Raw genomic sequence first — 124,376 nt, forward strand, 5'->3', positions numbered from 1 at the left:
TCTCACCTTGCAGGGGGGAAGGGCCAGGCCATCAGGTGCCAGGAGACAGAGTGTCGGCCATTTATGTACCCTGGCCCTGTGCTCTGCAACAATTACCCCCCCTTATCCCACCACCTAGAGACTTGGTCAAGGCAGGTGCAAGTGCAGAGGGTCTGGTTACCTTTCCTTGGCTGATGGAGGGCAGGAAGATGGGCAAACATAACAACGGCCATACTGGGTCAGACCAAAGGTCCATCTAGCCCAGTATCCTGTCTTCCAACAGTGGCCAATGCCAGGTGCCCCAGAGGGAATGAACAGAACAGAGAATCAGCAAGTGATCCATCCCCTGTCACCGATTCCCAGCTCCTGGCAAACAGAGGCTAGTGACACCATCCCTGTCCATTCTGGCTAATAGCCATTGATGGCCCTATCCTCCATGAATTTAGCTAGTTCTTTTTTGAACCCCATTAGTTTTGGTCTTCACAACATCCTCTGGCAAGGAGTTCCACAGGTTGACTGTGTTGTGTGAAGAAATACTTCCTTGTTTGATTTAAACCTGCTGCCTATTAACTTCATTTGGTGACCCCTGGTTCTTGTGTTTGAAGAGTAAATAACACCCCCTTATTTACTTTCACCACACCAGTCATGATTTTATAGACCTCAATCATATCTCCGCTCAGTCGTCTCTTTACCAAGCTGAAAAGTCCCAGTCTTATTAATCCCTCCTCATACGGAAGCTGTTCCATGCCCCTAATCATTTTTGTTGCCCTTTTCTGAACCTTTTCCAATTCCAATATATCTTTTTAGAGATGGGGAGACCACATCTGCATGCAGGATTCAAGCTGTGGGCGAACCATGGATTTGTAGAGAGGCAACGTGCTATTTTCTGTCTTATCTATCCCTTTCTTGATGATTCTGTTGGCTTTTTTTTTTTTTTGACTGCCCTTTTTTAAAAATTGGCCTCACATTAGCTGTCCTCCAGTCATCTGGTGCAGAAGCTGATTTACATGATCGGTTACAGGCGACAGTTAGTAGTTCTGCAGTGTCACATTTGAGTTCCTTCAGAACTCTTGGGTGATACTATCTGGTCCTGGTAACTTTACTGTTTAGTTTACCAGTTTGTTCCAAAACCTCCTCTATTGACACCTCAGTCTGGGACAGTTCCTCACATCTGTCACCTAAAAAGAATGGCTCAGGTTTGGGAATCTCCCTCACATCCTCAGCCCTGAAGACCAATGCAGAGAATTCATTTAGTTTCTCTGCAATGGCCTCATCAGCCTTGAGTGCTCCTTTAGCATCTTGATGGGCCAGTGACCCCCCCCCCCCCCCAAGTTGGTTTGTAGGCTTCCTGCTTCTGATAGATTTAAAATTTTTTGCTATTACTTTTGGAGTCTTTGGCTAGCTGTTCTTCAAATTCTTTTTTGGCCTTCCTAATTCTATTTTTACCCTTCACTTGCCAGAGTTTATGCTCCTATTTTCCTTACTAGGATTTAACTTCCACTTTTTAAAGGACGCCTTTTGCCTCTCACTGCTTCTTTTACTTTGTTGTTTAGCCATGGTGGCTCTTCTGTGGTTCTCTCACTGTTTTTCAATTTGGGGAAAACATTTAAATTGAGCCTCTATTACAGTGCCTTTCAAATTTCCATGCAGCTTGCAGGGATTTCACTTTCGGCGCTGGACCTTTTAATTTCTGTTTAACCTCATTTTTGCGTCGTTCCCCTTTCTGAAATTAAATGCTACGAAGCCTGAGCCTAGCAAAGTCAGTGGCAAATGAGCACCAGCTGGCGCTGCCAAACACCCTGGGTGGATGACAGTTGATGTTCAGTGCACATGGGCCCTGTGCTGGCCAGCTGAGGGAACTACTCACCAGCACCTCCGAGCACAGACCCTACGATTCCAAAAGATGAAAGCCCTAAGCCAGGCACGTTCACTGCCTTTTAGCCCTGGGCAGGGCAGGGCAGGGCAGTTCCAGCCATATGGCCCTGCAGGCAAGTGTCAAGGAGAAGAGCTATAGATTTGCTGCTTGGGTAGTATTTAATTGTGGCTCATTCAGCCACGATGGCCTAGCATATAAACCTTTACCAGGCTGCTGTATTGTTAACTAGATCTCTGGCTGCAGGAGAGAACCTTGCTCACCAATACGCAGCATGGGAAGCTCACCTGGTGCTTATGAGTCTCACACCGCGGCTCGCTTTGACTAGCCGGATGGTACAGCGTGGGGGCCTTGAAGGTACGCTGCTTTTACACACCGGACACCAGAAGGCAATGAAATGGCGGTCACGCTCAATCATCCTGCTCAGAAGCTTGCTGCAGTGCAATAAAAAAAAAAAGGCACCTTGACTCTGATCCTCTTTGGTCGTTTACTTATTAAGTCATAAAATCCAGCAATTCCCACCAGACCTGGCCTGCATTAGTGCGAAGTAGGGAGGCTGTAGGGTAATTTCAAAAGGTACGACCTAGGATTACAGTGAGAGCACAGCAATACAGCCAGGTTAGTGAATGCTACTGTGCCAATCAGCGTGCAAGGGAGAAGCGAATTCTCTTCCTCAAGTAGCAGGAGCCAAGGTGGTTGGAGAAGAGGGTTAAACTGCGATTGAGTCTTGTGACTAAAGCACTGAAAATTAAATATCACGGCACTTGGCACAGTCCCTTCCAACCGGTTACTACAATCCGCCTTCGCTGGTACTACCCTTTAAGGGTAACGGGGTCTTGCTGCCCGTTGAAGCACGTGGACAGATCCTACGGTTACCGGGATTTCGGAACCAGGGCAGCAGCCGGGGGCAGTCCTGCTCCTCGTCGGAGGCGTCCAGACTGGTTCAACAGCCAGAGACATAAGGCACAAAACCGACATTTTAATTTTTTAATTTATTTTTTTGTTTTTTTCGTTTGTCTTGTTCTCGAGATGGCTACAACACCAGACGGAACAGCATGCGCTCAATTCTAACGCCTGCACAGGGTCTCAGGTCTTGTCAATGTAAGATTCCCCAGGGAGTCGTTTCCAAATCTGTTGAGTAAAATAGTCAGCCCCGTCACTGCGACCTCAAGAGCCCTTCTCCTCTCTCCCCCTCACAGTAAAAAAACCCAAAGAAAACCAAATTTAAAAAAAAAAAAAAGAACCAAACTAAAAAAAGAAAAATATATATAATATATAACAGTCTATCGCAGGCGGTTTCTCCTCCCGGAGGCCGACAGATCGATGGCATCAGATTTAGCGAGGGGGGTGCGTAAAGAGGGCAGGGTGGGGTAAGTTTAAACTTCCAGAGCTCTGGAAGTGCGCTCCACAGGGGCGACCAGCGGGATCCCCACGGTGCTGCGTGGGGGAACCCACTCCTCCGGATTGCTCTTTTAGAAGGGGTAGGGGGGAGTGGAGGGAGCTCGGGGAGTTCCGGAAGTGGGCTAAAAACCTGGGTGCCTTCCCCCCTCCCAGTGCAGACAAGGGGTTTTGCTAGGTGTGTATTTTTAATCCCCACGGTTTCCTTAAGTAAATTTTATTTTATTTTTCATTTCACAGAAAGTTTTCTACTTTGTTTGGTGTTTTTTTTTTTTTTTTTTTTTTTTTTTTTGCTACCAGGCAATTTTTTTTTCCATTCTTGTTTCATTTCTCTCTCTCTCTCTTTTTTTTTTTTTTTATTTTTTTGTTTTTTTTAAAGCGAGTCCATCAGGAAAGCAGCGTCCCCCCCACGATGCCGTAGGTCCGGCTGCAGCCATCTTTAGTCAGGTTGAGTTGCCCTCCCACTCACACCCAGTAACGTCACTGGCTTGTTCTGGCGGGGGTGCGTCTCTTCAGGTTTGACGATGCGCACTAGAGTGAGTGAAAGCCCTCGGCCACAATGAAGTCTGCTGATTGTGGGACATTCTTGGTTTTGTTATTTCCTGTCTTCTAAATAAAAAGACATTCCTGGCGGGGGACAGAAAGCAGAGTCAGGATTTCCAGAGCAAGGCGATTTATGGCTACGAAGAGAGGCTCCCACCTCCCCCAAAGAGCTCACCGCCTAGAGAGACGCTCTGGACTCCCGAGTGCCACAGGGCCCAGTTTACTGCTGGAAATACACAGTAACTCCACGGCTGCGACAGAGCCCAGAGGCTGAAAGTTGCACCGAAGGCACTAAGCAAAGCTTTTATGGTCTTTAATTGAGTGTTGGTGAACAACAGTCCTGGGATGAGCTTCTCTAGCCACGTGGACAGCAGCAATGCCCGAACCTGCCCCCTAGCCAACATGACTCTCTCCTGACCTGAAAGGCCCCCTCGAGGAGGATGGATTTAGAGCTTGGTCTATTTGCCGAGACCAAGGAGTGCTGCTGATTTGTCACCCATCCATTGGGAACTCCCACTGAGTTTCATACTGACAATCAAGCTGCCCTCAGATGCTCAAGACGACTCATCCATCTGGGCTGAATTGGAACGTGCAGCCTTGATGTGAAAGACCCCATTATCCCAAGCTGTCACCGGCCCTTTACAGATGAAACAGCTGCTGAAGCTAACAACTGGGGGGTGCCAGCAGGTGAGGGCAGCTCTAAGTCAGCAGGGCCACATTGCACACATCACCTCTGGCTAGAAACCCTGGCTTCCCACCAGCCAGCACTCTGAGGCCCAGCAGGGCTTTCACAGATTGCCGTCCCCCTGCCTTCTGGGACAGCAAATGGCCTCAGGAGTCCATCACCCACAGGGTGCTGGATTATTTTGTCCATCAACCCCTGGCCGTGCATTGGCTCCATGGCACATGCCAGAGAAACGCTCCAGAGGTAGCTACTCCCTTTGGTTACATGTGCAACACCTGGTAGCCGGTGTCCGGGGATGGGCTCAGCGTGTGGGCTCAGCGGGCTGGGACCTGGGTGAGAACGCAGATTGCGTCTGAAGTCGAGGGTTTTCACACATCGGCCACTGACCAGCCTTTCACCCCAGATATGGCCTAGGATGGATTCACTTCGATACATGGGCCTCAGGCTGTCTTCTCTACCACGGTGACCCAGGATTCTCACAACCAACCACCTCTTGGCATTTCTCAGAGTTACCGCTCTTACCACCCGCTGGCAACCAAGGGGTTAATTTGTACTACAGGCCCCAACCCTGCCCTCCCTGAAGTCGGGGACAGCTCAACCAGCAGGGTGCCCTTGCTGGGAGGTGTCCACCGGACCTGACGTGCGACCAGACAGCATCTACTAACCTGGAGACAGGCACAGAGTGGGCGCGCGACCTATCGAAACAACCGGGTGAAGTCCCTCAGGGCCCAGCACACTTGTTTACATTCCTCAGCACTGAAAGACAAGGGTGGCTGTTAGGGGAAGGGAAGATCCAGGCCCTTGCCAGGGAAGGCTGAGTTGAAGCAGAAGCTGGGAGATGCTACAGGAAGTCAGGCCTGTGCAGGCCCCTCGTTCCCCCCGACACAGACAGCAGCGGGCTGCGTCACAGCTGCTGATTTCCCACCTTAGCGACCTGGGGCCGAGGGTGAACTTTACCGACCCTCCAGGGAAGTGTCTGAACACTCAGGCAGCCTGACCGGGCTTCAGCGAGGACACACTGGGTGTGATCGTGTGGTCCCAGCACAGGACTAGGGGTCAGGGGCTCCCGGGCGCTGGCGTGAGTGTTTCAGTTTTCCTACAGACAAAGAAGGAACGCTGCCTGCTGCCTCTCAAGAAGGGCTGGGAGGACCAGGCTGCAGAGATGAGAAAGCTAAGCAGGAAAACATCCAACCGAGAAGGGGCCTTGATAGAATCCCAGAATGACAAGGGCCCTGGCCCAGCTCCGGGCCTCTGACTTTCTGACTGACGGCGACACAAGGCTGGCGTTTCACAAGGGCATGAAAGAGCTGGAGGAACAGGCCGGGCCATGCTGAGGTGATCTGCCCCTTTACCGCTGGGGAGGAACAACGCCCATGTGCAGGCCCGGGCAGAGCCAGCAGCCCAGGCAACCTGGAGCTGCTGAGTCACAGGGCAGAGAAGACCAAGGTGAGTGTTTGAGGGCAACGTACAGGCCTGTGAAAGCCCAGTGGGGGGAAGGAATCCCAGAGCTCGTCCTGCTTCGGAGCAGGGCAGCCAGTCACCTAACTCCCTGCGGTTTCCCTCCTCCATGTGACACTGCATGGACTCACGGAAGAGGAGGGGACTCTAGACCCCAGCTGGGGCTTTCTGGCATTCCTGATCACTCGGGACACAGACTGCGGCCTCGGTTTGCACAGAGCTCTCATGGGCTTGGAAAGTCAAGAGCGGATTCTTCCCCCAGGAAACCCAGCCCAGATATGCTGCACAGGCCCTGGCGGAAAGACCCCCACTTGTGTGCAGCCCGCCCACAGGATGAAGGGGAAATCACCAGAAATCAAAGGGTTAATGGGGGTGGCGGGGCTGGGAAGGGTCATGAAGCCTCCAGGGAACAAGCTCCTTCCAACCACCAGTTATGTACCAACACTGCACAATTCGAGCATTAGCCTGCTAAACCCAGGACTGTGAGTTCAATCCTTGAGGGGGCCACTTGGGATCTGGGGCAAAAATTGGGGGTTGGTCCTGCTTTGAGCAGGGGGTTGGACTAGATGACCTCCTGAGGTCCCTCCCAACCCTGATATTCTAGGATTCTATGATTCTACTTAAGCAGGGCTGAAGGGCGCTAAGGAACCAGAGTGCTTGCAGCACATACCCCAACAGAACAGCCAGACACCACGGTGAGGGGCACGTAACAATCAGTTCTGGAGTGTAGTTGGTTTAGAACAGGAGGCAAAGAACAATATCCAACTGAACTCCTCTTCCTCGCCTAGTCTGGGCAGCAGAATGGAACTGCCCAGTTTAAGAACATAAGAACGGCCTTACTGGGTCAGCCCAATGGCCCATTTAGCCCAGTGTCCTCCTTCCGACAGTGGCCAGTACAAGAGCTTCAGGGGGAGTGAACAGAATAGAGCAATTTTACAGAGATCCATCCATCTTCCCCTCCCAGCTTCTAGCAGTCGGATGCTTAGAGTCATCCAGAACATGGGGTTACATCCCTGACCACCATAGCTAATAGCCACTGATGGACCTATCCTCCATGAACTTATCTAGTTCATTTTTGAACCCAGTTATACTGCTGGTCATCACACATCCCATGGCAATGAGTTCCACAGGTTGTGTGTTGTGTGAAAAAGTACTACTTGTTTGCATTAAACCTGCTGCCTATTCATTTCATCGGTGACCCCTAGTTTTTTTTGTTTTGTTTTTATTGTGGGTGAGGGTAAATAACTCCTCTATTCACCTTTCCTGCACCAATCATGATTTTACAGACCCTCTATCATAACCCCCCTAAATCATCTCTTTTCTAAGGTGAACAGTCCCTATTTTTTTTCGTCTCTCCTTGTACAGAAGCCATTCCACACCCTCAGTCATCTGTGCTGCCCTTCTCTGAACCTTCTCCAGTTCCACTCAGACAGCGTGACCAGAACTGGACACAGTATTCAAGGTGTGGGCGCACCATGGATTTATAGAATAGCATTCGGATATTTTGTCTTATTTTTCATTCCTTTCCTAATAGTTCTTAACACTTCATTCGCTTTTTTTGACTGCTGCTGTGCGTTGAGCTGAAGTTTTCAGAGAACTAGCCATGATCCCTCCAAGATCTCTTCCTTGAGTGGTAACAGCTAATTTAGAACCCGCCATTAGATACGTGTAGGTGGGATTATGTTTTCCCATGTGCATTACTTTGCACTTATCAGTGTTGAATTTCATCTGCCAGTTTGTTGCCCATCACTCAGTTTTGTGAGAACCCTTTGTAACTCATTGCAATCTGCTTTGGACTTAACTATCTCGAGTAATTTTGTATCGCCTGCAAACTTTGCCACTTCACTGTTTGCTCCCTTTTCCAGATCATCAATGAATATGTTGAACAGCACAGGTCCCCGTACAGACCTCTGGGGGACCCCACTATTTCCCTCTCTCCAGACCATTTATTCCTACCCTTTGTTTCCTATCTCTTAGCCCGTTACTGATCTAGGAGAGGACCTTCTCTTATCCCAGGACAACTTAATTTCCTTAAGTGCCTTTGGTGAGGGGCACTGTCAAAAGGTTTTCTAAATAACCATGTACACTATATCCCCTGGATCCCCCATACCCACATGATCATTGATTCCCTCAACAAATTTGAATAGTTTAGTGCTTGGGCAGGAAGCTGGAGCTACCCAAATGTCTGAGAGCTGCAGGGGTCACAGAGGCAATGAGTAAGCTCTCAAAGATGAGCAAGTCAAAGGGATACCAGGCCATGGAATTGATCGCTGACCCAAAGCATTCTCTTAAAACCAAGAGAAACTGACATCTATTCCAAATGATGGACCTCGCTACCCAAATGGCAGAGCAGCATCTTCACTCAATGCCTTGTAATCAGACACCTCCATTGCTTGAGATAACGGGAGCACCCAAGCAATCCACTTGCAGAGAGTTCTATCAGACATCAAGGCCAACATTTTCAAACATGGAGGCTCTCAAATTCCCATCTCAACATGGGACGTTATTTTCAGAGGGGCTGAGTCATCACAGCTCCCACTGAGTCAGCCTCTCGAAGAAGCCAAGTCACAGACATCAATCCTTTCACAGTCACAGAATCCGGGGCCACCTGTGCCAAGGCAGAGACTCCAGGTTAAACAATCAGTGCTTCGGTTTTCAGGACAATCACAGGGACAATCTGCGTTGTAAGTGACAGGGATTGGGTCAGTAGCTAGCTGACTGGCCAAGTGACTGGAATCGTGTGGCCTAGCTGTCGGAGCTCTGGAACAACTCAGGTCTAACCCTGGCAGCTGCAGGCTCCCTCTGTGACTTGTAAATGGAAGATCAGACTTTCCTCACAGGAGCGGGATGCGTGCATACGGGGCTATATCATTTATAAGTATTATTCCTGTTAGCTGATGCTTTGTGGTCTTGCTCATCTGTAAGAGCTTTTCCCCTCGTTGCCTCAGTGACCCAAAGTGCAGGGGCTGACAGCAGGGGGCAGGTTGATTCTAAGTTTACCTTTAACGCTTTACATAACAAAGGAGGATTTTAGATTGGCCCCTGGGTTTTACCAGCGGAGAGCATGCAAGTACCACAGAGCACTCTCAGCACAAGAAGCACCATGGCAGACTCCTGGGCCGCTGGCTTTAGTGGAGGTACTAATTCTTTGTAAGGGACACCTCTGGCAGCCCTTGTAGAACAATGCAGATGATCGCTGCATTTGGGGTCAGGAAGGAATTTCCCCCCAGGTCAAATTGGCAGAGCCCCTGGGGGGTTTCACCTTCCTCTGCAGCCCGGGGCGCTTGTTGATTTCAATTAAAGTATATAGTGGATTCAAGGTAACTTGAAGCCTTTAAACCATGATGTGAGGACTTCAGTAACTCAGCCAGAGGTTATGGGTCTATTACAGGAGGGGGTGGCTGAGGTTCTGTGGCCTTGGGTCTATTACAGGAGGGGGTGGCTGAGGTTCTGTGGCCTGCGATGTGCAGGAGGTCAGACTAGATGACCACGATGGTCCCTTCTGGCTTAAAAAGTCTCTGACGATTGAGCGGACAGTCACACGGAACAGCCCAGTGGCTGGCCCTAGATAGGTGCGTGGGGGTGACTCATGGTAACACCTGTGTGAACAAGGGCATCCTGCCAACACGGAGTTCACTCACCTAGTCACCTCCTTGTGAAAGTCCGTAAGTTGTTTGTGCGTCACTTGGATGGCTCCCCCGGTTGTTTCCTTTGGTAAACCCTTCAGTGAATTCTCTAGCCAGCGACAAAATGTCTGGAGAGGGAGGGAGGAAGAAAAAAGTTAAACATTTTATTGCTGTAAAAAGAAATCTAGACCAAGTTTGGGTTCAGGTGCTGGCAGGCCCTGCATCCCCAGGCAGCGTTGCTAGTCAGCCTGTTAGGAAAGAGGGCCTATTTTTAAGTTTCATTTTTACGCGTTGTCTTTGTACAGCCGGAATGAATCATTCCAAGCAACTACTAAACCCTGCTTGTGCCCAGATACTGCTCGGAATGATTCACAACCCAGCAGGGACAGATTCAGCTCGGGTTGAGCAAGGACTGCGTTTTGTTGCAGCGGTTATCAGCCCATAGGCACCTCAAGAGCGCAATCTTCCTGTGCTGGCTGAGAACTGAGAACCCACTTTGGAGGGAGGGTGGGGAGACAGGATCGGCGGTAAGTCTTGAAGCAGGAAGGAGTGGGAACGAAGTAGAGAGAGGGACAAGCCAGCTAGCAAGAATCACAGAGCTAAAAGCGCTGGGATTGGAGCACTTGAGGGAGGTGGAGTAGGGGGTGGGTGCTAATCTTCACCACTGTAATTGAAGAGGAGATGCGATTTTTTTTTATTCAGGCTGGTGAAATTGACCCTGGATGTTCTGACAGCTACTAATCGCTTGCCCCACCTTTCGTTCGATCCCATCCCCTGAATCCCCCGGACAGGCCAGTTTCTCCCCGTGCCAACACCGGGCTCAAGGCAGTCCTGCGTTAGACTTCTACTACATTTTCTTTCCAGGGGCTGCCCGGCCAACCGTACCGGCCTGTCGATCTGCATGATCTCCCAGAGCACCTCGGCTACGTCGGGCAGGGTGTAGGGCGGCAGGCAGAAGCAGCAGGTGTGCAGCAGCTGGCTCACGAGCTGCTGGCCCAGCTGGTTCATCACTTGCCCGATCAGCTCCTTCCGCAGTTCGAAGTCCTCCTCGTGCTGCAGAAGGAAGAGGGGCCGCGTGAGCAGTGCCCAGCATGGTGGCCTGGGGCACATTTCCACCTCTGCATCCCTTCCCACCTCCCAGCGCCATTTGCTCATCGAGGCCAAACTCGCTGCAGTGACCGACGCGCCGGAAAGGTAGCACCCTGGGTTCCGGTGCTGCCCGCTGGCACCGAGCAACCTGGCATAGGCAGGGCACGAACACCGGCACCAACTGCCCTATGGCCCCAGCAAGCAACAACCGGCCTTTTGTTGCACGTGGCCTGAGTGAGAGCCAGGAACCAGCCTCCCGCGGCAAGGGGCCAAGAGGAGAGACCAGGGCAGCGGCGGTTCACCCTTAGGAAGGCATTTCTTCCAGCAGAGCACTACGTGAGCGACGCTGCTGGTCTGGTTAACCTGGGAACAGCACTGCAGGCTAAGGCTCCCCATGGGCAGGTGGGAGTCCAAATCTCACCTGGCTTTGAATGGTTCATCTGTCAGCTGCAATTCCAAGAGCAACACAGATAAATGCAACAAGCAAAGCAACACCCAAACCAGCCAGCCTCTCTCTCAGGTGGGGGTAAAGCTCAGCTTCCCCGAGCCGACTGGGCAGGGCCGTATGTGACCCCACCGCTAGGAGAAGAAACGCTGGAATCACTCACGTCATTGGCCACCCCGGTGTGGACAAGGTCACGCAGGAATTTCATGACGCTGCAGTTTGCGTCCCGATGGTCCAGGGTGGTGGAGGCGATGGCCCACTGCAGGATGGGAATGATCACCTGGCTGCGGAGCAAGGTGATTGGGCTGCGCTGGATGAACCTGGGCAGGGCAGAGAGAGATCAGGGCGCGATCAGTGAGGTGTGAGCTAGAAGGCAGTTTTGCTTGGCAGACTGGTTTGGACGGACGCCCCAAGGACACAGCCGCAGTGGGGTTCAGAGGAACGTTCCCTTCCCTCCAGCGCTAGTCAGAGCAAGACCCCGGAGCCTCCAGCTCCCACCGCCCTCCTGATTCACAGGCCAGCCCCAGAAGGCAACTTCCTGACTGCAAGCTGTACTGCACTGCCCCCTGCTGGAGACTAAGTTATCCTCCATGCTGACGGCTGGAACTCGAGGAACCGGGGAAAGTCCCGACCACTTCCAAATCCAAGTTCACGCTGTGCTGCAGCCAAAGCACCTACGGCAGCTACCGAGGCGCCTGGGCTGGCAGGGGACTCTGGGGGACATGCATGTGCCGCGAGGGTGGCTTTCTTGTGACAGTTATTGACGAGCCTCGATTCGTGGGTGCAGTGGGCAGGCCGTTCTGATAGGATTGTGAACATTAACCTAAGGGTACCAGGGGTGGGGGGGTTGCCATTTGTACAGCTTATAAATCCAAAGGAAGAGAGGGAATTAAAGATGGAAGCTCCCTCTGCCTGGGAAGCACTCAGCACTCAACCGCCCACTGCATAAGGAGCAGAACCAGCCAGACGTAAGGGAGCAATCCCGTGTTTAGGCGGAGTGGTTACCTGGTGGCTAGCCGGAAGAGGTCGTCCACGGTGTCTGGGTGGTTCTGAAGGCCATTCTGCTGCTCTAGGAGCTGGAAGGTAGGCAAGCACAGTGCCTAGGAGAAGGGGTAAGGGGACTGGTTAATTAAATTAACGTACTCCATGATCTCTAGAGATGGCATGCGACACTGAGTTTGTCATAGATTCATAGATATTAAGGTCAGAAGGGACCATTATGATCATCTAGTCTGACCTCCTGCACAACGCAGGCCACAGAATCACACCCACCCACTCCTGTGAAAAACCTCTCACCTATGTCTGTGCTACTGAAGTCCTCAAATTGTGGTTTAAAGACTTCAAGGAGCAGAGAATCCTCCAGCAAGTGACCCGTGACCCATGCTACAGAGGAAGGCGAACAACCTCCAGGGCCTCTTCCAATCTGCCCTGGAAGAAAATTCCTTCACGACCCCAAATATGGTGATCAGCTACACCCTGAGCATGCGGGCAAGATTCATCAAATCTCCAATAGCCAATGAAGATAGCTTCTGGAATCCAGTTAACATGATATGAAAGGAGTCACAAATGAATACATATCAGTGTACTGAGGCAGTTGAATAAGCTACACTCTGGCTTTTTGCATGGTGGGAAAAAGTACATGAGGAAACCCTAGTTAAGCTAGCCAATAAATTCCATTACCCTTTCTCCCACTTAAGTATACAGGCCATCAGTTATGACATGGAAATGAGGAATTCACATTTCAATTTGTCCTCAGGGTGTAGGCAGAGAAAGGAGGGAAGACGAGACAAGGGGGCAGAGGGAAGAAGAGAGAGGGGGCATGCTCACTTTGCAGCATGCAGGCTTTTCGGATTACAATGGGGCACTGTTGCGGGGGTGTCTGGTGGTTTACAGAAGTCTGAGCTCCTAGATCCAGGTGGAAGCAAAACCGCGGAGGCAGAGCACCTGGTCGCTTAACTCTCTCCCCATTTTCCTGGTCTCCCTGAATCATTCAGACTCACCCACGCAGCCAGGAGTAATACCGCCCACACGCTTACAAATCGCCTTGCATTTATGGGGCTCAAATCACTTTACAAACATTAACTTAGCCTCAGGGCCCCGGGGAGGCAGGAATCAGTCTCCCCGTTTTAGAGACAGGAAACCTGTCCAAGGTCAAACAGTTCTGGGACAAACCCAGGTGTCCTGACTCCAGCTGTGGGGCCTAAGCCATAGGACGGTCCCTTCCATGCCCGTACACAAGCAGTGCATTAGCTGGGAGGAGCAGTGAGGGTCCAGTGATGGGGCTCCATGAGCGGCCGGGGTCCCCACAAACCAGTGAGGTGTAGCTGGCGGAGGCCTGACTTCTTGGCCGCTCGCTAGCCAGCAGGTGCCAGAGATGCAGAATGGAGACAGCCAGGCTTAACCTTCACCCAGTGCTGGGAACGCATAATGCCCCAAGCACGCAGATGCTGTGTCTGAGCCAGTCACAGCTTGGGCAGTGCCTAGATCAGGGAGCGAGCTGCGCTTTTAGAAGGAACGTTATGGGTTCAGAAGCACCATCAGTTCCTTATCCCCTTCCTCCCACCGCCCCCCCACTGGGTGTTTTGATTTCCTGTGCTGGATCCATGTTTATTTACCAGCACAGGGGGCCCACGCTGGGAACCAGCGCCACATCAAGGAATTTCAGGTGGGGCAGGGGCTGGTTTGGGTTTCACTGACCGGGCATTTGGCACAGTGCAGCAATCCCTGCCACTGGCACTAACCACAGCAATCGACACGAGAGAAGAGGGCATTTAAACAAAGCGTTCCTCTTTTTGGCTGTTTACACAGCTGCCGTCTGGGCAGGAGACGTGCCCCATATCAGGTAGGGACCACTGGGAACATCAGACAAAGGTCATACGGGAGTGCCCTGGGGAAAGCCACAGCAAGCTCGGTCCAGCGTCCCCATCTGCACCGAGGGATGCGGCTGCACCCGCTGCTGAACAGGGGCGAGTCCCAAGGGCAGCCCAGCGGAAATATTATCCAGAACATCTGAGCCACTTAGGAGCTGAAGACCCATTTTCAAAAGTGACACTTGGAAGATGAAGTCCCATTGGCTTTCAGTGAGAAACGCACGGAGGGGAAAAAAGGCATCAAAAAGCTGAAGCCTAGTGGGACGGCAGGGAGCGGGTACCGTTTATACACATAACTGGATGTGCCTTCATGACACCTACCTGCAGCATGTCCAGCAGCCCCTGCCGGCAGCCTTCCTCCATCCCGTACTCGTCCACCAGGATGCTGCCAAGGTACAGGAAGCAGGAGTGCTGGTGTGCCTGGTACACGTTCACCATCTGCCAAGGACACAGCAAACTTACTCCAGCTCACGTTCCGCTCCAAGACACGCTGCCGACGTCAGCTGGCCCCAGCCAAGAGCTCGACAGAGCAGATGCGTTTCCTACCACCAGGAAGCCCATGGCCTGGCCATGTTTCCAGTCCCCAGTGGCGATTCGCGTGCAGTACGGGAGAAATTCTCCCCTGTAAAGGGCCAGCTTGGCCCGATTCCCCAGTCTCCGCCCTGACAGAGGCCTATCCCTGAGGCTTCAATGGAGGGTGGCTGCCCGGGCCCATTCCCGTACTTAGCTGTCCCTGGAGAGCGGGGGGCTTCCAGTCCAACCGCTGTTGACAACCAACAGTTGCCCAGAAGTAGGGCTGGTTTCCCATGTCATTAGAGCAGCCGCATGTGTACTCATGAAGCCAGCACGGCTTCCTCTTACGTCGCACCTGGCTTCGGTATTTATAAAGCAGTAACCACGAGAGTCTCCCCCAGCTCAGAGTTACCTGTGCACCGTGACCTGTTTACAGGTATTCCAAGTGTCACACAGACTTTTAACCGTCCCAGACCTCCCAGCCTCCTGGGGGCTGTAAATCTCACCCAGGGGCTCAGCCACCTGACCAGTTGTGAGATTTCGCTTTCTGCGCACACCGATTCAAGACACCCCGACCGGGCGAGACGCTCCCCCGCCACGTGTCTCCCCCGGGCGCGCTCACCTGCGTGACCAGCGGCTGCAGCAGGGCCGCAGACCCTTTGCCGACACAGCGGACAGCAAAGCGCAAGCACCGGCAGCAGCGTTCCACAATGCGGTTGTCGGCACGATGTTTGTTCAGGGTCTCCGACAGGACCGGCCAGATCTGAGTGAGCACAACAGGGAGGGCTCAAGGTACTCGGGAGGGACCCCACAACCACCCCAGTGACTACGATACTCTGTGTCCCGACAGTCCCCAGCTGCTGGCAAGACGCCCCCTCAGGTACACCACCCAACTGCCAGGCAACCGAAGCTGCGGGTACCTCCTGGATGGAAGGAGTCCTTCCCGCGCATCCAGTGACCCCGGCTCTCACACAGCCATGGATCTCAAAGCACTCGACAAAGAAGGGGCTACAACGTTTTGCTCAAGGTTTGCCTTAATTCCTCTATTTACCAAGGAAAGGAGTGAAAGCAACTAGGATACAAGCCCATTGATTCTTCATGCCCAATTTCCCCCTCCCAGCAGTTCTACAGCAGCCTCTCCTCTGATTACAGGGACAAGCCAGCAGTGACTGTACGTGGGGCTCATTCCTGTTCACCAGCCCAAAGCCAAAGCTACACCTGTGGAGACCAGATCTGCCCCGAGCATTCAGTGACGGGGACACCCCAATTCCTGGCTAGACGCGTACGGAGAAGGATGGCCCCAGGCCTGGCACCGATGTTCACTTACTTCCTGTATGACTTTTTGGCACGGATGGGTCTGGCCATTTTCTACAATGGGGTTGGTATGCCTGGGAAAAGCAACAAAAGGGTCAAGTGCCTTTTTAAACACGAGCTATTCTGTGTTAACTCAGTACTGGTGAAACACACCTGGGTGACAGCCCTGACCACCGAGGGCCTCCATTCCCCCCCAGCACACGTACTGCATAAACACAAACAGAATACGCTTCCCACATCTGGAGACACGACCTGGGAGTGGGGGAGGGGAATTTAATCTCTTTAGCCCCTCTGACGAGAGGACAGACAAGAGGGTCACCTTGGGGGCTGGTTCTGGGGCTGCAGACCCATTGCGTACTGGACTCCAGCACATTTCCCAGCCAGAAGGAGTCACTACTGATAAGGCTGTACTTTATTGCCTGGTTTCCGGTTCGAGGCAGGGCATTACACACAGTAACTATGGCATGGGGTACACAGGAGCCCACCTGGCCCTCTCCACAGCAGAGAAAGTTATTTATCCTATAGTAACCAGAGGGCCTTCGAGATGCGTGGTCCCTATCCGTAGTCCACTGTGCGTACGCATGCGCTCCACGCACTCAGACGGAGAATTCTTGAAAGCAGCTTCCATTGGTCCACGCAGGTGCCATTGTCTCCTCGTTCCTCCAGCTGAGGAGATATAGGGCGGGGCGCCCTGACCCCCTTTCCAGTTCCTTCTCTGCAGCTAATTCAAGACTGCTCGGAAGCAGAGGGGAAGGATGTGGAGGTAGACTACAGACAGGGACCACACATCTCAAAGAACCTCCAGTTACCCAAATGCAGCGGTTCTCAAACTTTTGTACGGGTGACCCCTTTCACACAGCACGCCTCTGAGTGCGACCCCCCTTATAAATTAAAAACACTTTTTTATATATTTAACACCATTATAAATGCTGGAGGCGAAGTGGGGTTTGGGGTGGAGGTTGGCAGCTCGCGACCCCCCCATGTAATAACCTCGCGACTCCCTGTGGAGTCCCGACCCCCAGTTTGAGAACCTCTGCTCTAAGGTAAGTAACTTTCTCTTCTTTAAGTGCTGGTCCTGATCTGTATTCCACTGGCAGCGACTGACCAGCAGGACTCAAGGCAGATGGGGGGCTGTTTCAGGGAATGCTGTCCCAAGCAGGCGTCAGTGGAGGAGTCCTGCACTGAAGCATGTCTTGGGAGCGTGCGGAAGGAACTCCATGCAGCTGCTTTGCAAACGTCAAACAGAGTCACTTCTTGAAGCGATGCCATTGACGTGGCTTGCGTTCTTGTCGAGTACGCCTCACCCCAGGTGGGGGAGGAAGATTACATAGCCGAGAGAGTAAGATACAGCCAGAGATCCATTTGGAGATCCTCAGAAGATACAGCTTGACCTGGGACTCTTCCCGCTACAGCGATAAACAGCTTGGGAGATTTTTTGACTGGCTTTGTCCTTGTGCAGGTAGAAAGACAAGGCTTGTTGATGGGATGGAGTCTTCTTCAGATGTGTGGTGTTTTGGAAGAGACACAGTTAAGTGGCCTGACTGGTTCAGGTGAAACAAACTGCTTTGGGGGGTGAGTTTAGAATGTAAAACACAATGAAATGGTCTCTACGGAACACGGTGTAAGGAGGATTCACCATCAGTGCTCCGAGCTCACCCACCTTCCTGGCTGAGGTGACGGCTACCAGGAATGCAACTTTCATGGGAAGGACAGACATGGAACAAGTAGCGAGGGGCTCAAAGGGAGGCCTAGTGAGGACCCAAAGAACAAAGTTTAAGTCCCATTGAGGAACAAGTTTCCTTACTGGCAGAAAGGTTTGGATTAGACCCTTCCAGAATCTGGTACTCAGTGGGTGAGTGAAAATTGAGCAACCAGCGGAAGGTGGGTGAAACGCCCTGATTGCTGCCAGGTGGACACAAAGAATTGATGGGAAAAGACCCACTGTGTTGAGAGAAAGAAGATAGTCCAGAATACGGGGAATACCCGGAGCTTCTGGGCATTAAGTTTTTATTGCACCCAGATAAAGAAATGCTTCCCCTTGCTACGCACCGTTTTCTAGAGGAATCTTTTCACCTGTTGGTAAGGATGGTTTGCCCGGCTTCTGAGCATGAACGTTCTAGAGTTTGAGCCCAACCAAAAACCACGCCCTGAGATGGGAGTGCTTATGGGTTGGGGTGCTTGGGGCAGATCAGAAAGGACCAGATGATGACATGTGTAGGAAACTCGGGAACCACAACTGTCTGAGCCAGTTGGGACTGATGAGAGTGTCTTGTCCAGACGAATGTTGTGTAAGACTCGATGTGGGAGAGGTAAGGGAAGGAAGGCAGAATTCAGATGGTCTGACCACAGAAGGAGAGCGCTGCCCTGAGAGCAATGTCCTAGGCCTCGTCTGGAGCAGTGTACGTTGCACTTTGTTTGTCAGAGGCAAAGAGACCGCGTGGAGGTTCCCCATCAAGCAAAACTACTGTTTACCACGGAGGCATGGTTGATAGCAAAGTGTCTGCTAAAGGAGTCCACCAGCAGATTTTGATTTCCTGGACGGTGAACTGCTGACAGGGTGATATCATTGCTGATGTACCAATCTCACAGAGTGACCACTTCAGCACACAGGGGAATGGATCCCACTCCTCCCTGCTTGTTGATGTAAAAGACGGTCGTTGTCATATTGCCTGACACTACGAGGACTTGGGGACCTGAATGAATTGTGAGAAAGGGTTGGGCTGCTCTCAAGTTCCAGAATATCGCTGTGCATCCTGGTGTCTCAGGATGTCCAAATGCCTTGCGCTGTCTGGCTGTCCACGTGAGCTCCCCAGCTTAAAAGGGAGGCATCTATAGTGACTGTCTGGTGAGAGGGGAAGGAAGGGAACGCCCATGCATGCCTGGTGGGGATACTTCCACCACAGTGGAGATGACGTTACTTTAGTGGGAAGAGTTCCTATGGTGTTCATGGACTGTTGGTTTGGGGAGTACGCTGTTCTGAGCCATGGCTGAAGGCAATGAAGATGAGTCTGGCAAATGGTGCGATAAGCACAGATGAAGCCATGTGCTCCAGGATGGAAAGACATTCTGATTGCTGTTTGAGGGTGGTTCACGACCTGTTCTATGAGGTCCTTCATCGCTTGGAATCTGTGCACTGGCAGATAAGCCCTTGCCATGACTGACTTTAGGGAAGCTCCGATGAAGTCTACAGTTTGCACTGCAGTGACGACAGACTTTTCTGAGTTCATGCCGACCCCTAGGGAAGACAGGAGTTAGAGCACTGGTGAAGTCGACTCATAAGCATCTTGATATGTCTTGGCAATGAGACAGAGATAGGGGAAGATGGTGAAGCTCTGACACCTCATATGGGCTGCTACTACCAAAAAGAACTTGTCAGAGACCCTAAGGGCAGTAGCAAGACCAAATGGGAGCGCTTGGTGTTGAAAATGGTCAGGGGCCACCATGAACTTAAGACAATATCTGAGTGGGATGAATGTCCACGTGAAAATACGTGCCCTTCATATCAAGAGTTGTAAACCACATGCCCTTTTCCAGGAATGGGATCACAGATGCCAGTGTGACCATGCAAAATTTCAGTCTGTGAATAGAAGAGGCTGAGATGACAGACTGAGGATAGGTCTCCAGCCCCCCTTTTTTTGGGTATCCCGAAAGCATGAAGCCATGATTCACAGTGCTGCACCTACTGCTGATTGAGCAGTGGGCCTGGCAACCAACTTGCCTTCCTCAACGAGAGCTCGTAACAGAGCTCCATCTTGTTGTGGAAGCTTGTCCAAGTCCATGAATTTGGAATAGTTCAGGTAATCATACTTTGGCAACAGTACTTGGTAACTGGTTATTCTGAACTGAAGGCTAATAGAAAGGAAGACCTTCCTTCCCAATAAAATCAATGCATTTACCCTCTGTATTGACTGGAGTAGGTCTAGGATGCTGCTGTCTAGATATCTCCATGGCAGTCTGGACAACCAAAGAGTTAGGCACAGGATGAGAAAATAAATTCCACCCCTTTGGCTGGGACAATATGGTGTTTTTCTGCCCTCTTCGGAAGGGGTAAAAGTGACTGAGGTATGCCAGACTGTTCTAGCTCATTCGTTAACAGGAAGTGCTATTCAGCTGGATCCAGACGTTTGGAGAACTTCCAGAAGTTTACATTAAGGATCCTAAACTTCCTCCAGGGAGATCTGTAGCTCCTCTGTAACCTTACACAACAATTCCTGGAACTGCTTGCTGGAGGGATGGGTATCAGAGTGACTGCTTCATCCAGAGATAAGGACGGTCTCCATTGGTACCACCGGATCCTGCTCATAAACTTGCTCTTCCATGGGGCCAGAGGAAGCTCTGGCTGTCCTCTCGCAGAGGAGGGATGGACTGACTCCCTCATGGATCATGTCGACTCTGGAAGATGGTCCAGGTCCCTGGGACTCCAGAACAGACAGTAGGAGGGGTCAAATGGGGGGTTGTGGAGGTCCCCAGGGCATGGGGTACCAATGGTTCTGAGGTAGGTAATGAGATAGGCGCTGGTTCCAGGCTGGCCTGGGTCCTTTGTCTGGGAAGGCATGCCCTGGAGGAAGTGATGTCGGTTCCTTGGGTAATTCAGTCTCCCAAGGGGAAAAAAAAAGCCAATTCTGAATCCATTGGCCAAACCGACGGTTCCGCAGAAGGGAAATGACGCCTGGACAATGGAATGGGAGACAGACTCCTCCGACAAACTGCATCTCCTGGTAGAGTCAACGCCTCCCTCATGAGGGAAGGACCTTATGGTGATGGAGACTGGAGATCAGGGAGACCAAAAATGTCAGATGTAGCGCAAGATTCTGTTTGCCCCAGAATAGGAGGTGGTCCGTCTGCCTGAACCAACGGAGCCGGAGGAGTTAGTTTGTGCCACAGTCGGGCGAGGCAGTACTGTTGGTGGTTGAGACTCTCTATGGTTGCCTTTTGCCAGTGCCAGAGGCATTGTTGCCAGCAGAGTGGTCTGGTGCCAATGGAGCCCTGGGTTTGTGGCCCTTTTTGTCATGCCCCCGAGCCGACTCATGGCACAGGCTGAGCAGAAAGACTTGCTTGACTTAGCAGGGTTGTATCTGGCTGCTTTGAAGTGGATTTAGAGGAGAATTTGCTCTTGTGCTTATGAGAGCACTCCCGGCCCACCCAACAAGACCCCAGCAGGGGGTCTGTAGGAGTTCATTCCCTCGCTCCTAAGTCTGACTTCACGGCATGAAATGCACTCCTTGCTGAGTCAGGCCAATGTATGGGGTGTCCCCCAGCTGGGGCCTGACTGCAGCCTCATGACCTTCTCCATTAAGTGCTTCTTCAGAGGAAGTTTCCACTCCTCACAGGTATGACTGAGGAAAGAGTGGCAGATAGTAAACCTTGCTGCAACGTGAGCTTCCCCCAAGGATACTAAGATATGTATGCCTGTGACAATGGACGCAGCTCAGTGAATGGTGGGACTTTCCATTCCCCACTCGGCTGGACAAAGACACTCCCTCTGAGCTACATCTTTATACCCTGATACAAACAAGTTAGTTACGGTCCCTCTGACATAGTTAGTTACTGCCCCCTGACGTGGCTAGTTATCACCCATCACCTTGTACATGTTGGTTTAAAACAAACATTTTTATTATGTACAGTTATCCTGACCTTATCTTTTAGGAGGGGTCAGTGTGTTCCTTTTATCCTTGGGGAATGTTTTTGAACCATCCTTGATATCGGGCTGTGTTTGCGTGAGCACTCTGTGTGTAGTACTTCTTAGGAATGTGAATTTCTGCAATATCAGCCCTGTTCTTGCCAGATTCTGTGAGCAGGTCCTGCCTCATACCAGGCCTATGATAAAAGGGCTTATGTCTCAGGCTCTCTTCCTACTACAAGAAGGAACTTGAGAGGCAGTTGGTTTGTTTTGCGCTTTATCTCCTGGGTTAGAGGCACAGGACAGCGAGGGCACATGTGTAGATCAATGGACACTGCTTTCAGGAACTCTGACAGCAGGCGCCTGGATACATGCATACCCACAGTGGAATAACATAGGGCGAGCGCACTTGAAGAAGAACGTATCGTTTTTACAGACCTTTGTAAATGAGAACCTCTGGCTGGTTCAGGGATTTTAAGTTGATCTAGAGAGATCAGCAGGCCCCACCCAGCCCCCAGCAAGACAGTCTTACTCAGGAGCTCCCAACAAAGCCTGCATTAGTCCCCACCTCTCTTACCTAAATATGACAGCCAGTCGATCTAGGGGCACAGTGGGGTCTGAAGACAGGCCATTGCTCGGCTCCTGAGACAGCAGCTGGAGAAACAAGCAAAATTAGCTGAGATTTCAGTGACCATACGGAGCTCCATTCTGAATGGCTGTTGTCCCGAGAACACAAAGTAAACTGACAGGTTTCAGAGTAACAGCCGTGTTAGTCTGTATTCGCAAAAAGAAAAGGAGTACTTGTGGCACCTTAGAGACTAATCAATTTATTTGAGCATAAGCTTTCGTGAGCTACAGCTCACTTCATCGGATGCATACTGTGGAAAGTACACAAGATCTTTTTATACACACAAAGCATGAAAAAATGGGTGTTTACCACTACAAAAGGTTTTCTCTCCCCCCACCCCACTCTCCTGCTGGTAATAGCTTATCTAAAGTGATCACTCTCCTTACAATGTGTATGATAATCAAGTTGAGCCATTTCCAGCACAAATCCAGGGTTTAACAAGAACGTCGGGGGGGGGGGGGGGGGGGGGGGGTGGTAGGAAAAAACAAGGGGAAATAGGTTACCTTGCATAATGACTTATGGGGGAGAGAAAACTTTTTGTAGTGGTAAACACCCATTTTTTCATGCTTTGTGTGTATAAAAAGATCTTGTGTATTTTCCACAGTATGCATCCGATGAAGTGAGCTGTAGCTCACGAAAGCTTATGCTCAAATAAATTGGTTAGTCTCTAAGGTGCCACAAGTACTCCTTTTCTTTTTACAAAGTAAACTGTGCCTCTTTCACACCTCACAAGCAATGTTCATGTCTCAGACTCCCCATGTTCTGGCCAATGCAGAGCAGAAGACTCTTCTGTTCGTAGACAGAAGTGGGGAGTATCACACTATGAGCCTGAAGGGAAAGATGTGGGACTAGGGCTTGTGAAAAGATTTGAGTGGTGACTAGTCTCAGCTGCACAAGATGGGAAGTTCCTACTACCTACGGCTTTTCCATGGGGCATTCAGAGCTTTCTTGACAGGGATTTCAGACAGAATGGCAAAGGAGAGCCCTACCAGGAGGGGACAAACTGATCAGCTGGTGAGCACGCCTCACAAGTTACTCACATCAAACTGTACACCACACTTAACTCAGCTTCCACAACAGAGAGGGAGCCATTCAGCCCACCTGGATCCAAAATGGCAGGTCATTTTAGGAATGACATATGGGAGTATCCCATGCAATCTTACTTAGCTGCCCGTCCCCTCACTTCCCAGCCCTTTCCACTTTTTACCTTCCTTTAGCCAAGACTCCAAATGAAAAGGCATCATGGGCTACTTATACTTCAGGGATGGGTAAGTGGCCCGTGACCACCATCAACTACACTGTAGGGGTACAGTCCATAGAGACTATAGATTTCAGCATGCAAAGATCCATCTTGATCACAGCAGAGATGAAGCACTGCATGCTGGGAGATACAACATGAGGAGACTAGCTCCATACTGAAGCTGCAATCGGCTACATTTCATGCAAATTGGCTCATGTATTTACAACACTTTCAAGCGTTCTGCAAATCTGGTTCTTACACCTATTTAAGTTACTATGCTCCTCTCTGAATCAGATCCTCAGCTGGTGTCAATCTGTGTAGCTGCACTGACTTCAGCGAGCTACAGCAGCGTATGCCAGCGGAAGTTATGACGCTGTATTTTCAGATCTTGCTTCACGCTGTTGTCGTTCCCACGTTATTTCCCCATGCTCAGAATAGTAAGTTGCTCAGTGCTATGGCACTTGTAGAACACTGCAGCCACAGTGGAAGTTTTCTACTGAGCAACACACAGAAAATTCCTACTACAGACTGGCATAACCAATCCAGCTGCAGAACAAGGCAAAAGTTCTGCAACTGCAGTGCCCCGAAGTACCTTTTTCAGTGCCATCACCTGAACGGCACACAGTTCGCTGAGGCACTCTGCTATCTTTTCCAAGGGTAGCCGGGCAAGAACTAATGCTGTCCCTGGAATGCAAGAGGAAAAGAATTCAGGGAGAAGGTCAAGTGGAAGTTTAGTCAGTTTCAGACACTAAATGAACAAGTTTCCCCACATGGATCCAACTGCAGCAAAATCAATTGAAAATCTCCCTACACACAGCAGGAAAAAACATCTAATAATATCCACATGTCCTGACTGGACATGAAGTTATTACCCCTCAAATAAAACACATTCCTCTGAATATACCACAACTTGGCATTGCTGCTTCATTTGGATCAGACGCTGAAATGGATGTGTGGGATGGAAGACGAAAGATGCTGGCATGCTGGAGTAAGAGAAGAACCTAGATGAATGAAAAATCTAGCAACCCCACTCAAATCACACTTGTGACCTGAAAAGAAAAGCACGATGCACCATTGAGCTTAGAATAGGCACAAAACATTTCTGTCATAGCACGTCATTATGTAGTAAAAGCTCTTTATATTTCAGCCTAATTGCAATAATCCTGGAAAATTACACACTTTTGGGGGACGGAAAAAAAAAGTAAAAGCTTATACTACAGCATTTTAGGGGTCTTACAGTCGGTACAAAATCAAACACCACTTGCATTGCCCCGTCACTGCCCATTGCTGTAAGGGCCCGTGGTAACAACAGCATCTTACCTAAAATGTACTCAGAGCACAAACATAAAATGATATGCAAAATGTGTTAATGCAACATAAAGGGTGCAGTCAGGCACTGGTCAGGAAATGCACAAGTTAAGGTTGCAACAGCAGCAGTTGTTTTAGCCAAGTGTCACTCAGTGCAAGTTTCCTGGCATGTGTTTTACAACGTAAATTGGAAATTGCATATTAAACCAGAAAACATGGACAGCGTTACCTCTCCTTGACATGGCCAATACAATACTGCTGAGGAACCTTCACTTTGCCCTTTCCTAACCATGCAATTCAATGCTCTGGTATCAGAACACGAGTATTTAAACTCCCTCAGTGCAATGTGTTGTTTTGTTTAAAGAAAACAAACTCTCCAGGGAGCGCAAGTGCTAGGATTGCCTGAAACCCCTTAAAAAGAATGTTAGATGCAAGGTCCTGCAAATCTTTTAACGCAAGCCACATTACAGACGCACAAGCAATTAAACAGCTAACGACATACATTGATAAGCAAGTACAGTAAAAGCTAGGTTATCCGACACTTTACCAACTGGAAAGCGCTATAAACCGGCATTTCTGATCTTACTGAAAGTCCGGTTTATAGTACAGTTGGTGCAGGGCCGGCAGGCGGCTCGGCTTGCTCGCCCTGCCCCGCCCCAAGCGCTGGCCCCACAGCTCCCATTGGCCAGGAATCGCAGCCAATGAAAGCTGCGGGGGCGGTGCCTGTGGGCGGAGGCAGCGCACAGAGCTGTCAAGCCACACCTCCACCTGCAGGCCAAGAGCTCCCATTGGCGTGGTTCCCGGCAAATGGGAGCTCCGGAGCCCGCGCTCGGGGAGTGGTGAGTACACAGAGCCGCCTAGCCACGCCTCTGCCTAGGAGCAGCAGGGACATGTCGCTGCTTCCAGGGAGCCGCCTGAGATGAGCGCCGCCTGGATCCGGCACCCCGAATCCCCTCCCATGCCCCAACCCTCTGCCCCAAGCCTTCCTGCACCCAAACTCCCTCCCAGAGCCCACGCCCCTCACCCCTCTCACGCCCCAACCCCGAGCCCCTTCCCAACACCCAAACTCCCTCCCTCTTAGTTAACCGGAAATTTTTTACCTACTGGCACCCTCTATTCCCCCAACATGCTGGATAACAAAGCTTTTACTGTACTTCTGAAAGACAGCTTGCTGCTTGAAGACCTTAATGCAAGTTGATGGCTATTGACATACATTGAAGAATGAACATTAAAAACTGCACGAGTGCAAATCAGTCTGTTTCCAGAAGTACAAAAACTTTTGTTTTCCACTGTGCATGAGCCGAAGCCAGTTTCCATGAACTCAGAACTATTATCAGACTAGCTTCAAATTCGGTCCCATTGGTACTTAAGAATATTTTCATGCTACATTTCAACGTTCTACCAGAGTCACTGAATGAAGTGTGGCAGTAGGTTTTAAAGCAGAAAACCTGTATTTTTCTACTTCTTCTTCAGAGCTGAGCATAACTGAAAAAATTCGGATCCAACTTTCTTTAAAACAAAAACAAACAAACAAACAAAAAAATCACCTTTGGGCCAAGAAAAGGCATGGAAAATTCTGGCCTGAAAGTGATTTGGTCAGAATTCACTGTGATTTGAGAATGTCAACTGAAGTGTGACACTGGGGGCTGTAATACACCCCCTCGGTGACCCTCACAATATCGAGTGTACGTCTGCACTAAGCAGTAAGTCCTAACAGCGGTGTCTGGGCATGTGAGGAAATACCTTTAAGGAGTCCCACAGCAGCCTCTGGAGACAGCATGAAGGAGTCGAGGGAGCGGGCAATCTCCAGCAGGCCGTTAAAGTGCTGAGCCATATGGTCCCGGCATACTGAGCAGATATTGTGAATAGCTTTGGCAGCAGCAGAGGCCAGTGACTTTTCACAGAGACCTTTCATCAAGTAACCCAGCACAGGATCTGAGAAGAGAAGAAACCCACAAGGAGACACTGGATTATACAGAGGACTCCCACAGCTTCATTTTCTGCCTCATTCTAAGAGGCACACTGGTTTATCTGTCCCGCATTGACCTTGAAGAGGTCACATTTCCCAGAGGGAAGCCAGCTGAAGTGCAGAGACTGAGCTAGTGTCAACGGCTAGACTCACCCAGGAACTGAGGGTTTCTGTCCACGACTTCACTCATTTCTCCCACCAGCTCGATGCTGGTGTAGCGGACAGCAGTGTGTACGGATTCGGGGAGGCGCACCACCCCCTCCAGCACCTCCACCAGCGTCGGGTTGTTCTCCCTGGGGACAGAGGACAGTGGTTACTCAGTATCTGGCACAGTCAGTCCTATTCCCAAGCAAGAAACCGACAGTTTCAGCCTTCAAATAGCAGAATCGATGGAAGTACCAGCTAGATCAAGGAACCATGAGGCGCTACCCTGAGGAGCCTGGATAGAAAGTCTGACACACCGCCCAGCGGGGGCCAGTATCTTTAACAATAACTGTAACAATACTCAGCACTTAAACGCTATTCAGTCCAAGCTTTACACCGGGGAGCCAGAGCCAGGGGAGAGGACCACCAAGCTCCAGAATACTAGTGGCAAGAAAGAGCAGCAAGCTGAAGAAGAGTGAATGAGAAGAGTCATCTGGTAAGAGCCAGGGTTATGGGGCAAGACAGAGAGGAAAACACTCAGCAAGGAATTCAACGGGCATTCCTGATTAACCCTGAGCGGCACTTGTACTCAGATCATTGTGGGGCTCCTACTTGGACGCACACAGGACCCTTCCATCGCCACCCACTCCACTGGACACAAAAAGCATCTCTAAGATACAAGGAATCCAACTCATCAGCCCTAGACATCATCTGTTTTATCCTGCCCTGTTCCATCAGCTATGCCCTGAACTAGGGGAAGTGCGCCTCCTAGTGGTACCAGAAGGGAATTCAGCCCTATTGGTGGAGGTGTCTCACTCCACCAGTGTGCCTGTGTTTTCAGCTGTTAACCAAGTAATCAGCGACCAGGAGGAGCCACAGTGGGAAAGGCTGTGTTCAGAGGAACAAGGGTCAGTAACCCGGGAGACACAAAGCAACAAGATGGTCAAGCTCTCAGAAACCTCCATCACTCTTGCTACAGGGGAATGACGTTAGAAAGGAGAAGAAGAGCAACACGATGAGTTTTGATGCTTGGCAGTCTGAGCCGGTGAATCTACAGGCAACAGACTAGCAACCACCTCCTCCCTGGAGCACCTGCCCTGTAGAGACCGGATAGATTTGTTCTGGCAAAACTCGAACACCTTGCCAACACTTAATTTATCCTCCCCCTCCCCCGTTTTGCTAGTCCTCTGTGACTCAGTCGTCTGGTGTCAGGGCATCCCAGACAACAGAGAGCGCCAGCCTCCAGGGACCGGCGCAGTTACGGAACTCCTGCCCTTCCCCTCTACCAGCCGGGAGGCAATGGCCTTCCGGATCCTAGGGCCGCTCCCAGCAGGGGATGCGCCAATAATCGTTTTACAGACTCGTGACGCGAGCTGCAATTGAAACAGTACTTTACAGAGTTGTTCCCTGCCCTGAAGGGCTCCCTGCCTTCCACAAGCCAGATGAGAGATACCAGGCAGTAACATTGGGAGGGATTTGAGGAGCAGAGGGCATTGGCGGATGGCACTGGCTGAGGGTGCATTAAGGAGAGGGGCTGGGAAAGAACAGAGAATGGGGAGAATGAAGGCAGAGGCCGGGTGATGCACGGTCCTGACGGTACACAAGGAGGGAGTCCAGCACCGAGGTATCTGGGGCTCCTCACTTACGTTTCACATCAGCAGTAATCTCTCTCTCGACTGAGGAGCCCTGTGGCACACGAAGGTCTCTGCATGAGCTTGCAGGACCTGCATTTTTAGCGGGTAAACCTGACTTGCTGGTTGGGGGGACAGCGGCTCAAGCGCTACAGACAAGAGCAACTCGGGGCTGCTCAGGGTATTTTCAGCCGTCCCTGAATCTTGGCAACTGGTTCTCCTGGGGGGTCCTGCTCCCCAGTGGAGGCACAGCATTCGTACCTGCCGCAGATCTCTTGGCTCCCCCACAGAACAATGAGGGAGCAAAGAAATCTGTGGGGAAACACACGCCCCTTCCGCGGCAGCCTGGGAGCATCTGCTGGGAGCAGCTGACAGCAGATCATGGGGGGCGGGGAAGCTGGGCGTGCATGCGCCCCTGGAGAGACATTAAGGGGGTAGGGCTGGGCGGGTGCCTGTATGAACCAGTGAGAGAGACTCACTCTGTCCCTCTTGCTCGCCGTTGCTGTGTCCTGGAGGCGTAGGGCTGGGTGAAGCAGGCTCTGTCCCTGAGGCAGAGCAGAAATGTAACAACTAAGCAGGCAGGCTGCTAATGTTCCCAATGTTAGTTAATTGTTCCTATTCTTAGCCAATTCAGGCTCCTATACCTTGCCAGAGCGTGCAAAGGAGCCTTATTGTAAAGGATACTGAGGGAACCCTGAGCTAGGAAGGGCTCTGGGCTTTCTCGTGTTTTTTCCCCTATGCCAGAGAGGGGGCACAAGGGGCTAGATTACAGCTGAGGATCTATTTCACTTATCCATTGGAAAAAAATGCAGGACAATTATTAGCGAAACTGTCCGACTTCCATGTGTGAAAGTCTGAGCAATTCAAAGTGACAGTCTGCTTCACAGAACACCAAACAGCAAACTAAAACTCCTGTAATTTAAATGAAAATCCAGGATTAGAACTGGAATGCAGGGTCTTGGTTACTGTGTGTTTGTAACTTAACTTTCAGGTGTTTAGGAAATGCTGAACAGCTACTGTGACTGTTTTTCTGTGTGATAGTTCAAATAAATTACCAAAATAAGTGAAACTGGTGTGATTATATTGCATTATTTTGACAAATAAAATATGCAGAATTGTGGATGTTTTGGTGCAGAATTCCCCCAGGAGTAAACTGGTCAGCTGCAGCCAGAGCCCCGAAAACAAATGGGACGAGCCCCTACACCCAATCTTCACAGAGGCAGGCAGTGCCTGATACTCACTGGTCAACGCTCTTGGCTATAGAGGCCATGATGAAGAGAACAGCTTCCGTCACCTCCCAGGGAGGGTTCCCATCCTTCAAGGTAGCATAAAGCTGTGGGGCAGAGAGAGTCGGTCACACAGGAGGATTAAGAAAGTCGGGCAGCAGCAGGGTAGCACCTCTCCTTGGGAAGTGGCAGAAGAACCTGTTTGCTCCTCTCCTCCTAAACTGCTTTCCCAGCACTCTCTGGAGCCTGGTTCTGCACCGAGGCTGATCTAATGCTCACTGCTAGCACCGCGGTCTCAGAGGCGGCCTGAAGTGCGCTGAGGCCTGTGACGAGACCCACTCGGCGGCAGCTCCTGGAGGCGATCTCACCCCGCCACCAAGAACCAGCTTTTATCACACAGCGGAGTGACTGCAGCGTCCTCACTGCTGAACGCCCCGAGGGGCAGCGTAGCGTGGCGTCAGCTGGCAGAGAGGAAAGGAACCTGGGAGACAGCCCCTGGGGCCCAGCCAGACCACACAGTGGTGAACATGACAGGATATGCAGAGATCCTTCATTTTGTCAAGGAGGGGAGAGTACACGCTCCACTGTAGCTGGAGTGGGCTCTGAACTAACAGCGAGTGGTAGGGGACACGGCAATCCAGGATCAAGCCACAGGAGCCGACTCTGGCCAGCCTGGTGGAGGTGAGCAGCCAACACCGCCACAAGGAGAAGACACGGCCTCTCAGGGTAACAATCCATTCACAGAATATGGACATTACATCATCCTGTGCGTGCAAAGCCACGCTAAACACGCCCAAGGCAACAGAATCCCCTCCGAGGCAACTTACCCAGCGCCACGGCAGCATTACTAGGGGCTCACCTGGGCAAAACATTCCACCGATCCAACCAGGAAGATCAAGTCCTTCACCAGGTCCGAGACCCTCATCCGGAACTCCCCGAAGTCATCTGTCTCCTCCGGGACACCCTCCTAGCAGAGATTTAGAGTTGGAGGAAGTGGGGTTACAGCAGCTAAGGGGACTTCCAGATCCTAATTCACCCACAGAGCAAGGGAAGGGCAAGACAAGCTATTACATTAAGCCACCCTAAACCATGTGATCCTCTCTGCCACCTCAGCCGAAGGGGATTTCAATGGATGGAAAGCAGGAGCACCAACATCATGTCAAGCGAGGTGTCTGGGGCTCATGATTGGCCCACTCCACACATCCTGCATTAACAGGCCAGATCCTCTCCCCGCACTGAGCTCCGGAAATAAAGGCAAGCTCTCAGACCCATGCAAAGTCTCCGGGAGGTGGGGGAATACAGCCGGGGATGGCACTAAGTATTCCAAGCGGCTCAGGCTCCTTCAAGAAGGGAGACAGTGACCAGCGGGGAGGACAGTCAGGTGAATGTGCTCAGCCTGCAATTCCACACTGGCATTTCAGCTGGGGGAGAAGGGGACCCAAGAATGGCAAAAGCAAAAATGAGACCTGCCAGCACCCAGCTCCCCCATCATACACTTGCCCACCCAAGAGTCATTCTAGGGCAGCACAGCCACTAGACCTCTCTGCCGGAACACAGGCTGGCTTGCTGAAGGGAGGGGATGTCAGATTAGGCCCTCTAAGTATATGGCAGTTTTCGTTACTGCCCAATCCCGTCATTTCCATCCCTAACTGCAGATGGAAATGAGGGGGGTGGGCGGTAACGAAAACTGTTACGTGCCTGGTTCCTTAGCTAGCCATTACATGCAGAGCCGTTACATGCCTGGTTCCTTAGCTAGCAGTGACAATCAGCGCGTGGGGAAGGTGAGCTGCATTTCACCAACCCCCCCATGTCCACTGCAGCCTACTGGAGCAGGGGAGGAAAAAGGAAGAGAGCTGAACGCAGCCTTACGTGGTCCGGGTCAAGCTGACAGTGTCTGGCCAGAGCATGCAGAAGCCTCTGGATGTAGGCTTTGAAGATGCTGTGTATGACTGCATCATCTGTTTTGTACAGATGCTCCCCCAGTCTGTACCAGAAATTAAAGGAAATTTCTACCACCTGTTGGGAGAGGAAAAACAGCCACTCGTCATTTTCACAGACAGGATTTTGCCCCCATCCTCCTAGTGTGGAAAGTCGTCAGAAGGCTGCTGCCGAAAAGCACCGTCACAGGCTCCACACTTACACCTGCAGCCTCAACAAAGCCACGAGCAGCTCCTTCGGCTTCACAAACCTGCATTTTTCGCTTGTTGTTTAAGCAGTTGATTTAAAAATCAAACAAGTTAGTGCTGGGACAGCGTTTGGATGAGTGACCCTGCAGAGTAACAGTGAAGATGTCCCCACGCTGGGCGTACTCTGGCCTAGGGAGCCATCCCCGAGCAAAGGGGTAATTCAGCCTCCTGGCTTCAAACCTCTTCAGATACTAGTGTATCTTGCAGCAGTGGATAGAGCTCACTAGGAGCTCAGCTGAAGTCATCAGCTCACTTCATGTAGGTCAAACATCTGTCAGACAGAAACCTCCACCCCCTCCTCGCTCAGGCATGAGTCACCCCAATAACCATGGAAAGATAATGTGACTCTCATCCCAAGGCCTGGGCCACACATAAAAACTGCATCTAAGAAAGCGCTGCACCCTGAGTGTGGACCCAGTTACATGCACAGACGCATGCTTTATATCGGTATAACTGTGTCCATATGAGGGGTGGGGTCAGTATAATTATCAGCCAAAAGCTGACAGTTATCCTGGTACCCAAACTGTGTGCAGATAAGGCCTAAGGGACTTCTGTGTATTTGAAAACCCGCACCTCTAGAAGTTAACAGCATGCTAGCCCACTTAAAACCCAGTCAGTCCAGTTTCTACTTTTCTCATGAAGAGAGACTAATTTTAAAGGCTTGACTCCTCCATCAGTAAAGTTCTATGTCCCAAATAAAGTGATGGGTGCATAGGTAGTTATGAAACCAGGTCTGGCTGGTGACATGTATTAGTGCTATATGTAACGAGCACCAATCCATAAATCAGTACCTCTGTGATGGGGGCACATTTACTGAACACAGATCTGAACAGAAGGGGCACAGCAAACACAACTAAAGGTCAGTCAGCAAGATTTTAGTTAATCAAACTGTCCCAGGGGATATCCCAAGAGGGGGAGATCTGGGGAAATCCCACATCTTACATGTGATATTTTGCTATTCTGAGCTTCAGGCGGTGTGCAAAAGTGTGCCGGGGGGAGAAAGCGAGGGGAGATGAGATCACTCATCTGATTTGGGTGGATATGCAAGAAATTACCGCTACATTACAAGGGCTAGCCTTATGGGTGAGCTGTGGTCAAGAGGCAAGGAGTGAGGAGGGCCAGTAGTGTGAGGCCGCAGAAGCAAGCTAGGGGCAATGGGTCGGGGGGAGGCAGCAGAGCTGGGAGCAATGAGGGTGGGGAGCAGCAGGGGCCAGGGGAGGCACCAAAATACATGTTCACCCAGGAATCTATTCTCCCTAAGGCGGACCCTGACTGACTACTGCACAGAGAAGATGTAGGAAGCAAGATACAGCTCCTAGCAGGTGAGAGGTTTAAAATGCTTTCAAGCAAATTGATGAGGGACTTTTCCTTACCTCTTCCATCAGGAGAGGCTGCCTCGGGTTTCTATCCCAGGCACAGATGAGTTAAACAATACCTTCTGCATCACAAATTCAGAGCAAGGCTTTCAAGGCCACTATGGAACGGGACCTGAAACCTGCCCAAACTCGCTAGGCTATAAAGAAAAGCTTTCTGAAGATCTGATTGAGGAAGAAGAGTGAGTAACGCACTGAGTCCTACCTCATACTGTGGATGGCCTGCACAGATCAGCAACAACTCCAGCGTGCGCAGGTCCCCCAGCCCGTGGCCTGGTGAACAAACAATTTTATCCAGAAACGTCTCACAGAGTTCAGTGAAGACACGGCAGTAATTGAGAACCCTGTTGAAGGAAGTGAAGCAAATCATGTTTCACATGCAAATACCCAGTGATATCGTAAATACAGGGAGAAACTGTCTCCTACTTATGTACAGCATTAGCTTCCTGAAGCTAACATGCACTAAGCAGTCATCTCAGAGGCAGGGGTACACTGAATCCTTCCATTTCAGCAGCCTTTTTATCCAGAGACGTTTCTAATTCACCCCCCAAATTCAGGGAAATGGGGTTACAATGTACTGAAGAGCATCATAGTTGTGGGAGTTATGTGCTTAACAAAATCTGAACTAAGAACGGCCATCCTGGGTCAAAGACCAATGGTCCATCGAGCCCAGTATCCTGTCTTCCAACAGTGGCCAGAGCCAGATCCTTCAGAGGGAACGAACAGAACAGGGCAATCTCGAGTGATCCATCCCCTGTTGTCCAGTTCCAGCTTCTGGCAGTCAGACATTTTGGGACACCCAGATTATGGGGTTGTATCGTTGACCATTTTGGCTAATAATCACTGATGGACTTATCCTCCAGGAACTTAACTAATTCTTTTTTGAATCCAGTTATGCTTCCAGACTTCGCAACATCCCACAGCAAGGAGTTCCACAGGTTGACGGTGCGTTGTGTGAAGAAATACTTCCTTATGTTTGTTTTAAACCTACTGCTTATTAATTTCATTTGGTGACCCCAAGTTCTTGTGTTATGAGAAGTAGTAAACAACACTTCCATATCTACTTTCTCTACACCAGTCATGATTTTACAGACTTCTATCACATTCGCGCCTTAGTCATCTCTTTTTTAAACTGAGCACTCTCTTTTTAATCTCTCCTCATATAGAAGCTGTTCCAGACCGCTAATTATTTGTGTTGACCTTCTCTGTACCTTTTCCAATTCGAATATATCTTTTTTGAGATGGAGCAACCAGAGCTACATGCAGTATTCAAGATGTGGGCGTACCATGGATTTATAGAGAGGCAATATGATATTTTCTGTGTTATTATTTATCCCTTTCCTAACATTGCTAGCTTTCTTCCCCCCCCCCCCTTTTTTTTTTTTGGACTGCTGCTGCACATTGAGCAGATGTTTTCAGAGAACTATCCACAATTATTCCAATACCCCTTTCTTGAGTGGTAACAGCTAATTTAGACCCCATCATTTTCTATGTGTAGTTGAGATTGTTTTCCAATGTGAATTACTTTATACTTAACACTGAATTTTATCTGCTATTTCGTTACCCAGTCACACAGTTTAGTGAGATCCCCTTGGAACTCTTTGCACTATCTGGAATAATTTTGTATTCTCTGCAAACTTTGCCACTTCACTGTTCACTCCCTTTTCCAGATCATTTATGAATTTGTGAAACAGCAGGTCCCAGTACAGACCCTTGTATTGACCTCTCTCCATTGTGAAAACTGACAGTTTATTCCTACCCTTTGTTTCCTATCTTTTAGCCAGTTACTGATCCAGGAGAGAACCTTCTCTTATCCCATAACAGTTTACTTTGCTTAAGAGTCTTTGGCATGTGAAACATCTAAGGCTTTCTGAGAGTCCAAGTACACTATATCCACTGGATCCCCTTGTCCACATGTTTGTTGACCCCCTCAAAGAACACTAGACTGGTGAGGCATGACTTCCCTTTACAAAAGCCGCGTTGACTCTTCCCCGACATATTGTATTCATCTATTTGTCTCATAATTCAGTTCTTTACTCTAGTTTAAATCGATTTTCCCTGTACTGAAGTCAGGCTTACCAGCCTGTAATTGCCGGGATCACCTCTGGAGCTTTTTTTAATAAAAAATAAAAATTGGGGTTACATTAGCTATCCTCCAATCATTTGGTAGAGTCTGTTTTAAGTGATAAGTTACATATCACAGTAGTTCTGCAGTTTTACATTTGAGCTCCTTCAGAACTCTTGGGTGATACCATCTGGTCTTGGTGACTTATTACTGTTTATCAATTTATTCCAAAACCTCCTCTATTGACACCTCAGTCTAGGACAGTTCCTCAGATTTGTCACCTAAAAAGGACAGCTTAGGTGTGGGAATCTCCCTCACATCCACTGCAGGAAAGACCAATGCAAAGAATTCATTTAGCTTCGCTGTAACGGCCTTGTCTTCCAGGAGCGCTCCCCTTTAGCGCCTGGATCATCCAGTGGCCCCAGTGCGTTTGGCAGGCTTCCCACTTCTGAGGTACTTAAAAAGAAACATGCTGCTGTTAGTTTCTGTGTCTTTAGCCAGTTGGTCTCCAAATTCATATTTTGGCCTCCTTGTTACACTTCTACACTTGCCGTGTCAGAGTTTATGCTCCTTTCTATTTCCCTCAGTAGGATTTGGCTTCCAACTTTTAAAGCTGCCTTTTTGCCTCTAACTGCCACTTTTACTCTGCTGTTAAGCTATGGTGGCATTTTTTGGTCCTCTTACTGGTGGGGGGAATACATTTAGTTTGAGCCTCTATAATGGTGTTTTTAAAGAGCTTCCCTGCAGCTTGCAGGCATTTCACTCGTGACCACTCCTTTTAACGTCCGTTTAACTAGCCTACTCATGTTTGTGTAGTTAGCCCTTTCTGCAGGCGTACCATGGATTTATGTCGAGTGTGATATTTTCTGTACTATTATTTATCCCTCTCCTCATGGTTCCTAACATTGTTAGCTTTTTTTTGACCGCCGCTGCACACTGAGTGGATGTTTTCAGAGAACTATCCACAATGATTTTAATACTCCTTTCTTGAGTGGTAACAGCTAATTGAGTGTAGTTTTTAGTAGTCATTTTTGTGTAGTTAACCCTTTCTGCGGTCAAATGGTACTGTGGCGGGCTTCTTTGGTATTTTCCCCTCTACAAGGGTGTTAAATTTAATTACACTATGGTTGCTATTACCAAGTGGTTCAGCAATATTCACCTCTTGGACCAGATCCTGTGCTCCACTTAGGACTAAATCAAGAATTGCCTCTCCCTTTATGGATTCCAGGATGTGCTGATGAAAGTGAAGACCACTGCCTGGTCTAAATTGGGTTCCTCAGAGTGAAACTTTAATACGTACCCAGGACAACTATGAGACTGTGGTTCAGGAGAAAGTTTAGGACATCCATCTCCATCGCTGCAAACAGACCCCAAGAAGTCTACCAAAATCAACCTCAAATGCATTCGGCACAAGAACAGGACATACAGTACCAGAATGGAGGGACTGTGCAACAGCATATGATACACAAGTACGTGAACCAGCTTTATCAGCCTTGAATTTTACAGCAGCATGTCACAGACAGGGAGGCAATTTGTGTTAGAAGACAGGATTGCTGTCCTGGAAATATCTTTAGAAAACAATTTGAGGGGCTGAGTTGAACAGCAAAAACCTGTCCTCAAACTAACCAGCTTTGCTATTCTGTTTGAAGGAGGAAGATCAAAACCAAGACCACAGAGACAGTGAGGGCTGATTGCCGAATGTGAAGTCTCTCCGTTTGCCATCTCTCAGTTCCCGAGGACCGACAGCACAGCATTGTGTAACAGACAGCATGGCCGAGTGGGCTGAGCACAGGACTGGGAGTTCTAATGGCAGTTCTAGGAGTGATCTGGGGCATGATCCATGGAAAGCCACCACCCTCTTCACCTTCATTTTCCCCTCTGATAGTGCTGACTTCAGAGGGAGGTAGCAAGGAACACTGGCTGCAGGGCGGGGGAGAGGAGACACTGCCACAAGAGATCTGCCAACTCACTTCCCATCTCTTGCCTTTGTTTCTCCTTTTACCCTTTATTCTGTCTTGTCTCTCTGCACTGTAAACCCTCTTATTGTGCTAGGCACTGTACAAGCAGAGTGAGGCCTTGATCTTGGTTGGAGCAGCTAGATGCTAACATCATAAAACCAACAAGAAGGGCTCTTTAACATCGGCACAGAACTCTGTAGATGGAAGGCAGGACAAGTCCCATGCCGTAGCACTCACAAGGCTGGTTTTTCCCTCTCCGGAAGGCTCAGCCATTCCACTCTCTGTCTCTCATCACTCCATGAGAGGCGCACAGCGGCACGTCTTCTGCTGCCCTTTGATAAGAGCAAAGCACCAGCGTGCCTGCAACGCTCCCTCCTGCCTGCCCAAGCTCAGGTTGCTCGCCCCCGGCAATTCTAGCCTGGCGTACTGACGGCAAAGGGAAGCGCCATTAACTCAGCCGTCTCTGTTCTGTGAGCAATCATTTGCATACGACACTCCAGAGCGCTGCACAAACACAGCCGATCCCAAGAATAGCTCTGAACAGACAAGTTGACAGTTAATTATTGCAGCTCTCCCCCCTCTCCAGGAACACCAGAGGCTCATTTGCTTACTTGTCTAAATCCTCCCGGGCCACAGCCATGTGATAGGCGGCCTCCAGCGTCAGGACTCCCTGGAAGAGCTGCAGTGCGAGGGGCAGGTTGGTCTCCACATTTTCAATAGCATAGAGAGCCGAGCACACACAATCAGAGGCTGCCTCGTGCAGGTTTGAGGACGTCTTGTCTTGTCGCTGCAGGACAGAAGGGGAGGAAAGGAGCCAGGTGACTGTGGAGCGATAAACAAGGCTGCACCTAACGAAGCTTTTGTTTCATCTCAAATACCAAGGCACGTTTCTTAATACACAGCTCTCCCCACACCACCTCCTTTGCCTGCCCTGCATAGCCTGCTGCTGTACCCAGGGGGCAACTGACCTTCGCCCCACGAAACCCTTCTGGCTTCTCTACATGGCACGTAAAGAGGTGGAACAGAATGACTCAAATCTCAGGTCTGAGATATTTCAGCACCATGGAAAAATTGTACTACCCCTTTCTCCTTGGGTGGTGAAGCGGGGGGGGGGGAAACACCCCTCTGAAGTGCAGATAAAATACTGGTTTTATTATCCTGGTGGCTTAGGGTGGGCCCTGCCTGGTAAACATTCATGGCCATTGTGCAAGGCTCATTTCACAGAAGCTTTAATAGCTACCATAGGGCTGGGGGCAATTAGGAAAGGAGACAGGGCTGGCGTACAAAGAAGGAGAGAGCAGACAGCGAAGAGGAGCGGAAACAAAGGAATAGCAATAATCCGGTGCACACCTATAGATGCCCTTTCATAAGGGGATCCTCAAGCATTTTGCAAACATTGAATAATTAAGCAGCACAATCCCTTGCGAACAAGGAAGGGCAGGTAGAAATTAACTGCAAAAACTATCATTAATGTAACATGCAGGCTGAAAAGCTGAGCACTCAGAAGTCAGAAAACCCCAGAGGATAACAGTTTCTATTGCAACATTAACTCAGACTTGTTTCATGCATTAAGTGCTGTCTAGTCCTCTTTCCATTGTTAAATGGGAACCTTAATTTGCATTTTTGTTTGCTTAGATTGTATCATGCAACAAATGCAAAGCAAGTTACCCGTTTCATAACGGCATAATAATAAAACATTAGACAATACCTCATCCATGCAACAGGTCTGAGCGAACAATGCAGGACGAACTGGTACCATTTGGGAATTTCTGACTTGTGTGTGCTTAGCTCAGCTCTTCAACTTTCATGTTGCATTAATGCAAGTTTTTTACATTTAATTTTCCTGTTTTACTGGAGCTCTTTGGGGTTTCCATACATATGGAGAAAGAACAGCTAACTCAGGAAAGTCTGAGTTAAAGGTGTCAGAAAAAGGAGGGATAAAAGCGCAGTACTGTACATGAACAAAATATTGACTTAAATGTTCAGAACTTGGAAAATCTACAGCCAGTTTTGTTTCTTTGATGAGGATTACAAACCAAGCCAAGTTTTATGCTTCTAGCCTTGAAAGTTAACGACGTTTGAATATTTTAAATCCTGTGCAGATGGAGAGAACTTTATTCCAACACTCGCCTAATGCGAACAAGTGTTAAAGGCACCTTGCTCAAAGCCTTACAAAACAATTCACCTTTAAGCATAGTGAATTTCAGCCAGGAAGAACTGTATATGAAGGATGCAATGTTGTAGCCCTGTCAATACCAGGATATTAAAGATGCCAGGTGGTGGAGGTAATTTCTTTTATTGGACCAACTTCTGCTGGTGAGAGAGAAAAGCTTTCAAGCCACAGATTCTTCAGGTCTGGGAAAGGTACTCCGAACGTCACAGCTAAATGCAAGGTGGAACAGATTGTTTAGTGTAAGTAGTTATGCTGGTCCCTTAGAATATGAGCTAACTACTTATGCTAAACAATCTGTTCCACCTTGCGTTGAGCTGTGATGCTCAGAGTACCTTTCCCAGACCTGAAGAAGAGCTCTGCGTGGCTCGAAAGCTTGTCTCTCTCACCAACTGAAGTTGATCCAATAAAAGATATTATCTCACCCACCTTGTATATGGAGAAAGTTATGAGCTCCTAAAAAGGGAGATTAGTATAAAACCTTGCACTCATTCTTAATTTAAGTGGTCAGTAACAGCAACTGATAGCAATGTTCAATTCGCAGATGGGAAGCAGACAGAAGTTGAAGTCAAACTTACTTCAAGTCATAAAGAACATCGGTGACAGAAGCTGGAATGGAATCCAGGAGCCCTGGCTCCCAGCCTCGTGCTCTAAGAACTCGACCACTGGTCCCCAAACTGGGGGGTGCACCCTCCTAGAGGGGCATAGAGGAATGTTTGGGGGGAAGGGGGTGCGGTGGCGAGGTCCAGGCCAGCCCCCACAGGGGGCAGGGAGTGCCACCCACCCCAGCTCCGCTCCACCCCCAGCCCAACTCCGCCTCTAGCCCCAGCTCCTCCGCGGAGCCAACTGGACAGTAATGGAGAGGGAAGCACAGACCGATTCCATTACTGGTAAGAGGGGGGTGGGGCACGACAGGAAAAGTTGAAGCACCAGTGAACTAAACAAAGTGGCCTCTTAATAGAAGTTGAGAAAACTGATGATGAATGGGCGAGACCGTGAGAACAGGAGACCAGATCGACTAGAATTTTGTGAACTTCTTTGCGGAGGTACTGTCTGCCAGAAAGTATAACTGAGTTTGCAAAGATTACAGGATCATGTGGTTTCTGCAATCCAGTGCCACCCCACTCCCACTCCAGTCCTGCCCTGGACCAATGTGCTATAACTGGAAACAGTACGGTGAGCCATTTCATGACCCATCTGGGGATACAACTGCTGAATCCCAAGCTACACAGAGGAAGGATTTGTTGCAGTAGGGCTTTCGACAGGAATGCAGGCAAAGGGAATAACGGAGTCCAGGGGGCGAGAAGGTGTCCTACCATCTGCTTTAATTAAAAACGTTCATACCACTCAGATCGAGGACTTTCAAATGCAGCATGAGAAGAAATACATGGTTCTTTTCACTATCTGAATAGCTGGAGGTTGGGAGTGTAGACAGATGATGACCCTGATGATCACCTTGAAGAAGGTGCAGGTTTCTCCCTCCTCTATGGTACACAGCCAAACTGGAGAACAGGTCTTACATTCACATTTTAAGTCTGCTGTGTTTCTGGCCCAGGGCCTTCACCTATCCATCCCCCAATAATCCCTTTGCAGTTCAGAAAACCAAGATTTTGTTTGAGTTGCTCTTTTCCCCGCCTATTTCACTCTAGAGAAATGGAGCGAGGTTTCCTCCCTGACTCCATGAGCCACAGTCCTTTGCTGTTCATTTCTCTTACTCGGTAAAGGCTAAAAATGACATCTTCAACCCTCCCTTTCACCATGCTGTGCTTGGGGCTAACTTCACCCCAGTCTGCTCACAAAGAAACTTCGCCATTCACCTTCATGGTCTCTGACCCAGAATGGAATAAGATCAGATTGGAAATTCACAGAGAACGTAAGCATCACCCCCTTCTCCACTTCCCTGTCCAGTCCCAAGTTCAGCATTCAGTGCAAGAACGCTGGCCCATGTTCTAGGCGTATCTCAGGTCAGCGACAGCAGCAGCTGGTTCCAGAAAACTGGAATCCTAAACTTGGGACTTGACATGCGGGCAGAAGCAGCACTTAAACTGGACTCTTGCTCTTAAGAGAGTCCTGTGCTCCTGTTGACACCCACTTCTCCAAATTGCCAGTTCTTGACAGCCTTCAGGCTGGAAATAGAGGGGGCACTAAGCAGAGCTATTTGGGGCACTGGGGAAGAGCTAGCGTACCACCAGCAGCACAGTGGGATAAGAGATGGGTTGGGTCTCATACTCAAGACAGAGAAAAGGGCCCGGGAAGGGGAGTAAACTTCTCTTTATGACCCGCCATGCAGACCACCAATGAGCTGTCATCCTAGTGTGCCAAAGTTTACAACGGATTTGTAACAAATCTGCACAGGGATTTCAAACTGATTTAAAAGTTTTGCTGCTCCTCTCCTGGTAAAAAGTTAACATCGTTCTTCCCGGGCAGAGAGGAGCTCGGCCAATGGCCTGAGCGAATACTCACCAGCACCTCGAAGAGGAGGGACAGTAACTTGCTGTTGGCCATGAAGTTACTATCCAGAACTCCCAGGTTGAACCAGCTCCCCAGGCAGCGGAAAATTTTCATGAGCATCTTCTCATCGTTGCCTGCTTTCTCTACACAGGTCATCTGGGGAGAAAGAGCAGGGACGGAGAATTGGTTAGAGACCCGAAGTTACCAGTTCGTTTCCACAAGCACAAAACTGACGCCCTCCTGCGTTCAACAGGTTTCTGGAAGCTGTGAACAGAGAGGATCAGCGTTTCAAGGTACGCAGCATCCATGGCGTGATCGTTGAGGGATGAACTGTATTTAAAAACCACAATTCCCCCGCACCCATCAGTGTCAACGTGAAGAGACTCGTCTATATCACTAAATGACACCCCACGCCTAAAATCAGCCTCTCGAGAAAAGCGCATGGCAAGAAACATGAGCCACCTACTATACCCGGAATGTCAGTCTGGCAGGACAAGTGAAGGAAGCACGATCGAGATAGGAGATGACTTGAGCCCCCCCGCCCTGCCTAAATAGACAAGCCCCCCACGTGATCTAGGGACTAAGCCAAGCACATCAATTGACTTCAACTGCAGTGACAGCACATGGTGAGAAAAGCAGCTTGGAATATGTTCACTCGTCCACAGCACATCAATTTCCTACAGGGTCCTGTCTCAAAGATAGATGAAGCCCAGCCCTAATGAGCTTCCTATTTGCCAAGTCTCAAGTTAAGATTTCCTTATGCTCACTGCTGCAAAATACACTCGCATCACTAGCGTCTCGGTGATGGCTTTGAAAGGTAAAAGGCATCGTTCAGGCCCGCTTGAGGACAATCATTACACCATCGTGCCGCAAGAAACTGGGGAGTTATTTCTGACTGTGGCTGGGGGCCCTCAGCCTGGGGGAGGGAGAGCCTTCTGTTGTTCATCAGCAACCCCACTGACAAGGTCTGCCAGGACCCATCCAAAGGGGGCCCTTCCTGAGCGAAGCTAGAAGAATAGCCTCATGTTTTGCCCAGTCAGGGCTTGAGTGGACCCTGGACCACCCCAGCTCCAGGGAGAATGAAGCCTACAAGTTTGACAGTGTACCTTAACTTTCCATACCAAATGGAACCTTGACAGTGTACCTTAACTTTCCATACCAAATGTTTCAAGAGGGTCATGCTTACTGGTCATTTGATAATCTAGTCCAGAAGGCTAGTAGCTCTGTACATTATTACAGCCTCTAGAGGACTCCAATAAAACCTCTGTCTTATTAGACAGAGGTTTTATTAGGACAGCAGGGGGTCTACTTAGCTCATGGAGAAATCACACAATTTTCATGGGTTGGTCACGGCATAAATAGAAAATTTCGCAGATGGGTTACATATCCCTGAAATTCACTATTTAGACTGCGATGAACCCAAGAAAATGGTGCAACTTCTCCCACAGCATTTCTCAGACTAGGGGTCCAGATCCAAAAAGGGGGTCAGAAGCCTATTAGGGGGCCGCAGTATTGCTACCCATACTTCTGTGCTGATGCTGGGGGTTGCGCTGCCTGGGCGCCAAGCTCTGCCGGCAGAGTGGAGAGTGGCGGCTGCTGGCCGGGCGCCCAGCTCTGAAGGCAGCGCCACCGGCCAGCAGCTGCAGAGAAGGGAGGGCACGGTATCGTCATCCTTACGTCGGCGCTGCCTGAAGAGCTGGGCACCAGGGCAGCAGCTGCTGCTCTCCACTCTGCCTTCAGAGCTGGGTGGCTGGAGACCAGATTTCTTGGTCCGTAATGCAATTTTCACAGCAGCGAAGAATTTGGTAGACCCCTAAATATAAGTAACTTAAAAAAAATATGAGCTAAATCCTATATGAGTTATATATATAAGTTAAATCCTAGACAGAGACACCCGATTTCTTTTTGCTCTTCAGGCAGCTCATTAAAATGCTCACTCTGGACTTTGGAAAGGAAATTTGGGTGGTCTGAATACAGAATCTTTAATATATGCAGAGCGCGCCGGGGCAAAGCAAACACCTGGGTGGAGTCTGCCTGGCAAAGCAAACAAATGACAGGCTGTCCCACGATTTCCTCTCAGAAGGCATATCTGCAGACGGACCACCAGCAGATATCACCAGAGAATTGCCACCGTGCTGCCAAAAGCCACTTTTCCTTTCAGACTTCAGGAGGGTCATCGTGGTGGAACATGCTCAGAGATTCTACCACTGGGTCCAGCTGGCCTGCTCATGATCCTTTATGATCCACCATCAGCTTTTAACTAACCCGGGCTTCCCACGTCATCTCTACTAAGGCAATAAGCAATCAGAGAGACATGAGCTTGCTCAACTAACCAATTAACTAATCAGACAGCCGGCTTCTCTCTCTTCACAGAGAAAGTGCCAGAGGTGGCTAGAGCGAAAAAGCAGCACAAAGTTTTAAGGGTAACACTTCTGCAGATCCATAAAGATAGAACTTAGGCTTTAAACTAGGTTGGAATTTAAACCAGCTAATTCTAGTACAGGCTCCAGGGTGAGGTTCTGTGGCCTGCAAGGTGCAGAAGGTCAGACTAGCTGATCACGATGGTCCCTTCTGAAAGTCTCAGACTTTTACAGTTAGAATCTGGATTAAACCAACTGGCAAAATTAGGAATGTGTTCTTCACGGCCATCCTTATATACACAGGTGCATTGTATGGTGTGAGTTGTTTTTTTTTCTGGGGCGGGGTGGGGGGGAGAAGAGAGGGGAGAAAGAAAGAGCAGACACATAATCAATCTGCCTCTGAAGCATTAGATATTGGCCACCGCTGGACATGGGATACCTAACTGATTGGACCGGTCTGGTCTGACCCCATGTTCCTAACCTCCCCTGCTCCTGTTCTTGGCTATACATTTGTATGGAGGCAGCCTTTTTGAACTTTTAAACTAAGCGTTAAGCTACCAGTTAAATTTGAAAAGAAAAGAATTAAACTTCAAAAGCAGTTTGAACACAGGAAAATGAGGAATTCTGGACAGCAAGGTAATAAACTGGGGATGAGTGCAGTGCCGGGTCACATCACAGAACAGGGTTAACCCCCATATTATTTATACTCCTGGTGAATATTTTATTTGTCAAAATAATGCAATATAATCACACTGGTTTCAATTATTTTGGTAATTTATTTAAACTACAATATAATAGATGGAGAAGGGGAGTGGGGAGCACTGGCAAAAATCCCCAACCCCCGCCCAGTAATGTAACTAGGTTTGACCTTTTATTTCTAGTTATTAGACAACAAATATATGCAGCCATAAGCTCAGTGTCACATCATAGGCACCTGAAGAGCAAGTGAGGGCTGGGGAATCAAACTCACAATTTATAGTGACTACTGACCATCTCCAAATAGATCAGTAGCAAACAGTTCATGGAGCACATTTTGATAGGAAATTTTTTCAGTCCAAAAATTTAGTTCAGTTCTAATCACTAAAGCACCATAAGCATTTCTAAGGCCATACTGTCCTTTACACCACTCTGGCAATGTAAAGGAGCCTTAAAACTTTTACACCTGTTTTATACTCCTGCGGGAATTCACAAAGACAGTGGGAACAATTCACTAAGCAGGCAGGCTGCTACATTCTGCTCTGCCTGAGGGGACAGAGCCTGCCCCATGCCTATCACCTCAGAAACACCCCAATGCCCTCTACCCTTCCATGCCGAGCATGCTGCAATAGGAAGCGAGAGGAACAGTGTCTCTCTCTCTCTCACATGCATGACTGCCAAGCGCTCCCTGCAGTGATTTATATCTCTACCAGCTGATCCAGGAGCCCAAAATCGACCTGCCTGTGCTGCCAGGGATGGGCGCATGACCGCTCTTGCAGCTTCCCTATCAGAATTCATTTTTCTGCGGGGGACATGAATTCTGCGGGGGACATGAATTCTGCGCACGCACAGTGATGCAGAATTCCCCCAGAAGTAATTATTTAGCATCTTCACTGATGAGCTGGAAAGAGGAAGTAACCAGCATGTTAACCAAACAAATGAAACTGAACGGTAGGGACTGAAGAGTCTGGGGAAAAAGTTACAAGCAACAACAAGGACACAAATACAAGGACCTAGACTGAATAAAAAGGAGCTGAAAATAAAGTGAGATTTAACACAGGAGAGATATGGAAAGCCGGGGAGTCAAGACAAACACAAGACTATATTGGACAATGAACTGGTGCTTGTTACAGGATAGCAAAGAAAAGGGCAACATGCTCCATATGATTTGGAGATCCTTTGGGGCAGAAGTACCCCATCACATTGCAGGAAGCCTCTTTATGGCTTCAGAGCACAACCAGAATACTATGCCCAATTCTGAGCAATCAGGTATCAGAAAGATACAAACAAGCTGGAGAGGATCCAGAGAACAAAAGGAATTAGAAATGGGCAAGAGAGTTGATTCACAAAGTAAGGTTAAATAGTCTACATATGGCACAGCTAATCAATGGCTAGAAGGGAACATAATAACTGTCTGCAAATAACAAAGGGTGTAGTATCAAACTGAGAAGGGAATTTGACCAGGGATGCTGGAACGGGGGTGGGGGGAGGGGCCACAGCCTCATCACTTTTAAAAGAGGGAAGGCGGGGCCTTGGGGGGGAGTGGGTGGCACGAGGGGCAGGGCCATGGTTCCGACACCAGTGTCCCCCTTACTTTTAGGGCACTTCTGCCACTCCTGAATTTGACATCTTATGAAGTTCTGTAACTAGGAGTAGTGGCATTAAAGAGTGCACAGGAAAATTTAGGGTGAGTTTGGTCGGGTGATGGAATAATTCCCTCAAAGGAAGTGGTGACCCACATCACTGGTGGCATTCAAAACTGGATTAGACAAAGTGCTGAAGACACCCTGGGGAATGAACCTGCACTAAGCGAGAGGTGGTTTTAAAGGTGAAGAAGAAGAGAGGTATGCAGATCTGTTCCAACTCCAACAGCTACGAAAATGAGAAAAATTATGGCCAGAGTTGAAGCAAAAGGAAAGCAGCTGGAGGAAAAGACTGGGGAACAGACAGCAAAGCAGACACAGATGCAAAGGGCAGCGAAAGGAGAGAAACAGAGAAAGCATGGGCTGCAAAGCAAAAAAATAATTTCTGTTACCATCTATTATAATTATAATACATCAAAATGCAATTCCATCTGGGGTTCTAGGATATTAACAGTCTTATTATGCACAGCTGGGGGGCATGTTGTATTTCCCATTTAAATAAGCAATGTGAAATGGTAAAAACTAATGAGGAGCTCTGCATTAATGTGTGTGGGGGCTGTATTTCAGTACAGCCTGGAGCTGGGTGGGGAGGGGTCCAGATTGGTCTCTCTTGAGTACTTAGTTCAAACAATTTAGTAGGAAACGAGTAAAGCATCCTTGGGAAAACACTGACTGAGTAAAGTGGGGCTGGATATATTCTAGTCAGCTCCTTTCAATCTCTGTGAACTGCTTTGGAGACGGGTTGATTCATTTCACTCCTCAAACCCAAGTCACAAGCCTTGTTGAGCACCAATGTCCTCAAGCGGTTAGCTCCCTGGAGAGCCTGGGCTCCCCTCAGTGGCACACCAGTGGGAAAACATCTAGAAATTCACCTGTGGATGTTGATTTTTCCATCCAGGTACATTTTTGCAGTTGCCACCATATAGCATCCTTTGGGTGAACAGTACGGGAGCATTGGGAACATAAGTACACCCCTGTACCCCGATATAATGCAGTCCGATATAACGTGGTAAAGCAGCGCTCCGGGGAGCAGGGCTGCTTTACCTCATTATATCCGAATTTGCGTTACCGCAAGCGGTTCCTCTGCGCCCCACCCACCACCTTATTTGCTGCGGCCCCCCCTGCCCCAGCTCACCTCCACCTACGAGCGCGCCGCAGCTCCGCTTCTCCTCCCTCCCAGGCTTGCCGCGCCAATCAGGTGGAGCGGAGGTGAGCTGGGGTGGGCTGCAGCACGTAAGGGGCAGAGGAACCACTCCCCACCCCAGCTCACCTCCGCCTCCTCCCCTGAGCGCATTGCCGCCGCCACCCCGCTTCTCCCCCCCCCCCACAGACTTCCCGCACTGAACAGCTGATTGGCGTGGCAAGGCGGGGGTGGGGGAGGGGAGAAAGGTGTACATCTCTTCAAGGCATTGCACGAAGGGCATGGGTAAGTCAAGAAAGAACTCACGGTAAAAATAAGATACATAAGATGTCCTTTAGGTAGCTGTAAATCCTAAAGTGCTTATTCTGACAAATCAATACCGCTTATTCTAGAATTACTTTAAAGGTTCTCTCTGCCAGTCTCCTTTTATATTAAAATAAGGTAAGTGAATGGTCTGAGATCCCTCATCTTTTTATAATCTATAAATAAGGCCCTACTTAATTCACAGTATTGCAGACCCCACAGGTGGCCGACAGCGGAAAAAACAATGGACATTATTACTTTTCCATGATTTTCCATGGCTTGTCCACAACTCAGCCACGACTCAAGTAGGGCCTTATGTCTAAACGCATTTAGTACCAGTGAGAGCTGCTAGACTGACAGCCCAGGAGGCTGAAGGCCTTTAAGCACAGAACAAAGAGTGGCAGGGCAAGTTTCCTCCCCACACTGCCCCTCGCTAACGTGTCTCAATCCTGACCTGGAGAAACTAGCTGGAGGGGTAGTTAAGTCTCCATGACGAAACTCATTCCTTGGCCTACTGCTTACAGCTGGGGGCCAGCTGTGCTTTTTTGCTTGACTCTCATCCGCTAGGGACTGGAGAAAGCGACTAGTTTCATACTGGCGCTGTTAGGAGCCCTGATAGCTTCCTGATCACTTCCAACCCGGGCTAGATCTGAAATAGTCTCACCCGAGCAGGCTGATTTGTCACATGCCTGCATTCCAGGTGATCTACTTACTAGAAGGGAGATCACTGTACTGGAGTAATAAGCCAGGTCTTCAATGATTTCAGTACGGCGGTTGGCTCCAATGCGCAAAGATCGGCTATTAACCTCCTCTGGCAGCACCGTGAGGATCTCCAGCAGAAAGGGCAGTGATGTCACGTCGTTACTGTACCTGAAGCAGACAGAGTGGAAAAGAGGTGAAATGGCATGGAGAAGAAAGGGGCTTGCCAACATGCACAATATCGAACTCCACAAGCGTCTAAGCACCTTTAACACCACAGTGGGAGAGGAGAGGAATCTCACTGGAAGAGATTCTGGACAGAGTTGTCCGAAAACACATGGTCTGGATTCATGTCAAAAGCAAACGTTAGGCTATGAAATAAATGAGCATTACCGACCCCGGTTTGGGGCTTAGTTCTCCCACCATAGTCGGAAGTGCCTGTCAAGGAGCATGACAAAAAACTCTTGTTCTACAAATACAAGCAGTTAAGTCCTATCACATGCACACGCCGCCAACAATGACGTCATGCAATCTCCATTTCACATTGCAGTGGCTTTGTCGAGTGGAAACTTCGCACAACACCTGCACCATTTCACGACAGCGGCCTGGGTACGTGCTGGCCTCATGCAGTGACAAGCATTGCTGGACGTGGATCCTGCTTTGAGCTCCAGTTGCTCAGTGACAGTACTCAGCCCTAGCAAGAAGCGAAAGGAATGTCTCACGACACTAACTAGCTACAGTTGCAACCCGTGAAGATGCAGCATTGACTGGCTTGAGACTCCTGATCAACCCTAAACCAGAAGGATACGCCAGCTATGCGCGCGAGAAAGGGATTGTAAAGTAATACAGAAATGGAGCTGAGGAAGACTTAGACCGGAGCCCCAAAAAAGCATGCACGGCTTCCATCACAGATATGTCTATAAACTGACTTGCCACTCGCCTCACCTAGAACACTTCACGACTATAATTCAATTGGAATCAGGAGCTACTTCAATTATCAGTCACAGAAAGGTTATTTTCTAGCACTTTTTCAACTCTTTTGTATCCGTGCACACAAGTGCAGTTGTGCTCTCAGATCATTACCTTTCTTTTCGCATTCCTGTAGGCTAAGTCTTGTAGGAGTGGAGTGATTTGTAGGTTTAATATTTCTATAAAGCTTAATGATATAAAACAAATACTTACTTTTCCACCAGTGTCTGTACACAGCCCTTCCAAGAAGCCATTTGTAGGGCGAGATCTGCTATGGCTAATGCCAGCTAAAATGTGGGGGAGGGGGGAAAAAAAGAACAAGTCTAAGACCAGTGCTAAAAACATGGAGTGTCCAATTTGTGCGGCTAGACAGGGGGAAAAAGATCCAGTTTCTGTTCAGCAACACTGGGAGAAGATGGGAGAAGTCAAACCCTCTGTGAAGGAAAGCCAGACCCCTCCAATCTCATGGGAATCTCACAGGACTTAGTAGCCACGAGCCACAGTACTATTTCTCTGGTGTATAAGCAGCAACAGAATACTCATAACCAATGCACCACTCCACCAGGACAGAAGGGGCTGCGTGACTTTTGCTGGGCACATCATTTAGTCACAGGTAACAGTCTCATTTCCTTCAGGCTGAGGGGTCATAGGGCCTTCAACTCACCTGTCAGACTGAGGCCAGCACTCTCCCACCCACTTGCAAACTGCAGTATCTGATCCAGATGGCCAACCATCTTCTCCATGGCTGCAAACCTTCTCTCAGGTTGGCTAGTGGAGGCTGCATCATACACACTATTCTCTAGAAACTTAGCCAGTCTCCTTGGTAGCACTGTGAGGTTATTTGCATTTAATTTGGAACTGAAGCCAGGTACAGTTCCTCTGCTATAAACAATTTTCATCCAGGCCCAACCTTGCCTGCACAGAAGTCAAATGCAAAATTCCCATTGACTTCAACCAGTGCATGATCGGACCCTGCAGGCTGATCGAGGACCAACAGGTAGCAAGGTTGATTTGGACTTCATAGGGATGTAGTGACAAGTGCTCTGCAGTGTCACGCAGGAGAGCTAAGTTGACGGCATGAAGGAATAATTAGTTCAATATCTAAGATGAACACAGGCCTGGGGAAATGGTAGCACCTCACGTCAGAGACCTTCCAGTCTCTGAGGGTGTTTTGATGGGTAATTCAATGTTGTTTTCATAGCTGAGCAGGGAAAAGATCCTTGCATAGCAGCTCCGCCCATCACTCTCCCAAAGCAGCACAGAAAGGGGTAAAATAATGTATTAACATATTGAATCACTGCTGAATTCATCATCGGACAAGAAATAAACTAAGCTGAGCCTATAAATGGAGATACTGCTCTGACTGGGTCTAAAGGGCATTGATTTTCCTTTTCTCCGTTTTTCCTGCTCCACGCTAAATGAAGAAGAGCCAGGGCGCATGAATGCTGGATTTCTGAAAGCCAGCAGTGAAAAACTTTAGTTATGATTAAACATGACTTGCAGCATCTATTTCTTGCCCTTTCTCCTAAACAAGGCAGCAATTATTGCACAGAATGGATTTGACGGGGCAGTGGTGTAAATGTTACAACGTGTCCACAATGCATATCTAATTAAGGCACTGAATTATTCATCCTTTATTACGGAAAGGTGGTATGCAACTGCCTTGAGAAATGCTCCTTTTCCTCCCCCACACCAGGAGTAACACACAGCTTACCTGAGTTACAATGACCGGTGACAGATCTTTCAAGTTCTGGATGTGGGACAGTAAAGAGTCCCGCAATGAAGCATGCGAGTCTGTGGGGAGTTCATAGAACGACGTCTGAATCTTCATCTTCATGGTCTGCGCTGCGAAGTAGCATGATTCTACATCCTGCCGGATCTGTAGCAACTGGTCTGAGATCTCCCACGCATGAACCTAAAGGCAAATTGGAACATTGCCGTCAAGCAGAGAAAGACATGGAATAGAACTCAGATTAGCTAAACATTAATTGGCAGGGTTTTTCGAACAAAATAGACTTTCCACAAGTTTAAGCATCAAGTCTGTAAAAGGAAGAACCCAGAATTCCTGCAGTTACAACTCCCTTGTTCTTAGCAAGACTATCACCAGAAGTGTTGAACTGGGGACTCCCTTCTGAAGGCGTTGCTGTCAAAAGTGTCAGTCACTTAGCAGAGGCTGGTTACACAGAGATGCCAGGCTCAAACACAACGTGAACCAACTTCACCTCACGGTAAAAGAGCAAATCATACACCTGACATGGGAACTGCTTAGCATTTCCAGTAAGGCGGCTACTTTGGTGATTAAACGGAGAGTCAGCTTTGCCAGTGGACCTTGGTTTACTGCAGTGAAGCTGCAGTCACCTGGGACTTTCCAGACCCGCTTCAGGATCCCAGCTGGGCCTTACAACACATTTCCTGGACCTTCACAAGTGACTAAGAACCGCACCTGAGCTGTTGATAGCTAAATGAAGTCATTTCATGGGGTCAGGGGAGAGAGAGAGGGAACAGAAATTACAGGAAAATATTTTAGTAATAATCATTCTGCAATTAGCTCTTAGATCTGCGAACGAGACTGGAATGCAGCTCACACTCCAATGACAAAAACGGCCAGATTAGCAAATAATGAGGTGGCCAGGGCAGTCTTACAGAGCGATCCTGACATCCCAGTAAGCTGGGCCCTCTGAGACAAACTGTGTTCTAATACAGCTGAGCCAAGTGCAAAGCGACGCATCTAGGAACCAGGAACATAAGCCACAGCTACAGAATGGTTCCCGGGGAGGAACCAACATGAAAAGGGTCTAGGAATCACAGTAGACAAGCAACTCAACCTGGGCTCCAGGTGCAATGCTGTGGTGCAAAGGGCCGTGCGATACTTCGACGTATAAGCAGAAAAGCGGTGAGTAGGACTTGTGACGTACAAGAGGTCAGACTAGATGATCTAATGGTCCTGTCAAGCCTTAAAACGCACAAAACCTAGGTTAGGTTATCATCATTCCCGAGTGAGTCATGAAAATCAGACCTACAATTCCTCTGTTTAGTTAGCGTGGTATCTGAGCTCCAAATGCACTCTCTCCTCTAACACAGAGAGATCACTCTCTGCCAGCATGCAGTAACAGTAGAACTGCCCCTTCTCCTTACGTCCCTGTAACAAATCCAGCGTGCCGGGAGGGCTGTAAAACGGGCACAAGGTGGAAGTGCAACCCTTTCCCCATTTCCCCCCAAGCCCCAAACTCCACTCTGATGTTGCACACTGCATGAGACACTGCTGCTCACTATGCCCTGGGCAGACTGCTCTCTCCGCCGCCCCATCCGAGGAGCCACACACGTCCCCAAAAGCCTTCCAGCCCTGTGCCCGGAGCACTGTGCAGCTCTACCTCAGCAGCAGCGGGATGCCTGCTGCTTGGCACGGTTCTGTTTTACCGCACTCTTTACGTTCGCATACAGGACTACGCTACAGTAACCCCTGCACCCGGGAGCAGAACTCGTTTCCCCTCCAAGCACCCCACGCTCAACTCGCGTTCTCCACATCTCTCTCACACAGCATCTGAAGTCAGAATTGTCTTTAGTCTACAAGCCCATCATCGTTCAAACCTGGGAGCCTAACCCCCAGCGAGATGTCTATGGGAGCTTCAACAAGGGCAAAGTATGGTTTCCCATTGTAACATCTTATAAAAGCGTGAGCATTCTGGTCAGCAGGCACAAGTTTTCTGTGCAGCTCTCCTACAGAACAACGCTTGAGAACCCAGTGGGGAATTAGGACATTGTCATCACAAATACATTTTGACTTCACGAAGTGCGGTTACACTCAGGACCCACCCCCATGGGTGCCTGAAGGAACACAGGCCATATCTATGCCACAGCTGTGCTGCCATAATGTAGACACTCCCTACACTGACAGAAGGGGCTTTCCCATGGATGTAGGTCATCTGTCTCTCCAAGAGGCGGTAGCTAGGTTGACAGAAGAATTCTTCAATGGACCTAGCCATGGCTACACGGGGGGTTAGGTCGACCTATCTACGGTGCTCAGGGAGCAAAATCTTTCACAGCCCTGAGTGACGTATAGCTAGGTCGACCTAATTTTTAAGTGTAGACCAGGCCTGAGCCTTCATTTCAGGATGCACCTGACACAACGTAACTGCAGACCTCATTCCAAGATGTTTGTTTCAGCTATACGCATTCTCTTCGCAGTAAGGCATGGCAGCTGAAATCTCAGCCAGAAGCACTTTAAAAAAAAAAATCTGAAAACGATTTGCACATATTGTGTTTAATACGAACCGCACAGCTTTTTGCATTCCCAATACAGAACAAAAATGCATCCAACACTTGTGCCTTTTTCTTCATTGACAATTCTATCATTTCTGTCTACTAATGGACCATTGTATTTATTCCTTTTGTTCCTAACATACTTTTTAAGAAAACTGATTTTCCTTAACTCTGCTGGCTATACATTTCTCCTTGTGCCCTTCTGTTTCCCTTATCAATTTTCTACAATCACTAGCTTCTGATTTATATTCATAATCACTATCAACTTCCCCTTTCTTCCATTTTTATATGTTTTGTTGTTTGTAGTTGCTTTCGCTTCCCCACTAAACTGGATTGGTTGTTTAGCCAGAGAAACCTTCTCTCTCAGTTGTGGCTTTTTAGGCATCCATTAAAATGTTCTTCTACAGTTGCCAGTTATCATTCACATTTTTCTGTTTAAATTCTTTCCAACAACTGATCTGGCTCAACTGTTTTCTGTTTTGTGAAACTGGCCCTTTTAATGCACTAAGTATATATATTGCCAGTTTGGATTTTATTCTAGTCACATATTACAAATGTAATCAAGACACAATCACAGAAATGTAGGACTGGAAGGGACCTCCAGAGGCCATCCAATCCAGTCGCTGGCAGGACCCAGTACACCTAGCTTAGACCATTCCTGTATTTCCAAACAAATATTTTTCTAACCTGTTCTTAAAAACCTCAAGTGATGTGGAATCCACAACCTCCCTCGGAAGCCTACTCCAGAGCTTAATATCCTTCTAGCGAGAAAGTTTTTCCTAAAATCTCCCTTGTTGCAGATTAACCCCATTACTTCTTGTCCTGCTGTCAAGGTTCCTCCCCCACTCTGAACTCTAGGGTACAGATGTGGGGACCTGCATGAAAAACCTCCTAAGCTTATCTTTACCAGCTTAGGTCAAAACTTCCCCAAGGTACAAAATATTACACCCGTTATCCTTGGAATGGCCGCTACCACCACCAAACTAATACTGGTTACTGGGGAAGAGCTGTTTGGATGCGTCTTTCCCCCCAAAATACTTCCCAAAACCTTGCACCCCACTTCCTGGACAAGGTTTGGTAAAAAGCCTCACCAATTTGCCTAGGTGACTACAGACCCAGACCCTTGGATCTTAAGAACAATGAACAATCCTCCCAACACTTGCACCCCCCCTTTCCTGGGAAATGTTGGATAAAAAGCCTCACCAATTTGCATAGGTGACCACAGACCCAAACCCTTGGATCTGAGAACAATGAAAAAGCATTCAGTTTTTACAAGAAGACTTTTAATAAAAAATAGAAGTAAATAGAAATAAAGAAATCCCCCCTGTGAAATCAGGATGTAGATATCTTACAGGGTAATTAGATTCAAAAACATAGAGAACCCCTCTAGGCAAAACCTTAAGTTACAAAAAAGATACACAGACAGAAATAGTTATTCTATTCAGCACAATTCTTTTCTCAGCCATTCAAAGAAATCATAATCTAACACATACCTAGCTAGATTACTTACTAAAAGTTCTAAGACTCCATTCCTGTTCTGTCCCTGGCAAGAGCAGCATACAGACAGACACAGACCCTTTGTTCCTCTCCCTCCTCCCAGCTTTTGAAAGTATCTTGTCTCCTCATTGGTCATTTTGGTCAGGTGCCAGCGAGGTTACCTTTAGCTTCTTAACCCTTTACAGGTGAGAGGAGCTTTCCCCTGGCCAGGAGGGATTTCAAAGGGGTTTACCCTTCCCTTTATATTTATGACACCTGCCATCAGCAGATATGAAGAAAACTGATCCCCGGCCCTTTTGTAGCAGCCTTTGACATATTCAAAAACTTACTTGGTCCCCTCTGAGCCTTCTTTTCTCAAAACTAAACATGCCCCGTTTTTTTTAACCTTCCCTCATAGGTCAGGTTTTCTAAACTTTTTGTTGCTCTGCTCTGGACTCTCTCCAATTGGTCCTCACTTTTCTTAAAGTGTGGCACCCAGAACTGGACACAGCACTCTGGTTGCAGGCTCACCAGTACCAAGTAGAGCAGGACAATTGCCTCCCGAGTCCCGCATAGAACACTTCTGTTAATGCATCCCAGAATATTAGCTTTTTGCATAACTGCACCATATGGCTGACTCAAATTTGATTTGTGATCCGCTATAACCCCTCCCCCAATCCTTTTCTGCTGTCCTGTCACCTAGTCCAGTGGCTCTCAACCTTTCCAGACTACTGCACCCCTTTCAGGAGTCTGATATGTCTTGTGAACCACAAGTTTCACTTTGCTTAAAAACTACATGCTTACAAAATCAGCCATAAAAATACAAAAAAGTGTCTCAGGACACTTACTGAAAAATTGCTTACCTTCTCATTTTACCATAGAATTATAAAATAAATCAATGCAATATAAATACTGTACTTACACTTCAATGTATCCTAGATACAGCAGTATAAACAAGTCATTGTCTGTGTGAAATTTTAGTTGCTACTGACTTCACTAGTGCTTTTTATGTAGCCTGTTGTAAAACTAGGCAAACATCTAGATGAGTTGATGTACTCCCTGGAAGATCTCTGCATATCCCTAGTTGAGAACCACTGGCCCAGTTATTCCTGATTTTGTAGTTGTGCAGTTGATTTTTCCTTCCTACGTGTAGCACTTTGGACTTGTCTTGATTGAATTTCCTCTTGTTGACTTCAGACCAATTCTCTAATTTTTCAAGTTCATTTTTCAATTCTAATCCTGTCCTCCAAGGAGCTAGAAACCCTTCCCTGCTTGGTGTCATCTGCAAATTTTATAAGCATACTCTGCACTCCATTATCCAAGTCTTTAATGAAAAATGATCATTTGTGCCTAAACCACCAACTTTTGGGTCTGTGATCATTTTTTCTTTACTGTCAAGCTGAAGTCTAATACAGAATTCCCTTGTGTTGGATGCAAAACTTTTTGAATTAGAAAACCGTTATGTAGAAGGTTTAGAAATCCCTAGAATGTTTTAGTACTGGCACCCAGATTGAAGTCCCCTGGGGAAACACAGCTTTTCCTCCAATACATTACAGATAGGAGCTTCAGTTACCGGTCATCCTGTTCCCTCGTGTGATTCAGTGATCTGCTGCAGATACCAAATGAGGGCAGGCCACTATATTTCATAGGGGAGAAAACAAATGGAATGACTTTCCCAAGGCCACAAATCTATGTTCGGGCCGAGATTAGAACTCAACTGGTTGGCACGGACTTCTGTAGTCTTGAGCAAAGCAAGATCTAATTTGGATACAGCAAGGATAATTCTGGGCACTTTACAGTAAGGAAGGAAGACAAGGCACCAGCTCCCGAGACTATAACCTAAATATTAAACATGTTGATATATTTCAAAGGCATTTTGGCCCAGAAAGCAATACACATGCAGCAGCTGCATGCTTTCTGAATGTGCACAACAATACACAGACATGAGACTAATGGCAAATCAAAAAAAAATTCAGCTTGTTAAAGGAGCCCCAAGATATTACTTTGGGCACAGTTACGATCAAATAGGGTTCTGTTCAGCTCCTATATCCCCTTTGCTTTAAATACCAGAACAAAGGAAATATGCATCAAAAATAAAATAAAGATTTAAACCCAGAAGCACCTGGAAATTAGGAGTTAATACTGAAACTTCTTCAAATTCACCCCTTGGTGCCTAAAGGAGACAGCGGGGGGAAACTTACATGCCCTGATTAGCTGCAATATCTAGACACAAGGTGAGTTAAGGACAGTTTCATCCTTTGCTTTGACTTCTCTGGATTTTGTAGATTTAAGAAAAGTTCTTCATAGAGCAGTTACTCTGCAGGACTGGATTTCATTCTAAATGCAGGTCCCCCCTCCCTTTCCATGCATAGTGCACTTGCCCAAATGATCTTTGTCTCAAACACCAAACTGGCATTTGCTCTGGAGGCTTTCATGTCCAGTGCCACTGCAGCCATCGCAGGCAGGGCACTGCTCCTGAGACCAAAGTCCAACACACCTTCAGAAGGCAGACTGCGTCCAAGGTGAACATGCTCATGCATCCCACAGGGGCTCATTTTCAAAGGGAACTGAACAGGCCTGAATCAATTACTAGTGATTTTGGAGGAGATTTATGGACCTCTCAGGTGCTGCCTCCCTTAAACCAGATGTCTTTGCTGTCTGAAAGTTCTTCATCTTTCAGTCCCTCTTTTCCAGCTGCTATGTACATCTGTGACAAAAATCTACTAAAGGCATTCTCTCTCATAAACCCAGCTATCACCAAAGCCTCATTACACGAAAGGCCTTGCCCACTGTTTGAAGCAGCAAAACATGTTCCAAAATGGTTCTAACAAAATCATGCTTGACCAGTGTTTACAGACATAGCTGTAAGCTAGCTGGACCTCCCAGCCCAATTTGGACAAGGAGAGTTGAAATAATGTTAGACTAATCACACCAGACTCCAAGGTAATCAATCTATAGTAAGAGACATACCAACTGCAGTCTACAGATCACCAATGGTCAGCAGAGCCCTTCTCGGTCATCTGCAGAATTAAATATATTGAGAACTGCGTAGTGGGAGGGATTGAGATGCTGGGAGTGGGTCATGAGAAGGTCTTAGCTTGTGGCCCATAGCACAAAGGCTGCAGAACTTACTGCATGATTGACAGTTTAACTGTACAGACAAGTTCACAGTCTAACACAATTGTTACAATTTTAGTGTTTGGAAAGGTTTCCAACTCAGTCCCAACAGCCCAGACATGGGCTAAAATGAGGCATTTTCGTGGCCTGAATTAACTCCAGTATATCTAGAAATTATATAAACCCTTCACAGCAGGCTCCATCCAGATCGATCGATCTCAGCAGGTTTGCTGGGATTCCAGGCAATACAAGTTAAAATATTTTTCATACTAGAAAATTAACAGAGACTTTTAGAAACACTGTAGCAAGATCAGAAACAAAACTGAAATGTAACTATGCAACAGCAGAAGGGGTGAGGGAAGACCTTAAACGGACACCATCAACTTGGGGGGGGAGGGGGGGGGAGATAACAATTTTCTATCTGCAATAGCCGCAACAAACATTTCAGAACGCTGCAACCAGCAAAAGCGTCCACCTCCTTTGTTTACTTTGTGAATTGCACTAAACCAACTGTACAGTCAGCGCTAGAGAGAAAGTGATTTAACTAAAGAGACCCTCTGTCACAGAGCCTGTTCTCCCACCCTTTGCAAGCAGTTCTCACACACTCGTATGGCTACTCCCACTCTGTCACAGGCCCGTATAAAGAAAAGAGCAGGAAATCCTTGTATAAAAACTGTTATGGATTTTTTTTTTTAAAGTAACTCGGGACACAGAAGATGCTGTATCAGGAACTGGACTTTTTAAAATTTAGTCAGTCTGAAAAAATGTGAGTTGATGATGTCCCCGGCACATGACGGCCGAAGTAGTTCCAGGGGAGATAGTGGAAATCACCAAAATGCAGTGGCTGTTTGGGTTCCAACTTTAACCATTCAATCTCTGAGGCCACAGGAACTGGGAGCTTTCTATAGGTTACAGTCAGTTTGGGGACAGAGAGTGGCATATCACTGCAATGGAGTCATTATTAAGTGGAAGCAGGACTGTCCTAAGTGGTCCTAGCTCCTGTCTTCAGATGGTGGATGCTCTCTGGAGTGGGTTTCAGGAAGGATGAAGACGCATCCCGAGGAGGGACCATGTAGCAAGTTACAGATGCACTCTTCTTTGAAGCTGTGATGATAAAGACTCAGCATTCCCCCTCACCTACATGTACGCTCTGCTCCTGACTAGACTCCCAAGGACGCGTCCAGCTGTAGGAACGAACGGGCCTGTCCACAGGGTTAGATGAGAAGCCCCGGGTTCTCCCACTTTCGTGATCATGGTAACCCAGGTATCCTAACCAAATAATGTGGGAAGTTACATTCTGACTCCATAAGTTCCCACTGAGTTTCAAAAAGGTAACAACATTCTCTGGCCCAAACTATTCTACAGCATTGTTGTTTAACATCTGCAGTATCCCACTCAGAGGCAGTCTTCATCACCAGAGAGAGAGAGATCTTTCTTGTTCTATTCAGTTCGGAAAAACCAAGCCCAGCACGGTGTCTGAACTGTTTAGAACACCCTTTGGAATTACTTTAAATGAAAGGAAGTTTATTAAAAAAATAAGATGGCTTCGTAATGTAAGACTCTAAAATAGCCTTGTCAAAACAGAGAGGTTAAGGGTTAAGATAAAGTTCTTTAGTCTTACATGCAAAGCTCAAATAATTGGTTAAATGTGCACCTATCAAGGTTAAGACTGGCTACAGGTCTGGTTTCTTCAATAAATCTTTTAAGAGTTATACATAATCTTGCTTGTGTAGAAGATTTTTGTTTGGTCCCTGCAAGTACCTTTGTCATACTGGGGTGAGTATTTTACAACAGACATAGTAAGGGTTGAGAACTAAGGGAGGACATACAGTGCAGAAAGGGAGCCTTAAAGCTTCAGACTCCTCATCCGTAGGTTCTAAAGATCCACACCCAATAGGCTTTGTCTCAAAGAACCAGCTTCCACAGACAGATAAAACAATAAACCATTTGAAGCGTGACATCTAGCAACAACGTGAAATATGAGATTTACGTGGCTGTAACAAGAGACACGGGTAAATAAGGGGACTGGAGAACTGAGAGACCATACTCACACAAAGATGTAATACTGCTTGCAAAGAGGCAATACCCTCTCTCAGTTTTAATGAGCTGCCAGATTAAAATTCATAAATTTAAAAAAAGACTACCTTAGCAAACTTAACACCTTTGAACAACAGAAGTGAAATCTAATTTACTATTCAACTGGTTACTAGTAGTCTGCCGAGTAAATCAGCTCTGACAATGAAAATAGACTTATTTCAAATCAGTTTCACTTTCTAGTTTGTAAATACATTAGGGGAACACCATGTTAGTCTGTATCAGCAAAAAAACCTGAGGAGTCCTTGTGGCACCTTCAAGACTAACCAATTTATTTGGGCATAAGCTTTCGTGGGCTAAAACCCACTTCATCGGATGAATGCAGTGGAAAATACTGTAGGAAGATATATATACATAGAGAACATGAAAAAAATGGCTGTTGCCATACCAACTGTAATGAGACTAATCAATGAAGGTGAGCTATTATCAGCAGGAGAAAAAAAAACTTTTGCAGTGATAATCAGGATGGCCCATTTCAAACAGTTGACAGGAAGGCGTGAGTAACAGCAAGGGAAAAAATTAGCAGGGGGAAATAGTTTTACTTTGTGTAATGACCCATCCACTCCCAGTTTCTATTCAAGCCTAATTTAATGGTGTCCAGTTTGCAAAATTCATTCCAATTCTGCAGTTTCTCATCGGAGTCTGTTTTTGAAGTTTTTTTGTTGGAGAATTGCGACTTTTAGGTCTGAAATTGGGGGAACAATATCAGATTGCAAACAGGACAGAAGATTAGTAACCCCTTCTGCCACATACCACATTGAGGCCTAACTAAGCAGGTGGCAAAACAAGTGCCATCCTCTCTCTCTAACTGGTCTGAAAAATAGCACCGTCTAATCACGCACAGACCTGGCTATGGCGATCCACATTCATGATCTCCAGGCAGTATTATTCCAACCAAAATCTAGGAACGAAGCCACATCCACCCACAGAAGTGCCAACTTGTTGGCAATAATTTGTCTGCTTAGACACACAGGTTGCCATAACACCACCGCCCTGGCGCGTCACGCTCTGCACTGGCTCCCTGCTGCATACACGTCCACTTCAAGGCCTGATAGTCAAAGCCATCTAGGAGATCGGTCCAAACTGCCAGAGATGGCCTCTGCCTCCATATTCATGGCCTCCCACGAGAGCTTCATTCCACCTGAACAAAGGAGTCTATTAGAAGGGCGGCACACGAGTTGACTCTCCACAGGAATCGGCCCTCAACTACCACAGTCACTTCCATGAAAGAGAAAGCAGATCTCTCTGCTTTCAAAACTCGCTTCAACTCAGCTTTCCCTCCGTGTGTTATAAAAACACAATATACCCACTCTTGCCCCCACATAGCCTATAAACTGATCAGATTATTTCTCCAACAGGCTGGGGAGGGAGAGGTAACGCTATGTATTTCAAACACTTGGGAAGCACTTACACATTGTATGATATGATGTAAGTGCCAAAACAGATTCAATCTTCCAACAAGGCCTCGCTCCTTGGACTGGTACAATCCACAGTTCTAGGGGGAAGAGCTGGCGGTATATATAAGAGCTGTGTGATTTAGAATTAATTCTGAGAGGAGTCACATCTAAAAAGGCTGCCTTAGATAAGAGGTTGAGAACAATGATAAGAGGAAAAATTCTTGTGGCTCCTCAAAGCCACCTACACACAGGACGCAATGTCTGAAGATATCAGTGAACCGTATTTTCCACTTCTGCACAAAAAACAACAAAACACACAAACAAACAGAGACAGGACCCTTTAAGAACCCTAACACACCTGTAACTGCATTAGCACAAAGACAAGCATGAAACGGATATCAGCACTGTGCAACGAACATGTGTGAATTTCATTTCTAAAATGCCACAAATAACCCCCACACATCTATTTCTACATTCACGTCTTTTAGGAACTCACTGATTGGTTGGGTAAGGAAAGGAAGTGCAGCCTTATTTTCTACTGGACAAAGCCTCCCACGCACAGGAAGAGAGACTGGCACATTGCTTCCAATCTGCACCGAGTTCAGATTGAATGATTGAAAACACAAAAGCCTCCCTCTCAAATTAAAAATTCAATGGGGTACTCACCAGGTTAAAAGCTCTGTATTTACTTCCACTAGCAGCATATTAAAATAGAAGCATTTTCAATATTTACTTCCCACACTTTATAAGGTTTACATTCTCCATTTCTCTCTGTTTAGACATTGAAAAGAAACTTGCCAGTTTCACTTTTGTGGACAGTCTGTTTCTAGTATATTTCATAGGTGTCTTAGTGTTTGGGTTGCAAAAACCTACAGGGGAATGTTTTTCCCCCTTCCAAAAAGCTTTCTACTGGAATTTTGAAAAACAGTCATGGAATCATTTCCAATGGCATCAGTTTTGTAAAATGCTTGTTTTTAGAAAGCCTAAATCCACGCTAAATTTCATACATCACTATCTTTTTAGCTGATTGGGAGGAAAACGTGGAGGAGGGAGAGGGGAAGTCTACACTGGAGTTAGCCTTGAAAGAATAAAGTAAATAAAATTATACTGCTATAATCCAGGTTTAATTTCACCTTTTTTTTAAAAAAAAAGTGTTAGTTAACTGGCATTAATACCAATCCACACGGTCTTCTGAACATCAGATGCCTGGGAACGCAGGTCTCTGTTGCAAGTATATATTGCACACTATTTTTATGAACTTGTTCACACAGATTGGAAGCTAGCCAAGTAGCAGTAAAACAGAGACTCCTCCACGGTGGAGGTCCTATTCTGAAATACACATTTATCAAATGAGCAACGATCGCGTACACATAACATCTGCATTATATAGATAAAAATAAACTCAAAACCTCCAGGAGATAGCATCTTTTATTTAACTCAAAACACAGGGTGCAGATTTTTTTGGCCCAGTGGCTTCTGCATTTTGTGCTTTAAAGACCTTGGAATACTCCCTACAGGTGAGTAAACCCCAAGGCCATGCACAGAAAGTCTTGAGGTTGTGGAAAGCAAACTTATAAGACACTCCCTTAGCTAATTTCCTACCCACATGCATTACATTTCTGGAATAAGTGATAGTTTAAAAGAAAAAGAAAAACAGAGTGACTTCTGAAGGAAGGAGCAGATGGACAAATCTGAACAGCTCAAATAAATAACCAGAGAAGCACAATGCTGACTTAGATACCTTCAAGGGGAGGAACAACTAGACACAGAACCAGACAAATCAGGGATGGCATAGTATTTACCAGAGGTGGTTACCACCCTGGGGAAAACTAGTTAGTCCCAGTTTAAAGCATTTTCTATTTTAAAAACTGTTTCATTAATGCACACAACATTACACTTAATTTTAATTACATACTAAAATCATAGATTCATCTAAAAAGTTTAATCAGTTTTACAGCTATATCAGAAAATGAATGATTGGTTATTTCATTTACCAAAGGTAACTGAAGCAGGTATTTATGAAGTCACTGGGAGGTGCACTATCTCCAATTCAACAGGTTAATCATTAATATTTGGAGGATTTTCTTACCATGCTGTATTAGGAAGAGAATATCACCAGACAGACATTTAAATTGTTTTATTTAACTAAAAACAACAACATTAAGTATTCTGGATTTTTTTCTTCAACAGCAAACATATAATATTTTAACAAAACAAGAATATGTCCCTCGCTTCTCACCTTTATCTCCAGACTTCATCCCCTCGTCCAGATCTATTCCACCCCCAACAATCTTCTATTCATTGAACTTTTTAAAACTTTGCACTTTGAGAGAGAGGTAAGGGATTGACTCTGTGTACACAAATTTGCAGAGGGACAATAGAGTTATTTCTCACCTCTCTGAAGACACAAATCCAGTTTGAGAACTGCAAAACTAAGCGTCTCTGATGGTACCTTCTAGACTGAGCACTGAGTCCCATTGGGTAGATAGAAAGATTAACCTAAATAATCTATAGAGAAGCCTCTGGATCTCATTTACAAAACTTTTCTTAAATATTACATGAATATATTGTTTCATACAATAGAATTAGAATTTATAATCCCTAGTCCATGATGAGATATCTTTGAGCTATAATGTATCTTAATTAAAAGTACGTTTAGATACTCAAAAAGCATTTTATCAAAAAAATCCGATTTAAATAAAATAATCCAATTTTTATTTTTTAAAAATAACTGATTTTTATCCACCCTGTTATAGGAAAATGACAAATAGTGCAGCGTTGTAAGCTTGACAGCATTAAGCAATTAGAAACACCCAGAGCTGCAGATAGCAGTCCAGATCCATTTGGCCAGATAGCATTCTGAAGCAGAAGACCAACTCTCTCATGTAACGGATAGTTTGAGCCTATTCTTCAGTTTTGAATGGAAGTATCCAAAGCTTGAAAAGATTTGTTCTATGCTTGCTGGACACTGATGCAATTTTTCCCAGCTTCCTGATTTAAACCGGGTTTAAGCCAGTATTTACCAGCACCCTGTCCTAAAAGGGTTTTTCCTTGGGAAACTGCCAAAATAAACAGATTAAAATATTAAATAAATTTGCTTCCCATGATGATTCTAGTAAAAATGTCTGATCACATCCACTCATACTGGCTTCTCAGTTGCACTCAATCAGTAGGGCCATATCACATGACTTATGTGCCCATTGGAACCAACCAACACAAGTCAAATATCCAATACTCATAAGTCGCTGATGCATAGTCTAACCATGGACTATAAAAGTTATTCAGGATAGTTGAGAATAATGAATACCAAGAAACCCTTAATTTGCTCAAAGACAATTTGTGAATGGAAAAAAAGATCTTAAAAACTCAAATTATTCACTGCAAATTATTTCCCCAGTTCAGGTTACAAACCGGCATTATTTAAAAAAAAAATAAAAATCCCCCCCGCCCCCAGATTGGCAAGCACTTGGTCACTGTAAGTGCTGCTTTGAGTATATACAGGATGTTGCTGAAACTCTTAAGTTGCTGGCAGGGTTTGTTAGGCCGATGGTCAACAAAGAGTTGAAGTGGCTCATGGCTCAGAGCCAATTACTTTTATTATTGAACCAACAGGACAAATCAATTACACCCAAGGGGGTTGGATTTGTTCATGGGACATGAAACAAGCCTCTTATTCCAGGTTCATAAACTATGTTGCAGCTTCAACACAAGTTGATGCACTACAGGTATGTCTACACAGCAAAGAAACAAACCAACCAAACCCCACATCAGTGAGTCAACTGGGTCAACTGACTCAAGCTCACACTATGGGGCTAAAAATGGAACGTTTATACTGCCATTTGTAGCCCTGCAGCACAACCCCGACCGAGTCAGTTGACCTGAGCTCTGTGACTCACTAACATGGTTGTTTTGTTCCCCCACACCATGCCAACGTACACTAAGTGACTGCCATAGAGAGTTAAGTTCTCAGATGGTCACAAGAAAGGGGGTGAGGAAGGCAGGGGAGACTGTAAAGGATTTTCTGTTTTTTCTATCCTTCAATTAGTTCCTCCCACAAAGTCATAATTACCCAGTGTATAACACTGTACACATAGGAGTCGGGATTCTATTCCTCCCTCTGCCGTTCACTCATTGTACAACCTTAGGCAAGATAACGTCTCTCTGTCCCAGTTTCAAGTACTTTAAGCTCTACGGACGGAGTCCCACAGAACTGCTTGATGGTATTAATAAAAAAGGGCCAGTAAAGAGACGCTGCTCCTTACTACCAAGTCGAGGTAAAGTGCTTGCATTTCAGTGGTGTTTGCTGCCCTGGCTAACAGTTTATATAATGAAATTCAACTCAGAGGGAAGACTGAGAACATAGTAACGGCCAGACTGCGTCAGACCAACAGTCCATCCAGCCCAATATCCCACTTTCTGAGAGGTGGCCAGGACCAGGTGCTTCAGAGGGAATGAACAGAACAGGGCAATTTCTCAAGTGATCCCTGTCATCCAGTTGCAGCTGTTGGCAGTCTGAGGTTTAGGGACACTCAGAGCATGGGCTTGCATCCCTGACCATCTTGGCTTACAGGTCCATCAATTGCTATCCTCCATGAATTTATCTAATCCTTTTTTGAGCTGGTTATACTTTTGGCCTTCACAACATCCCAAAGCAATGAGTTCCACAAGCTGACTGTGTGTTATGTGAAGAAGTACTTCCTTTTGTTTGTTTTAAGCCTGCTGACTATTAATTTCATTGGGTGATCCCTAGTTCTTGTGTTATGTGAAGGAGTAAATAAGACTTCCCTACTCACTCTCTCCACACCATTAATGATTTTATAGACCTCTATCATACCACCCCCCCCCTTAGTCATCTGTTTCACAGAATCACAGAACTGGCCGGAAGCTCAAAAGGTCATCTAGTCCAGTCCCCTGCACTCAAGTATTAGACCATCCCTGAAAGGTGTTTGTCCAACCTGCTCTTAAAAATCCCCATAAGCTGAACAGTCCCAGTCTTTTAAGTCTCTCCTCACATGGAAGTTGTTCCAGACCCCTAATCATTTGTGTTGCCCTTTCTGTACTCTCTCCAATTCTAATTAGGGTTGTCAATGAATCGCAGTTAACTCACGCGATTAACTCAAAAAAAAATTAATCGTGATTAAAAAAATTAATTGTGATTAATTGCAATTTTAACTGCACTGTTAAACAATAGAATACCAATTGAAATTTATTAAATATTTTGGATGTATTTCTACATTTTCATATATATTGTATTGTTTTGTAGCTGAAACCAAAGTGTATATTATTTTTTTACAAATATTTGCACTGTAAAAATGATAAATGAAACAGTATTTTTCAATTCACCTCATACAAGTACTGTATTGCAATCTGTTGTGAAAGTGCAGCTTACAAATGTAGATTTTTTTGTTACATATCTGCAGTCAAAAACAAAACAATGTAAAAATTCAGACCCTACAAGTCCACTCAGTCCTACTTCCTATTCAGCCAATCGCTAAGACAAAAGTTTATTTACATTTACAGGAGATAATGCTGCCCTCTTATTTACAATGTCATCAGAAAGTGAAAACAGGCATTTGCAATTCAATTTTGTAGCTGGCATTGCAAGGTATTTACTTGCCAGATATGCTAAACAATCATATGGCCCTTCAAGCTTTGGCCACCATTCCAGAGGACATGCTTCCATGCTGATGACCCTCTTAAAAAAAGAATGTGTTAATTAAATTGATCACTGAACTCCCTGGGGGACAATTGTATGTCCCCTGCTCTGTTTTACCCACATTCTGCCTTATATTTCATACTATAGCACTCTTGGATGATGATCCAGCACATGTTCATTTTAAGAACACTTTCACTGTAGATTTCACAAACAGTGAATGTGAGATTCGTAACTGACCCAAGGCCTTCCAAAATCTGATCTGAACAGGGTGTAGAGCATGCTTTCAGAAGTCTTAAAAGAACAACACTCCAATGCGGAAACTACAGAACTCGAATCACCAAAAAAGGAAAATCAACCTTCTGCTGGTGTGATCTGACTCAGATGATGAAAATCTGGCACATAAATATCTTGCAACGCCGTCTACAACAGTGCCATGCGAACATCTGTTCTCACTTTCAGGTGACACTGTAAACAAGAAACGGGCAGTATTATCTCCTGCAAGTGTAAACAAACTTGTTTGTCTTAGAGATTGGCTGAATAAGAAGTAGGACTGAGTGGACTTGCAGGCTCTAAATTTTACATTGTTTTATTTTTGAATGCAGTTTTTTTGTACCTAATTCTACATTTGTAAGTTCAACTTTCATGATAGAGACTGCACTACAGTACCTGTATTTCATTAATTGAAAAATAGTATTTCTTGTTGTTTTTTTTACAGTGCAAATACTTGTAATAAAAAATAAATATAAAGTGAGCACTGTACACTTTTTATTCTGTGTTGTGATTGAAATTAATATATTTGAAAATGTAGAAAACATTCAAAAATATTTAAATAGTATTCTCTTATCAACAGTGTGATTAATTGTGTGATTAATCACGATTACTTTTTTTAATTGCTTGACAGCCCTAATTCTCATATATCTTTTTGAAATGGAACAACCAGAACTGCACACATATTCAAGGTGCAGGCATATCATGGATGTATACAGTGGCATTATGATATTTTCTGTATTCTCTAACCTTTTCCCAATGGCTCCTAACATTTTTATCTTTTTTGACTGATGTTGTACATTGAGCAGATGTTTTCAGAGAACTATCCACAATGGCTGCAAGATCTCTTTGTTGAGTGGTTACAGCTAAGGCCTTGTCTACACTGCCACTTTACAGCACTGCAACTTTCTCGCTCAGGGGAGTGAAAAAACACCCCCCCAAGCGCTGCAAGTTTCAGTGCCGTAAAGTGGCAGTGTAGACAGCGCTCCCAGAGCTGGTAGCTATTCCCCTCGTGGAGGTGGGTTTTGTTTGGTTTTTTTTTTTTAATACCACTAGGAGAGCTCTTTCATGTTCAAGTGCTGCATTGCTAGTGAAGACATGCCCTAATTCAGGCCTCATCATTTTGTATATATAGTCGGGATCATGTTTTCCTATGCGCATTACTTTGCATTTATCAGCATTGCATTTCATCTGCCATTTTGTTGCCCAGTCACCAGGTTTCGTTAGAGCTCTTTGTAAGTCACTGCAATCTGCCGGAGTCATTTTACACAGTATGTGTACACTGCATTTAGACACCCACAGCTGGCCCATGTCAGCTGGCTCAGGCTGCGGGGCTGTTTGGGATCGGGCTTGTCTGGGACCCTCCCACCTCGCAGGGTCCTAGAGCCTGGGCTTCAGCCCAATCCTGAATGTCTACACCACAATTAAACAAACAGTCACCCTGAGCCCCTTAGCCCGAGACACCTAGCACAGTCCAGCCATAGACTCTTAATTGCAGTGTAGACATATCCTTATTGTCTGCAAACTTTGCCAGCTCACTGTTTACCCCTTTTTCCAGATTATTTATAAGTACGTTGAACAGTGCTGGTCCCAATACAGACCCCTGGGGGACCCCGCTATTTAAAGCTCTTCATTTTGAAAACTCACCGTTTATTCCTACTCTGTCTCCCATCTTAAACCAGTTACTAATCCGCGAGAGGATCTTTCTTCTTATCCCTTGACTGCTTAGTTTGTTCAACAGCCTTTGGAGAGAGACCTTGCCAATGGCTTTCTGAAAGTTCAAATACACTATGTCCACTGGATCATCCTTGTCCACGCTCGTTGACATGCTCAATGAATTCTAGTAGATTGGTGAGACATGATTTCCCTTTACAAATGCCATGCTGACTCTTCAACAACATACCATGTTCAGATGGGTCTGATAATTCTGTTCTTTACCATAGTTTCAACCAGTTTGCTTGGTACTGAAACTAGGCTTGCTGGCCCATAATTGCCAGGATCGCCTCAGAGCTTTAAAAAAAAAATTGGCATCACATTATCTATCAGTCAGCCATCTGGTCCAGAGGCTTTATTAAGTGATAGGTTACACACCACAGTTAGTAGTTCTGCAATTTCATATTTGAGTTCCTTCAGAACTCTTGGGTGAAGACCAGCTGGTCCTGGCGACTTCTTACTGTTAAATTTATCAACGTGTTCCAAAACTTCTATCGACACCTCAATCTGGAGCAGTTCCTCGGATCTGTCACCTGAAAAGAATGGCTCATGCTTGGGAAAACAAGGTTTTGGTTTCAGGAAGATCACTGCAACCTGATGGAAGGCAGGTGAGCTCCTAATGGGACTTCTGGAAGAGCTGCAACAGGTTGCAGTTAGTCTGGAGATAGCAGAGGAACATTTTCCATCTAACCACCTAATTTAGGCGCATTGTACAGAAGAGGCCAAAGAGAGACTTTTATAGTGGTATTTTCAAAAGGACGCTCATGGTGAACGTTTTGCAGCTACACCTCAGCAAGCTTTTCACTAGCATGGTCTAAATCCTCCTATTACTCTCCGCAACCCAGGAGAGATGAACCATCCATTTTAAAGTGTTTTGCTGCTGCATGACTCACTGCTACACACAGCTCTGAAACTGCCAACACCACTGAAATCGACTAAACCCTCTTTTACAACACAGCCTGGTAAGAGCTGAGTGTGTGTAACCCACCAATAATTATGCAAGGGATTAGTACTGCTTATTAAACACAAACAAACCTCACCCCAGACAGTCCCAAGCTACGTCCACTCTCTCGGTGAAGAAGGCTCATTAAATCAAATGTGAGATCTAGTCCAGCTCCACCACTCACCTCCAATGACTTCGGGCGAGTCATTTCGCCTGTGTCTCATTGTCTCCGTTACGTGGCAATAGCACTTGACTTCACAGGGCTATTAGAGGATTTAATTAATTCACATCTATCAAGCACTTGGAAAGTCTGGATGGAGATGCTGAAGAGTGTGACGTATTATTCCTCAAACCACAAACTGGCAGCTGGAGGTCATACTACTATTGTTAATAGAGGATTAATTAACTTTCAACACCATTCCACCCCTTTGAGGGGGACATTATTATTTGCCTTTTAACAACAGAGGAAATGAAGATTAAAGCAGTGAGATTCCCTCTGTGGCCTGGACAAGTCAGATGTCAGAACAAAGAAGATCTATCTAACTATAAAGTTCACCTCTCTCTAACTGGTAGTTGAGAGGAATCCTGTAAAGAATGGTTTAGACCAGTGGTTCTCAACCAGAGGTCTGGGGTCCCCTAGCTGGCCACGAGCAGGTTTCAGGGGGTCTGCCAAGCAGAGCCAGAATTAGACTCGCTGGGGTCCAGAGCAGAAAACAGAAGCCCCACTGCCTGGGGCCGAAGCCCGGGGCCCTGCGCCCTGCCACCCGGGGCTGAAGCCGAAGCCTGAGCAATGTAGCTTTGTTGGGGCCCCTGTGGCATGGAGCCAAAGGCAACTGCCCTGCTTGCTACCCACTCATGCCAGCCCTGGCTTTTGTACGCAGAAAGGCAGTTGTTGTGGCACAGGTGGGCCGTGGAATTTTTATTGCATGGGGAGGGGGAGGGATGCATAAATAAAACGTTGAAAACCCCTGGTTTAGACTAATGACTTGCTATGTTCGGAACGGAAACTAATTCCACCCCAATCCACTCACTGGACCAAGACCTTTAGCGTTTTGAGGAACAGCTCAGGAGCCTCCTACAAAATCGTGTGTGTGAGTGAGAGAGAGATCTAAGAAAGCAACAGAGCCAGCCGTGCTGTTAACCTGGAGACGAGCTAGGTTCTCAAGGAAAACATTTGCAATACAACACGCGAAACAGAGAGCATAGTCCACAGCTAGAAAAGAAGATTTCTGAAATCGATGGAACAACGAGCTCTCATGAGATGAGATGCGAGAGTTATGTCTCTCTAAGGGGATCCTTTGAAATAGGTCTATCGTCTTGCTAGAAATCCTATCTGCCCCACTGTCTAAGCAGTAGTTTCACAGAGAAATGCTTGTTCAGTCACTATGGATTGTTTTTTAGTGACAGTAACTTAGGTGGGGGAGTCATGCAGAGGGAATAGCTACAGAGCGATCAATTAAGCAAGAGAAGGAAGATAACAAAGGCTAAAAAGGAAAACTGTGGCCCACTAATTTATTACACCAGGCAACCCCAGATAAATACACATATGAATCATAACCAATAGGAACAAGGCTGGAGCCCAAATCACAAATTTACAACAGGGATGGGACCAGATGATAAACCCCATTGAAGGGAGAAGTTTTGAGCAGGAGATTTGACAGCCCTGCCTGCACTTCTTGATGAGAGATTCTGTAAATTAGAGGGCAAATATAGTACAGTCTACAGAGTCCTACAGAGCAGTCAGCCGGCTGATGCCATTCTCTTTAGTGTAGTGGTGCAGCCCTCAGGGACTTCCAGTCCCAAAATTCAATAAGTCATCTTGATAGAAAGCAGCTCTCCATAGGCTTCCCTCAACTGTTTTTAGTCACGTATGCCCACTCTGGTTTTGTACGGTTTCCCATTTTGCCCGAACGCCTGAATGAGCCTTATTCAACACAGGTCAAAAACCCACCTATAATGATCACCACACGCACCGTGCTTGTTCTCTTTGTACTGTACCATAACATGCAAGTCTGTCCCCTCAGATTGTTAGCTGCCCTCTAGGGTAGAGATGTAGTAGTTTAATATAGCTCACCTGACAAAAGCATCTGACTTTGTACTTACAAGTTTAGCAAAACTAAACACTTCTCTTGCTCAAGTTTTACCTCTGTGTGAACATCCCCAAAATCATTTCTAGAGCAGATCTTTTAGGAGAACACCCAATCTTGATTTTAAAATGATCACTTACAAAGAATCCACCACAGCCCTTGGTAAATGGTTACAATGGTTAATTACTCTAACTGTTAATCTCATTGTTTGCTGCCATCCTCTCGTTAGTGAGGAGGTGCAGCCTGCAAAAATGACAGGTATACAACACTACATTTCAATCCGAGTAGAGGCAGTATGCATACTGGGACCTGTCGTCTCCATAGGCTGAAACTCTTATAATACCAGTGAGAGGCGGCATTCAATTTTATGGAAATTAAGTGCAAGTCCTCAGACTCTTGGAAAGTAACCAGTTTGCTCTTCAGCTGGAGTATTACTAGTTACCCAAAACTACACAAATTTGATTCATCCTTTTACTCGATTTTTCCATTTATCAGAACCTGTGGAAACAGTCACAGCTTGGAATGTCTCTGAGATATCTAGGCACTCAGCTTCGTCCCACTACTTCCCAGGAAGTTAACAAGGAAAATATTTGTTCTCTGTCACAAAGGCTTAAGAACGTACTAGCCCATAGAAAATTTGGAGCAGCAAGATTGTTAGACTGGTCAATTCTACAACTGCTGCCTAGGTCCTAAGAAGTAGTAAAAACTGACCGGAATACTGGAAAACTTACCAGAAACTCAAGTTGCACTGCGATTCCTTGGAAACTCTGAGCAGCAGCCAAGGACTTTGGGGGAGGATGGACCACACAGGAGAGAAGAGCCAACCACAAGCCAAAGTCAATACAGGAGCACCACTATAGGTAAGTTTGTGTCACGACTTCTGTGTAAAGGTCCACCTTTCCAAGTCTTCTGTAATCAACATGCTTAGTTGGAGTCCTTTGAAATCAGATGTGTATCAGAAAGGTGCAGGGTAGGCTTAATGACCCAATGTTGAGGTTATTTGAGCTAGGGGTTGCAGAGATTACATCCTCCCCCCGCAAAATTAGCCATTTTTCAAAAAGTTTCTAGGTAGGTCCCCTTCTCCCCCTGAGCCAGAGATTGGTCTCAGTCAACTGAGTTTTACCCATGGCACCCACTAAATCAAAGGGAGAACGGTATTTGAGAAAATGTAAACTTGTGCGTGCACAAGCACCAATACAGAAAAATGTTACAGGGTTTTCATTCCCGTCATTTTATGTTTTAAAGCTTAACTCTTGTAAGTTCTCTAAAATCCAATCGGTTATTCAGATTGCTCTAAAATTTGGCTTGCCTTATAGGGGGCATGGGTAGCATTAGTGATCCAAATGTGGGGTCATTTGACAGAGGGAGGGGTTCCCAAGTTCCCTACCCAAAACAGTTTCCTGCTGCTGCTGGGTCCTGTTAAACTAGTGACTGGATGAATCAGACCTCTGAGACTGATGGGCATGAACTCACCCTTCAATGAACAAAACTAAAGGTAAATTAATCACAAGCCCCCACCCAAGACAAAAGGAGTTTTAGACTGACAGGCTGGATGTTGCTATGATCTGAGTCATGGGTGGCAATTTTATTGTGGGTGGAAAGAAATCTGAGTATTTATGGAGGAAAACTGGACACGACTGCTTGCTGGGAGGGGAGTGATATTAGGAGGCAGAGTGGGGGAATAGGGAGAAAGGGGAAGGGTGTCAAGGGAGAGGAGAGGGGTTGGGGGCTCAGGTGAAGGAGGTGCTGGCGCTAGAGAGAGTGGAGGGGTGGGACACTGGGAAGAGAGACATGGAAGTCAGTGGCGGGGAGAACAGGGGCAGCGGCACCTGTCAGCCCCAGTCTCCCATCCCACGTGTGCACTCAGATCTGAGGGGTTCTTGCCTCTCTGGGAGTCTGAGTCCCTTCGCTGCCCCCATATATGTGCCAGGATCTATCGGGGTTGGACCCACCTCACGTGAGCCAGACAGGTTCTGGGGAAAGGCTTACCCTTTTGGGAGGGACTGAGGCCCCCTCCCTGCCCCGATCTGAGTCAGGATCTGGGGTAGTCCTGCCTCTTTGGATGAGGAGCCGTGAAGAGGTATACTTCATGCGGATCACAGGCACTCAAGCACCCAGGAGGGGGATGAGAACACCCACTGAGATTAATGGAGCAGGTCACAGTCTCAGAGCTATTGTATTCACCTCCATGGGGTGTTCTCATTGAGGTGAATGGGCCATTTCACACCTTTCAGAGCCTGCAATGCTGCAGATGGAGGTGTAAAGGAGGCCTTGCTCTCCATCATCTCTACCTTCCTGTGGCCTGGGCTATACTATAAAGCTAGATGGATACAAGGCAGCTTACAGCGACCTACCTGTGCATGTGTCAACACTCAACTGGTCTCCCACTGATGTAACTGCAAATTGCCCCATTAAGCTGACTGACCCCTGGTCTATACTGCAGAATTACTCTGGTATAACTACATCGCTCAAGAGCGTGAATAAGTCACGCCCCTGAACACAGTTACCGGTGTAGACAGTCTCTCATGGAGTGGGTTCACTAAGCCATCAGGAGAAGCTCTCACCCGTCATTTAAAGAGTGTCTCCATTAAAGCGCAGCAGCTGCACGGATGCAGAACTGTCTGCGTAGCTGTGCCCTGAGCAGCCCCATCTCCCCGAGCAGCATAGAGCCACTGCCAACACGCACAGGTTGACGCAGTGCGTGTGCACACGATCTGAACCGCCCTCCAGCACCTGTCCCACAGTGACCACTCTGGTCACCATGGTGCACTCCGCTGCCCCGGGGCCGCGTAGCCTGGAAGCCCCCCTCCCCTTTAAAGCCCTGCAAATTTCTGAAATTCCTTTCCCTGACTCAGCAAGCGCACCTCCGAACTCTCCTTTGTTGAGTGCAACTGCCAAGCTGCCCATGCTCCAGACACTGGATCTCCTGGGCCTGTGGGGACAAAAGGCTCTGCAGTCACAGCTCCGGACCAGCCATAGAAATGTCGACACCTACGAACAGATTCCTCAGGGGACCCAAGAGAAGGGATCAGGAGCAGTGCTGCATGGAAGCTGAGGAACGCAGCAAGCATATCAGAACACCAAAAGAGATGCATGCCATACTCAGCTAAGGCCCCGCAAGTCTTCCCTGCACACCCCCGTGGATACCTCCAAGGGGCCCAAGTCACAGAGCCCTGCCGGGAACAGTGAGAAGGTGGTGGTGGTGGAGAATGAGGAGTTTGGGGGACAGACGACCGGGGGATCCAGCTGTGCAACGAGCCAGGACCTATTTTTGACTCCACCGCAGTCCAGCCAGTCGGGCATGGGCAATCCTGGTGCAGGGGAAGGAACCTTGGGTAAGTGTAAATTTTCAATTGCAGGGATGGTGCCCCCAAAGTAGCAGGACACATTTCTGACTCAATAATTTACTCGAGAGGTAGTGGTACAACCAAGAGGGACAGTTGGTACCTGCTTTTCATTCCCCACTAGAGAGTTAGGCGGGAGAGAAAGGGGCATTTGGAGCAGTTTGTCTATGGACACAGGGATGTCCCTTGAATCCTCCTGCGAGATCTACGAAACTTTCCTGAAGGCAATCTGCAATCCTCTGCTAAAAGTTTCTAGGAAGGGCTGCTTTATTTATTTCTTCCTCCCACATTACTCTGCAATAACTCCAGCAGGCACCATTGCTGTACATAGGCTAACAGCATATGGGCCCAGGCAGCTTCTGGATACCAGCAGTAACTGCTCTCTCTGCCTTTGTTACCCTCAGCAGTGAGATACCAGCTAAAAATCAACCCCGCCTGTGGAAAATGGCACCAGTATTCAGTGTCAATGTCCTATACTAGTAGATTGATGCAACCAGCCAATTCCCTCCTCATTGCCCCAGCCCCGAGTGGGCCATACTCAACATGGCTGGTGCCGCGACTGGTGCCGTACACAAGCAATCCCAAGCAGAAGTGAGAAGGTAGTGCCTAAAACTTTAGGTGAGCAAGAGGAGTGAGTTTGGCAGCTTAAGTTTGGGTAGTGAACAGAGTGACAATGTTACCTCTGGATGTTTTATCTGCAGCTGCTGCCATTGTGGCCTTCAGGGGCTCCCTCTCCACACCCATGGAACAGCCAAGCCAGATAAGGAAAAGATAGAAGACGACTTGGGATTTCATGTTCAATGAAATCTTGCAAGCCGGTGCTGGACTGGACTGTGATCACAGGGCCTGGGGGATGAACGTTGTGGACAGCCTGGAGAAGGCAAGAATGGAGAGAAGAGAGACCCAGGAGTCCAAGTATGAAAAGCAGAGGGAGATGCACCAGGACATAACAGGGCTTCTCAAGCAGCAAACCACAGATGCTAGCAGGCTCTGAGGCACCTGCCCATTCAACAACCCCAGGCTCATGTGCCTCTGCAGCCCACTGTAAAAACTCAATATAGAGACCACCCTAAACCTCCCTCCAGATTCCATGTGGCATCAGGGGTCACTGAACTTCCCCCACCACTCCACCCTGAGGGACATTAAAGACAATCACAGGTTCACATACATTGACCCGTGAAAGCCATGGTTGTGTACCTACATGAACATAAGTGTTCTTTCCTCTTCATAGGTTCTGTTCTCAAAATTTATTAAGTTTTTAATGTATTTGTTTTAAAACAACATGGAGTTGGTGGGGTGGTTTGTTTTTGTAGATCCTTTTTACAGAATAAAATTCTATTATTTGGAACATAATTCATCTTTATTAGTTCACAACACATGCTGCTGAGTGCTCAGCAGTTCTGAAAGCGGCCAGTTACCTGTTACTGCACACAACTCATAGGATCAGTCACAAACAAAATTAATAGGTGCATTGACAATGTTATATTCCTACATGCACAGCAACCACCACACAATTCCAACCAGGCCATAAAAAGAGCAGGGCCTGGTAGAGTATACAACACATGCTACTGTGGCTCACTGTTAAAAATGGTCTTTCACAGCCTCCCTGAGCCGGATAGCTCCGTGCTGAGTTCTAATATCCCTTGTATTTGGCTGTTCAAATTCAGTAGACAGCCACTTCACCTCCGCCCTCCACCGGCAGAAACTTTTCCCTCTTTGCTTCTCAGATATTATGCAGGACAGAGCAGGCAGCTATAACCACTGGGATATTTTTCTCACCAAGGTCCAATCTTGTGAGTAAACAATGCCAGCGTCCCTTCAAATGACCAAAAGCACTTTCAACTGCACCTGCCGAGCTGGTAGTTGAATCCTTCCTTGGTGTTGTCAAGGTGACCAGAGTATGGCTTCATGAGCCAAGGGAGAAAGGGGTACGCTGAGTCCCCAAGAATCACTATTGGCTTTTCAACATTGCCAGTGGTAATCCGCCAGTCAGGAAAAGGAAGTCCCTGTTTGCAGCTTTCTGAAAAATCCTGCATTCTTAAAGATGTGAATATCATACGCCTTCCTTGATCAGCCCACACTGATGCCGGTGAAACATCCCCGGTAATCCACCAGACGGCATAACCATAGAAAAGTAGCCCTTTCTGTTGACGTACGCTGTGGCAAGGTGGTTTGGTGCCAACAGAGGGACGTGTGTGAGGTCTATCGTCCCTCCTGCAGTTTGGTATCCCCAGTGCTGCAGATCCATCCATACACCATGTCCTGCACACTGCCCAGAGCCACAGTCCTGCATAGCAGGAGACGATTAATGGCCCACCACACTTGCATAACGGCAACCCCCACGATGGATTTTCCCGACTCCCAACTGACCGGTAACAGTCTGAAATTGCAAGTTTCCACAGTGCAATTGCCACTCACTTCTCCACTATCAGGTAAGTTCTCATTTTGGTGTCCCTGTCCTGCAAAAGGGCTGGTGCAAGCTCGGCACACAGATCCAGGAATCAGAGTAACAGCCGTGTTAGTCTGTATTTGCAAAAAGAAAAGGAGGACTTGTGGCACCTTAGAGACTAACCAATTTATTTGAGCATGAGCTTTCGTGAGCTACAGCTGTAGCTGTAAATTGGTTAGTCTCTAAGATGCCACAAGTCCTCCTTTTCTTTTTTAGATCCAGGAATGTGGCCTTATGCATCCGAAAGTTCTGCAGCCACTGCTCATCAACCCAAACCTCCATTATAATGCGATCCCACCAGTCAGTGCTTGTTTCTCAGGCCCAAAAGCGGTGCTCCACCATCTGCAGCTGCCCCATGAACGACACTAACCTAGACTTGGTTCTTGCTATGTCCCACTGCAACCTGTCCTCCAAAAAATCATTACCAATCGTTACCCCATCCACTCAGTTCTTCTTGTGGATCTTCAACTACTGCAGGACCGTGCATCCTGTGCTTGCTACACTCATGACAGTAGTGCAGAGCTGTGCAGGCTCCATGCTTCTGTCTGAGATGGCAGACAGTGAGGAGTGTGCCACGGGTTTATGGGATTTTGAAAAAAGGTACAAAAATGATGGGATACAGATATTATGCTATGGAGACAGTTGCAAACTTGGGAAATTGACCCTGTGTTCCCATTTACCACTGTGCAGCTCATTTTGGCCCCATCATGCATTGCCAAAATTTCCCAAAAGACCACCTGCTGGATCATGGCGAATTGCAGTGAGATATCTGCCCATGGTGCACTGCACTTCATTGACACAAGCTCTCCTATTGAGTATGTGCATCACTGAAACATGGAGCCAAGAACACACACAAGCGATGTATTACGTGTGGCAGCTGTATGGTGATGTAACTTGAGTTGACATAAGTTTGTATCATAGACATGGCCTGTTTAAAGGACAATGTGCTCTAAAATCTGCACATTTGCATGACTTTTCTTGAAATGTGTTATGCTTTATGGGAGTACACAGCAAGGTTAGTGACCCAAATTTCAAAAAGTTTTTGGGTGGATTTTTCTTTGCACCAAGCTAGAGGAAAAACTAGTGCTGTGATGTGGGTCAAAATGGTCTCAATTGGTCAGTTTTACCCAAGATAGCGCATGGCACCCACTAAGTCTTTGGGGAACCCAAATTGTGAACAGTATTTAAGACCATGTTCACTGCTTTGCTTACATAGACGTGTAGTCTGGAAGAATACAGTGTGCATGCATCAAAGAGAAAAGGCATGAGAGGAGAGGCATGAAAGGCATGCAGCCACTTTATGCTTGCAGGGGTAGTTTTAGGGAACATGCCAACACCACTGCTCATGGTGAACATCCCACTACTGATGTTTCAAGCCTGAACCTTTGTAGACCTGTGCAATAAATATGTAACAACCTACGTTGCTTGATACGAAAAGATGTATGTTTTGTACCCTCTGATGTGAGCAGAACGGGAAGAGCAGCATGTGTACCTTCAAGATCCAGTACGCATCTTTTCAATGCCTCCACCATTTAGCGTGGGGTACATGTACCATGCGGACTGAACCTGGAGTGTATCTAAATAATTTCCCATCAGCTACGGTCAGCTCCAGGGTATAGAAGGAATCCTGAGGGTGAGTGAATGGCTTGTAGAAGGAGGTGAAGAGCTTGCACATTTCAGCAACTGGTGTTGGCAGAGTAAAGGTGTGTGTTACTGGGGTGCATTAGAGCATTGCTGAAAAAGGGTAGGGTTAAGGTTTCCTGGGCATCCTTAACTGTGGATTTCCTGATTTTTAGAACTTTGAGATTTACTCAGCTCAACACTCTTAACAGGTCGACATACTACCAAGGAAACTTCACTCTTTATGAATATAGCTTTTTTGCCACTGAATTAGAGTATTGGTCTGTTGAGTTAAAAATATCATCACACTACAACAGGCCCCAGCAGAGACTAGGGGCTATTAAAAGATTACAAAATGGGCCAAGCAGATAAGGGGAAACAGTAGGCATGATAAAAGTTTTAACACAGGCCCATGTGACATTATCATAAGCAAACTAGGGAAATGTGGGTTAGATGAAATTACTAGAAGGTGGGTGCACAACTGGTTGAAAGACAGTACTCAGAGTAGTTATCAATGGTTCACTGTCAAACTGGGAGGATTTATCTAGTGGGGTTACTCAGGAGGTCAGTCCTAGGCCCAATACTATTCAATATATTCTTTAATTACTTCAATAATGGAGCGGAGAGTATGCTTACAAAATCCGCAGAGGACACCAAGCTGGGAGGGGTTGCAAGCACTTTGGATAACAGGATTAGAATTCAAAACGACCTTGAAAATGGGAGATTTGGTCTGAAACCAACAAGATGAAATTCAATAAAGATAAGCACTTAGGAAGGAAAAAATCAAATGCATAACTACAAAATGGAGAATAACTGGCCAGGCGGTAACACTGCTGAAAAGGATTTGGTGGAGGGCATAGTGGATCACAAAGTGAATATGAGCCAACAATGTGGTGCGGTTCAGAAAAAAGCTAATATTCTGTTGTGTTTTAACAGAAGTGTTCTTTATAAGACACAGGAGGTAACTGTCCCACTCTATTCAGCACTGGTGAGGCCTCAGCTGGAGTAGCGTGTCCAGTTCTGGGTGCCACACTTTAGGAAAAATGTGGACAAACTGGAGTGACTGCAGAAGAGAGCAACAAAAATGATCAAAGGCCTAGAAAACCTGATCTAGAAGGAAAGGTTAAAAAACACCTGGGCACATTTAGTCTTGAAAAAAGATAACCAAGGGGGAACGTGGTAACAAGTCTTCAAATATGTCATATGCTGTAATAAAGAGTCAAGTCAAAGTTTCCCCAAGCCAATGGCTCATTGGGCTGATGCGTTTAAGGCACGTCAGTTTCATAGCCAACGGTACACAAGGACACAAGTACAATGTGGCCAGCATCACATCCGACTGCCTATGTCTGCCCTAATCCAATGGATCAGATACCCATTTTGCAGTTGGGTGAACTGGAGGTGGCCCTTCTGTGTCAGATCACGCAAAACTCAAAAGTCCCTTGAAAAAGGTAGGACAAGATGCTGTCAGCTTAATCTACAGCAAAAGAGATTTATTAGATATTAGGAGAAACTTTCTAACTATAAGGATAGTTAAGCATTAGAGTAGGCTTCCAAGGGAGACTGTGGAATCACCATCATTGGCCAACCTGTTCTTAAAAACCTCCAAACACCTCTCACAGATGGTCTAGGTTTAATTTGTTCCTGCCTCAGCACCAGGGGCTGGACCTGATGACCTCTGGAGGTCCCTTCCAGGCCTATATTTCTATGGTTCTAACCCATTCCCAACAACCAGGAAGCATTGGGTGCAGACAAGGCAATATCCTTGAATAATGACAAGACTGGCAACACTTTATATTGGCTTCTAGCTAGTAGATTTAGCCCTCTGACTAATGTCTTGTAACACCGTCCGGACCTGCCTAGCATCAATCCCCTTGAAGATTCAGAAGCCAGGAAATAGTACAGTACTCCAAACTTATTGATTAGTTGAGAGTTTCCCAGCATGTCACTTACAGGGTTCTTAAATGTGGCTTGTAATTGCCATTAGATCTGCCATGTTAGATACAGAGATAGGCTCCAAGAAGTTGCCAGAAAGCTCGGGCCAATACTTCTTGGAAGGGGAGAAGGGAGTCAAATAAGCAGTGTTGAATTGATGCATCTTATCACACAACACAAAAGAAGGGATGTTTATAATCCCAGCAAAAATGAAAACTCAAGAATTTGTCATTCACATTTCCTCCTTTTCAGACATTGCAAAGATTGTGCAAAAGAAGGAGAGTCTGCCTTTCCTGTCCCCCATTAAGGAAGTATGCTTCCCTGTGAATGCTCAGGGAGGAAGAGCAGGTCTTTCTGTTTCAACAGACTATTTTTGAAAGAAAGACAGAAAGACAAAGCCTAGAAAAATTCACTCACCAAGCTGGAATTTTACAGGGAAGAAGGGGAAAAAACAAACACAAAAAAACCCAACAACACTATTTAGAAACCTAGTGGAACTTTCTGGGGGCTGCTGATAGTTTGAGAACTTTCTTTGAATACTGAGGAGGGAGGGAAGAGAGAAATCCCTTCAACAATACTTAAAATTAAACAACAAGACTATATTAAAATTAGGAAAATAGGAGAAAAAAATCACAATATTGCATAGAGTTTGAATAGAACTAATAAAAGGTTACGCATCTAAATGTAAGAAAAGCAGAAGTCTGGATCTAGACAGGAGATAATGGAAGACTTTAACCAACACTATAAACTGACAAGACAAAAGAGGAAGTCTGAGTAGAAAAGCATCAACCACAATACAATACATGATCAATACCACGGGTATTTGTAGCAGGTCTCATCAATAAATTTTTAGGGACTTTCATGGGCCAATTTATAATTGTGTATATATTAAGTTTCTCTCTAGTTAATGCATCCGATGAAGTGAGCTGTATCTCACGAAAGCTTATGCTCAAATAAATTGGTTATTCTCTAAGGTGCCACAAGTCTTCCTTTTCCCTATTTAAGATACAAAGCAATTTTTATATTTGTTATAAAAGAATAGATCTGTTAATAAATAGACTAAAAAGAAAAAAAAAAGAGCCATTACAAAGCAAGACATCTCCGTTACGAATAAACTATTAAGACAAAACCACAACAGCAATCAGTAGAGGAAGTGAAGTCTCCCCCTGCTGTCACAATTCACAGCAGCTGAACAGGGCCAAACTACAGGGGAGCTCCGAATTGGAAAAGTACTGGGGTGGAGTCCTAAAGTAACACACTGTGATCCATGTCTGTTTATCTTGCTATCAGGGCAGAGAAAATTGCCTATAGTGAGATGCAAAATCAAATCTTTCTTACAATGGTAAGATAATCCGAACGGTTGGACTACATAGCAAAAATTAGTTTGCTTTACTGTATGTCCTCAACTATACATTTTATCTATTTTTAACCACAACTTGCATATGAGCAAAACTTTTTGTTAACTGCTCCTGAATTTCAGATTCTAACTGGTGTAACACAGTGTAATAAAAATCCTTGTATGTCAGTATAGTATGAGGTTCTTAACTCCTGTTAGTAAAAACGTATGTGTCACAAAAATCTAGCATTATTACAGAACAAGCAGTATCAACACCAAATCCCCGATCTCACTTCAGACAACACAGATAAGAGGAGAAAATATGCAGTTCTTTCTGGAACAAAGAGATTCTTTCCTTTCAAATATTTGGGACTCCTGAAGGCAACAACTAGAAGCCTGGACTCCGATCATATAAGCTGCAGTCTCCAGAACTTGAGGACTCGCCTGCAGGGGCCAGGGTATATTGTCATTTCCATGCCCACAGAGCTGGTAAAGATCAGCAGGAGCGAGCTCAGGGTTGTTTGCGGTCTAGCGCCACCCCAGATGGCTGCAGTGATCCCTGGGACTCCATAAAGCCCTTTCGGATGCTGGGGCTGGGACGCCCCAGAGAAACACGAGACTGCTCTGGTTTCAGGCTGGCGAGCAGGGAGGTTCAGAAACCGGAGCCCAGGGGCAGGCTGCTAACCAGGAATCTCGCAGGAGAACCAGTGCCCAGGGCTCCCACGTGGAGCCAGCTCGCCCCCCACCCCAACGCAGAGAGGGCCCGGCGCCCCCTCCCTGTCTCCGGAAGGGGGGAGAGGCCGGGCCCGGGTCCGTCCCCGCCCGCAGACACATTCAGCCCCGGCCTGCTGCCCTCCCCGCACGCGTGGCGCGGACCCGAGAAACCCAGCCCCCGTCTCGGCCCCGGCCCGGCGCCCGCTGCGGGACCCAGAGCCCGGGAAGGGCGGTGAGTCTCCCGGTCCCGGCCGCTCCGACCCCGGCCTCCCCGCAACACGAGGCCCCCAGCCGGCCGCGCTACAGGCCTCCGCGCAGGCCTAGCCCTGCTGCCAGGCCTCCTCCGGCGCACGGGGCCCGGCCCGGACCAGCTCCGCCCCCAACGCCAGCCGGCGCCGCGCTGGGGCTCGGGGAGCGCCAAGGCCGGCCGCGCCGCTCCCAGCCCCTCGCCGGGGCCGCCCAGGCTCCGCCGCCCGGGTCCCCCTCGCCGCGGCGGCCCCGCGCCATGGCCCGTCCCGGGCTCCCCCCCGCGACCGCCCGGCCCGCGCAGTTCCCCAGGGCGCGCTCCCGGCCCGAGGCCCCGCCCGGTCCTCCAAGGCCCCGCTCCCGACCTCTGCAGCTCCCCGGGCCCCGCTCGCCCTCGCCGAGCTCACCCAGCGCCACGGCCCGGCCCCATCTCCCCGGCCCGGCCCCGCTCCCCGACCTGCCCCCGGCCCCGCTCGCCCTCGCCGAGCTCACCCAGCGCCACGGCCCGGCCCCATCTCCCCAGCCCGGCCCCGCTCCCCGACCCGGCCCCGCTCCCCGACCTGCCCCCGGCCCCGCTCCCCGACCTGCCCCCGGCCCCGCTCCCCGGCCCGGCCCCCGCTCGCCGAGCTCACCCAGCACCAAGGCCCGGCCCGATCTCCCCGGCCCGGGCCCCGCTCGCCCTCGCCGAGCTCACCCGGCCGGCCAACTAGTCTCCCAAATGCGGCCCGGCCCGGCCCCGGCCCCGCTCACCGATCGCTGCAGCTCCCCCAGCCAGCAGCTCGCCCGCTCCTTGCCGCTCGGGTCCGGGTCGTGGTAAAGCGCCTGCACCGCCTGGTACACGAGCTGCAGGCTCGGCTTCCCCGCGCTGCCCCCGCCGCTCTCCATGGCTCCGGGTCCCGCACAGGCCGCTCCGCGCCCGGCCCCAGCCCCTCAGCAGCCGCCGCTCCAGGCCGCCGCCATCTCCTCGCCCGGCCGTGTCCGTTACCGGGAGGGGCGGTGTCACCCCGAACGCGGCCCCCCGGAAGCGCGCGGCCCGCGCCCCGCGTTCCGCCCGCGCCGCGGAGCCCGCCCGCCCAGCCAGCCCGCCGCGCGGATACGCGGCTGCGCAGCCACCCCGTCGGGCACCGCCCCCGGCGCGCTTCCGGCCGGTGCCCCCGCCACACCTGTCCCCCGCACCCGGAAGTGACCTGCGCTGAGAGGCGGGAAGGAGGCTCCCCTCCTGCTCGGGCCCCCCTTGCCCAGCCCCGCGGGCCGCTCCTCCGAGTAACCCCCCGCGACTCCCCCCGACCGGGCCCGTCACCTTCCGGGGCAGCGGCCTAGACCCGCTCACAGCCCTGGGGCGCCGCCAGAGCCCCCCCTTCCCAGCCGGCCCTGCGCCTCCCGCCTGGCTGTACCCCCCCGCCCCCCAACCACATCTGGGGCCTGCCCAGCCCCGCTCAACCCCCCCGCCCCCCAACCACATCTGGGGCCTGCCCAGCCCCGCTCAACCCCCCCGCCCCCCAACCACATCTGGGGCCTGCCCAGCCCCGCTCAACCCCCCCGCCCCCCAACCACATCTGGGGCCTGCCCAGCCCCGCTCAACCCCCCCGCCCCCCAACCACATCTGGGGCCTGCCCAGCCCTCAGCCCCGCTCAACCCCCCCGCCCCCCAACCACATCTGGGGCCTGCCCAGCCCTCAGCCCCGCTCAACCCCCCCGCCCCCCCAACCACATCTGGGGCCTGCCCAGCCCTCAGCCCCGCTCAACCCCCCCGCCCCCCAACCACATCTGGGGCCTGCCCAGCCCCGCTCAACCCCCCCGCCCCCCCAACCACATCTGGGGCCTGCCCAGCCCTCAGCCCCGCTCAACCCCCCACCGCACCCGGGCCTGCCCAGTCCTGCTCAACCCCCCCGCCACATCTGGGGCCTGCCCAGCCCTCAGCCCTGCTCAACCCCCCCCCCCCCCGGGTCTGCCCAGCCCCACTCAACCCCCCCCCCCCCCCCGCACCCGGGCCTGCCCAGCCCTCAGCCCCGCTCAACCCCACCCCCAGAGTCTGCCCAGCTCTGCTCAACCCCCCCCCGCACCCCACCTGGGGCCTGCCAAGCCCTCAGCCCCGCCCAACCCTGCTCACCCCCTCCCCCCCCGGTCTGCCCAGCCCCACTCAACCCCCCCACACACATACACCTGGGGCCTGCCCAGCCCCACTCAACCCCCCCGGGCCTGCCCAGCCCTCAGCCCCGCTTAACACCCCCCTCCCAGGGTCTGCCCAGCCCCGCTCAACCCCCCCTCACCCCACCTGGGGCCTGCCCAGCCCTCAGCCCCGTTCAACCCCCCCGCCCCCCCAACCACATCTGGGGCCTGCCCAGCCCTCAGCCCCGCTCAACGCCCCCGTCCCCCCAACCACATCTGGGGCCTGCCAAGCCCTCAGCCCCGCCCAGCCCCGCTCAACCCCCCCACCCCACCTAAGGTTTTCCCAGTCCCGCTCAACACCCCCCACACACACACCTGGGGCCTGCCCAGCCCCGCTCAACCCCACCCCACCTGGGGCCTGCCCAACCCTGCTTACCCCCCCCCCCCCCGGTCTGCCCAGCCCCACTCAACCCCCCCACACACATACACCTGGGGCCTGCCCAGCCCCACTCAACCCCCCCCCCCCCCCGGGCCTGCCCAGCCCTCAGCCCCGCTCAACACCCCCCTCCCAGGGTCTGCCCAGCCCCGCTCAACCCCCCCTCACCGCACCTGGGGCCTGCCCAGCCCTCAGCCCCGCTCAACGCCCCCGCCCCCCCAACCACATCTGGGGCCTGCCGAGCCCTCAGCCCCGCTCAACACCCCCCTCCCAGGGTCTGCCCAGCCCCACTCAACCCCACCCCACCTGGGGCCTGCCCAGCCCTGCTCACCCCCCCCCCCCCGGGTCTGCCCAGCCCCACTCAACTCCCCCCCCCACACCTGGGGCCTGCCCAGCCCCGCTCAACCCCCCCCCACCTGTTTGCCCACCCAGCCCCTGCTCAGCCCTGCTCCACCTGCCCACCCAGCCCCTGCTCAGCCCTCCCATCCTCTCCAGCCCTACTCAATCCTCGCCCCCCATCCCCAACCACACTTGAGGCCAGCCCAGCCCCGCTCAACCCTCCCCCTGCAACCACACCTGGGGCCTGCCCAACCCCCAGCCCTGCTCAACCCCACCTGGGGCCTGCCCAGCCCCACTCAGCCCTCCCATCCCTTCCAGCCCTACTCAATCCTCCCCCACCCCAATCCCCAACCACAACTGGGGCCTGCCCAGCCCCTCCAGTCCTGCTCATCCCACCCTCCCACTTGAAAGACACCTGGGGACTGCCTTCCCTGTGCCCCTTCCCATCCCCCCAGTTTCCCTACCCCCAAACACACCTGGGGGGCTACGCTTCCTCCCCTGCTCATCCCACCTGGCTGTGCCCTCAAATACTCCAGGGGGCTGCCCTAGCCCCTCCTGCCCGGCTAAAACCCACCTGCCCAGCTCCACACCCCCAAATACCTCTGGGGGCTACCCTCTCCCCCAGCCCTGCTCATCCCACCTGGCTGTGCCCCCCATCCCCAAACACACCTGGGGGCTGTTCTGGGTCTGCCCAATCCACCTAGCTGGCTGTGCCCTCAGTTAAGTGTTTTGCAGCCCCCTACCTTCCAAACACACACGTAACTGGGGGCTGTCCTCCCCCACCACCACTGGAACAACCTCACCCAGCTGTGCCTTCTATCCCTCGGTCAAGTCCTGCCCAGCCCCCATGCCCCAAACACGCACACCTGGGGGATACCCTACTCAACCCACCCTACCTGGCTGTACCTTCAGTCACATCCTGCCCAACAGTCCCCTGAAACACACACATATACATACCTGGGGGCTGCTCTTCTCTGCCCAGGCCTGCCCAGCCCCGCACCCCTTGGGCGTTGCCTGCTCTATTAGTCAAAAACCAATCTCTGCCAGCTGCTAGGCCTGGCCTGCCACTCATCTGGGACTGCTTCTTATCCATATTCCAAGGAGTGTCTTGTTCTTGTCTCAGCTCAGACGAGTGACCCGATTTTAACAGTCGCTTTCTGAATAACGAAAAGGAGGACTTGTGGCACCTTAGAGACTAACCAATTTATTTGAGCATAAGCTTTCGTGAGCTACAGCTCACTTCATCGGATGCATTCAGTGGAAAATACAGTGGGGAGATTTATATACATAGAGAACATGAAACAATGTGTGTTACCATACACACTGTAACCAGAGTGATCAGGTAAGGTGAGCTATTACCAGCAGGAGAGCGGGCTGGGAGGGGGGAACCTTTTGTAGTGATAATCAAGGTGGGCCATTTCCAGCAGTTGACAAGAACGTCCGAGGAATGGTGCAGGGGGTGGGGGGAGATAAACATGGGGAAATAGTTTTACTTTGTGTAATGACCCATCCACTCCCAGTCTCTATTCAAGCCTAAGTTAATTGTATCCAGTTTGCAAATTAATTCCAATTCAGCAGTCTCTTGGAGTCTGTTTTTGAAGTTTTTTGTTGAAAAGGTCTGCTATCAAGCATTCTTACAACTACAATACCCACCTGCTGAAGTGAAGAAACAGATTGACAGAGCCAGAAGAGTACCCAGAAGTCACCTACTACAGGACTGGCCCAACAGAGAAAATAACAGAACGCCACTAGCCATCACCTTCAGCCCCCAACTAAAACCTCGCCTGCGCATCATCAAGGATCTACAACCTATCCTGAAGGACGACCCATCACTCTCACAGATCTTGGGAGACAGGCCAGTCCTTGCTTACACACAGCCCCCCAACCTGAAGCAAATACTCACCTTCAACCACACACCACGCAACAGAACCACTAACCCAAGAACCTATCCTTGCAACAAAGCCCGTTGCCAACTGTGCCCACATATCTATTCAGGGGACACCATCACAGGGCCTAATCACATCAGCCACACTATCAGAGGCTCGTTCACCTGCACGTCTACCAATGTGATAGATGCCATCATGTGCCAGCAATGCCCCTCTGCCATGTACATTGGTCAAACTGGACAGTCTCTACGTAAAAGAATAAATGGACACAAATCAGACGTCAAGAATTATAACATTCAAAAACCAGTCGGAGAACACTTCAATCTCCCTGGTCACTCGATTACAGACCTTAAAGTGGCAATTCTTCAACAAAAAAACTTCAAAAACAGACTCCAACGAGAGACTGCTGAATTGGAATTAATTTGCAAACTGGATACAATTAACTTAGGCTTGAATAGAGACTGGGAGTGGATGGGTCATTACACAAAGTAAAACTATTTCCCCATGTTTATCCCCCCCCAACCTCCCACTGTTCCTCAGACGTTCTTCTCAACTGCTGGAAATGGCCCACCTTGATTATCACTACAAAAGGTCGTCCGTCCGTTTCCCCCCGCTGCCCCGGCTCTCCTGCTGGTAATAGCTCACCTTACCTGATCACTCTCATTACAGTGTGTGTGGTAACACCCATTGTTTCATGTTCTGTGTATATAAATCACCCCACTGTATTTTTCACAGTATGCATCCGATGAAGTGAGCTGTAGCTCACGAAAGCTTATGCTCAAATAAATTGGGTTAGTCTCTAAGGTGCCACAAGTACTCCTGTTCTTTTTGCGAATACAGACTAACACGGCTGCTACTCTGAAACCTTTCTGAATAACGAGGCGCTTTGTCCTTACTCCCATCACCACAGATAAAGGGAACCTTATCTGCCTTCTCCAGATAAGATGGCGCTTTCCAGATTACTGGGGAAAGTGGTAACACTTTTTAGCCATTGTTTCTACACTGCTAGTTGGAGAATTAATTTACTGGTTCAATGCGGCTGAGGCTTTCTGCGGGCTACTCAGTGGATTTCTGGGAGCAGTGGGGCAGTATACTGGAATGCATTTACAGAATTGGGCAAAAATGTCTCACCCATGGCGCATGGCAAGATGAGCACTAAAATGGTGTTTTTTATAAGCTTTATGACTTGTGGCACCATAAAGGCTACACTTTTCATGATTCTCCTTCCCTTCCTCCCCCCCACTTATTTGTCTAAAAATTGAGATTTAAATAGGTGAAAGTCAGCCATTATTAGCATAGTATATTCTATCTCTATAAAATCCTTTAGAGATGATACACACTGCAAAATCACTTCCCCCCCCCACTACAATGGAACCACCTCTGACGTCAAAGGTGGTGGCTGTTTAACAATGCATTGCAATGCTGCACAACAATTGAAAGGAGACTTGAATGTCCAGTTGAAATTGCAGTGTGAATGGAGGAAAGTAAAATATAATTATACACACTCATATTTTGCCTGGTCTATGAGTCTAACAACCCTCTCTTGCTTAAACGTCTCATGCACGATCAAATTTAGTCTTACACCACGGATATTCTAATCTTACCTCCCTTGTACAGCATTTATCTTAGAAGTCATTGGTGATTGGTGTTCAGTGTGGGTGACGCAGAAGGAGAGGACATTTAGGGGTCAGCCGGTCACTGGATGGGAACAACAGGTAAAATCCTGCCAGTCCATCAACGAGCCAGCCCTGCAGCTGGATAGGATTTTCCTCTGTTAGCAAAGGGGATATTCATGACTGTCCATGAATATCAAGCAGGTTTCATGCTAAGAAGACACGAGCCACAAATCTCCACTAGCTGTTTGGTGGGATCTCTCAGGTTATTCCACACCTCCAGAGTGATTAGAGACAGAAAACAATTATTTGACTGTGGAGTGGCCCAGTCCATGAGGAAAAACCTTTGTAATGGGCTGGGAATGGAATGTATTGTCTGGATATTTTCCTCAGTTACACGTTAGATGGGGGTTGTTGTCTCTTTCTGATCCTCTTCATCCTCCCCCGGGCTATGGAAAAGTATGTCCTCTGTTTCACTCATTCTGTTCATGCTTTCATTGGAATCGTCAGGAGTGGCAGTAATACGTTTCAGAGGATTGCATTGTGCTACACTGTGAATGAAATAATCCTGCATGCAGCAGATATATTGTTAAACACAGTAAACGTACACACTAGAGATCATCCAAACAATATAAGCTTTTTCAACATTTTCAGTGTATAAAAATAATTTGAATAACCCTCAGATCAAGGCTGGGCTTGTCAGTGGAGCCGTCTTGGTTTCACATACACTACTAAGGAATAAAAATTATACTTCGGAGGTGTCTTATCCATGGAGCCAATACCAGAGAAGAGCTGACACAGCTAAAATTCAGACTTAAATAGATGGAAGGAAACTTCCATAGTCATGACTAGCAGGATTATGTCAAAGGTTTTGCACCCAATTTTCAGATGCTGCCCTTCTCTTCAGGGACAGCCATAATGTGTTCCAGATAAATAACTCTTGTGTCTATTGCTCTTTGCACTACAGAATAATAGGTAGACCAAGGCAGAGAGGGTTCTAAATAACTGGGTTTACAAAATGTACACAAACATGTGAGCCTAGCTACATATACACACTAATGCTCTGACTGGTTTCTAAACTGGTTTCTGTAGACAACGTATGTCTACACCGGAGCTAGCAAGTGTCATTTCCAGCTGGAGGAGATATACCCACTTTAGCTCAGATCAAGCTAGTGCACTAAAAACAGAAGTGTAGCCATCGCCACAGAAAGGCTAGCTGCTTGAGTACGTACCTAGGGTCTCAGATGGGATCATATTTGGGGTGGCTACTGTAGCAACGATTCTATTTTTAGTGCTCGGAGCAATCAGAGCTAGCACAGATGTGTCTGCTGGAGCTGGAAATTACACTAAAACACAGAACACGCTGAGCACCGCTAGAGGGCTCACAAACTATTTAAAGGGATACCCCCTATTCCTATTCACTACCAAATAAGCATTTCAAACCTCCAACCGGGCTTCATCCTGGACATTGGCCAAAACTTTTCAAATCTGAGTGCCTAAAGTTAGATATTTGATTTCATATTTAGGCACTTACCTAACAAGCCTGATTTTCAAAGGTGCAAAGCGTTGCTTGCTCCTTAGCTCTGAAAATCTGGTCAGTTTAGTTAGATGCTTAAATCGGGATTTAGGTGCCTAACTTTGAAAATGTTGGCCCCGTTCCTTATAAATACGAAGGGTTAGATTTAGTATGGAATATTCTATAGTATATCCTATAGTGTATCCTATTCTACCACGTAAGTAGACCCTTATTCCTGAAGTCAACAGTGACTACTCATAGAGAAAAGAGGGCAGACTCCGGCTCCACATAGATAACCACATAAAACAGGAAGTAGCAGTAACCTTCACTCATGTTTCACTTTTGTAATTCTCAGTCTCCCATACCTCCAATTATTTATTGTTAGGCTTTGCGATGCTCTGACTCGTTTAAGGCCAGATGCTGCTCTGCTACGTAGGCATAACTCTGGAACAACACCACTGACATAAGTGAAGCTGCTTTGGATTTACACTGATGTGAGACCAGAATGTGGCCTTACAGTTAGGAAGGTTTTCCTGAGATTTAATCTTAATCTGCTGTGCTGTAGTTTGAACCCATCGCCCCTTGTCCTGCCCTCTGTGGCAAGAGAGAACAACTTTTCTCCATCTTTTTTATGGCAGCCTTTCAAGACCACTCTCATGTCCCCACTTAATCTCTTCTTTTCCAATGAAACCTATCCAGTACCTTCAGCCTTTGCCCATACGGCTGCATTCCATCCCTTTGAGCATCTTTGTTGCTCGCCTCTCAATCCTTCCAATTTCTCTACATCCTTTCTGTACATTGGTGACCAAAATTGGACACAGTTCTCCAGCTGAGGCCTAACCAACGCTGAGAAGAGTGATACTATCACCTCCTGTGATTTACATGTTATGCCCCTGTTCACGCAACCTAAAATTGCATTTGCTTTTTTTGCAACAGCATCGCATGGCTGACTCATGTTGAGGTTGTGATCCACCAGAACTCCCAGATCCTTCTCAGCAGTGCTGCTACCAAGCCAGTTATCCCCCATTCTGTATTTGTGCATTTGGTTTTTCTTCCCTAAGTGGAGCACCTTACATTTGTCTTTATTGAATTTCATTTTGTTGTCGATAACCCAGATCTCCAATTTATCAAGATCCCTTTGAATTTTAGCGCTATCCTCCAAAGTGTTGGCAACCCCCCCAGCTTTGTGTTATCTGCAAATCTGATCAGTCTGCTCTCTAGACCTACATCCAAGTCATTAGTAGAAATGTTAAATAACACCAGACCCAGAACAGATCCCTGTGGAACCCCGCTTGAGACCTCCCTCCAATCCTGCATCAGTCCCTCTTAGTTTGCAGTTGTTTAACCAGATATGTATGCACTTAATGGTAGTTCCGCTGAGCCCACATTTCTCCAGCTTACTTGCTACATGTTAATCATGACAGGACAAATCCAGACGTCCTTCCTCAGGACTTTTGCTATTCAATTCTAAGCAGACTTTCTCATCAGAAAAAGATTTTCAAGATGCAAAGGGTCATGCGGGTGCAAAATGCAAAACCCGCCTCTAATGCCGTCAGTGCTTTCTGAAACATAGGCTATTTATATGTCATGTATGCTAAGTGCATGGGATGAGAGCCACCTGCCTGTCTAAACTGTTCTGTCCCCAAGCTGATACCCTTTCACATGATTTGGTCATGTAACAAATATAAATGCTTTGGGGACTTCATTGGTGAATTTATAGACAAGCTCTTAGAGCAAGACATAAAAGTCAGGCCCTTCCTTCTTGGCAACATGCTAGTAAATTTCACGTATATAAATAAAAGCAACACGAGAACATTTAGTTCTGTCCAGGAAATGGAGGAGGAACAGGTGGGTGGGTTCTGACCCATCACACGCGTCAGCACTAAAGCTGTAAACACACTGCTGTATGGGATGCTCTTTGCCCGGATAAACAGAAGAGGTCTTTGAGGAACTTTGATCACCAGGGTGAGCTTTGCCTTCTCCTGAGTGCTGAGGAGCAATGCGAGTAACCCAATGCTGAATACAAAGTCAAGTGTTCTGTATTCGCTGTCTGCACAAAGTCAGGGAAAACTGTGAATATTTGGATTTTCTGGATTAGACGTTTGAGTACTGACAGCCGTCCATGATCTTTGAGCTCATGCTTCAGTCCCACTTCAGATGCATTACTTGAGAGCCCCACTGCTGGATTTTATATAACATGGGTTGTTCTTTGTATTCTCACAAATACAGTTCAACTGGTTTGATTCAGTTACCATTTATTTCCATTATGAAGAAGAAAGCTAAAACCTAGTGTCACAGTTTCAGGGTAACAGCATCCACACCTCAGTGGTCCACTCCAGGAAAGCTCGGTCAGGGCTTAGGTCTCCAGCCATCATCTGTCTCTGGCAGGGGACCCTTGTTCCACTCCCTTCTGACCAGGGACTTTAAGGCCATACAGCTCCCTGCCTTGTACTGTGATATCCTCAGCAAGCCAGTCTGCCCAACGGCCGGCACCTGTACTTTGCTCTCTCGCCAAGGGCCAGGAACAGCAGTTATGAGTCACCACACAGCTCTTTCTAAGCAAGCACATTCTAACCCTAACCCTAATAAAAACAATAAACAGATTTAAACACACACTAAGCATACCAGGAGTCACCATCAGTCTTACAGTGCCCTGGTAAAGTCTTCCCAGCCCTTCCGCAAGACTTGGGCCCCCCTTGGACAGAAGGTCCTGTCCGTTTGCTGGGCAGAAAGAAGGCCCTGAGTTAGTTCAAGCTCATACTTTTATACCAAACCCCTTTCTTTGTCTCCTAGTCTCCAGAAAACGCAGCTTGAACCAGTCTATGTAAACCACCCCAGGGCTGGAGTTTCTCAGGAGTCATTTACACTCTATGGGGTAGCCGCCCCCGACTGTTTTTAGCTCCTGTAGAAGTTGTGGTTACCTTCCCCCATGGCGGAGAACACAATCGGACATCAACCCAATCCTCAGTTTAATCCAGAGAGATGGCGTGGTGTTGCAAAAGCTGTCGCATCTAGTTCCATGTGACTGTCTCCGGCATTGGTGGAATGCTTTGTGGGTCCCACTCACTGCAGCTGGGGATCTGTGATACATTCAGGGGCTCTGGAATACTTCTGTTTATTCCAAGACATGCTCTTTGCATGTTATAGTTTTACTCAATGGCACTGCTGAAAGTTTAAATAAAAGGAAATTGAATACAAAGGAGCTGATGTTCGCTATAATGTAAACCTACAAGAGCAAGGACATTTGCCGGTAGGCCTCCAGCGTCCTCAATACTCATTGGCATGGTTTGGCTTATTTCACCTACCAGACAGAGAAGCTTGTGGGAGAGCAATGTCTTTGCTTTTGCGGGTTCATGGCACAAGCGTGATTTTAGGGTAGAACGATTTACTCTTTTACAGGCCCCCACGGCAGTTCTCGGCACTTCCCTGAAAAGAAGAGCCCTTGCCCTGAAGAGCTCAACAGCTAACCGGCAGATTTGACAGACAAGTAAGGACACAGGTTACCCTGTTGTAATGACGCGGTTGCTCAGTTCAGGCACTTGTTGGAGGGCATGCGTATTTTTAATACGTGTAGAGATGCTAGAAAAGTACCAGGGCCAGATTTGCAGTAGGTCAAACATGGAGGTTTAATCCCCCCTGAAATCAACTGGGTGATCTAAGGGATGAATTTGGCCTTGTAGTTCTTATCCAGCCTGTAACAGGGTGGCCCCAAACCTGGCGTCAGGCCCTGCATTGGCTTCAGTTTCCACACTCACGCGTCAGCCAGCAGCCAACTCACCTGCCAGTGCCTCAGTGATGCCTCCACCTGTCACAACTTCATTGCCTTTCCCAAGGGTGGCGTTTACTGTTCAGTCACAAACATAGTTCAACGTCGATCAAAGCCACGTCTACGCCAGACCGTTTTACCACTGCCAGCATTGCAATGTCACGAGAGCATGTGCACACGTGGCTGCCTTCGCTGGTGGCACATTTGCATTGGTGGGGGGGTTGAAACACCAGTAGTGATCCTGGGAACCTAGCCCTTTGCTTCCCTAGCTCATAAAACTGCAGTGGGCACCTGGACAGCAGCAAGGAGAGATTTAACCGGCATCCGAGCAGGTTCAGGATGACTGTGTTGTGTAGCATTCGGTAGATAGATGGTAAGGATGTTAACCAGGCTGGATCTCATCGAAGAAAATATCCCGATCATTGTCACTGCACGGTGTGTTTTACCTAATATCCGTAAAGCAAAGGGGGAAACCGTCGCTGGCAGGGTGGGGGGAAGTGGAAAGGCCGTCTGCTGACTTTCAGCAGCCACAACTCAAGGGTCCATTGAGGCCCTGGACAGCTGAAGGTGGCCTTGTGCTTTGACCGTGCACCATCCCCAGGCAGCGTGCTGCTTTGTGTTAATTTGTATCCCTTTATGATTAAATGGTAGTTGGCTGGCATCTGAATTGTCAATTGACGGTTAACGTACTGGGTACATCTGGAGAAGGGAGGCTGGTTTTGGAGGTTGCGTGACTGTCTTGCAAGACCAAATAAATACATCTCTATTGGCACAAACCACCACTTGACCGAGCAGTTGTAAGTGATAAAAATACTCCTCTCGATCACTGCAGACCATTTAAAAAGACTGTGTGAGCTGCCGAGCTGCCCTGCATCAGTCCCAGGTCAGTGTAGGGATATTCATAGCAGTGCTCCTTGCTCCTAGTGTGGCGTGCTATGCTGGTGTCATGGGAGGGGATGGGCCTGGGCCCAGAAACAGAATTGTCCATGCTGTTTGCAACAGCTGATGGGGCCTAGGGGAGTTTTGTAGCATCTGCATTTGCCATCTCAGGAGCTCCATAATGTCTTGGCGGATGTCCCTGGGCACCCTCTTGTCCCTCTGCTGGCCCTCCCAGTCTTTCTGCCTTTCCTCCAGAATGTGTCTTCTCCAGTACCTTGTTTCATGGCCCCCCGACTCAGAGCTCCAGAGGAGACCGGAGAACATGCCCTTCCTTGTCCTTTTCTTCTTCCTCCTGCTCAAGGTCAGTTTTTCAGCAGGTGCAGAAGGGGTACCCTCGTTGAGGCCACTGCTAACAACAGGGCAGACAGACATTGTTAGAGTTAAAAGAGTTGGCAGATAGGAAAAGAGAGAGAGAAATCTCCCTAAAAGGCTCCCATAAAGATCTTAATAAAACTATGAACAGCATCAGACTAGCTTCAGAGCCGTTGGTTTTAGGACAGGTCAGCAGTTCCCAGCATGGTGAGTGCATAGGGGGCACTTTTCAAAACCTGTCGCCCTGAGGAGATGGGGGTGGTTGGCCAGGCACCCCAGCTAATAACTGGAGGGGCAGCACAGTAAATATTACCAAACTTATTACAGGCAGTGGTGATTCTGGCCAATATACCACTCCTGGGGGTGCCATATGCTGCCGCACTCCTAGCGCTGGTGGAACTCATTGCAGGGTGATGTGGGAAAGTTGCCTACTGGGGTGGAAGAAACAAAGCAGCCCTGCTGAGAAACGTTCAGGCAAATCTCAAAGAATGCCTGCTTCCATACTTCATCGAAATGGTGCCAGATGACTAATGGGAGATCTATGGCAAGATCAACGCCGTACTCCAGAAAAGAAGGGAGGTTACCACGGCCTAGCCCTACAGGCCACTTCAGAGCCAAGTGCCCTGAGTCAGCAACAAACGCCCTCTACTTCCTTCTACTCCTAATTTCAAGCACAGCATGCAAGGAATTTGTTTTGGACTTGAACCACCATACTGAATGTTTTGATACTTGCAGTATGTGTTTGCTGGGTACTTTTAGCCGTAACCCAATCAGATGGTCTGAATGAACAGCTACTGGACTGCTTGCAGGAATTATTTTTCATTTCCTGTGTATTTTCCTTGAATGCTCAGTATGGTTCTCTTTCTCCTTGCGATGAATTGATTTAAGTGGCTAGGAATTCTCTTTGCTCACCCTGGCTGAAGCATGCAGTTGGAAATGTTGATGCGTTGCTTGCAATATTTGCTCTCCTGTTTTGCCTATGACTGGCAGTGCACATTCTAAGAAACCAGCTATGCAAAAGATGATTCCAAACTTTGTTCCCTGGCCACATGCGTTCAGCACCCGTTTTGAGAGGGGGAGGAGCTTCAAGGCAGCCTGTGAACATAGTGTGAAAAAAGCCATGAATTAAACACGCAAACTCAGCTCCTTTCCCCTTCTGCAATGGGTTCCTCCTCTGGGCTCATCTGGGCCAGGTTCAGCTCTTCAGGGGGTCTTCAGCCATCACGCCCCCTCCTTGATGAGCTCTTCATCGCTGGGCACTTCTGGGGTTCCTTCCTCCAGGTCTCACAAGGGGTCCCCACCAAGTAAGACATCCAGCTCCGCATAGAAGCGGCAGATCTGGGGGGCAGCCCCAGCTTTTCTGTTGGCCTCCTTTGCCTTTTGGAAGGCCTGCCACAGCTCCTTCCCCTTTGCCCAGCATTGGGGCTCATATGGCCATACCCCTGCTGCTGCATCCCCTCTCTGCACACATCTGAACAGACAAATTTGGAGACAGGCCAGTCCTTGCTTGCAGACAGCCCCCTGGCCTGGGACAAATGCTCACCAGCAGGCACACACCACACAACAAAAACACTAACCCAGGAGCCTATCCTTGCAACAAAGCCTGTTGCCAACTGTGTCCACATATCTATTCAGGGGACACCATCATAGGGCCTAATCACACCAGCCACACTATCAGAGGCTCGTTCACCTGCACATCTACCAGTGTGATATATGCCATCATGTGCCAGCAATGCCCCTCTGCCATGTACATTGGCCAAATCGGACAGTCTCTATGTAAAAGAATAAATGGACACAAATCAGACGTCAGGAATTATGGCATTCGGAGACCAGTCAGAGAACTTCGATCTCCCTGGTCGCTAGATTGCAGACCTGAAGGTCGCAATACTACAACAGGAAAGCTTCAAGGGCGGACTTCAACGGGAGACTGCTGAATTGGAATTGATTTGCAGACTGGACACCATTAAATTGGGCTTGAATAGAGACTGGGAGTGGATGGGTCATTACACAAAGTAACACTATTTCCCCACGCTAATTTTTTTTCCCACTGCAGTTACTCACACCTTTTTGTCAACTATTGGAATGGGCCATCCTGATGATCACTACAAAAGGTTTTTTTTTCTCCTGCTGGTAATAGCTCACCTTAACTGATCACTCTCGTTATAGTGTGTATGGCAACACCCATTGTTTCACGTTCTCTGTGTATATATATATATATATCTTCCTACTGTATTTTCCACTGCATGCATCCGATGAAGTGGGTTTTAGCCCACAAAAGCTTATGCTCAAATAAATTTGTTAGTCTCTAAGGTGCCACAAGGACTCCTTGTTCTTTTTGCGGATACAGACTAACACGGCTGCCACTCTGAGATCTTTGTTTCTGTGGTTCTTCGGCAGCTAGGCTTGTGCTTCCCCTTCTCCCCAAAGACTGAGGTGATCCAGGACTTCTTTCCCGGACCAGGCAGCACCACAAGGTTTAGCCAGAGCATTGCATGGAGCCAGCCCTGCGTGTTTGCCAAGGTGGGCTGGTAAGAAGACAAACATTTCAAAAATACCTGGGGACTTTAAAATGAGCTTGGCCTTCTTCTCCTGGTGGCCCCTGGCCTGCAGAGTTCAGAGCTGTGGCCAGAGTGGTCTTGGTTGCAAGGACAGGGGCATTGTGGGACTGTTGCTGGAGGACTGGGGGGAGGGGGATAGCTCAGTGGTTTGAGCATTGGCCTGCTAAACCCAGGGTTGTGAGTTCAATCCTATTGGGGGCCATTTAGGGATCTAGGGCAAAAATTGGGGATTGGTCCTGCTTTGAGCAGGGGGTTGGACTAGATGACCTCCTGAGGTCCCTTCCAACCCTGATAGTCTATGATTCTATGACTCTTTTTACCGGTATGGGTAATGGGCGTCTAGACAGATGTTCCACTGGTAGACCAGTGCCGACTGAGGGTGTGTGGCCTTCAGGGAGGAGCTCCCTGGCAGAAGGTCAGGGCTTCCCTGACAGGACTCGAACCTGAGGGGGTGTGCATCAAAAATGTGCCAAAATAAAACAGGTTTTACCAGTCAACCTGTGCAGTGTAGACCAGGCATCTGCTGTTCCCTACGTAGCACATATGCGCAGCGAGGCCCTCTCCGCAGCTGGTGTGGCAAGCTCACTTTCCCTGACCCAGAGTCTCCTCCCCACCGTCCATGTAGCTCTAACACTGGCTGCTTGTTGGTCTTGTATCCACCACCTGGAGACAGCTGGCTAGTGCCAGGCGAGGGGGGGGAGCTAAATCCAGCTCCCACAAAGGGCTGTCCCCCTCTGTGACACAGACCTCATGCCGATAACGCCCCCCCATGGGAGTCAATAGACCAAATTGCTCCATCAACGCCCGGAACGAAGCCGGCACCTGGAGCATCGCTTGAGCGAGCCCTGAGGAGGCGTGTGAGTTTCATGACATAAGTGTTGGTTATAGAGTCGCTCCTCTGAAGTGCCAGGAGTAGGATCCTCTATGGTTTCGACTACAAACCAAGTGCAATGGGTAGGATAGAAGAGAAGGGGAAATGGCAGAGGGAGAGGAAAGTAAAGCAAGACTTCCGGGGAACCAGGCTGGCCTCACCGATCATTGTGTTAGCTTTTTTGTTAAGCGGATGGAAGAGTTTGTCTAGTTTCCACCCGGCTGGCTGCTTAAATGCTATTTTCTAACTTCTTCCAGCAGCACCTCGGTGGATTAGGATAGACAGCTCCCTGCTGCGGGTATCCGCTGCTATGTAGGTGTCCGTGTCACATGCTGCCTCGTTTCATTGGCCAGCGCTAATAGTTGGCTGCAGCGAGGATAAAAGCCTACTATTTAGTGACCGTGAATGGAGCTCCTCCTCTGCTGTAGCGACAGGGGCTTGGTCTTTTGGTGCAGAAGGTCTCCAAGTCAGGCGCCCTGCTGAGCCTTACGCCTGTCTGGATGCAGACCTATGCTCAGTGTGTAAATCCCCAGCTACGCGGCAGCTATTGCTGTGTCCCTGTGGATTGTACGGGTGCCCATCATCATGGCCTCTGAGCATAGGGTGACCAGACAGCAAATGTGAAAAATCGGGACGGGGGTGAGGGGTAATAGGAGCCTATATAAGAAAAAGACCCAGAAATCGGAACTGTCCCTATAAAATGGAGACATCTGGTCACCCTACCTGAGCACCTCCCTGGCACAGCAGGGTCCGTAGTGAACTCAATTGAATCTGCTGCTCTTTTCCCTTCCCTGCTTCTAGGAAGCTCTGCTTGGGATAATTCTGGGGGTGAGAGGGGAGCAGGGACAGCATTATTCTGTTGTAATATGGACTGGCCTTACCTGTGTAGATAGGACCCCACCCTCTGAAAGGAGCTGCTCTGTAATCCCAGTAAAGACTCTGGAAGCAGGCCCAGGGCACAGCTCCTTAACATTGTCCCATCCACACAGGCAAGTCCAAACCCTGTTACATCATGGCTGGGGCATTTGTCAGTATCAGCTCGGAGCCATGACCTCCTGTGCTGTCTAGTGTAGACAGAGTGTGTGAGCTGCGGAGAGAGAGAGGTTGAGCCACCACCCTCCATCAGCATCATAGAGCTTCTCTGTCTGCTGAGAAATGGGGCAGACCCACCCCAAACTGGGGGCTATTCTTCCATACGCTTTGCCAAGCCAGTAACAAGAGTCAACGTCTCTCTCACCCCACGGATCAACAAGAAGTCAGACATGCAGTCTCCTTAGGCGTTCCAGCCCTTGTGTCACCACCCGCAGACCAGACTTCATCATGAATGGTTATTTAAAACCAATTTCATCAAACAAAGGGTTCTTCTAATCCCAAGAGATCAGCCACTGAGCTAGGTCAATCTATAAATCAGATCTTACTCAATGATCACGCTGTTGCCAATCTATTAGTATCTAATATCTAAAGTGTTATTAATAAGAGAAAAGATAGAGGAGAGAATCAAAATCATTGGTTCTCAATCTTTTGTACTGGTGACCCCTTTCACATACCTAGCCTCTGAGTGCGACCCCCCCCCTTATAAATTAAAAACACTTGTTTATATATTTACACCATTATAAATGCTGAAGGCAAAGCAGGGTTTGGGGTGGAGGCTGACAGCTCGCGACCCCCTGGTTAAAATGGTCAAGGAAAACAAATACATACACTCATTGCAAAATTCTTGGATCAAGTTTGTAGCAGTGATGGAATGAACTGCTGGCTTGTAATGTCTCTGGTAACTTCCAAAACACTGGAAAGTCCTCAGTCCATTAGCTGTAACGCTCCTGTTAGTGTAAGTCCTTAGTCCAGAGATCAGAGCAGGAAAGAGGCAAAATGAAGATGCTTCCAGGGTTTTTTATACCTTCTCTCATGTGGAGGGAACTTCACTGTCCCAAACAAAGCTCCCAGCACCGTTTGTGGAAAAGTCCAGGCACAAGAGTCCAGAGTCACATGAGCTAGACACATGCCCTTGCATGCTTCGGTGAGTCATAGGAGCAGCTACTACCCATATTCTGGCTAAAACATCCACAGGAAGGCTCGGGAAGGAATAAGCTTCATGTGTTTGTTAATGGGCCATCAACCTGAATGGTCCATTCACAATATGCTGGCTAGACCGGATGCAAACTACCTTGTGTTTTGAAATACAGGTATATAGTCAATATTCATAACTTGAGATACAAAAATGATGCATGCATACAAACCGGATAATCATATTTGATTGGTTGTAACTTTTCCATGGATGCCTTACATGACGTACCTTATATAAGATTTGTTGCAATTATATAACAATGGTAGCAACAATAATATCGAGGGTCATATTTTAATCATAGAACATCACCAAAGCTCTAGCTCTTGCATTTCTTTCTGGGGGAAATTCACCTCTCTGGAGAGGGCCAGCACAAAGCCTATGCAACCAGTAAATCCCCAGCTGAAGGGCAGCATAGGCCCTGTGCTCGCTGGCAGCGGAGGGGGAATTTCACCTTCTGTGCATCAGGAAAGGTGCCGATGTGGCTGTTTCCAACTGGCTCCATTTTTTATTCAACCCTGCGTTCCTTATGTGTACAAAACTGCCAGGGCTGCAGCGGGTGTGGGATGGGCAGCGAATTCAGGAACAGAGCCTTCCACAGTAAAAACAGATGCAAATCTCTCTGCAGATGAGGAAACTTACAGTGCAGCTTTATTCTCTTTCAACGAGTCCAGATCTAAATCGCTCCACTTCTGGCACCCCAACCTCAAGGGGAGAGCTGGAAATCCAGCCAGGCTCCTGCTTTTGCCACGGACTCCCACAGCTACCAGAATGGCTCCAACCCCTCAGCGGTGTCCGAGCAAGCAGGACTCGAGCTCACTCTCTGACTGCTGCAGGAGTTCCGCGGGGCAAGAGGGAAATAAATGCTGGTTTGTGTGAGGGGTAGGGAGTCTCGCAGGAAGCAGAGATGTGGAGTCAGATGGGGCCAGTTCTAAAGCTCCTTTTCTGACCATATCTGCCCTTGAGATTTTGTGCAATCACTAGTGTCTTTCCAAAGCAAAATTCCTTTGTGGTTTGGTCTCTGAATGAGTCAGTGATTGGCTAAATCCAAAGAGCTTCCAATCCAGCAAGAGGGCTGCTTGTTAACAGGCCCATCTCCTCCTCTGTGGCTAACACCTTCTTTTTGTGCCACCGCCTGGCCTCCTCTCGCCTCTCCTGTGTCTAAGGTCCATGGCCCAGCTTTTGAAAAATAGGATCAAGTGGTTCCGGTCTCAGAGCAGCAACGTGATATAAGGTGCTCCAATTATCGTAATAAATTAATGACTGTCGTTCCATTTATAAACTCCCCTGCCCGAGGGAAGAGCTCAATGTGCTGGGAATCTTCATCTAAAATATATTGTCAGAAAGTAAACTGGCAACTCCCCTCTAAAACGAGTATCCAACCCATGGCCCATGGGACAGAACCTGCCTCCCTGGGGTCCTTGTGTGGCCGATCCAGATTGTGTAGAATCTCAGCTTTCACCTTAACAAGAAGTGTTTAAAAACGTTCCTAGCCCTCAAGGCTGCGAAACAACCTCTCAAAGGTGAACTGATGCCGTGTTGTCTTCCCGAGCCCTGGTTCACGTAGCTGCGTTGCTCATGGATGGTGTCATAAATATAAAGGGAAGGGTAAACCCCTTTGAAATCCCTCCTGGCCAGGGGAAAGCTCCTCTCACCTGTAAAGGGTTAAGAAGCTAAAGGTAACCTCGCTAGCACCTGACCACAATGACCAATGAGGAGACAAGATACTTTCAAAAGCTGGGAGGAGGGAGAGAAACAAAGGGTCTGTGTGTCTGTCTATATTCTGTCTTTGCCGGGGATAGACCAGGAATGGAGTCTTAGAACTTTTAGTAAGTAATCTAGCTAGATATGTGTTAGATTATGATTTCTTTAAATGGCTGAGAAAAGAACTGTGCTGAATAGAATAACTATTTCTGTCTGTGTGTCTTCTTTGTAACTTAAGGTTTTGCCTAGAGGGGTTCTCTATGTTTTTGAATCTAATTACCCTGTAAGGTATCTACCATCCTGATTTTACAGGGGGGATTTCTTTATTTCTATTTACTTCTATTTTTATTAAAAGTCTTCTTGTAAGAAAACTGAATGCTTTTTCATTGTTCTCAGATCCAAGGGTTTGGGTCTGTGGTCACCTATGCAAATTGGTGAGGCTTTTTATCCAACATTTCCCAGGAAAGGGGGGGTGCAAGTGTTGGGAGGATTGTTCATTGTTCTTAAGATCCAAGGGTCTGGGTCTGTAGTCACCTAGGCAAATTGGTGAGGCTTTTTACCAAACCTTGTCCAGGAAGTGGGGTGCAAGGTTTTGGGAAGTATTTTGGGGGGAAAGACGTGTCCAAACAGCTCTTCCCCGGTAACCAGTATTAGTTTGGTGGTGGTAGCGGCCAATCCAAGGACAAAGGGTGGAATATTTTGTACCTTGGGGAAGTTTTGACCTAAGCTGGTAAAGATAAGCTTAGGAGGTTTTTCATGCAGGTCCCCACATCTGTACCCTAGAGTTCAGCGTGGGGGAGGAACCTTGACAGATGGGAAACACCCCCGCTCCCGAGCGCTGTACTCTGCCAACCTCACCCCCATGTTATGTTGATGGATGAATGCTTTTGTTGACCTAGCTACCATTGGTCAGTGAGGTGGTGTTCCTCCAGCAACTGGAAAACCCCTTCAGTCGGGGCACACTTTGTCTACACTGCAGGGTTTTGCTGGCGTAGCTATGGCACCATAGGGCATGTCTCCACTGCCGCAGTTACAGGGGCACAATGTAGATGCTTCCTACATTAGCAGAAGGGGTTGTCCCATCGCTATAGTTAATCCTCTTCTCTGGGAGGCAGCCGCTAGGTCGACAGAAGAAGCCTTCCATAGACCTATACAACTACACCAGCGGTGAGGTCAACCTAACTCTGGTGCAGAGGGTGTACAGGTTTTCAACAACCCTGAGCGACGAAGCTAGGTCAGTCTATGTTTTAGGCGTGTAGCTCATAGTTTCATGGATTCCAAGCCCAGAAGCGACCATTGTGATCATCTAGTCTGACCTCCTGGCTGTCACAGGCCAGAGACCTGCCCCACAATAATTCCTAGAGCAGAGTTTTTAGAAAGACATCCAGCCTTCATTGAAAAATTATCAGTGATGGAGAATCCACCACGGCCCTTGATAAATTATTCCAGTGGTTAAATACTCTCACTGTTAAAAACGTACGTCTTATTTCCAGTCTGAGTTTGTCTAGTTTCACCTTCCAGCCATTGGACCGTGTAAGACCTTTCTCTGCTAGACTGAAGAGCCTGTTATTAAATATTTGTGGATACTTAGAATCATACAATCACAGGACTGACAGGGACCTCAAGAGGTCATCTAGTCCAGTCCCCTGCACTCATGGCAGGGCTAAGTATTCTCTAGACCATCCCTGACAGGTGTTTGTCTAACCTGCTCTTAAAAATCTCCAGTGACGGAGATTTCGCAGCCTTACCAGATATGCCCATTACTTTGGGGTATGCTCATTTATTAGGGTTACTCTGCAGGGATCTTTAGCTTCGGTAAAAGAAGTGCTTCAGAGAAAATGGGGGAAGCTAAAAACACAAAGAGTAAAGTGCAGAGAGAGAGAGAGAGGGAAGCAACCAGCTTAACCATAAAAGTTATTTATTGAATAATAGTGATAACTACACAAGGAGAGCCTAAACCAACATAACAGTTACATTATTAAAGGTTAATACCTGAGGTGGAAAGGAAAACAGCGAGAGAGAGAAAGAAGGGGATCTCACCCACTCCAGGAGGCTTGAACTGGTCGGGGTTCCCAGGTGATGATGTTAGCTCAGGGTCCTGAGGGCAGGAGACAGGCAGAGCCCCCAGCACGATCAGTCAGGAGATGGAGTCCCAGTGGAACTGATGCATAGTTTGGATCAAAGCATCAGAACCCTTACTTGGACATAGGTAGGGGTTTTTGTAGAGAAAATACAATGGTTCAAGGAAGAACACTAGATTTGTTTATGGGTAAACTGATGACATAAGGGTTTTCTTTAGGCTAGACAATAGGAGCTGATCACTCTTGGCTATGGGTGGTGTTTTCTTCCAGGAAGCTCACAATGCAACTGGGCCGCTTCAGTATTTTGGCTATCAATCAAGGATTCATTACTAGAATTGGTCTGATAATTGCTGAGCAGGGCGTGTGCAGGTGTAGGTTCATTAACATGTGGAGCAGAGATTCCCATGATGCAGTGCTTCTCTGCTTTTCTCGTCCCAGAGTTCAGTGTGGTTCTCTGTTCTCCATTCTGTATGCAAATTGAGTTGTCTCCCTGTCCCATCTTTCATGCAGATGAGGCTAGGGGAGTGGCCTCTGTTCTCCATTCTGTATGCTAATCATAGAATCATAGAATCATAGAATATAAGGGTTGGAAGGGACCCCAGAAGGTCATCTAGTCCAACCCCCTGCTCGAAGCAGGACCAATTCCCAGTTAAATCATCCCAGCCAGGGCTTTGTCAAGCCTGACCTTAAAAACCTCTAAGGAAGGAGATTCTACCACCTCCCTAGGTAACGCATTCCAGTGTTTCACCACCCTCTTAGCCTCTCCTCATAACTCATGTGTTCCAGACCCCTAATCATTTTTGTTGCCCTTTGCTGGACTCTCTCCAATTTATCCACATCCTTCTTGTAGTGTGGGGCCCAAAACTGGACACAGTACTCCAGATGAGGCCTCACCAATGTCGAATAGAGGGGAACGATCACGTCCCTCGATCTGCTCGCTATGCCCCTACTTATACATCCCAAAATGCCATTGGCCTTCTTGGCAACAAGGGCACACTGCTGACTCATATCCAGCTTCTCGTCCACTGTCACCCCTAGGTCCTTTTCCGCAGAACTGCTGCCTAGCCATTCGGTCCCTAGTCTGTAGCTGTGCATTGGGTTCTTCCGTCCTAAGTGCAGGACCCTGCACTTATCCTTATTGAACCTCATCAGATTTCTTTTGGCCCAATCCTCCAATTTGTCTAGGTCCTTCTGTATCCTATCCCTCCCCTCCAGCGTATCTACCACTCCTCCCAGTTTAGTATCATCCACAAATTTGCTGAGAGTGCAATTCACACCATCCTCCAGATCATTTATGAAGATATTGAACAAAACCGGCCCCAGGACTGACCCTTGGGGCACTCCACTTGATACCGGCTGCCAACTAGACATGGAGCCATTGATCACTACCCGTTGAGCCCGACAATCTAGCCAGCTTTCTACCCACCTTATAGTGCATTCTTCCAGCCCATACTTCCTTAACTTGCTGACAAGAATACTGTGGGAGACCGTGTCAAAAGCTTTGCTAAAGTCAAGAAACAATACATCCGCTGCTTTCCCTTCATCCACAGAACCAGTAATCTCATCATAAAAGGCGATTAGATTAGTCAGGCATGACCTTCCCTTGGTGAATCCATGCTGGCTGTTCCTGATCACCTTCCTCTCATGCAATGAATGAAGATGAAGATGTCTTAATGAAGATGTCTTAATCTTGTCACCCTTGTCAGGGGGGGTCTAGGTGTGTCTCCCAACGCCCTTCACTGCTCTCTGAAAGTTTTTTCTCTGATGGGTTTTGGTTTAAGAAGAAACTGGTGATGGTGTGCGTGGGGGGGGTGGTGTCTTTCATGAGTCAGACAGGCTGGATACTGCACCCTGGTTCCCCAAAAACACAGAGCTGACTGGTATCACTAGGCAATTTATTCCGGTGCTTCACCACCTGGACAGTTAGGAAGTTTTTCCTAATGTCCAACCTAAACCACCCTTGCTGCAATTTAAGCCCATTGCTTCTTGTCCTGGCCTCAGAGGTTAAAAAGAACATTTTTTTCTCCCTTCTCCTCATTACAACTTTTTATGTATTTATAGATTGTAGGCAAGTCACCTTTTAACCTTCTCTTTGTTAAGCTAAATAGACTGAGCTCTTTGAGTCCATCACTATCAAGTTTGTTTTCCCGTCCTTTAATCACTCTCCTGGCTCTTCTCTGATCCCTCTCTAATGTATCTACGTCCATCTTGAATTGTGGGCACCAGAACTGGACACAGGATTCTGGTCGCACCAGTGCCAATTACAGAGGTAAAATAACCTCTCTGTTCTTACTCGAGATTCCCTTGTTGATGCATCCCGGGATTACATTAGCTCTTTTGGCCACAGCGTCACAGTGGGAGCTCACATTCAGCGGATGATCCACCATGCAACCCCCAGCCCATAACTGTGCTGGGATAGGCCTTGGGGTGAAGGCATACCCTGAGTCTGCAGATAGCCTGAAGCAGTGGCTCCATGAGACATGAACGCCTCCCTGCCGCCTTCCCACGTGTTCATCAAACTGGGGTGCTGTATTTGGTGCCTAGATACCATGGTGCGAGGCACTCTACAAATAGATCAGATAGAATCCACTGAGGACTCTGTGCCAGAAGGTGCCCAGATACCACGGTGACAGGCAACTAGACAGATTCTCCCTACTCTCAGCATCTGCTGCTAATATGGGCTGCCAGCCCCCTATTGCTTCTTGGCTCAAGACAGAGGCCACAGCCCAGGGAGTTGACAGGGCCAGGCTAGGAGACGAAGTTGGCATGCAGGCCAGATTCCCGACCCAGCCCTGCCACCGAGCATCTTGAAATCTCCCTCCTCCTGGCCTGGTGTCTCCAGGCTGCATGATCCAAACCCTCAGGCAATTAGCAAAGGTGCTCCAGGGAAGGAGGAGGAGACACGCAGGGAAGCTGAGGCTCTGCAGGCCTGTAAACCCTGGTTCCAGCCCACGCTGTGTCTGGGCTGAGGACAGATAGTGACTCAGCACTAAGCCAGGGCCAGTCAGTGCACGCAGCCTCTGAATTAGCTGATGTGCAGCTGGGTGCACCCAGCCAGTTCCTCCTCTTGCTGTCTGCCCTGCAGCTGCTGCCCCCGGCTTTCCCCTGGAGCTGCCATTTGCTGCATCTCACCCTGGCTGGCACCCAGCCCAGCCCCTCGCAGGAGCTGCTGTCACGTTAGCTGCATGGGTTCGGCTGGCACAGTCCTGTAGCTGAGTTTCTGCAAGCCTCACTGAGTGCCCAGAGCCCGCTGCAGGTCAAATCCTCGCCAGGGGTTTGCTTTGGGGCTCCCGGGTGGCAGCTGGGACGACCGATAATTTGACTCTCGGGAGTAAAGCCCAATTCTGGTCAGCCTTCGCCCCCACCGCAGGGAAGGTCATGCACAGCACTCAAGATGATGCAATCAATGTGCAGAAGCAACCTACACAGAGATTTTCCTGTTCCTCAGATCTCTGTTACCAAGGGGCTGTGGGAGGCCAGATGGTCATTTTAGTCCAGTGAACATGCCCTGTTACGTCAGCGCGACGCATCTGTCTCCAGGTGGTGCGTGCGTGTCGGGGTTTGCCTCTGGGTGGCTGCTCTCTGGGTTGGTGAGGGTGCACCTGACGGCATGTGGCTCTGGATGTGCACATCTCTCTCCTTCCGGTTCCTCCTTTGTTCTGGGCTGGGGAAGGCTGCTTTGTTAGTCAGTGTTCTTTCTTTTCTCTTCGGTAGACCTCTCGGCACCACCATGATTTGCTCATCCTCCTGCCTGGCTGAATGGAGAGGGCTTGTCGGTAGATCTCACTACCTGCATGTGTGCACACGCGTGGGAGACTTCCCAGGTATCCTCTGGCTACAGAGGAACGCTCTTTGCTGGCGATTTGTTGCTGTTTCTTACAGGGGCGCTGGAACAGGGTGGCGGGGGGCCACGGCCCTCCCGCTTTTTACCAGCCATAAGGATGAGTGACGGGTGGAGGGGCGGAGAGCAATGAGTGGGGGTGGGGGTGGGGTCTTGGGGGGAAGCGGTGGTGTGAGGGCGGGGACTCAGGGGACGGGGTGAGGTGGGGCCGGGTCTTACGGGCAGGGTGGAGGCGGGGCCACGGTTCAGGCACCCGTGGCCCCCCTACTTTTAGGGCGCTTCCGCTGCTCCTGGTTTCTTACGCCCAGGAATGGCGCTGTGAAGGAGTGAGAGGTTCATCCGGTTTCAGGGTGGATTCTGCAAAACGCCTCTCTGTCCGCTCCTGAAAAGCAGTTTGGGAATTCCCTTAACTCCTCACGCCTCAGCAAATGGCTGTCGACCTCCTGCTGCCCCCTACAGCAAGATGGGGACTCCTTTCTGTCTGTGACCTGTGGTGACAGTCCCATGCCCCCGTATCACAAACAGCTTGTGCTACAGCCGGGCTCATGGTGTCGCTGGGGTGGCACACACCATAACTTTGTATTTCCCGGTTTACAGAGGGCGAAGTGTAGCCACTCTCTGCAGGCTGGATGGGCACGGAGCAGCGCTGGGCAACCGGCACGCTGCATTAACAGTGTTTTGGGCCATTGAATTTCCTTGGTTTTTAAAGAAATAATTTTTCAAAATCTCCATCAACTGCAGCCCAGCTGTCCCCTCTACAGCCTCAGCGATTCTGCTGGCCACAGAGTGCACTGGCTGCTAGAATCATGTGCCTAAAAATGCAAAGTACTCTGGAAAATCACACCAGGGTCTCGGTGCCTCAAGCTGGGCACCCAAAATTAGGGGACGCCCGACAATTTCAGCTTTGATCGCCCTGTGCCTCAGTTCCCCCATCTGTAAAATGGGGATGGTACCACCGTGCCCCACAGGAGTGTTGTGAAGATAGATTCATTACCGGATGTGAAGCGCTCAGATACTGGGGTGAGGGTGTCAGAGAAACACCCCGGAGGAACCGGATAACTGTATTCAGTGCAGGGCTGGATGATGTGTGGTAAATAAGGCCAAGGCCTAGGCCTACACATGGAATGAGGACAGGAAGAAATATTGAGCAACTAGCCATTCCTTGACTGAGGCAGGGATGCTGTGGGAAAATAGCATGTGATCCTGTCATTAAAGACTAGCTCATACTACGTGTGCACAACGAGGCTGAATGAAGGTTGCCTGGGTAACCTTGTTTCTGGCAGTTCCTAACTTTTGCGTGCTTGACTTTGCAGTCTTAATAATGTTCTTTTAAAGCAGGATTACCCCTTTCCGAGCTGAGCAGCCAGCCAAAGTTTGGTATTTTCTTTGATGGAATCTTGCTTATTTGCAAAGAGCGTACCAAATCCTGCTTCTCTGAATGCAGGAGAACCCAAACCCCGGGGAGAGCTTATCATAGAATCATAGATGAATAGAATATCAGGGTTGGAAGGGACCTCAGGAGGTCACCTAGTCTGACCCCCTGCTCAAAGCAGGACCAATCCCCAACTAAATCATCCCAGCCAGGGCTTAAAAACCAAAAAGGAAGAAGCTTCCACCACCTCCCTAGGTAATGCATTCCAGTGCTTCACCACCCTCCTAGTGAAAAAGTTTTTCCTAATGTCCAACCTAAACCTCCCCCACTGCAACTTGAGACCATTACTCCTCGTTCTGTCATCTGCTACCACTGAGAACAGTCTAGATCCATCCTCTTTGGAACCCCCTTTCAGGTAGTTGAAAGCAGCTATCAAATCCCCCCTCCTTCTTCTCTTCCGCAGACTAAATACACTTCTTTGCGTAGAGCTCCAAGCCTCCAGGTTGTCCTGGCTCTCCACCTCAAACTCTCTCTCACACACAAACTGTTCCCCCAAGCACAGCTCCAGCCCCTGTCTTTTAAAACCCCAGGATTCAGCTTTGACTCAACGTTTTCCTGTGCCTGTGATTTTGGGTGATAGCCACCTGATTACAATGGCATCTTTACATTTATTCTGAATGGAAGGCAACAGCCACAGCTGACTCATTACAAGGTTTAGCCCAACGCACAACAGTTGTACTTTGGGGTGTAATTTTGTAACCTTTTATCATATCCCCTCTTGTTTGTCTCCTTTCCTTTGTTTTTGGTCTCTCTGTAACAGGGCGGTCTGTCCCTGTGGGCCTGGGGCCAGCCCGCCCTGTTTGATTTACAGACCCATCTGGGAAGAGATCTTGTAATTAGCAAAGCTAGTCAGTGGCTCAACGGGGAAGGGGGGCTGGCTGCTGTGTCTGGGCTGGGAAAGAGATACAGTGTGAGAAACCACTGAGCCCCTGCAGCCTGTGTTGGGCTGGGCCCAGAATGACTTTGTGTTGTGTCACTTTGCGAGTTTTTGTTTGAATTCATAACCTGTGCCCAGAGAGAAGGGCCTGAAAGAGCCTTGGGTGTGATGTTAATGTGACAAAGTTGGGAATTTTCTTTGTGCCTCGGTTTCCCCTATGTGTTGCATGATTCACCTGTGGTGGGACAAGGGTGTTTCATCTCTGCAGAGATGCCTAGAAGATCAGGTGTGACTGCCATCTAGCCGCCTGGACCCAGATAATGGGCGGATAGTTTGTAACTTAGCAACTGATGGCCGGGGGGCCACCTTCTGCAAGAAGCCAGCAGGCTATGACTAGTTGGAGAACAAAGTGTTATACAAATAAAATAAAAAACAGCAGGATCTTATTAAAGGGGAAAAGGCAAAATACCACATTTATTGTGAATACAGAAAGAATCCTAGTAAGCAGTTACTTACAGCTATAACATTCCATTCAATTTCATATTTATTCACACATTCATTCATACAAACACACACACACACACACAGGTTCTGCAAGGTTGTTATCATAGTTACCAGCCTTAGAGTTGCTCATGCCAAGCCACTGGCCAGGTGGCCTGGACATGAGGAGGGAGCAGGGCCTCGTCAAATGCACATCTGACGCTCCTGGAAGTTGGTTTGCAGAATCAGACCCCAAAGGTCTCACTTTCTAGAGTCCATTTTTATAGGAATTTCTTCCTAGGCCAGTCTATGGGAATTGCTTCATCATGCTGTTGCTGAATCAATCAGCAGATGGCACATTCCTGACAGTTCCATGCTGCCAGATGTTATCTTGTTCTTTGGTTCTCCCATCCTTGAGGCTGTTGGGTGGATTCCAGTCTGCCCTCCGGGGTCCTCTGGTTATTTCCAGTTGACACCTTCTTCAGCCGATGGACACTGGATTCTTAAGCTGGCACCTCCCTGATCATTCAGTTATTATCCACACCAAGCATCCATCCACATACTTCCTCTATCTCTATTTTAATCACAATTGTTAACAAAGCGAGATGAATACAACAAAAGGGTGGGGAGTCTCTGGGTGCTGTTTCTGTTGTTACAGAGTATTACTTTGAGTCTCTCTCTGTGTGAGTAGTTGTAATTACAAAGAATTGCTTTGAGAACAGACTCTGTCTTAGAATGTACTAACGCAATTAGCAGCTTGCAAGTTTGACACATAGAGGGAGAGAAACAGTACCAAAAACCAAGAGACCTCTTAATTAGTAATACCCTGGAATTTAAACTATGGGGAATCAAACTCATTTGTGATTTTAATACAGAACTTCTTTAATATCATCCAACAAAAGGAAGAGAGGTGGAAGCCAGGTGAACCGTTTTGCCTGGTGGGAAACTCAACAAAGGATAGAGGAGGGGCAGCTGGGCATGACTGAGGCTGGACTGTTGGAAGCAGGACACTCTCCGGTTTGGGGTCTCGGGGGGAGACCCTGGGCTCTGGGCTCAGGGTCTGACGAAGATGGACTGAGCTGTAACTTTCTGGATTCTGTGCTAACAAAGAACTTTCCTGCACTGTGTTCCAGACCATTAATAAACCCTCTGTTCTACAGTGCTGCTGGCTGGGAGTCACTGCTGACTGTGAAGTTGGGGTGCATGACTCCCCTTTGGGGGCATGTGAGGCTTCCCCCAGGTGTCCTATTCAGGTGGACTCATTGCAGGGAGCATGGAACAGGGGGGCTGAATGCTCCGAGGTCAGTCCCAGTAGGTGCTGAAGCCAAGGGGGCTTGCCCTAGTGAGAATGCATCCTGCAGGGTGTCACACTGCAGACGGTGCTGCCTGGGTTTGATTCAGAGGTGTCCAGAGCCCCAAGCCTTTGCACCCGTGACAATTAGTCCTTTCTGAACCGGGCAAACAGGCCAGCAGCAGCCCTACCCTCTCTTCCAGGCCACACTCATTCTTGTTGCTCTTCTTTGACCCCCCTCCAGTTCTGCGATAGCCTTTGGGCTGCGGGGACCTGCACCCCGTATCCAGGCGAGGCTGAATGTTTGATTTAGATGCAGACACTATGATATTCTCTGGGTTATCCTCCATCCCCTTCCTTACGCAACCCAGCTTCTTGTTTGCTTTTCTGACTGCAGCTGTACATTGAGCAAAGGTCTCCATTGAGCAGTCCCAATGCCGCCAGCTCCCTTGCTTGGGTTGATACAGTCTGGGCAGAGCCCTGGAAGCTGTCTGGGTAGGTTAAATGTTTCCGTCCCATGTGCATCACTTCACATTTATCAACATTGACCTTCATTCACCAGCCGGTGGCCCAGAGACCATTCTAGGTGAATATAGTGCAGTCCTGCCTGGTTCTGACTAAGCGAACTCACGGTGTCATCTGCAAGTGTTGCTATCTCACTGCTCACCCTCCTTTTCAGATCATTAATATGTTGAACCCAGGACCGAGTACAGAGCCCGACTGTTAGCCTTGGCCCAGGATAAAAACTGACCCCACTCTTTGCTTCTGACTTCCAGACAGTTTTTGATCCAAGACAATACTTTGCCTCTCATTCCATGATGACTACTTAGCTTCTTTAGTAGCTCTGCTGCAGGACCCAGGGGCACCATTTAGGGAGGGCAGGGGGGCTGGAGCCTCCCCCCCCCCCCCCAGTTTCATACAGGAGTTGTGCGAGCTCCTGTCAGTGGAGCTCCAAGGTGGAGCTCTTAACTACAGCACCAGGTTCTGCAGAGGAGAGGAGCCTCTGGGGCAGGGAGTCAGTGTTTTGTTTACAAACAGAGGCAGGGTGATTAAGATAGGAAAAAGAAAAGGAGGACTTGTGGCACCGTAGAGACTAACCAATTTATTTGAGCATAAGCTTTCGTGAGCTACTGTAGCTCACAAAAGCTTATGCTCAAATAAATTGGTTAGTCTCTAAGGTGCCACAAGTCCTCCTTTTCTTTCTGCGAATACAGACTAACACGGCTGTTACTCTGAAACCTAAGATAGGAAAGCGCTGGTGATTAAATTAAGGATCTGGAAGTCCTTACATGAGCCTGTAAAACAGGAATCTCTGGGAGGGAAGGGAAGGGGTTGTTTTAGAGAGAACATAGGCAGGGACTCAGAAAAAATAAACCCAAGGCCTAGTGTTGCAGAATTTCCGGTGGCCCAGGTTGAGAGGTATATTCATTCACGAGATCTATGCTGTCAGCACAAGTGCCCATATGTCAGGCCACTCGGTCGTCACCAGCCTTTGCCTACCCCTTCTCGCCTCTGGCCCTTGGTATCCTTGGACTTCACTGTAGAGCTACCCACACCCAGGGTCGCACCAGCATCCTTCTCACCATGAATCTCCTCCCTACAATGGCACACTTGATTTCCATTCACTCCCTCCCAACTGCTCAGGGAGCGACTTGCCTTTTTCTAGATTGTGTTTTTCAGCTCAATGGGCTACCAGCCGGAGCGGTCTCATATCAAGGTTCACAGTTCACTTCCTGGTTTTGCCGCAAACTTTGCAAAGTCCTAGGAATGGAATCACTTATCTCCTTGGCCTATTGCCCGCAGACCAACGGGCAGGCAGAACAAGCGATCCAGATCCTCGAGCAATACCTCCATGGCTTTCTCACTTATCGCCAAGCTGACTGGGTGATCCTCCTGCCACATGCAGAGTTTGTGTACAACTCCTCCACCCATGCATCTGCTGACACAGCCCATTCTATGCAACCTGTGGTTTCCACCCTCAACTTCATTTGGCTGCACCTCCAGACTCCCAAATCCCTGCCACAGCAGACGTAGTTGCCCACTTTCACCAAGAGCTTATCAAGCCCATCGAAGCCTCCAAGGAGGCACACAAACATCATGGCAACTGAAAATGCCAAGTCACACCAATGCTATCTGTAGAAGAGAAGGTCTGGTTATCCTCAGAACACCTAACATCCACCCGTCCTTCAGCTAAATTGGACTATCAATGCCTAGGCCTATTTAAGATTGCGGAACAGATTAACCCTGTAGCATTTAGGCTCCAGTTGCCAGAATACTTGAAGGTCCACCTCATTTTCCACGTGTCTGAAACCTTATGTGGAGAATTCCTTTCCCAGATGCTCTGCTTCACCACAACCTTCCTTAGTTGTCCAGGACCAAAAGGAATATACGGTCATGGAAATTCTAGACTCTAAGCGAGTTCAAGGCCTCTTATCTGGTAGACTGGGAGGGCTATGGACTGGAAGAGCGATTGTGGGAGCTGATAGAAAACATCCATGCTCCAGAACTCAGAGGTTCCATCAGAAATAACCCCTGAAACCATGTTCTGTGGCTCCTCGCAGTTGCCCTTGCCGGGAGGATACTGTCAGGGGCCAGCTTGCAGCAGAACCAGTCTCCTGGCACCCAATGAGCACAGCTGGTCCAATAGAAGCTGGACCACCCCGCTGGCTGCAGGAGTCTGCAGGTTGATTCTTAAGCGCAAGAGCAGCAGCAGCCCAGTGCTGCCCAATGCATTCCTAGCCTGCAGCTGTGCTTGCTCCTGCCCCAGCCTGTATCTGCCCCAGCCTCCAGCTCCTTCCTGACCTCTGACTCCCAGCTCAGACCCTTGGCTCCCCCTCCTGACTGCGATTCCAGCTGAGGCTTCGGTCTCTGACTCCTGGCTAGGCTACAAGCCTTGGCTTTGCTCCTAAACCTGCCCATCTGGATTCAGTTCTAACTGGTAGGCCAGACTCTTGCTCCAACCACTAGGCCAGACAGCTAACAACTCGGTCACTGACACCCAGGGATCTTGAAAGGTGTGTTGTGTGGGGTGTTGATCATTGTAGCAGTGAAGATATGTCTGCAGGTTTTGCATCTGTTGTTCTGGCAGGGTCTGGTGCCACTTTGAGTTGGTGGGTCCTGGTCTGTGGGGAGCTTGCTTCTGATGAGCTTGGCGAGGTTGTGGGGTTGTTTGAAGGCCAGAGGAGAGGGTTCAGGAAAGATTTCTTTCAGGATGGGGGCCCCATCAAGCATGGGTTGTAATTGTTTGATGTTACCCCCTAGGGGTTGCAGTGTGGGGTGGTAGGTGACAACTCGGGGTGTGCAGTCAGAGGCCTCCTCCCCCCTGTTCCTGTATTGAAGCAGATTCTCTTCGGACATTTGGGGGGCCTGATCCATGATATAATTGTAAAAAGAACAGGAGTACTTGTGGCACCTTAGAGACTAACAAATTTATTTGAGCATAAGCTTTCGTGGGCTACAATTCACTTCACTGGATGCACAGCATGGAACATATAGTAAGAAGATATATATATATATATATGTATACATACAAATAAGTTGGAAGTTACCATACAAACTGTGAGAGGCTAATTAGTTAAGATGAGCTATTATCAGCAGGAGAAAAAAACTTTTGTAGTTACTTGAAGGCTGCATTTGGCATAGGCTGTTTTGGTTACTGTGAAAGCACTCAGCGCAATGGAAGGAGATTTTCTCTCCAAATCAAAATAAATGTGAAAGTAAAATATGAATAACGGTGGCCCCAAGCACACAGGACGACCCTTGTACTGTGGCTCTCCAGTGTGGCTCGGCAGAGGGGCAAAAGTCCACTCCCAGGACTCCGGCTGCAGGAGCTGGGCCAGAGCTGATAGTTACCTTGTCACACTTTGCATGGACAGTGAAACTCGACCTGGCAGTTTCACTTTGTCGGTGCTCTCACTGTCTGGTCCTCCTGCACTAATGCCGGCATTTCTGGGTTTCCAAAGCCGGTCTTCTTTAAAAGAAAAAGAGGGGACCAGGCAGTTAGTAAATTATTTTACAAAATGGAACTCCTGGGTCGCCACAGCTTGATTGGGCCTCTTTAAAGTACAGGACTGACAGGGGCCTGAGCAAATGGATCCGCAGAAAGCGTCGATCAGGGATTAAAGCAGGGAGCTGGTGACTCAGATTTTCCCTTTCAGAAAAGCCAGGTACAATCCACCGGCCAAAACCTCTGTAATTACATCAGTGCAGAGTTGCTCAGGTGTAACTAGGAGCAGACTGTGACCTGGCATCTTTACAAACCAATGGGAGCCGGCCCGTGAACTCAGCACAGCAAATGCCTCCAACAAAGAGCTTGCAAAGATGTGATGTGACTCCCAGACTCTAGGAACAGCTCCTTGAAGTCCCTGGGATTCCCGCCAAGAGCTTTGGATTTGCTGTTGACCGAGAGGTGACTAGTGCCCTCTGGTGGTGGACGGTAGGGATGAACCAAAAGCTTTTAGATGGAAAAACAGTTGTGTGTTTTTTCCTGTAGTTACAATTACTGTTTCCCTGCTGCGTACAAGCAAACAACAAAATCCCAAACAGGTTCCCTGAAGAGCACCAGTCAGATTTGCTGTCTCTCTGGGCTGGAAGGAAGAAAACACTTCACAGTCTCAACTGGGGAGAAAAAGAAAAAAACCCAAACAAAACCCATTTGACATCACGGTTTTGGAGCGGTCGTGAATATTCGAGAATGAGTGTAATGTCAGTCTCACCCCCCGCCAAGGAGTTACCAACACAAAGTTCAGTACAAGCCCAAGTCTCCCTGCTTACGCCTTGAGGAGAGACAGGAGCTGGTGTCTACAGTAATGACTACTCAAACTTATGTTCCTTTACAAATCAGTTTAATCTAGGAGTGATGACGCATGCTAAAATACCTTAATCACAATTGTATTATTATTGCATGGAAAGAATTAAGCTTCTTTCCCTGCATTTGTAGATTTTAAAGTATTTGGATTTCTTTCAAGTGAAACTTCCATTCTGAATTTCCTTGGTGTATAATGCTTGCTTTGGGATAATTCCAACATCCCTGTAATGTTTTTTTTTTTAACCTTTAGGATAAAGGTTATATGTACTCTCAACCATACCTCCATCTCAGTGCAGATTTTAACAAATCTAGAGTTACAAACAGCATCGTCAGAGATGTAATATGCCCTCGCTTCTTTACAAAGTGGGGAATAAGTGGAAAAGTTCTGAAAAGCAGGATTTTAATGAACCTGGAGCTACCTGATTCCCCCTTGAATGAGGGATCACAGTTGCTCAGCTGGGTGCATGAGGGAGCTCAGTTTCCTCTAAAGCATCTGGCCTAGATCCCCATCAGAGACTGGGGAATATCCAACTGCATGGCCCATGGGTCTGTTTAGATGAGCCAAACCCTACGTTACCAGCAAGGTGCTGTAATATTTGCTGTAAGGTGCCAGCTTCCACGCTCCAGAAGTGAGTTAATTTTTCCCCACAGCTGACCTTGACCATTTGAAACCCAGAACTGGGGATTCACACTGCTGTTACTACTGCCATGTCAAGATCAGACACCCAGGTTCAGGCCTGTTCTACTCACAGTTTTTGTGCTAATTTAGCTATGTTGGGTAGGGTTGTGGCTTCCTACCATAAATAGTTAAATTCGTATGTCAGAGGGACCTCTCAAGTGGAGGGTCTAGCTCTAATGAAACCCTCACAGGTGCTTTTGTGAAGGCTAAATCCGAATTTTAATTTGTCCTTCCTCAAATGGGGAAAGGAAGTGCCCCTTGCATGAAAAAAGCTCACGAGGAATGCAGGTTTCAAAGCCCTGGTTTTCAATATATAATTGTCCCAGGTTCACACTCAGTGCATGAGGTTTAACCCTCCCAGCACCCAGATTCAGATGGCCTGGAGCTTCTGGCACGTCAGTTCCCTTCCTAACAGTTCCATTGTACTGCACGCAACTTGCCACTCTGAGGATCACTAGGCGGCTTCCCACACACCTGCTCTTCCAGAGCCACTCCCCTCCAGTCAACTCAGGAAAGCTGTTCTGTACCTGGCTTTCCCCCTGTGCTGATTGGCCCAGACTCTGCTTTTCTCACCCAGCCTCCGCTGGTTTTTGAGGATCAAGCCGGGGCAATGAGGTCCTGCTTTTCTTGGCTAATGGTTGTCATGGCAACCCCAACTAGTTTCCAGGTGTCAGCACCCCGAGTGGCTGGAACCTGCTTACTTCCCGGCGAAAGTGAAAATGGAACCAGAACAGGGGAACGGTGCAGCATGAAGAGACATAAAGCAGAAGGGAGGGAACCCCCATCCTCAAGACTGATAATGTCTCTACTCCATTCCTGTCATATTCACTTACTCACGCCACATGCAACGTTAAGTGTTTTAAAAACCACAGAGACGCCATAAAGGTAAGGAAGGAAAAAACCTCCCCTAACTTATAACAACCCACAAAGCCCCCGGCCCCTCCATCACATGGTCCAACCTCTTGTGTCGATGCAGTATAAGAATAGCTTATACCCCTTCCCACAGGAGAACATGCTATGCCAGTGTGAATGCATGTAATTGGGGAAGGGGTGCAGAGGTAACACGTATAACTCCATTACACCCCCCTTTTTCCTGCTCCTCACCTCAACACAGGCCACAATTCCGTCTTTTCCCAAAGCATTACACAGAGTTAAACCTCAGGGCCGGGGTAGGTAAAACCGGGAACATAGCTGTTACCAGTTCCCAGTCCGCTTCAAAGACAGAGAATCGGACAATTCCTTAGTAAAGAAACATTTAATGCACACCGTGACAGGGTGTACCAGCCCTGCACTGGCTCGGCAGCAGTTAATCACGCTCTGTGGGGCAAGGAGGCAAAGCTCCCCCGGATCCAGCTGGAACCCAGATATAAAAGGGAGCAACTCAGCTCAGTCTGGGCGGACCGCTGAAGGGAATGGAGGCGCGCTGCTGGTTCCCACAGAGGGAGCGCTGGTACTCCAAGATGCAGAGGCCAGCCAGACTGTGATGACCAATGACTCCCAGGCACCACAGAGGAAGAAGAGGCTGTGGGACCCCCCCGAGATGGCTAACTATAGAGGAATGGGTAGGAAGTAATCCAGGGGAACCTGATGGGGAACTGGTCATAGAACCGGGGCTTGGCTCAGTGTGTTTTGGCAGGATTCCCACTGAGCAGGTGGCAGGGAAACCCTCCACCGCTAGGGGCCTGGGTTGGAACCCGGTGGTGTAGGGAGTGCCCAGGTCCCCCAAACCCAGCTGCCACCCACCGTGAGGCAGTGGCCCACTTCCCCAGCCACTCTGGCCATGGGGCCACACAGCCCTGATGAGGAGGGCGGTGATATTGATTCTGGGCACTAGCCCCCCAGCCCTGCAAGGAAACGCTGCCTTATTGATTCTGGCCACTAAGTCCTGCAGCCCCGCAAGGAAGGGCTGCCTTATTTACTCCGGCCACTAGGCCACATTGCCCTGAAGCTTATGGTGCTCAGTTGGATTGAGCTGTGGGGCTATAATGCCTGCCCCCGTTCCCAAAGGGGAACAGAGTGTACCAGCCCTGTGACACACACAGATATGGTGAACCGTATTTGGAATACTTACGAATAATTTTAAAAACAAAAGCTATTAAGTTCTTATACAGATTCCCCCTCCCCCTTTGTTGCTGTTTGTGTACATTTAAACGCAAGGTTCCAACATACCACCTACCCTTCAGCACCCCCCTACAAACCCATTCCCCTCTGATCTTCTCTCAGGGATGATTTCTCACTCTCTATAGTGCCACCAAAGCATGCAGCTTGTGTCACCTGGATTCTTCCTAGCTGGAGCAGAAAGAAGTGTTTGAAGAGACTGAGATACCACCAGAGCCTTGTCAACAAGTCAAAGTTTGCAAGTGGCATGGGCCACTGTGGGAAGACAAGATACGGGGCTAGACGGACCATTGGCCATTCGTATGTTCTTAAGTCGGGGGTCCTCACAGCTCGCAGTATCCCAGCCCTTGGGTTAAGAGTTTTGTGACAGGCTCAGTTGCCGGTGAAAGAGAAATGTGTAGCAAGTATCCCAAGTGGTGCAGGGATTGGGATCGACACAGAAAATATCCATTCCCTGGACTTCTCTCAGACTGTCACTAGAGGGCACTACCTTCCCCCCAGAAGCCCAGCAAAGTCAGGTTAAAACTGTGCAAACCCTCCCTTCAAAAAGCGCTGCCCCCTTCTCTCATGAAGTGAGACAACAGGGTCCCAGGTTAACGCAGTTACAGCAGCTACCTGTAAGTTCCATAGGCCCCTTCGCCCGAGGGGAACAAATGCTTCCCTCCCGGCTCTTCCGTCCATAAAGCACTCCAAAGCAGACCAGACGTTATCTCAGTGGAAAGAGAAAAGGAGTACTTGTGGCACCTTAGAGACTAACCAATTTATTTGAGCATGAGCTTTCGTGAGCTACAGTGAGCTGTAGCTCACGAAAGCTCATGCTCAAATAAATTGGTTAGTCTCTAAGGTGCCACAAGTACTCCTTTTCTTTTTGCGAATACAGACTAACACGGCTGTTCCTCTGAAACCTATCTCAGTGGAGTGTCCCTAGTAAATGAAACTGGAACAGCGCTGACCTGTATCCAAAGTGGTACAGGGACTGGTCCCCGCCCTCACAGGGGACCCACCTCTAGATCCTGCATCACTCAACTGCTGACTCCCCCATGCTGTCTGTAACTCCAGTATTTATTTATAACCTTCCTCTCCACACAGATCATAGAATCTCAGGGTTGGAAGGGTCCTCAGGAGGTCATCTAGTCCAACCCCCTGCTCAAAGCAGGACCCATCCCCAATTTAATTTATTTATTTATTTTGCCCCAGATCCCTAAATGGCCCCCTCAAGGATTGAACTCACAACCCAGGGTTTAGCAGGCCAGTGCTCAAATCACTGAGCTATCCCTTTCAGATACCATTCCCTCAAAACAGAGTAAGCTGGAGTGAAGGGAAGTGCAGGTAGGGTTTATTATTCTGGTGGGGTCTGTGTATTTCTCGTGTGATTAAGCAAAGAGAGTTAACAGGGCACACTCACCTCTTGAGCACCACCTGTTGCTGCGAGCGGTACTGCAGCCTTTTCCCTGCTCCTGGCCCCCCCACCTCGCTTGGTGGGTCTTCAGTGGCTGAGCCCTCCAGCCACGTGACGGAATCAAAATGAAACCCTTTCCGGGTAACAGAAGTCCAGCAAAACTATCTGCCCTCACCAGCGTCTTCAGCCCTGGCTCTGAGCCCTTTAATTTCAGCCTTTTGCTTGGGCCTCCAAATGAAATTTGTCCCCTTCTTGGCAAAAAGAAAAGGAGGACGTGTGGCACCTTAGAGACTAACCAATTTATTTGAGCATGAGCTTTCGTGAGCTACAGCTCACTTCATCGGATGCTCATGCTCAAATAAATTGGTTAGTCTCTAAGGTGCCACAAGTACTCCTTTTCTTTTTGCAAAGACAGACTAACACGGCTGTTACTCTGTCCCCTTCTTGGGGATACCACTTTGCTGGTGGGGGAACCTGGGCCCAAAGACTAGCCCAGGTTCCAACCCAGGGACACTCAGCACCTCCTAATAGCCATTGATGGTCCTATCTTCCAGGAACTTATCTAGTTCTTTTTTGAACCCTGTTATAGAATCATAGAATCATAGAATATCAGGGTTGGAAGGGACCCCAGAAGGTCATCTAGTCCAACCCCCTGCTCGAAGCAGGACCAATTCCCAGTTAAATCATCCCAGCCAGGGCTTTGTCAAGCCTGACCTTAAAAACCTCTAAGGAAGGAGATTCTACCACCTCCCTAGGTAACGCATTCCAGTGTTTCACCACCCTCTTAGGGAAAAAGTTTTTCCTAATATCCAATCTAAACCTCCCCCACTGCAACTTGAGACCATTACTCCTCATTCTGTCATCTGCTACCATTGAGAACAGTCTAGAGCCATCCTCTTTGGAACCCCCTTTCAGGTAGTTGAAAGCAGCTATCAAATCCCCCCTCATTCTTCTCTTCTGCAGGCTAAACAATCCCAGCTCCCTCAGCCTCTCCTCATAAGTCATGTGTTCCAGACCCCTAATCATTTTTGTTGCCC

At 48.3% G+C, this 124,376-nt stretch overlaps 1 protein-coding gene across 1 annotated transcript; it reads right to left on the bottom strand.

The window, feature by feature from the left end:
• Positions 1–2,825: 2,825 nt before the first annotated feature.
• Positions 2,826–85,255, bottom strand: TNPO3 (transportin 3). Its single transcript, XM_048836799.2, has 23 exons — positions 84,975–85,255; positions 51,288–51,488; positions 49,787–49,860; positions 48,619–48,775; positions 41,775–41,918; positions 37,753–37,928; positions 33,324–33,462; positions 31,429–31,575; positions 30,419–30,526; positions 29,575–29,666; positions 26,712–26,851; positions 26,333–26,524; positions 23,874–23,965; positions 21,991–22,067; positions 15,807–15,867; positions 15,102–15,242; positions 14,288–14,404; positions 12,102–12,196; positions 11,260–11,416; positions 10,448–10,615; positions 9,578–9,690; positions 5,144–5,234; positions 2,826–3,877 (listed from the first exon to the last, which is right to left on the bottom strand). Exons 1-22 carry the CDS (start codon positions 85,107–85,109, stop codon positions 5,174–5,176), a joined length of 2,787 nt encoding a protein of 928 aa, XP_048692756.1. The 5' UTR covers positions 85,110–85,255; the 3' UTR covers positions 2,826–3,877; positions 5,144–5,173.
• Positions 85,256–124,376: the final 39,121 nt, after the last annotated feature.

The sequence above is a fragment of the Caretta caretta genome, chromosome 1 (assembly GCF_965140235.1).
Source record: "Caretta caretta isolate rCarCar2 chromosome 1, rCarCar1.hap1, whole genome shotgun sequence".
Classification (NCBI taxonomy): Eukaryota; Metazoa; Chordata; order Testudines; family Cheloniidae; genus Caretta; species Caretta caretta.

Excerpts from the sequence above, each read along its gene's own strand:
- TNPO3 (XM_048836799.2), bottom strand. The coding sequence starts at position 85,109 with ATGGAGAGCGGCGGGGGCAGCGCGGGGAAGCCGAGCCTGCAGCTCGTG. Across the intron at positions 30,527-31,428 it reads GTCAGCTTGACCCGGACCAC|GAGGGTGTCCCGGAGGAGAC; the intron begins GTAAGGCTGCGT and ends AATCTCTGCTAG. Across the intron at positions 9,691-10,447 it reads TCATGCAGATCGACAGGCCG|ACATTTTGTCGCTGGCTAGA; the intron begins GTACGGTTGGCC and ends CTCCCTCTCCAG.